Source organism: Triturus cristatus, chromosome 6 (assembly GCF_964204655.1).
Source record: "Triturus cristatus chromosome 6, aTriCri1.1, whole genome shotgun sequence".
Lineage (NCBI taxonomy): Eukaryota > Metazoa > Chordata > Amphibia > Caudata > Salamandridae > Triturus > Triturus cristatus.
The window spans coordinates 1,489,493,083-1,489,637,261 of record NC_140589.1 but is presented as its reverse complement, the minus strand read 5'-3'; positions in this window follow the sequence as shown (position 1 = coordinate 1,489,637,261).

The following is a 144,179-nucleotide window of genomic DNA, read 5'->3' as shown; positions in this document are numbered from 1 at the left end:
TTGCGTGCCCACTACTGTCCCCTGGGGCACCTTTTCCTCAGTGGTGTATGTGTCATCATGAACGTGGCCACTGTCAGTGTCTACAGCGTAAGTTGTGCTCTGTGCCATTGTCCCCTGTCACCATGTATATAGACGTGCTAATTTGTACAGGTGTCCACTGTGCAGCCTGACCTGATTGTCCTTCTTCATACTCACAGTTGCCAGTGCCTGTGTGTCTTGTTATACTCATCTGAGGATGGGCACTGGTACCTCATTATTTGTACAGGCGCACCTTGGCTGTTTGGCGTCCAATCTTGCTTTTTGCCTGCCCCTGTGTGTATCACCCAGACCATGAGATGTTGGTGCCACCTGTGTCTCCACAATTTGCCTCGTGTAGGGTCTTGTTGGGGCGGGCAATGCCTATGTGTTAAATCCTGATTACCACTTGCTGGGTCTGGGCAGTGTGTGATGTGCCTGGACACACACGCAATGTGCAGTGACCGAGTCATGTTGTGCATGTTTTCAGCATTACCTATGCAGCATGTGTCTCAAGTTCATGGATATGGTCCCTGGTCATCGGTATTTTCGCAAACGCTGTGTGGTGCAGATGCAGTGCTGGATTGTCCCCAGGACCTGGGTGCTATGTCAGACTCCTTTTCCTGTGTTTAGCTATTGTCTCATGCTCTCCATGGTATTTCAGTGGCATGGTGGCTCAACCAACTGTGTGTTGCATGCCCTACATCGGTACCCTGTTCAGTAGATGTTAGGGATCTTCCTTTTCAGGCCATGCAATGTTACCTATGTAGATTGGACTCATGTGACAGATGTGTACAGGTGTCTGAATAATTTCTGTCTCTCCACCCTGCCCACAGCATCGTCGGGGGACACAGAGGGAGACATGGACAGAGACCAGGCGGAGGGACCGAGCACCAGTGCCAGCCGTGACATCGGGGCTGGCACATCGAGTGGGACAGAGGCGGAGGAGAGTGTGGCCGAGGACCTGTCGACTGGCACATCAGACTACGAAGCTGACAGGTCCGGGGACGATGTCTCCGAGTGGGCGGAGGCTGCGCCAGCAGCTGACAGCGGAACAACACCTCGCACCGCCCCCTCAGTTTCCACCAGCCGCCTCCCACTTGCTCGTGTCCCTTCCCAGCGTGCCCGGTCACAGCATGTCTCCTTCCTGCCAGGCACCGCGCCCCCTGCCCCTGTCTCCACTGCTGCCGCCAATGCAGAGTCTGTGGACATCCAGCGGCAACTGCAGGTTGGTCAGGCTGCGATCCTTAATGTCCTCCATGCCCACGGCAAAACCCTCACCAACATCGAGGCTTTCTTGGAGGGCATTCATTCATCGCAGGCTGACCAACGCAACTTGCTGAGGTCCATCGACTCCACACTGACTGCAGCAGTGGGTCTCCTGCAGCGCGACCTCCCCCCACCTACCCCTGCCCCATCCACACTTCCCACTCCCATGCCTGTCACACGTACACCCAGACGTCGGCATGCACCCACATCAACGGACACGGGCACCACACCAGCAGGGAAGGTCCACCGCACTCCTCCTGACACGCACACACAGGGTGAGGTAGGCACACCCACTGGGTCGGGGGGCAAACGTGTGACACGCAGCCATAGTGGGAGTCCGCATTCCACCCAGTCCACTCCCTCCAAATCCCCTCCCCTCAGCTCTCCTGGCCACATCTCCCCCAAGGACTCCTTCATGGCCGCTCTGTCCCTGAGCCCCACAGTTACACCACCACGCAAGCGGTCACGGAGGTCCCCGGTCAGGGTGGTTGAGTCTCCCCCCCTGTCTCCACCCTCCCCCGGTGGCGCTGCGACCCATCCCTCTGACCCCCCCCCTCCTTGGGGCCTGAGGTCCCTTCGGGTGCAGGGGACTCCCTGGATGACCTTGCAAAGGTGTGTAGTGCCATCCTGGCCTCCGCCTTTGGCACTGACCCACCCCCTGTGGTGGACTCCTCCATCCCTGCACCCACAACGCCGCCCCTTTGCCCTGATGTCCCTGCGGTGCCTGTTGCTCCCCCCCCCCTGATGCCCTCACCAGTGTGGAAGACGATGCCATTTGACTGTGCAGGCAAGGTAGGGGACACGCATCCCACTGTGTCCCCCATCCAGCTGAGAATCATTGACTGCCCTATGGGCTTTGTGAAGATTGAACTGCCTGCGATCCACGGACATTGTGCTCCTGCAGAATAAAGCTTAATTTTGTTTTCATTATCACACTACTGCTATGCTGGTATTGGTGTTGGTGGGGCTGCTACATGGTTTTGGGTGGTGTGTAAGGGTTTGGGTGTGTGGGATATGTAGTAGTGTACTGCTCATTGGTGGGACCCTGTGATCTGTGTGCCATCACAAGGTGTTGGCTAACTTTCTTTGTTCATGTAGGCAGTTACTGCATGGTGCACTTGTCCAAGGGTGTATTCCTTCCTCTGTGTACCCAGCTTTCTTCCCTGCAGGGTGTTCCCAATGTTTAGCGCAGAGCTGTGTCTACATGAGCTGTGTGTGTGACGGAGCCCTTCTACTTTGGCCATGCATGCAGGGCCATGTCTCCACCTGCGACAATCGTGGCATCCTTGGTGATCACTGTACTTGTGTGTGGAGTCTGTTGACATGAGTTCATGGGGACATGTTCCCTTGTAGCCAGTATGCATGTGGATAATTCTGGCCTCACACACATGTGTTACACCCCTCCAGTCTCAGGGCACTGCTGGGAGGACTCTGCACCCACCCCTCCTGTCTCAGGGCACTGCTGGGAGGACTCCACACCCACCCCTCCTGTCTCAGGGCACTGCTGGGAGGACTCCACACCCACCCCTCCTGTGTCTGGGCACTGCTGGGAGGACTCTGCACCCACCCCTCCTGTGTCAGGGCACTGCTGGGAGGACTCTGCACCCACCCCTCCTGTGTCAGGGCACTGCTGGGAGGACTCTGCACCCACCCCTCCTGTCTCAGGGCACTGCTGGGAGGACTCTGCACCCACCCCTCCTGTCTCAGGGCACTGCTGGGAGGACTCTGCACACACCCCTCCTGTCTCTGGGCACTGCTGGGAGGACTCTGCACCCACCCCTCCTGTCTCTGGGCACTGCTGGGAGGACTCTGCACACACCCCTCCTGTGTCAGGGCACTGCTGGGAGGACTCTGCACCCACCCCTCCTGTGTCAGGGCACTGCTGGGAGGACTCTGCACCCACCCCTCCTGTCTCAGGGCACTGCTGGGAGGACTCCACACCCACCCCTCCTGTGTCTGGGCACTGCTGGGAGGACTCTGCACCCACCCCTCCTGTCTCAGGGCACTGCTGGGAGGACTCCACACCCACCCCTCCTGTGTCTGGGCACTGCTGGGAGGACTCTGCACCCACCCCTCCTGTGTCAGGGCACTGCTGGGAGGACTCTGCACCCACCCCTCCTGTGTCAGGGCACTGCTGGGAGGACTCTGCACCCACCCCTCCTGTCTCAGGGCACTGCTGGGAGGACTCTGCACACACCCCTCCTGTCTCTGGGCACTGCTGGGAGTGATGGGCACCCACCCCTCCTGTGTCAGGGCACTGCTGGGAGGACTCTGCACCCACCCCTCCTGTGTCAGGGCACTGCTGGGAGGACTCCACACCCACACCTCCTGTGTCTGGGCACTGCTGGGAGGACTCTGCACCCACCCCTCCTGTGTCAGGGCACTGCTGGGAGGACTCTGCACCCACCCCTCCTGTGTCAGGGCACTGCTGGGAGGACTCTGCACCCACCCCTCCTGTGTCAGGGCACTGCTGGGAGGACTCCACACCCACACCTCCTGTGTCTGGGCACTGCTGGGAGGACTCTGCACCCACCCCTCCTGTGTCAGGGCACTGCTGGGAGGACTCTGCACCCACCCCTCCTGTCTCAGGGCACTGCTGGGAGGACTCTGCACCCACCCCTCCTGTCTCAGGGCACTGCTGGGAGGACTCTGCACACACCCCTCCTGTCTCTGGGCACTGCTGGGAGTGATGGGCACCCACCCCTCCTGTCTCAGGGCACTGCTGGGAGGACTCCACACCCACCACTCCTGTGTCAGGGCACTGCTGGGTGGACTCTGCACACACACCTCCGATTTCTGGATATGTGCGCTTGGCACATACACGGTGGGGTTACGCACACTGCATTAGAGGTGAGGGTACGAGTCTACTGACACTGGTGTGGTGGGGGTACGCTCCGTACGTCCGCGGATGTGGGTACGGGTCGTACTTACACTGTTGGGCAGGGGGGTACGCTCCTTGCATTCGTGGGTGGGGGTTCGAGTCGTACTTACACTGTTGGCATGGGGGGTACGCTCCATGCATACGTGGGTGGGGGTACGGGTCGTACTTACACTGTTGGGCAGGGGGGTACGCTCCTTGCATTCGCGGGTGGGGGTACGGGTCGTACTTACACTGTTGGGCTGGGGGTACGCTCCGTACGTCCGCGGGTGGGGGTACGGGTCGTACTTACACTGTTGGGCTGGGGGTACGCTCCGTACGTCCGCGGGTGTGGGTACGGGTCGTACTTACACTGTTGGGCTGGGGGTACGCTCCGTACGTCCGCGGGTGGGGGTACGGGTCGTACTTACACTGTTGGGCTGGGGGTACGCTCCGTACGTCCGCGGGTGGGGGTACGGGTCGTACTTACACTGTTGGGCTGGGGGTACGCTCCGTACGTCCGCGGGTGGGGGTACGGGTCGTACTTACACTGTTGGGCAGGGGGGTACGCTCCTTGCATTCGCGGGTGGGGGTACGGGTCGTACTTACACTGTTGGGCAGGGGGGTACGCTCCTTGCATTCGCGGGTGGGGGTACGGGTCGTACTTACACTGTTGGGCTGGGGGTACGCTCCGTACGTCCGCGGGTGGGGGTACGGGTCGTACTTACACTGTTGGGCAGGGGGGTACGCTCCTTGCATTCGCGGGTGGGGGTACGGGTCGTACTTACACTGTTGGGCAGGGGGGTACGCTCCTTGCATTCGCGGGTGGGGGTACGGGTCGTACTTACACTGTTGGGCTGGGGGTACGCTCCGTACGTCCGCGGGTGGGGGTACGGGTCGTACTTACACTGTTGGGCTGGGGGTACGCTCCGTACGTCCGCGGGTGTGGGTACGGGTCGTACTTACACTGTTGGGCTGGGGGTACGCTCCGTACGTCCGCGGGTGTGGGTACGGGTCGTACTTACACTGTTGGGCAGGGGGGTACGCTCCTTGCATTCGCGGGTGGGGGTACGGGTCGTACTTACACTGTTGGGGTGGGGGGTACGCTCCTTGCATTCGTGGGTGGGGGTACGGGTCGTACTTACACTGTTGGGCAGGGGGGTACGCTCCATGCATTCGTGGGTGGGGGTACGGGTCGTACTTACACTGTTGGGCAGGGGGGTACGCTCCTTGCATACGCGGGTGGGGGTACGGGTCGTACTTACACTGTTGGGCTGGGGGTACGCTCCGTACGTCCGCGGGTGTGGGTACGGGTCGTACTTACACTGTTGGGCTGGGGGTACGCTCCGTACGTCCGCGGGTGTGGGTACGGGTCGTACTTACACTGTTGGGCAGGGGGGTACGCTCCTTGCATTCGCGGGTGGGGGTACGGGTCGTACTTACACTGTTGGGGTGGGGGGTACGCTCCTTGCATTCGTGGGTGGGGGTACGGGTCGTACTTACACTGTTGGGCAGGGGGGTACGCTCCATGCATTCGTGGGTGGGGGTACGGGTCGTACTTACACTGTTGGGCAGGGGGGTACGCTCCTTGCATACGCGGGTGGGGGTACGGGTCGTACTTTCACTGTTGGGGTGGGGGGTACGCTCCTTGCATACGGGGTGGGGGTAGGGTCCGTACATATCCGTCCCCACGCTATGTGATGTTTGTGCGGCCCGTACCCAGGCCTTTGCCACGTGGGTGCGATCCGTCCCGCCATTGTTGGGGTGACGTGTGTGGGCGTGGTCCGACTCGTACCCACGCTCTTCAGGCGTGGGTACGGGACGTACCTGTCTGGTTGTGTTGCCGGTTCGCGTGGTGACGGACTTCCGTTGTGGCGGTCGCTGGATTATCAGGACACGCCCCCACCCCCTCGTGGTGACCAGGGCATGGGAGTCAGGTATGTCCAGGCCATGTGTAGTGTGTCACTCATGTGGTTGGTTTGTGGCCTGCCCTGGTAGTGCCACCCCCACCCCACCCCACTTTCCCCCCTCCCTTAGTTATTCTGACCTTCTGCGGCGTCTGCGTCGTAACCTGTAGAGGAGGTGGACTGCTATGAGGGCAGGGATGACTCGTAGGTTCGGGTCCATGTCTGTCCGTCACGTACTGGTCCTCCTTGTTCGCGTCGTCGTCTGTCCGTCGCGTACTGGTGGTCCTTGTTCGCGTCGTCCTGATTTCCCGGCAGTTTTTGGCTGCCGCAAAATATTCACCGTGCGGGGTGACGTCGGTGCGAATCGTGATTCCTGGGTCGTGAATGGCTGGCTGCGTGCGTCCCGACGTCAGGTCGGCGCTTTCCCGGATCGCATTGGTAGGTGTTTTTTGTTCGGTCGGTCTTTTTTACGATTCGTACGGTAATGGTGTACCCGTGCGAATCGTAATTCCATGTTTGTATATTTTGACGACCGGGTACGCGTCGGACGGAGAATATGCTCCGTCCGACGGTTCGTACCCGGTTTTTACCGGATTGTGATCGGCACCTATATCTCTGTCATTAAAATCGATGTAAAAAATGTCGAGATTGTTATGTGTAGTAAAATATCGAGGTATAGTATATTGAAAGACATAATATCGTGTAGTAAAAATATCGAAAAAGGATAGTATTAAGTCATTTTGTGATTTGTTAAAAATTATTGTTTAGAAGTGTCAGCAAATGTTTATTTAAGTGTATTAAAAATATCAATTTTGTTTCAATTAATATAATTTTTTTAATTTTGATATATAATTTTAGGAGCGGGATGTTGGGTTTATAGGGGATAAGGGTGGGGAGTGTTTTAAAAATATATATTTGAAATAAAATATTTTAATACATTTTTGTAGGATTTGAATTTAAATTTTGAACAAAATTGTAATATTTAAATTTTAATTATGAAAAAAAAATTTTTTAGTGGGATGTTGTGTATATAGGGGTTAAGGGTGGGGAGTGTTTTGGAAATAAATATTAAATTTAAAATTTTAGGATATAATTTTTGAAATATTATTAATAATTTTTTTTAAATTTTGATATATAATTTTAGGAGCGGGATGTTGGGTTTATAGGGGATAAGGGTGGGGAGTGTTTTAAAAATATATATTTGAAATAAAATATTTTAATACATTTTTGTAGAATTTGAATTTAAATTTTGTAAAAAATTGTAATATTTAAATTTTAATTATGAAAAAAAAAATTTAGTGGGATGTTGTGTATATAGGGGTTAAGGGTGGGGAGTGTTTTGGAAATAAATATTAAATTTAATATTTTAGGATATAATTTTTGAAATATATTTAAAAAAAAAAAAAAAAATTCTAATTTGTTTGTAAAATTTAAATGTGAAAATTGTAATAATAAAATAAATGTAATAAGTGGGATTTTGGGGTTATAGGGGATAAGGGTGGGGAGTGTTTTAGATATATATTTAATATTTAATATTGAATTTAAAAAATGGAAATTTCAATTTTGGTATGAAAAATTACAATTAAAAATTTTACTAATAAAATTTAAAAATTTATGATATTATTTTTGAAATATTATATTTACAAATAAAAAAATTTCAAATAAGTTTTTAAAATTTAAATGTGAAAATTCTAATAATAAAAAAAATGTAATAAGTGGGATTTTGGGGTTATAGGGGATAAGGGTGGGGAGTGTTTTAGATATATATTTATTATTTAATATTGAATTACAAAAAAATTACATTAAAATTTTGGTATTAAAATTTACAATTAAACATTTTACTAATAAAATACATTTAATAAGTGGGATTTTGGGGTTATAGGGGATAAGGGTGGGGAGTGTTTTTGAAAAATATTTATTATTTTATAAAAAAAAATAGAAAATGTAATTTTGGTATTAAAATTTAAAATTAAAAAAATTACTAATAAACTAAATGTAATAAGTGGGAATTGGGGGTTATAGGGGATAAGGGTGGGGAGTGCTTTCGAAATATATGTAATATTTTATATTTGAAAAAAATAATGGAAATTTATAATTTGGTAATAAAAGTTAATTTTAATCATTTTAATAATAAAATAAATGTCATAAGTGGTATTTTGGGGTTATAGGGCATAAGGGTGGGGAGCGTTTTAGAAATATATAAAAAATTTAATATTAATAAAAAATTATTTACATTTAGAAATGTTCTTTGAATTAACATTTAACAATTTTAAGAAGATAATTCATTTAATAAGAGTGATGTAGGATTTATAGGGGATAAGGGTGGGTAGTGTTTACAAATTAGTAATTGTTTTAAAAAATCAAAAATATATAGTAACCCTAATTCAATATAGATTGGAGTGGGAATAGTACATTATTTATGGTCAGTGTGCAGCACCTACTTTGATTTCTTATAGACTGGAGTGGGAATAGTAAATTATTTATGGTCAGTGTCAAGCATCTACTTTAATTTATTATAGACTGGAGTGGGAATAGTAAATTATTTTTGGTCAGTGTCCAGCATGTACTTTAATTTATTATAGACTGGAGTGGGAATAGTAAATTATTTATGGTCAGTGTCCAGCACCTACTCTAATTTATTAGAGACTGGAGTGGGAATAGTAAATTATTTATGGTTAGTGTCCAGCACCTACTCTAATTTATTATAGACTGGAGTGGGAATAGTAAATTATTTATGGTCACTGTCCAGCACCTACTCTAATTTTTTATAGACTGGAGTGGGAATAGTAAATTATTTATGGTCAGTGTCCAGCACCTACTCTAATTTATTATAGACTGGAGTGGGAATAGTAAATTATTTATGGTTAGTGTCCAGCACCTACTCTATTTTATTATAGACTGGAGTGGGAATAGTAAATTATTTATGGTCACTGTCCAGCACCTACTCTAATTTTTTATAGACTGGAGTGGGAATAGTAAATTAGTTATGGTCAGTGTCCAGCATGTATTTTAATTTTTCATAGACTGGAGTGGGAATAGTAAATTATTTATGGTCAGTGTCCAGCACCTACTCTAATTTATTGTAGACTGGAGTGGTAATAGTAAATTATTTATGGTCACTGTCCAGCACCTACTCTAATTTTTTATAGACTGGAGTGGGAATAGTAAATTATTTATGGTCAGTGTCCAGCACCTACTCTATTTTATTATAGACTGGAGTGGGAATAGTAAATATTTATGGTTAGTGTCCAGCACCTACTCTAATTTATTATAGACTGGCGTGGGAATAGTAAATTATTTATGGTCACTGTCCAGCACCTACTCTAATTTTTTATAGACTTGAGTGGGAATAGTAAATTATTTATGGTCAGTGTCCAGCACCTACTTTAATTTATTATAGACTGGAGTGGGAATAGTAAATTATTTATGGTTAGTGTCCAGCACCTACTCTAATTTATTATAGACTGGAGTGGGAATAGTAAATTATTTATGGTCACTGTCCAGCACCTACTCTAATTTTTTATAGACTGGAGTGGGAATAGTAAATTATTTATGGTCAGTGTCCAGCACCTACTTTAATTTATTATACACTGGAGTGGGAATAGTAAATTATTTATGGTTAGTGTCCAGCACCTACTCTAATTTATTATAGACTGGAGTGGGAATAGTAAATTATTTATGGTCAGTGTCCAGCACCTATTCTAATTTATTATAGACTGGAGTGGTAATAGTAAAATATTTATGGTCACTGTCCAGCACCTACTCTATTTTTTTATAGACTGGAGTGGGAATAGTAAATTATTTATGGTCAGTGTCCAGCACCTACTCTAATTTATTATAGACTGGAGTGGGAATAGTAAATTATTTATGGTTAGTGTCCAGCACCTACTCTAATTTATTATAGACTGGAGTGGGAATAGTAAATTATTTATGGTCACTGTCCAGCACCTACTCTAATTTTTTATAGAATGGAGTGGGAATAGTAAATTATTTATGGTCAGTGTCCAGCACCTACTCTAATTTATTATAGACTGGAGTGGTAATAGTAAATTATTTATGGTCACTGTCCAGCACCTACTCTAATTTTTTATAGACTGGAGTGGGAATAGTAAATTATTTATGGTCACTGTCCAGCACCTACTCTAATTTATTATAGACTGGAGTGGGAATAGTAAATTATTTATGGTCACTGTCCAGCACCTACTCTAATTTATTATAGACTGGAGTGGGAATAGTAAATTATTTATGGTCAGTGTCCAGCACCTACTCTAATTTATTATAGACTGGAGTGGGAATAGTAAATTATTTATGGTCAGTGTCAAGCATCTACTTTAATTTATTATAGACTTGAGTGGGAATAGTAAATTATTTATGGTCACTGTCCAGCAACTACTCTAATCTGTATGGTATTTAATGAAATTAAATTACATTAATATAGCAATAATAAAAATATTTTTAAGTGAATATTATTTGTATTTTATTATTATATATTGGATTTGTACTAATTAATTCAATATTTATAGTTTAGGATAATAAATACATGTAAAGTTTTAATGTGATATGTTTGGAATATTTAATAATATTATTATTAGGAAAAATATATGAATATTTTGTATTGGAATAATGGGTAATGGCATTCTGTAATTTTATAATATTTATTGATTTTTATTTTTTTATAAAAAAAATATTCTATATGTTAAATATTCATAATAGAAGATCAATATTAATAATCAGAGAAACACAATTAATAAGACAAGAACATGGTTTTTATTGTAGTTTTTTAAATTTGTTATTGTTTATTCATTTGAGTAATATCATTCAGAAATAGCATTATTTACATTGTAATTAAATTCAAACATATTGAATATAGGTGAGAACAAATTTTATGTACATTTAGGTGCCGATCACGATCCGGCAAAAACCGGGTACGAACCGTCGGACGGAGCACAATCTCCGCCCGACGCGTACCCGGTCGTCAATTTTTACAAACAAGGAATTACGATTCGCACGGGTACACCATTACCGTACAAATCGTAAAAAAGGCCGACCGAACAAAAAAACACCTACCAATGCGATCCGGGAAAGCGCCGACCTGACGTCGGGACGCTCGCAGCCAGCCATTCACGACCCAGGAATCACGATTCGCACCGACGTCACCCCGCACGGTGAATATTTTGCGGCAGCCAAAAACTGCCGGGAAATCAGGACGACGCGAACAAGGACCACCAGTACGCGACGGACAGACGACGACGCGAACAAGGAGGACCAGTACGTGACGGACACACAGGACGACGCCACCAAGGAGGACCCGTACGCGACAGGACGACGCGATCAAGGAGGACCCGTACGCGACAGGACGACGCGATCAAGGAGTACCAGTACGCGACGGACAGACATGGACCCGAACCTACGAGTCATCCCTGCCCTCATAGCAGTCCACCTCCTCTACAGGTTACGACGCAGACGCCGCAGAAGGTCAGAATAACTAAGGGAGGGGGGAAAGTGGGGTGGGGTGGGGGTGGCAGGACCAGGGCAGGCCACAAAACAACCACATAAGTCACACACCACACATGGCCTGGACATACCTGACTCCCATGCCCTGGTCACCACGAGGGGGTGGGGGCGTGTCCTGATAAGCCTGCGACCGCCACAACGGAAGTCCGTCACCACGCGAACCGGCAACACAACCAGACAGGTACGTCCCGTACCCACGCCTGAAGAGCGTGGGTACGAGTCGGACCACGCCCACACACGTCACCCCAACAATGGCGGGACGGATCGCACCCACGTGGCAAAGGCCTGGGTACGGGCCACACAAACATCACATAGCGTGGGGACGGATATGTACGGACCCTACCCCCACCCCGTATGCAAGGAGCGCACCCCCCACCCCAACAGTGAAAGTACGACCCGTAACCCCACCCGCGTATGCATGGAGCGTACCCCCACCCCAACAGTGTAAGTACGACCCGTACCCTCACCCGCGTATGCATGGAGCGTACCCCCCACCCCAACAGTGTAAGTACGACCCGTACCCTCACCCGCATATGCAAGGAGCGTACCCCCCATGCCAACAGTGTAAGTACGACCCGTACCCCCACCCGCGTATGCATGGAGCGTACCCCCCATGCCAACAGTGTAAGTACGACTCGAACCCTCACCCGCGTATGCATGGAGCGTACCCTCCATGCCAACAGTGTAAGTACGACTCGAACCCTCACCCGCGGACGTACGGACCGTACCCCCACCCCCACCATTGTAAGTACGACTCCTACCCCCACCCGCGGACTCACGGACCGTACCCCCACCCCAACAGTGTAAGTACGACCCGTACCCCCACCCGCGTATGCATGGAGCGTACCCCCCAGCCCAACAGTGTAAGTACGACCCGTACCCCCACCCGCGTATGCATGGAGCGTACCCCCCATGCCAACAGTGTAAGTACGACTCGAACCCTCACCCGCGTATGCATGGAGCGTACCCTCCATGCCAACAGTGTAAGTATGACTCGAACCCTCACCCGCGGACGTACGGACCGTACCCCCACCCCCACCAGTGTAAGTACGACTCCTACCCCCACCCGCGGACTCACGGACCGTACCCCCACCCCAACAGTGAAAGTACGACCCGTACCCCCACCCGCGTATGCATGGAGCGTACCCCCACCCCAACAGTGTAAGTACGACCCGTACCCTCACCCGCGTATGCATGGAGCGTACCCCCCACCCCAACAGTGTAAGTACGACCCGTACCCTCACCCGCATATGCAAGGAGCGTACCCCCCATGCCAACAGTGTAAGTACGACCCGTACCCTCACCCGCGTATGCATGGAGCGTACCCCCCATGCCAACAGTGTAAGTACGACTCGAATCCTCACCCGCGTATGCATGTAGCGTACCCTCCATGCCAACAGTGTAAATACGACTCGAACCCTCACCCGCGGACGTACGGACCGTACCCCCACCCCCACCATTGTAAGTACGACTCCTACCCCCACCTGCGGACTCACGGACCGTACCCCCACCCCAACAGTGTAAGTACGACCCGTACCCCCACCCGCGTATGCATGGAGCGTACCCCCCAGCCCAACAGTGTAAGTACGACCCGTACCCCCACCCGCGTATGCATGGAGCGTACCCCCCATGCCAACAGTGTAAGTACGACTCGAACCCTCACCCGCGTATGCATGGAGCGTACCCTCCATGCCAACAGTGTAAGTACGACTCGAACCCTCACCCGCGGACGTACGGACCGTACCCCCACCCCCACCAGTGTAAGTACGACTCCTACCCCCACCCACGGACTCACGGACCGTACCCCCACCCCAACAGTGTAAGTACGACCCGTACCCTCACCCGCGTATGCATGGAGCGTACCCCCACCACACCAGTGTAAGTAGACTCGTAGTCTCACCTCGAATGCATTGAGCGTACCCCCACCGTGTATGTTCCAAGCGTACATATCCTGAAATCGGAGGTGTGTGTGCAGAGTCCACCCAGCAGTGCCCTGAGACAGGAGGGGTGGGTGTGGAGTCCTCCCAGCAGTGCCCTGAGACAGGAGGGGTGTGTGCAGAGTCCTCCCAGCAGTGCCCTGAGACAGGAGGGGTGGGTGCCTATCACTCCCAGCAGTGCCCTGAGACAGGAGGGGTGGGTGTGGAGTCCTCCCAGCAGTGCCCTGAGACAGGAGGGGTGTGTGCAGAGTCCTCCCAGCAGTGCCCTGAGACAGGAGGGGTGGGTGCCTATCACTAACAGCAGTGCCCTGAGACAGGAGGGGTGGGTGCCTATCACTCCCAGCAGTGCCCTGAGCCAGGAGGGGTGGGTGTGGAGTCCTCCCAGCAGTGCCCTGAGACAGGAGGGGTGGGTGTGGAGTCCTCCCAGCAGTGCCCTGAGACAGGAGGGGTGTGTGCAGAGTCCTCCCAGCAGTGCCCTGAGACAGGAGGGGTGGGTGCCTATCACTCCCAGCAGTGCCCTGAGACAGGAGGGGTGGGTGTGGAGTCCTCCCAGCAGTGCCCTGAGACAGGAGGGGTGGGTGCCTATCACTCCCAGCAGTGCCCTGAGACAGGAGGGGTGGGTGTGGAGTCCTCCCAGCAGTGCCCTGAGACAGGAGGGGCGTGTGCAGAGTCCTCCCAGCAGTGCCCTGAGACAGGAGGGGTGGGTGCCTATCACTCCCAGCAGTGCCCTGAGACAGGAGGGGTGGGTGTGGAGTCCTCCCAGCAGTGCCCTGAGACAGGAAGGGTGGGTGCCTATCACTCCCAGCAGTGCCCTGAGACAGGAGGGGTGGGTGTGGAGTCCTCCCAGCAGTGCCCTGAGACAGGAGGGGTGTGTGCAGAGTCCTCCCAGCAGTGCCCTGAGACAGGAGGGGTGGGTGCCTATCACTAACAGCAGTGCCCTGAGACAGGAGGGGTGGGTGCCTATCACTCCCAGCAGTGCCCTGAGCCAGGAGGGGTGGGTGTGGAGTCCTCCCAGCAGTGCCCTGAGCCAGGAGGGGTGGGTGTGGAGTCCTCCCAGCAGTGCCCTGAGACAGGAGGGGTGGGTGTGGAGTCCTCCCAGCAGTGCCCTGAGACAGGAGGGGTGTGTGCAGAGTCCTCCCAGCAGTGCCCTGAGACAGGAGGGGTGGGTGCCTATCACTAACAGCAGTGCCCTGAGACAGGAGGGGTGGGTGCCTATCACTCCCAGCAGTGCCCTGAGCCAGGAGGGGTGGGTGTGGAGTCCTCCCAGCAGTGCCCTGAGACAGGAGGGGTGGGTGTGGAGTCCTCCCAGCAGTGCCCTGAGACAGGAGGGGTGTGTGCAGAGTCCTCCCAGCAGTGCCCTGAGACAGGAGGGGTGGGTGCCTATCACTCCCAGCAGTGCCCTGAGACAGGAGGGGTGTAACACATGTGTGTGAGGCCAGAATTATCCACATGCATACTGGCTACAAGGGAACATGTCCCCATGAACTCATGTCAACAGACTCCACACACAAGTACAGTGATCACCAAGGATGCCACGATTGTTGCAGGTGGAGACATGGCCCTGCATGCATGGCCAAAGTAGAAGGGCTCCATCACACACACAGCTCATGTAGACACAGCTCTGCGCTAAACATTGGGAACACCCTGCAGGGAAGAAAGCTGGGTACACAGAGGAAGGAATACACCCTGGGACAAGTGCACCATGCAGTAACTGCTTACATGAACAAAGAAAGTTAGCCAACACCTTGTGATGGCACACAGATCCCAGGGTCCCACCAATGAGCAGTACACTACTACATATCCCACACACCCAAACCCTTACACACCACCCAAAACCATGTAGCAGCCCCACCAACACCAATACCAGCATAGCAGTAGTGTGATAATGAAAACAAAATTAAGCTTTATTCAGCATGAGCACAATGTCCGTGGATCGCAGGCAGTTCAATCTTCACAAAGCCCATAGGGCAGTCAATGATTCTCAGCTGGATGGGGGACACAGTGGGATGCGTGTCCCCTACCTTGCCTGCACAGTCAAATGGCATCGTCTTCCACACTGGTGAGGGCATCAGGGGGGGGGGGAAGCAACAGGCACCGCAGGGACATCAGGGCAAAGGGGCGGCGTTGTGGGTGCAGGGATGGAGGACTCCACCACAGGGGGTGGGTCAGTGCCAAAGGCGGAGGCCAGGATGGCACTACACACCTTTGCAAGGTCCTCCAGGGAGTCCCCTGCACCCGAAGGGACCTCAGGCCCCAAGGAGGGGGGGGGGGTCAGAGGGATGGGTCGCAGCGCCACCGGGGGAGGGTGGAGACAGGGGGGGAGACTCAACCACCCTGACCGGGGACCTCCTTGACCGCTTGCGTGGTGGTGTAACTGTGGGGCTCAGGGACAGAGCGGCCATGAAGGAGTCCTTGGGGGAGATGTGGCCAGGAGAGCTGAGGGGAGGGGATTTGGAGGGAGTGGACTGGGTGGAATGCGGACTCCCACTATGGCTGCGTGTCACACGTTTGCCCCCCGACCCAGTGGGTGTGCCTACCTCACCCTGTGTGTGCGTGTCAGGAGGAGTGCGGTGGACCTTCCCTGCTGGTGTGGTGCCCGTGTCCGTTGATGTGGGTGCATGCCGACGTCTGGGTGTACGTGGGACAGGCATGGGAGTGGGAAGTGTGGATGGGGCAGGGGTAGGTGGGGGGAGGTCGCGCTGCAGGAGACCCACTGCTGCAGTCAGTGTGGAGTCTATGGACCTCAGCAAGTTGCGTTGGTCAGCCTGCGATGAATGAATGCCCTCCAAGAAAGCCTCGATGTTGGTGAGGGTTTTGCCGTGGGCATGGAGGACATTAAGGATCGCAGCCTGACCAACCTGCAGTTGCCGCTGGATGTCCACAGACTCTGCATTGGCGGCAGCAGTGGAGACAGGGGCAGGGGGTGCGGTGCCTGGCAGGAAGGAGACATGCTGTGACCGGGCATGCTGGGAAGGGACACGAGCAAGTGGGAGGCGGCTGGTGGGAACTGAGGGGGCGGTGCGAGGTGTTGTTCCGCTGTCAGCTGCTGGTGCAGCCACCGCCCACTCGGAGACATCCTCCTCGGACCTGTCAGCTTCGTATTCTGATGTGCCAGTCGACAGGTCCTCGGCCGCACTATCCTCCACCTCTGTCCCACTCGATGTGCCAGCCCCGATGTCACGGCTGGCACTGGTGCTCGGTCCCTCCGCCTTGCCTGTGTCCATGTCTCCCTCTGTGTCCCCCGACGATGCTGTGGGCAGGGTGGAGAGACAGAAATTAATCAGACAGCTGTACACATCAGTCACATGAGTCCAATCGACATAGGTAACACTGCATAGCCTGAAAAGGAAGATCCCTAACATCTACTAAACAAGGTACCGATGTAGGGCATGAAACACACAGTTGGTTGAGCCACCATGCCACTGAAATACCATGGAGAGCATGAGACAATAGCTAAACACAGGAAACGGAGTCTGACATAGCACCCAGGCCCTGGGGACAATCCAGCACTGCATCTGCACCACACAGCGTTGGCGAAAATACCGATGACCAGGGACCATATCCATGAACTTGAGACACATGCTGCATAGGTAATGCTGAAAACATGCCCAACATGACTCGGTCACTGCACATTGCGTGTGTGTCCAGACACATCACACACTGCCCAGACCCAGCAAGTAGAAATCAGGATTTGACACATAGGCATTGCCCGCCCCAACAAGACCCTACACGAGGCAAATTGTTGAGACACAGGTGGCACCAACATCTCATAGTCTGGGTGATACACACAGGGGCAGGCAAAAAGCAAGATTGGACGCCAAACAGCCAAGGTGCGCCTGTACAAATAATGAGGTACCAGTGCCCATCCTCAGATGAGTATAACAAGACACACAGGCACTGGCAACTGTGAGTATGAAGAAGGACAATCAGGTCAGGCTGCACAGTGGACACCTGTACAAAATAGCACGTCTATATACATGGTGACAGGGGACAATGGCACAGAGCACAACCTACGCTGTAGACACTGAGATTGTCCACGTTTATGATGACACATACACCACTGAGGAAAAGGTGCCCCAGGGGACAGTAGTGGGCACGCAACTACATGCTACTGAATGGTAATGACTGCAACACACGTCACCATCCCTGCACTATGTGTATCGCACACTCATGCACATCATGTCACAGGCCACTACATAGGACATGCGCGCTGTAAGGCATGATACATGAGAGACCAACTCCCATGTCTGGAGTCAGCATCAGTGCCAACTGACATGGAACCCACATGCAGTGAACTTGACAGTGCACAGGCAAGGTCCCACAACCTGTTACACACCACCCCCACACATGATGCTACAGTCATTGTTCTCGTGGACAAAGCGCCAGCCTACATTACCTTGTGAAGGAGTGACTACACACAGACCAGGGAACACATTGCAAGGAGGGGAAGGGTGGCAGGGGCGCAGCGCTATACTGGGGCAAACAGGATCTGCACAGCACCTTTAAACCCTGCCAGTGAATTCATGCTACTGTGCCCTTACAAATGCCGGTGACACACAACAAACACACATGTACCTACCCCCTTCCGGCTGCTGCATCGCCTGTAAGCGCCTCTCCAGGTCTGGAAAGACCACCGGCAGCACACGCCTGTGGAGGTGGCTCAGACGGCGGCGGCCGCGGTTCTTGTGGCTCTCAGGTGAGTCCCCCAGCAGGAGCCGTGCAATCCTCCGCGTCCAGCACCGGATATCCTGCCAGCGTTTCCTCACCTGGGGCAGGCTCCGCCTCCGACCATCCACACCCCTCACGGCACTGACGGCGGTCAGCCAGATCTGCTCCTTGGCAGTGGCGCCTACCTGTGAGGAGGAACAAGTGACACCACATCAATACACCAGCCACATGTCACAGAGAGACATATGGGTACAAATTAGCTGGTTACAACAAGGCATGTCATGCAGCCAACGCATTGCACCTTTGTCATAGGGACATCATCCCCTGGTGAGGGAAAAAGCAGTACGTGCCACAGTGGGTACACAAGTGGAATGATGGCAATGTCACAATCAATGATCAAGGCTCACACTGTGCATCACACCCACCCCTCCTGTCTCAGGGCACTGCTGTGAGTGATAGGCCCCCACCCCTCCTGTCTCAGGGCACTGCTGTTAGTGATAGGCCCCCACCCCTCCTGTCTCAGGGCACTGCTGTTAGTGATAGGCCCCCACCCCTCCTGTCTCAGGGCACTGCTGTGAGTGATAGGCCCCCACCCCTCCTGTCTCAGGGCACTGCTGTTAGTGATAGGCCCCCACCCCTCCTGTCTCAGGGCACTGCTGGGAGGACTCTGCACACACCCCTCCTGGCTCAGGGCACTGCTGTGAGTGATAGGCCCCCACCCCTCCTGTCTCAGGGCACTGCTGTGAGTGATAGGCCCCCACCCCTCCTGTCTCAGGGCACTGCTGTGAGTGATAGGCCCCCACCCCTCCTGTCTCAGGGCACTGCTGTTAGTGATAGGCCCCCACCCCTCCTGTCTCAGGGCACTGCTGGGAGGACTCTGCACACACCCCTCCTGGCTCAGGGCACTGCTGTGAGTGATAGGCCCCCACCCCTCCTGTCCCAGGGCACTGCTGTGAGTGATAGGCCCCCACCCTCCTGTCTCAGGGCACTGCTGTGAGTGATAGGCCCCCACCCCTCCTGTCTCAGGGCACTGCTGTTAGTGATAGGCCCCCACCCCTCCTGTCTCAGGGCACTGCTGTGAGTGATAGGCCCCCACCCCTCCTGTCTCAGGGCACTGCTGTTAGTGATAGGCCCCCACCCCTCCTGTCTCAGGGCACTGCTGGGAGGACTCTGCACACACCCCTCCTGGCTCAGGGCACTGCTGTGAGTGATAGGCCCCCACCCCTCCTGTCTCAGGGCACTGCTGTGAGTGATAGGCCCCCACCCCTCCTGTCTCAGGGCACTGCTGGGAGACATCAGGCACCCCCCCCCCCGACAGTACATGGCATGTGTGTTACACCTGGACACAATGGCAGAAGTCACAGTCACAACATAGGGACAGTCTGTGGCAGTGGCCTATGCACTCACCTGATACCCTGGTCGCCCATACAGCATGGAGTACTGTGGGAGGATCACATCCAGCAGAGCCATGTTCTCCTCCAGGGTGAATGGCTGTGTCCTCTCCACAGCCCTTGACATGGTTCCAGGGAATCAGTAGCAGCAGCTGGGTCGACGAATGCAAAGATGTGCAGGCAAGTACTCCCTCATGGGACCTGGCTGCCTTATATGTGCCCTTCTGCCCAGTCTCATGCACAGGAGTACAGAGTGATTGGTCACTCACATTTGCATCCTATGTTTCCACCAATCCCTTCAAACCTAGCAGTCTGTGGGTTCTCTATCGGTTTCATTCTCCTGCATGATGTCAGCCCCACACACACATTGCAACAAAGTAGAAGAATTCCAACTGACTTCTGCTGTGCACCTTCCAGAACAATTTCGAAATTTGAACTTGGTCTCCATGACAACCAGCATGCATGTAGGCCTTAATACTTGTCCCCTATGTAATTTGGAGCATCACACACAGGTACGGTGCGTTTCGGGGCCCTAGGGCACCCCAAATGCATGGCAACGGCCCGTACATGCATGCCTATGTTCACTATCACTATGGGTCTGCACGCGTATGCGTACTCGTAGTGGTACGGACCGTACACACGCATCTACGCTCACTATCACTATGGGTCTGCACGCGTATGCGTACCCGTAGTGGTACGGACCGTACACGCGCATCTACGCTCACTATCACTATGGGTCTGCACGCGTATGCGTACTCGTAGTGATAGTGAGCGTACATGCGAGTGTACGGTCCGTACCACTACCTCTTCCTCATTACTGCAGAGCACCGCCTCTTGCCCGGATAATTCCAGACTTGGCTGCCATGCAGGAGAATGACAGCATCCGGCTCTACCGCTTCACCCAACCGTTGATTCTGGAGTTGACGGCGAGACTGACACCACACCTGCAACCGCTGCACAGGTATCCCACGGCACTGACACCCCAGCTGAAGGTAATGGCTGCCCTACATTTCCTTGCCACGGGTACCTTTCAATATACCATAGCTCATGTTGGTGGCATGTCCCAGAGCATGTTCAGCGGTGTGCTGCATGATTTCTTAGAGGCCATGTTGATTCACCTGGATGACTTCATCAAGTTCCCAACCCCTGAACAGATGACAGAGGTCAAGCGTGGATTCTATGCCCTGGGAGGGATGCCCCATGTCATTGGGTCCATTGATGGGACACATGTAGCTTTGGTACCACCACACGCACGGGAGGTGGCGTACCGAAATCGGAAGCACTACCACTCCATCAATGCCCTTGTGGTGTGTCTGTCCAACATGGTGATTTCACATGTCTGTGCTCGTTTCCCAGGATCAGCACACGATGCCTACATCATGAGGCGTAGCGGGATGCCTGATATGATGATGCAGCTGCGCAACGAACGGGCATGTGTTGTTGGTGGGTACAGTCTGTCTGTCCTGTATTCTGTATAGCCGAGCAGCACGACCGCTTCGCCAGTTCTAACGATATCCATGTGCTTTCCTTGTAGGGGATGCTGGCTATCCCAACATGCCTTGGCTGCTTACACCTCTCCGCAACCCCATCACGCCGGCCCAGCTCCGCTACAACACCGCCCATGGCCGGACAAGGCGAGTGATAGAGAGGACGTTTGGCATGCTGAAGAGCCGATTCCGGTGCCTCCACAAGACCGGCGGCGCACTCCCATATGCCCCGGCGAAGGTTTGCAAGATCTTCATGGTCTGCTGCATGCTGCACAACATGGCAGTTGAAAGAGCTGTGCCACTCATCCTGAATCAACATGACGAGGACCATCCACCCGTGGAGGACGAAGGGCTTGGCAATGGGGCTAGTGATGTGGAGGATGTGGAGCCGCAAGAGGACATCCGGACTCGCCTCATACGCGACTTCTTTGCTTAGTGGTGAGTACCAGTGTCTGAGTGTGCACGCCTTGGTCCCCGTGTGGCATGTGTTGTGATGTGTGTCTCCACCTGCATGTATGGCACGTGAGTCAGAGGTGTGTGTGGGTGTGTCACTGGAGTGATGGTGGCAGTGATGGTAGTATTTCCCCACTCATAATTGTGACCTAGCATGTTGTCATCCATACATGTGTCGAGTCAATGCACATGCAAGTGGCTGTGCTTTTTGTGGCTGACTTCTTGTGTGTCTCTCTTCCCCAGGTACCTGCGCATGCCATCTTCTGGTTGCATTGTTGTGGCACTGCTATTCCTCATGGACATGGCATCGTGGGCTGACTCAGCGTTACAGGCACGGACACGTTTGGAAGTCTCCATGGGGTAAGGGATGCATCTGGGGTGTATTGGGTGTGGCAGTTGTTCACGATGTGTGCACACTGCCCCGGTCGGGGTTTGGTTCCTCTGCAGACATGTGGCATCCCCATGGGACACGACATGCAGCTGGGTACACCTGAATAGATGGGCTGCCTGGTTGTCAGTCATCAGTGATGGGATAGTGGATTGTGATGATGGCATCAATGTGTGTGACACTGCCCTCGGACACATACGGTTAACATTGTCTTGACATGGCGTGGGACTTCCACATCAGCGGATCTATGGTGTATGTCAGGCTCTCCGTGTGCAGCTGTGGGTATTTAGCTGTTAGCCGACACTTGTGTGCCAGTTCCATGGCTATCACGCATTTGTGCTGCAGAAGGGGGGTGCCAGTGTTGGACCCACATGTTACTCCACATGATGTGTTCATGTGTACTTCAAGTTGCCTCTGCAATCCCAAAAACATGACTAATAAAGGTGTCCCTATGCCTCCAAGGTGCCTCTTCTCAGTCAATGCTGGTGTGTTGGCACGGTGCATCCTGCATGTCTGGCATGGTATTCCCTGATTGTGGCTATGTGTCAATGTGTCGAGTGGCAAGATGCAAGCTGTGTGTGTGTGCTGAGACTGTGTATTGGGCATGATGTCCATGACTGTGTGGGTATTGTGACATGTGCCATCCCCATGCATCCAACGTTGACCATGACCCCATTCTCTGCATCCACCGGACTCAAGCTTGCAGGACATGGTTCTGCCACCTGTCTACACATACCTGGGTGCCCCCCAGGACACTGGCCAGGATCCCTGACCTCTGCGCATGACTGTTGCTGTACTCAATGTAACAAAACTGAAAGGACACTGTTCCAACAATAGGGTGCAGATAGACACCCATATGCTTAAAGATAAAAAGGGAGAAGATTCTAGGTTAACTGGACCCACCAAATGAGGGGAAGAACGTGTCTTGCCTCTTGTTGCCCTCACACACCCCAAGGGGTGTCATGCTTCATCATCGGGCAGTTGCTCCTCGTTGGGCCGGCGCTGCAATCCCCAACGGGTCCCCCGAAGGGTCACTTTGGCGGAGATCTTTTGAGACATGCCGGATGGTGCATGTGGGTATGTGGGGTGTGGGTCCAAAATACGGGTAACAAAGTGCGTGCATCGTGGTTTAAAATTGACCAAGGGTGGCCTGACAAAATTATAGTGTATAGCAGCACCCTTGTCAGAATAAAAGCTCATAAATCGAGTATCATCCCAGTTTTGTTACATGTAATCGTGGGAGCACGGACACTGGACCATTAACTGGCTCTCAGGCCCCCCCCCCCTTTTTTTGATAGTGCTGTACTCAATGTGTCTGTCAGCACGGTTGTTCGGCCACCCCCTCAGCTGGTTGTGCCCATCACGGGTGTGTATGGTGCTCCATGTCTGTCTTGCCTAATAAACTGTGACCCATGTGTCCTGTGCCAGACTCAGGCCCCAGGGTGTGGATGGTTGAAGAGAACAGATGACTCAGGCATGTTTAGACTGTACAAGACACATGTTAGGTAATAATGCTATACACACTGTAAAGAGAATAGGGGGACAAGGAGCGGGATAAGTAGAAGAGGGAGAAGGTCCTGTACCGGTGCTCCTGAAATCAATCCACATACAAATTAAGGTAACAGTTCCTAAAGAAATATATATGCCAGTATGGTCTACTAAGCAGGGAAGAAAAAAGGGGGGTGCCTCTCACACCTGTTTCTTGCATTGTGACATGCCCAGCACCAGCAATTCTTGGTATGATATTACAGCACGCACATGCCTTATTCATAAGTGCTCACCCTACTACACCTGGGCTACGTTATTGAATCATTGCCAGGGATACATCCCCAGTACATTCCGCCTCACTTGTATGAGTAAGTCAATCATCCACTGGTGTGTGCACAACCTAGGCACCTCGCACACCGTTCTAACTGAGTCTGGCATATGTCACCATCACATTTAGGCTGGTTCTCTCTGTAGGGACATTTTGACTGGCATTCTGAGTAACATCTATTGCAGTTTGCGTTTGTCTTGTTTTTCATTAATATCCCCAGTGTTGGGCACTTCCACTGACGTTACACAGGGCACGAGCACCTATTCCTAGCACGATTTTGGCAGGAATATTTTCCTTATTGGTGCATGCTTCTTGAGCCCTCTACCGTAGGAAGCCCAACATTACTCTTTATGTTTTATTCTCTCCCTCTCCCCCACAGGTTCGACGTCTAGGACACGAATAACCCGTGATCCTCCAACTATCCTTTTTTGTGTGTCTCTGGGATTACAGCAGACTCCCCCTCTTTTTTCTGAATCCCATCCCTTACTTTGTAATCACCACCTCGGTCCTGACGAAGCGCTAGGATCCATTAGGGACCGGCAACAGCGCGAAACATGTTGACCACCACTTGTACCCCCTCTCTCTCACTTTAAACCCTCACTCTTACGGGTCGAGAGTAGTGGGACGTATTTACCGTTCTTCCCCACTCTGTATGTTTATATAACATCAATCCCCGTTAATTTTTAATAGACCTCCTGGACCCACCAATAAATAGTTAGGGCACCATTAGGTCTTTTTAGTTTTCACCACTACACACCCCCCCTCCCCACACACCCACACGCACAACTACGGCGACTCCACCAAAAGATCTCCGATAGAGAGCCCTTTTAGGGCCCGTGAGGGACTGCAGCGCCACCCCCACGAGGAGCACAGCCCGATGATGATGCTTTGCACCCGCAAGGGTGTGTGAGGGCACTTCTAGTACCATCCAGGAGTCTCTAGTCTCCACCACATTACGACTTTCGAACCTCATCTGAGACTACTTGTCATTTCCCCTCCCCTTTTTTCTTCCCTGCTTAGTAGACCATACTGGCATATATATTTCTTTAGGAACTGTTACCTTAATTTGTATGTGGATTGATTTCAGGAGCACCGGTACAGGACCTTCTCCCTCTTCTACTTATCCCGCTCCTTGTCCCCCTATTCTCTTTACAGTGTGTATACATAAGAACGGCAGTTAGCCGTGGGACAACCCCTCTCCCTCTTTTTTCGTCTCTTATTGCTTGGTAAACGAAACCACTCGCCTTCTTCCTTCCCCCCCCCCCCACACTACTCACAAGACATCACTAACTCTACAGTTCCTCTAACATCTCCAGACCCCTGACCCATTATGGATGACCCCGGCCTGTGCTTCGATGACGAGACAGTAGCCGAAATCCTCAGAGCCCCCTCTTTGCTATCAGAGGACGGCAACCTTCCATCAGGCAGCAGGGACGATGACTGGAAAGCCTTACAAACTCTAAGGAGGTTACAAATTAAAACAGCCCTACACGGTACAATTATGACAGAGTACCTAAGAGCCAATATTGCTCCAAATGGTCTACTTGTCACACTCTCACCACGGATTTTCCTTGAAGACATCACTTTCCGACGGGAATGGTCCCGCATTGCATGGAAGTGCATGAGGGATTGGTTGGTGTTGATCATCAACACAGCCAAAAGATTATCGGATGAACTCCTTATACTAATCACACAGTCCGAGAACAAACTGAAGACAGGTATCTCTATCACCACCTTTAAGTCACGCCTGTCTGAGATCAATCAGGAAATGAATGACCATAAGGAGTACCTGACTCAACAAAAGATTCACCAACTTCAGAAGGACGTGAAAAGATTCGATAAAGAGAAAATCTTTCCATACACAAAAGAAGACTATGTCAGTCAAACCCCTGAGACTTCGGATGATGCTAGTAGCAACCGTTCATCAGGCTCGAGTAATAGCAATTCCAGCTATGACAATAGACAACCAAGGTACCGAGGAGGATACAGACAACCTCCCCCACCTCCTCCCCTGTTTCAAGGCTTTCCGGGCCTCCCTTATCAACCACCTATGTATCAAGGACCATGGATGGGTCCCCAACCACTTTGGAACCACCCACCAGGACTCCAACAGCCCATACCTCAGTATAATCAATTTCCGAACCCACCTTTTCTAAACAGAGGGAGGGGCAGAGGAAGAGGCAGGAGAAGAACAGGAGGAAAGAATGTCCAGTGGCAAGACCAGGACAGGATGACTCTCAGGAGCAAGTCAACGAAACCCTAGTAGTGAATCTGTCATCAAGATCACTGACCCCGGACGAACAACAACTCCTGGAGAAAGGTCTTGGTTTTGTTCCAACTCCCAGAGAGGATGATTTTAGACTCCATCAGGAACTCCACCTTTTCTTCAGGAAAATACGTCTCAAGGCATTCTTTGACGGTAAACCTGCTCCCCCGGTAGTAGGGACTGGTTTGAAGAATAAATCCAGGTTTACCCCCACTTCAGCTATGACTCCCAACGAAGTCCTCACTTTCGAACAGGCAGTCCTTAAAGAAGTCACCGAGAACAGAGTCACTGGCCATCACTACGATAACCTATCCAAGGCAGAACGAAGTACCCTGACAAGTCTTGCGGATGACCAGACGATCATCCTCAAACCAGCTGACAAGGGCGGCGCGATCGTCATCCTCGACAAAAGAATCTACGAAGCAGAATGTGAAAGACAACTCACAGATACCAAATATTACCACCTCATCGAAACAGACCCAACGTCACGCCTTGTGAACAAGATACAGAGCATGACCACAGAAGCTGAGGCTGAGGACTGGATTTCGCATGATGAGGCCCTTTTCCTGAATCAAACCAACCCACGGACACCGTATTTCTACTGCCTTCCAAAAATCCATAAAGGCACGAATCCTCCTCCGGGACGACCCATAGTCTCGGGTATTGATTCCCTACTTGAACCTTTAAGTAAGTTCTGCGACTTCTTCTTACGACCTTTAGTCAGCAAGACACCCACTTACCTTAGAGACACCATGGAGGTACTCAACTTGATACAATTTTTTGACTCCCCCGAGACGATTGATTTGCTCGTGACATTGGACGTTGAGGCACTTTATACGAACATCCCTCAGGACGCCACTCTAGCAGTCCTTGAACGTGCTCTACAGAATGTGGACCCATGGCCATACATCACTCCGATACAGTTCATCTGCAACTGTGCTCACCTTGCACTTAAAGAAAATTTCTTCGCATTCAACAATAAACTTTACCACCAAATCCAAGGTACATGCATGGGCAGCACCTTTGCGCCGAGCCTGGCATGTCTCTATATGGCTGACTTGGAGGAAGCAAAAATCAGGACACCCTCCAACCCATTCCATGAAAACATCCTCCTCTGGCGCCGATACATCGACGACATCCTCATCTTTTGGAGAGGCAGTGTAGAGGAGTGTACCGCCTTTTTCACTTGGATGAACACAATTGATCCCTTCCTCAGATTCACAGGAACACACTCCCCTGAATCCATACCATTTCTGGACCTCCTCATCACACTAAAAGAGGGTGGGCTTTACACTACCAACTACAAAAAACCAACGGACAGAAATAGCCTTCTACTCTATCAAAGTCACCACCCTAAATCACTGAGGGATAACCTCCCTGTGGGTCAGTTCCTACGCCTAAGAAGAAATTGCAACACCCTTACGGAGTTCGAGACACAATCAACCATACTGAGTAAAAACCTCACTGCCAGGAACTACCCAACTAAGATCATTAAAACAGCTCACAAGAGGGCAAGAAACAACCATCGCGAATCCCTGTTGGAAACAAGAACAAGACCGGAGAACACCGCACTTACCTGCGTAACTTCGTTCACCCCCCGCTCCAACACTATCCAAAAAATAGTTAAAAGACACTGGCAAATACTCAGTACTGGGACATTTGATCCGGGACCTCCCCCCCTGTTTGCCTTCAAACGCACCCAAAACCTGAGGGACATCCTTGTACATACACGCCCCAGAACCGTCCCCAAACCGCCCACTACACTTTGGCACTTACCTCCCATCTCTGGCCATTTTCCCTGTGGGTCGTGTTCCTGCTGTCCTCAAACTAGATCTACTAAAGAGGTTGATCTAGGGATGTCTAGACCATGGCAATTAAAACGACATACTAACTGCAACTCCAAGAACTGCATCTATCTACTGACATGCCCCTGTGGACTCCATTATATCGGGATGACATCAAGACCTGTCAAAACCCGTATTGGGGAACACAAGAGCACAATAAGATGCAAACGTACCCAGACAAGGCTGCAGAACCATTTTCTAGAACATGACCACTCCCCTGAGAGCTTACGTTGGGTTGTCATAGATCACAACCCCACCTGGTCTGCCGGGACCCTCTTCAAAACCGAACAACGATGGGTCTTTAGACTTAAGTCTAATGTATCTGGCCTTAATGACGATATCCCGTGGAGCTCACTCCACGCGTGATGCTATAACCTATTCAGTGACATTGCACCTTCTACCTGCTGAGCCACCCTAACAGAGTATACCTAGACGGTCCCAACATATACAACTGCGGATCACCAAACTATATGCATCCCATATCCACCACTTATGGGTAAATGTGATCTCGATACTCACATTTCCCCTGACCCCACCTTTGAGGACACCAGCCCCTACCATATAGCCATATATAAAAAGGTTGGGATGATTTACCGTTCCAAGATGGCCGCTACCTTTTTGTGAGACATAGATGAGTCCCAATATTAGAACACTACTCATACCCAATCCACAGCCACAGCTTATGGCTACATGGGATATCTTTACCCACACTAACCCCAACACTCACGATTACAGCCTCTATCAGACAGGAATAGGAAAATGTTCGTACATTTTACCGTTCTAAGATGGCCGCTACCTTCTCTGAGACGTTATTGAGTCCTTTCTCAATACCTACTCTACCCCTTTTGACCTATTAGCTTTGAGCACATAAAACACGAGATCGCCGTACAGCTTTACCGGCGACTCTGGAGGCACCTTAGGTTATCAACGCGATCTCCCGGGGCAGATGTAAGTACTTTGTATGCTATGTAGCGATGGTCGTTATAGTGTTTGGGTCCCTTGTCTCAGACGACGTGGCTATCCTTGGCTAACCCGTGTGCGAGCCACAACCCCCGAACATGACTTATGCTGCTTAAATTCACAGCTGTAGCCCCCGCCCCAGCTTGTCAAGATCCGGTACAGCTTGGACCCTGACTTTTTACGGGTAGGATTGTTTTTCAAACCTTGTGTGAAAGCATGTGTCATCTCTCAACGTCGTTTTCACGTGCCTCTCACACCTGTTTCTTGCATTGTGACATGCCCAGCACCAGCAATTCTTGGTATGATATTACAGCACGCACATGCCTTATTCATAAGTGCTCACCCTACTACACCTGGGCTACGTTATTGAATCATTGCCAGGGATACATCCCCAGTACATTCCGCCTCACTTGTATGAGTAAGTCAATCATCCACTGGTGTGTGCACAACCTAGGCACCTCGCACACCGTTCTAACTGAGTCTGGCATATGTCACCATCACATTTAGGCTGGTTCTCTCTGTAGGGACATTTTGACTGGCATTCTGAGTAACATCTATTGCAGTTTGCGTTTGTCTTGTTTTTCATTAATATCCCCAGTGTTGGGCACTTCCACTGACGTTACACAGGGCACGAGCACCTATTCCTAGCACGATTTTGGCAGGAATATTTTCCTTATTGGTGCATGCTTCTTGAGCCCTCTACCGTAGGAAGCCCAACATTACTCTTTATGTTTTATTCTCTCCCTCTCCCCCACAGGTTCGACGTCTAGGACACGAATAACCCGTGATCCTCCAACTATCCTTTTTTGTGTGTCTCTGGGATTACAGCAGACTCCCCCTCTTTTTTCTGAATCCCATCCCTTACTTTGTAATCACCACCTCGGTCCTGACGAAGCGCTAGGATCCATTAGGGACCGGCAACAGCGCGAAACATGTTGACCACCACTTGTACCCCCTCTCTCTCACTTTAAACCCTCACTCTTACGGGTCGAGAGTAGTGGGACGTATTTACCGTTCTTCCCCACTCTGTATGTTTATATAACATCAATCCCCGTTAATTTTTAATAGACCTCCTGGACCCACCAATAAATAGTTAGGGCACCATTAGGTCTTTTTAGTTTTCACCACTACACACCCCCCCTCCCCACACACCCACACGCACAACTACGGCGACTCCACCAAAAGATCTCCGATAGAGAGCCCTTTTAGGGCCCGTGAGGGACTGCAGCGCCACCCCCACGAGGAGCACAGCCCGATGATGATGCTTTGCACCCGCAAGGGTGTGTGAGGGCACTTCTAGTACCATCCAGGAGTCTCTAGTCTCCACCACATTACGACTTTCGAACCTCATCTGAGACTACTTGTCATTTCCCCTCCCCTTTTTTCTTCCCTGCTTAGTAGACCATACTGGCATATATATTTCTTTAGGAACTGTTACCTTAATTTGTATGAGGTAATAATGCTACCAGCAGGCATCTACTCTTAATAGTGTGATTTATTATTGGGGGGGGGGGGACAAAGTGAGGGGCTTTCCGGGATTAGGGAATCCAAAGTTCAGTAGGGGAGTTGGTGTCCTTGCCATTGGAAATCCTCAGAGTCCATGCCACAGTCTTTGTCAACATTGGTCAGCCAGTGACCAGCAGGGCCATGTGGCAGAGAATGTCTCTTGATGCTGTGATGCTGTTGCTCCAGTGGGCCAGGTGCCAGGCCAGGTGTCCTGGGAGATGGTGATGTAGCAGCCACCCTCACGGTCCTTTCCGTGGACGACCCGGCTTCCTGCGGGGAACCTCAGCAGCAGGCCGTGTCGACGTCTGGGATGCTCCGTCGGATGTTTCCTCCTCCTCCTCCTGATCCCTCCCTGTGGGTGGTGATGTTCTCCGCCTTCTGGCACAGGGAGGGTCGGCCATGGTGTCGGCCATCCGACGGAGTGTAGCGTGAATCCCCTGGAATGCCGTCACTTGCTCAGCCTGTCTGTCCTCCATCCTCCGTTGGTGTACCAGTAGACAGGCTATTAGCTCCGCATGTTGCTGGGCCTGCTGGACCTTGATCCCCTCAAGGACGGACACAACCTGGGCCATGCCCGTGGTGTCGTGCCGGTATGAGTCCAGGATGTTACGGACATGGGAAAATACCGGATCCCCAGCCAACTGGTCAGGCTCGCGCCTCCGCCGTCCTCCACTCCCACCACCCCTGCCCACTTGCGCCTGGCCTGCACTTGTGGGCACATCGGGACTCCGGGACCCCTGAGGGGTGGCATTGGCGTTGTCGCCTGCCTCCTCCTGGGTGCCCGGGACACCGTGTCCCTCCTGGCGAGCCTGGCTGCATTGTGGTGTTGGGGCAGGGATCCTGGGTGTCTCCTGGGATGTGGCAGGAGTGGGGGTGGTGGTTGGCACGGTTGTACCTGACGCAGGTGCTGCAGGTGGTTGGACACCAGAGGGGCCAGGTCGGTCGGGGTCGTCCGCAGAGTGGTGAGAGTGGTCGCTGCCGGTGGGATCGGTCTCCTGCAGATCCGGGTCCTGTGAGTGTTCCCCCCCAGTGTTGGGGGGTGCAGCACGACGTTGACCTGTGTGTGAGAGAGACAATGTTAATTTTGGTCCATGCAACATCCATGTTTCATCCGTTTCAAAGTTGGCACATTTCCTCTTGGAATTAGGATCTGTCTTGCATTCCACTCACAGTGCACTTGTGCATGGGTGTGTCCCTTGGGCACCAATTTGGCCCCTTTAACTATGTGTGGCACAGTCTTACTTGCTGCGTCAAGTGTGACTGCAGTCAGCAGTGGAGTGTGCAGGTGTGGCGAGCCATGCATTTGCGCCTTCCTTGTAGCACTGTACATGTGCACATGGAGTGGATCCACACACTTATATGATGCAGGTAGCTGTCCTTGTGCTCGTGTACAGGTTGTGACATGGCCCTGCGTTTTGCCATGATGAAGAGGGGGGGTTCTGGCACTGGCCACCCTTGTCTACATGCACGCAGTCCACCTGCTGACGAGCAGACATTCCCACACACCAAAGGACTGATTTGCTCTCCCTGTGTCTCCCTCCTTCTCTGTCCCCCTCTCCCTCACTCTCTGTCCCCCTCTCCCTCCCTCTCTGTCCCCCTCTCCCTCCCTCTGTGTGTCAGCCTCCTCCCTCTGTCCGTCTTCCTGTGTCTCCCTCCCTCTCTGTCCCCCTCTCCCTCCCTCTCTGTCCCCCTCTCCCTCCCTCTGTGTGTCAGCCTCCTCCCTCTGTCCGTCTTCCTGTGTCTCCCTCCCTCTCTGTCCCCCTCTCCCTCCCTCTCTGTCCCCCTCTCCCTCCCTCTGTGTGTCAGCCTCCTCCCTCTGTCCGTCTTCCTGTGTCTCCCTCCCTCTCTGTCCCCCTCTCCCTCCCTCTCTGTCCCCCTCTCCCTCCCTCTGTGTCCCCCTCTCCCTCCCTCCGTGTGTCAGCCTCCTCCCTCTGTCCGTCTCCCTCCCTCTCAGTCCCCCTCTCCCTCCCTCTGTGTCCCCCTCTCCCTCCCTCCGTGTGTCACCCTCTGTCACCTTGGCCCAGCTTCCTGGGCACACACTGTTAGCAGATCTTTGAGTGGCCCTTGGCCTGTTGATGTGAGTTTGTTTCTGATCTCCAGGCACCCATTGGGTGTGATGTGTGTCTGTGCGCTGCTGCTGTGGTGGTGTGTGCTGCCACTCTTTCACAATGTTGGCTGTTCATTAGCTGCTGTCATTTGCAAAACAGTGCCTTCACCCCCATGTGTTGATGCAAGGCGTCCGCCATTTGCTGGCAAGTCATTCCTGTGTTGGGACACAGTGTTTGTCTGGCTGTGACCTAGGCCATATGGGCAGAGGGCATTGTTGTCTGCTTTGGAGTCGCACTATGTGATTTTTGGTGCCCAGCCTCCCGCCATCCGGGTTACCGTGTCATGTGTTGTTGTCTTCTGTGGCCTGTGACTTGACATTGTCCAGCTGGGTGCATGGGGCATGGTGGCAGCAGTGGCATGTGCCTGCTCATGGAGTGTGGTTGAGTCATGCGATGGCTTGTGGTGGTTGCGTGCCTGTTAGTAATTTTGGTTGTGGTTGCAGTTCCCCCCATGTGAGGTGCGTTGTTTGTGTACTCACCCGGGTCTCGGAGTCCTTCTAATCCTTCAACTGCCTCCACCGGCAGTATGGCCATCACCCTCTCCTCCCAGGGATGGTACTGTACGGCTCTGCGGGAGGGCCCTCCTCCGGTGGCGTTGGCCTTGTCGTGTTCCTCCTGCCTCTTGGCTCTGACCCTCCTCCGCAGATCGTACCACCTGTTCTGGCAATCCTGCTTGGTCCTCCTGGTGTCCGCAACGGCATTCACAGCATCGACGATGGTCTGCCACATAGCTGTTTTGGCTGCCTGGCTGGTGCTTCTGACCAATGTTCCAAAGATCTGTGGCTCGACTCTGAGGATTTGATCAACAAGGACCTCCAACTCTCGGTGACTGAACTTTGGATTCTTGGTAGTGGGCATGGTGAGGGGTGTGGGTGGGGATGGTGTGGGTGTGGGGGGTGTGTGGATGTTGGGGGGGGGTGTGGATGGTTGTGTGTGTGTGTGAATGTGATGAGAGGGTGTTTGTGAGGGTGGTCGTGTGAAGGTGTGCAAGTGTAAGGTGTGGTGTAGCTTGTAGTCTGGTTCTGTGGTGTCTGGCAGCAGTGAGTCTGTTGCAAAGGCTCATGGTTTGTGTGTGTGGGCCCTTTTTATTGGTCCATGGGTGGGTGTGGCAGTGTTTGAAGTTTGGGTGGGTGTGTTATAAGGAGTGGTGGTGTATTGGGCCTCTGTTTGTTTTTGGCAGTTGCAGGTCAGTGATTGTGTTATTTTAGTGGTTGTTGGCCATGTTTAGTGGCTTTGTGCCTTTCGAATGGTGTATTCTTGTGTTGTTTTGTTTTGTCCTGGTTGTGTACGTGCGTTTTGAGCGTGTGTACGGTGTGTACATGGGCCATTTGGTTGTACGATTATGTCCTTGTGTGTGGCTTTGTACGACTCGTACATGCGGTTGTGATGTTGGGGCATGGGGTGCGCTCCGTACTTAGGAGGTTGTGTTGGGGGTGCGCCAGGAACTACTGGGGTGTACATAGACGGTGGTACGACACGTCTAGGGGTGGGGGTACGACTGGAACGTACTGGGGTGTACATAGACGGTGGTACGACACGTCCAGGGGTGGGGGTGGGGCTCGAACGTACTGGGGTGTAGGTTCACGGTGGTACGACACGTACTGGGGTGGGGGTACGACTGGAACGTACTGGGGTGTACATAGACGGTGGTACGACACGTACAGGGGTGGGGGGGTGTACATTGACGGTGGTACGACACGTACTGGGGTGGGGGTACGACTGGAACGTACTGGGGTGTAGGTACACGGGGGGTATGACACGTCCAGGGGTGGGGGTACGACTGGAACGTACTGGGGTGTACATAGACGGTGGTACGACACGTCCAGGGGTGGGGGTAGGACTCGAACGTACTGGGGTGTACATAGACGGTGGTACGACACGTCCAGGGGTGGGGGTAGGACTCGAACGTACTGGGGTGTACATAGACGGTGGTACGACACGTACAGGGGTGGGGGGGTGTACATTGACGGTGGTACGACACGTACTGGGGTGGGGGTACGACTGGAACGTACTGGGGTGTAGGTACACGGGGGGTATGACACGTCCAGGGGTGGGGGTACGACTGGAACGTACTGGGGTGTACATAGACGGTGGTACGACACGTCCAGGGGTGGGGGTAGGACTCGAACGTACTGGGGTGTAGGTTCACGGTGGTACGACACGTACTGGGGTGGGGGTAGGACTCGAACGTACTGGGGTGTAGGTTCACGGTGGTACGACACGTCCAGGGGTGGGGGTAGGACTCGAACGTACTGGGGTGTAGGTACACGGGGGGTATGACACGTACTGGGGTGGGGGTACGACTGGAACGTACTGGGGTGTACATAGACGGTGGTACGACACGTACAGGGGTGGGGGGGTGTACATTGACGGTGGTACGACACGTACTGGGGTGGGGGTACGACTGGAACATACTGGGGTGTAGGTACACAGGGGTATGACACGTACTGGGGTGGGGGTACGACTGGAACGTACTGGGGTGTAGGTACACGGGGGGTATGACACGTACTGGGGTGGGGGTACGACTGGAACGTACTGGGGTGTAGGTAGACGGGGCTATGACACGTACTGGGGTGGGGGTGGGGCTCGAACGTACTGGGGTGTAGGTACACGGGGGTATGACACGTACTGGGGTGGGGGTACGACTGGAATGTACTGGGGTGTACATAGACGGTGGTACAACACGTACAGGGGTGGGGGGGTGTACATTGACGGTGGTACGACACGTACTGGGGTGGGGGTACGACTGGAACGTACTGGGGTGTACCTAGACGGGTGGGGGTATACATATACGGGGGGTACGTGTCGGACGTACGGGGGCTGGGGAGAGTGTTGGGCGCGTATGCGGGCACATGTCTCCATGGTTGCTATAGGTGTTCGGTGCGGACGGTGTTTTTTCCATACGGTTGTACGCTCGGACGCACGGGATGGATCGTGATTCCTCGGTCGGACTTGGCTTTTCACGTTTGTAAGGTAAATCGTCCGAGGACGTGTCGGACACATTTTCCGACCCGAGGACGTGTGGGGAATGATTCCCAGTGCGGTTCGTATGGACTTTTTACCATGCGAATCGTGATTGCCAGTTCGTACGGCACTTGTACGATTCGTACGGTAAAAAGACCCGATACGAGTCGCACGGGGAATTTTTTGCCGGATCGTGATCGGCACCTGAGTATATTTTCTAACATTTTTTAGTAAATTAAAAATATTATTAATAATGTTGTACAATGTAGTGTTTTAAATTAAATTTAACATAGCAATAGGTTTTGTAAATCTTTATACAAAACTTTTGGCAAATATTTTCATAAATAAACATTTTAATATTTGTAGTACAAACATGTTATGCCTTTTTTATTAATATTAATATGTAAAATATTAATATTAATTATTTTTACAATGTTTTCAAAACAAACATATTTTTAACATAAATAAAATTTTAGCATTCATGCAAAAAATTTGTAACAATTTTTCATACATTGTTCTGTAGTATTATCTTTTTAGAAATTATAATAAAAAATATTTTACATTTTTTAATTTTTATTTATATAATTTTAATCATTAGGAACATTTGTTGACAATTTGTAGGTAAATGAAAAAAATAGGTCTATTTTTGCTAAATAATATAAAATATTTGTGTGTGAATTTACTGTTTTACCTGATTTAATTAGGGCTTTTTAGTATAGTTAAATGTTTTATTATGTTTTGGGCACTCTATTTTGCAACCCGGTAATGTTGTTTTGGGTCATTTGGTTTGAAGGGAAGCTCGCGGTTGGGAGTTACTTCGCGTCGTGAAAGGTAAGGTTTGTTTTATATGTTTTAGATGGTTTTAAACTTTATTTTGAGCCTAGTTAGATAATGTTTAGTGTAGCTGTACATATATTAGTTATATTTGGAAATGTTATGTGTTAGAGTTGCGTGTTGTGTTTTTACGTGTTTTTAACGATGTGTAGGCATGTTTCGAGAGTTAGGTTTAAGGTGTTTAATGTATATTTAGAACTGTTTTAAATCTAGTATTATTGTTAGTAAGTGTTTATGTGTTGTTTTATGTGGGTGGGAATGTATGTTGCTTTGTTTTTACAATTTCTTTTCTAGGTTATTCGTTTCGGATGGACTCGTTTTTTTTTTTAAAGAAGTGTGTGTTCGTTTTATTGAACAATATGTTTTTTACACTTCTTTAAATGTTTCGGTTTTCATGGATCGTTTTTTAATATTTTTAGCTATTTTCGGGTTTTTCATGGTTTTTCGAAGGATATTTGGTGAATGGATTATGGATTTAATCGGCAGTTGTATTTTTGCATTTTTTTTTGGGAACCTTTTTTTTTATGTTTGGATTGTGTAAGCAGGAAATGGAGTTTTTCAGACTTTGGAATAAACTTGGTAAGTTAATTTATTATTATTTCTTGTGGGTGGGTATTGTTTAATATTATTGTTTATTTTTATTTTATTACAAATATTATTAATGTGTGTTAATATATTTTTGACAATATGTATAAATATGTTACACACAGTAATTATTTTTGTAATAAGATAAATATATTTTATGTGTTTGATATTATTGAAAATGGGTAATTAGTCATTTATTTGTATTTGTACTTTAAAGAAGTGTTTTAGCTATGATGTTTAGGTATTCTAGGCCTTTGGTAGTAGGGTACAATTTTACTTGTTGCTCTAGATATTTATACATTTGTTTAGTTTGTTTTGAGGTTTTTGGAGTTAGCTGAGTTATGGATTGTTCCATTCGGAACTCTTGATAACTCTGTTCTTTTTGTAGGCATGATATAAATCTTTCTAGTGTTGGTTTTGTTCTGCCTGTTGATTGTAGGAAGGCGTTATGCCATCCTTCAACTGCGTTATTAGTTTTGGATTCTCCATTTAATGTGCTTCTGTATACGTTCCACCAGGGAATTAAGACTTTAGGGTTTCTTCTGTGGCCAGATCTATGTAGTCTGCCGACCCATGTATCTTCGAAATAGTCCAATAGTGAACTTAGTTTTTCTTCATTTTGTTTGTAGAAGGCGCTGTCTATTAAAATGTTGTAATGTTCTGTTACGTCTGTGTCAGGTACATAAGCTAGTGCTATGAGTTTTTTTATTTGATATGCAAAAGATGAATTAGTTGCATATTCAATGCTTAGGGCTGATTTTTGCATGTGTCTCCATAGGCATTGATTAAAATGATAGTAACAGCCTTGTATGGAGGTATGGGGGTGTGTTTTTAATATAGTATTAGTCATTGCATGTTCAAAATCTAGGATTATTTTTTGTGGGGAAAAGTTATTTGTTTTTTGTTTTATTATATTTAATAGTTCAGTGTATGTGGAGTTATGTTTGTTTGGTAATAAAGTGTAAATTAATGGTATATTGCAATTGTGATATAGGACATGTATTGTATATAGTTGAAAAAAGTGTTTGGGACATATGGTAAAAGTCCCATCCATCATCCAGTTCTGTGATTCTTGTAGTTTACAGAGATTATTAGCTGTTCCAAATATTATTATTCTTTTGTCATTGTTTTTATTATCAAAAATGACAAATGGTTCTTTGTTTAAAGTTATACTTTGTTCTGGACTTAGAATAACTTCACTATATGTGTGAGGAATTGGGGTTGAAGTAGTAGTGGTTTTTTTAGTACGTGCTATTTGTGTAGTAGCAGTTTTAGGAATTTTGGAAAGCTGCTCTTTTAAAATTACACTAGTAGGTTTTTGAGAACTTGTGCTAGCTTCCTTTATAGTTTCTAAAGCAGATCTGACTTCGATTTCAGTAATGTTTGGTGGGTGGTTATGTTCTCTAGTGTATAGTACTGTTGTTTGTCGTGTTGTAGCACGCCCATAGCACTTATTAGAGTAGTATTTAGTGCATTTCCAGTTAACCTTTAAACCATACACTTTTTCCTGTGTGTAAGTGTATCCCATATAGCATAGTAACATTTTTCCCTTCTGGCTTGTTATGAATTCAGCTCCTTCAGTCATTTTGATGTAGCTTTATCTATGAAAAATATATATTATAGTTATTATATATGATGTTATATTAATTTTCAGCAGAAAAAAACTAGATTTAGTTACTATATACTTACAAAGTTGGTTTTGATGTGTTTGAGTAGAATGCTCTTGATTCTTTATTTGTGGAATTTTCTTCTAGTATTTTCTTTGTCTGGAAAAGAAAAGGAAATTTGTTGTAATAATTGTTTCTATATTTTTATAGGGAATGGTTAGGGGATTTGCAATTGGGATTTAATTAGGGTGGTATTTTAATCTATTAGTTGATTTTTGGTTGTGAAATACTTACTTTTTAGTTGTATCTTTTTTGGTGCTGTTCTGTATTTTCTTAGTTTCTTTTTGAGTTTCCTGTAGTGAAAACATGAAATAGAAAGAAGACATTAATTTATTTATAGTGTATGTATATTGTAATTACAATTTATTCGATTTGAGTCTTCATGAGAATAATATAGTTAACTTACTTTTGATAGTTTTAAATATTTCCTCTATGTTGATTTTCTTATATCTGCAGTTGCAATCCAGTAGATTTTCCTCTTCATTCAATTTCGTTTTTTTGGTTCTGGACTGTGAATGAAGTTGAACTTCTTTTTATAGTGCTTTGGATGTTGTAATATGTGTTTTATTGGTTAGTTTGAATTCGGAGTGTTTTTATTGGTTAGTTCGAATTTTTTTTTTTTTTTCTGGTAGTTAGTTTCCTAATAAGGAAAACGCTAATTAGTGGTTTTGTGGTGTATTATTCTATATGTATTTTTCTAAACATTATATTATGTATTGGATGCATGAATTGATAAAGTATAATTTAATAATATAGTTGTTTAATGTAGGAAGGTTGTTAATAATGTTTTAGTAAAGAGTTAATTATTTAAATCCATTTTTATATGTAGTAAATATATAATTGTTTAATAATAATTTTGTGTAGAGTTAAAAGACATTATTTGGTGTTTATGTTGTTTGATTTTAGGTTTTAATTAAATGTTATATAGTCGATATTAGTAAAATGGAGATATTTTAGTGGTCGATATTTTAGTTTACGATATTTTGTTATGAAGTATATGTATGTTACTGAGCATCGATATTTTAGGATTTCGATATTTGTGTTGCCGATATTTTGTGTACCTATATTTCTGTAGTTCGAAATTGTGTGTTCGATATTTTTGTAATGTTTTAAATAAGTATATGATGTCGATAATAATGTGATCGATTATTTTGTATCGATATATTTGTAGGTCGATTTTTAGTCTTTCGATATTGTGTCAGTGATTCCGAGAGGCAGGGAAGCAAGGAGATAGGTCGAAAATTGGCTGGGTTGCTGGGATCAGCATTAGCTTTCTTCAGGAGCGGGACCACCATCGCATGCTTCCAGACATTAGGGACAGTTGCCTCCATGAGAGAAGCATTCAAAAGAGCCAAGATACAGTCAAGTGAAGCGTAGGCTAGGGTACAGAGAATCTGTGGGGGCATAGGATCCAAGGGAGAGCCAGATTTAATCTCTGCCAACAGTTTCTAGAAGGCGGGCATAGAAATGAGTTCCCACTTATCTAATAGAGGAAATGAAGACCGTACGGTTGGGGTGGGGGTACCCCCACCCCAACAGTGTATGTACGGCCCGTACCCTCACCCACGTATGTATGGAGCGTACCCCCACCCCAACCGTGTATGTACGGCCCGTACCCCCATCCGCGTATGTATTGAGCATACCCCGACCCCAACAGTCTAAGTACGGAGCGCACCCCAGGCCCCAACACCAGCACCTTCACCCAACATCGCGCATGTACGAGTCGTACCAAGCCAGAGACAAGGACAGCACTGTACAACAAAATGGCCGATGTACACACCGTACACATGCTAAAAACACACGTACACAAACAGGACAAAGCAAAACAACACAAGAATACTCTATTCAAATCGCACAAAGCCACAAAACATGTCCAACAAGCACAAATACAACACATTCACTGACCTGCAACTGCCAAACTCCCAAACAGAGGCCCAAAACACAACCACTCCTTATAACACACCCACCCAAAGTTCAAACACAGCCACACCCACCAATGGACCAATAAAAAGGGCCCACAGACACAAACCATGAGCCTTTGCAACAGACTCACTGCTGCCAGACCCCACAGCACCATACTTGAACCTTTACTACACCTTACACTTGCACACCTTCACACACCCACCTTCACAAACACCCCCTCATCACATTCACACACACACCTGCACAACCACACCCACACACCCACAACCATCCACACCCACACCCCCCACAACCATCCACACCCACACCCCTCACCATGCCCACTAACAAGAATCCAAAGTTCACTAGTCAAGAGTTGGAGGTCCTTGTCGACAAAATCCTCAGAGTCGAGCCACACCTCTTTGGAACATTGGTCAGACAGACCAGCATTTCCGAAAAAACAGCCATGTGGCAGACGATTGTCGATGCTGTGAATGCTGTTGCGTCCACCAGAAGGACCAGGCATGAATGCCAAGCCAGGTGGTACGATCTGCGGAGGAGGGTCCGAGCCAAAATGACCGACGACCACAACCAGGCCAACATCACTGGAGGAGGGCCGCCCCGCAGACGCGTACAATACCATCCCTGGGAGGAGAGGGTGATGGCCATACTGCCGGTGGTGGCAGTGGACGGAGTAGAAGGACTCCGAGAGCCGGGTGAGTACACAAACAACTCACCTCACATGGGGGGAACGTCATCCACAACCAAACTTACAATCATGCAAGCAACCACCCCAAGCTATCGCATGACTCAACCACACTCCATGAACACGCACATGCCACTAGCGCCACCATGCCCCATGCACCCAGCTGGACAATGCCAAGTCACAGGCCACAGAAAACACCAACACAAGACACGGTAAGCCGGATGGCGGGAGTGTGGGCCCCAAAAATCACATAGTGCAACTCAGAAGCAGACAACAATGCCCTCTGCCCATATGGCCTAGGTCACAGCCAGACAAACAGTATGTCCCCACACAGGAAAGACTTGCCAGCAAATGGCGGACGCCTTGCATTAAGACATGGGGGTGAAGGCACGTTTTTGCACATGACAGCAGCTAATGAACAGCCAACACTGTGAAAGAGTGGCAGCACACACCACCACAGCAGCAGCGCAGACACAGACACTACACCCAATGGGTGCCTGGAGATCAGAAACAAACTCACATGAACAAGCCAAGGGCCATTCAAAGATCTGCAAAAAGTGTGTGCCTAGGAAGCTGGGCTGAGGTGACAGAGGGTGACACACAGAGGGAGGGAGAGGGGGAGAGAGAGGGAGGGAGACACAGGGAGATGGACAGAGGGAGGAGGCTGACACAGGGAGGGAGGGAGAGGGGGGCAGAGAGGGAGTGAGAAAGGGAGACACAGGGAGACCAATTCAGCCTTGGGTGGTGTGGGAATGTCTGCTCGTCAGCAGGTGGACTGCGTGCATGTAGACAAGGGTGGCCAGTGCCTGAATCCCCCTCTCTTCTCCATGGCAAAACACTGGGCCATGTCTCAACCTGTGCACGAGCACAACGCCAGCTACCTGCATTATATAAGTGTGTGGAACAACTCCATGTGCCCACGTACATTGCAACACGGAAGGCGCCAATGCATGGCTCGCCACACCTGCTCACTCCACTGCTGACTGCAGTCACAATTGATGCAGCAAGTAAGACTGTGTCACACATAGGTAACGTCGCAAAAGCTGTGGCCAAGGGACATACCCATGCACAAGTGCACTGTGAGTGGAATGCAAGACATATCCAAATACCCAGAAGAAATGTGCCAACTTTGAAACAAATGAAACATGGATGTTGCATGGAACAAAAATAACATTGTCTCTCTCACACACAGGTCAACGTCGTGGATCACCCCCCAACACTGGGGGGGAAGACTCACAGGACCCGGCTCTGCGGGATGACGATCCCACCGGCAGCGATGACTCTCACCACTCTGTGGACGACCCCGACCAACCTGGCCCCTCTGGTGTCCAACCACCTGCAGCACCTGCGTCAGGTACAACTGGGCCAACCACCACCCCCACTCCTGCCACATCCCAGGAGACACCCAGGATCCCTGCCCCACCACCACAATGCTGCCAGGCTGACCAGGAGGGACACGGTGTACCGGGCACCGAGGAGGAGGCAGGCGACAACGCTAATGCCACCCCTCAGGGGTCCCGGAGACCCGATGTGCCCACAAGGGCAGGCCAGGTGCAAGTGGGCAGGGGTGGTGGGAGTGGAGGACGGCGGAGGCGCGAGCCTGACCAGTTGGCTGCGGAACCGGTATATTCCCATGTCAGAAACATCCTGGACACATACCGGCAGGACACCACGGGCATGGGCCAGGTTGTGTCCACCCTCAATGAGATGAAGGGGACCCTCGAGGAGATCAAGACCCAGCAGGCCCAGCAACATGCGGAGCAACATGCCTGTCTACTGCGACACCAAGGGCGGATGGAGGACAGACAGGCTGAGCTCGTGACGGTGTTCACAGGAATTCACCGTACACTCCGTCGGATGGCCGACAACATGGGCAACCCTCCCTGTGCCACCAGGCCAAGAACATCACCACCCACAGGGAGGGATCAGGAGGAGGAGGAGACATCCGACGGAGCATCCCAAACATCGTCACGGCCTGCTTCTGAGGGTTCCTGCAGGAGGGCAGGTCATCCACGGAAAAGACCGTGAGGGTCGGCGCAACAGCACCATCTCCCAGGACACCTGGCCTGGCACCTGGCCCACTGGACCAACAGCAGCACATCAGCAAAAGACATTCTCTGCCACATGGACTTGCTGGTCACTGTCTTACCAATGTTGACAAAGACTGTGGCATGGACTCTGATGATTTCCAATGGCAGGACACCAACTCCCCCAGTGAACTTTGGATTCCACACACCCGGAAAGCCCCTCCTGTCATACCCCCCCCCCCCCACGTACCCCAACACAAATAAAAAGTTACACGATAAAGAGATGATGCCTACAGTTTGCATTATTACCTTACATGTGTCTTGTAAAGTCTAACCATGCCTGAGTTCTCATATGACTTCAACCATCCATACCCTGGGGCCTGAGTCTGGCACAGGACACACATGGGTCACAATGTATTAGGCAAGACAGACATGGAGCACCATACACACCCATGATGGGCCCAACCAGCTGAGGGGGTGGCCGCACAACCGTGCCGACAGACATATTGAGTACAGCGACAGTCATGCGCAGAGGTCAGGGATCATGTGGAGTGTCCTGGGGGGCACCCAGGTATGTGTAGACAGGTGGCAGAACCATGTCCTGCAAGCTTGAGTCAGGTGGATGCAGAGAATGGTGGCCTGGCCAAGGTTGGATGCATGGGGATGGCACATGTCACAATACCCACACAGTCATGGACATCATGCACAATACAGAGTCTAATCCCACACAAACAGCTTGCATCTTGCTACTCTACACATAGACACATAGCCACTATCACGGAAAACCATGCCAGACATGCCGTATGCCCCGTAGCAACACACCAGCATTGACTGAGAAGAGGCACCTTGGAGGCATAGGGACACCTTTATTAGTCATGTATTCGGGAATGCAGAGGCAACTTGGAGTACACATACACAGGTCATGTGGAGTAACATGTGGGTCCAACACTGGAACCCCCCTTCTGCAGCACAAATGCGTGATAGCCATGGAACTGGCACACAAGTGTCGGGTAACAGCTAAACACCCCCTGCTGCTCACGGAGAGGCTGCCATACACCATTGATCCTCTGATGTGGAAGTCCCACACCATGTCAAGCCAATGCAAACCGTATGTGTCCGAGGGCAGTGTTACACACATTGATGCCATCATCACAATCCACTATCCCATCACAGATTACTGTCAACAAGTCTGACCATCTATTCAGGTGTACCCAGCTACATGTAATGTGTCCCATGGTGATGCGACATGTCTGCAGAGGAACCAAACATCGACAGGGGCAGTGTGCACACATCGTAAACAACTGCCACACCCAATACACACCTGATGCATCCCTTACCCTAAGGAGACTTCCAAACTTGTCCGTGCATGTAACGCTGAGTCAGCACACGATGACGTGTCCATGAGGAATAGCAGTGCCACAACAATGCAACCAGCAGACGGCATGCGCAAGTACCTGGGGATGAGAGACACACAAGAAGTCAGCCACAAAAAGCACAGCCACTTGCATGTGCATGTACTCGACACATGTAAGGATGACAACATGCTAGGTCACAATTATGACTCGGGAAATACACTCATCACTGGCACCATCACTCGAGTGACACATCCACACACACCTCTGACTCACGTGGCATACATGCAGATGGACACACACATCGCAACACATGCCACACGGGGACCAATGCGTGCACACTCAGAAACTGGTACTCACCACTAAGCAAAGAAGTCGCGTATGAGCCGACTCCGAATGTCCTCTTGTGGAACCACATCCTCCACATCACTAGCCCCATTGCCAAGCCCTTCGTCCTCCACGGGTGGATGGTCCTGATCATCTTGATCCAGGATGAGTGGCACAGCTTTCTCAACTGCCATGTTGTGCAGCATGCAGCAGACCATGAAGATTTTGCAGACCTTCGCCGGGGCATATGGGAGGGCGCCGCCGGTCTTGTGGAGGCATCTGAATCGGCTCTTCAGGAGGCCAAATGTCCTCTCTATCACTCGCCTTGTCCGGCCATGGGCGGTGTTGTAGCGGAGCTGGGCCGGCGTGCTGGGGTTGCGGAGAGGTGTGATCAGCCATGGCATGTTGGGATAGCCAGCGTCCCCTACATGGAAACCACATGGACATAAGTAGGACAGGAGAAGCGGTCGTGCTGGAAGTCTACGCAAAATACAGGACAGACAGAGTGTACCCACCAACAACACATGCTCGTTCGTTGCACAGCTGCGTCATCATTTCAGGCACCCTGCTACGCCTCATGATGTAGGCATCGTGTGCTGATCCTGGAAAACGAGCACAGACATGTGAAATCACCATGTTGGACAGACACACCACAAGGGCATTGATGGAGTGGTAGTGTTTGCGATTCCTGTACGCTACCTCCTGTGCCTGTGGTGGTACCAAAGCCACATGTGTCCCATCTATGGACCCAATGACATGGGGCATCCCTCCCAGGGCATAGAATCCACGCTTGACCCCAGTCAACTGTTCAGGAGTTGGGAAATGGATGAACTCATCCAGGTGAAGCAACATGGCCTCTAAGAAATCATGCAGCACACGGCTGAACATGCTCTGGGACATGCCACCAACATGAGCTATGGTATATTGAAAGGTACCCGTGGCAAGAAAATGTAGGGCTGCCATTACCTTCAGCTTGGGTGTCAGTGCCGTAGGATACCTGTGGAGCGGTTGCAGGTGTGGTGCCAGCCTTGCCGTCAACTCCTCAATCAACGGTTGGGGGAAGCGGTAGCATCGTATACAGTCATTCTCCCGCATGTCAGCCAAGTCCGGAATTGGTCGGGAAAGAGGCGGCGCTCTGCAGTAATTTGGAAGTGACAAGGAAGAGTGAGTGCACTACAACAACAATTTATATGTACTGAGCACATGTTAATCTGTCAATACACATATGCTACATACGGAGTCAGGTATGTGCTACATGCCCTGGACACGTATGGCTGCCAGGTGACACTCCTACCAAGACCCAGCTACACACAGAGATTGTGAACCTCCACATGCCATGGCATGGGACTAGCTGTGTCCCAGTGTAAGTGAACAGCCAGACGCAACACAGGAGTGACATACATCAACACATCAGCAGAAGTAGGATGTCGATTGCAGAGACAGGTAGCGGAACACTAGAGCCACAGGTCACATGACATTACACTAGGACAGCCCACACATCTTGCCATTAAGGTGTACATGTCATGACTCACCACATATACATTGAGAGGATGCAGACAGGTCCTTGTTACGCTACTCCGTGTCCCATGCATAAATACACACCTCACATCCGATACCACATGTGGCCTGGTGTGCGTAACAGTGTGCCATGTCCATCTACATACAGACACATGTTGGTTGCTGCAACAGCTGATGCTTTTGAGGGAACACCAACATCAAGCTAATGGGAACACACCACACATACATGACATAGACACATCGTGCACCGTGGGTAGTCACATGTCTGGTGTGGTAACCCCTGTAGCGGGCATCAGGGTACACTTGCGTGTGTTGTTGACTGCCAGTGACGCTCATCCCAAGTGTGCAGTACGACATGCACACATGTCAAAGGAGTTAAGGGTATGCCTGGCACATATTGCACCGTCACACATAACATCTGTACACATCTCCTCATACATCTATTGCCTTCTCGACTCAGGAGTAATGTGCCACATCACAGCCTTTCACACCTGTGCCCCACATATGTAGTACTGCCCAGACAATGCCTTGATGTCCATCCATGGACAAGTATGTCAGCTCTATTCCTTCCTGTGTGCTGCCTGTCACCACTGTGATGTGTGAAAGGCACCGTACATTCGCTCTGAGGGCCTGTGTACGTTCCCTATCACTATGGGAGTGCTGCCGTAGGCCTACCCATAGTGATAGTGAGCGTACGCGCGTGTGTACGGTCCGTATCACTATGGGTACGCATACGCGAGCACACCCATAGTGATAGTGAGCGTACACGCGTGTGTACGGTCCGTATCACTATGGGTACGCATACGCGAGCACACCCATAGTGATAGTGAGCGTACGCGCACGTGTACGGTCCGTATCACTATGGGTACACATACGCGAGCACACCCATAGTGATAGTGAGCGTACGCGCGCGTGTACGGTCCGTATCACTATGGGTACGCATACGCCAGCACACCCACAGTAATAGTGAGCGTACGCGCGCGTGTAAGGTCCGTATCACTATGGGTACGCATACGCGAGCACACCCATAGTGATAGTGAGAGTACGCGCGCGTGTACGGTCCGTATCACTATGGGTACGCATACGCCAGCACACCCATAGTGATAGTGAGCGTACGCGCGCGTGTATGGTCCGTATCACTATGGGTACGCATACTCCAGCACACCCATAGTGATAGTGAGCGTACGCGTGCGTGTACGGTCCGTATCACTATGGGTACGCATACGCCAGCACACCCATAGTGATACGGACCGTACACACGCGAGTACGCTCACTATCACTATGGGTGTGCTCGCGTATGCGTACCCATAGTGATACGGACCGTACACACGCCTGTACGGGCCGTTGCTATGCATTTGGGGTGCCCTAGGGCCCCGGAACGCACCGTACCTGTGTGTGAATCTCCAAATTACATAGGGGACACATGAGGGACAAGTATAAAGGCCTACATGCATGCTGGTTGTCATGGAGACCAAGTTTAAAGTATGAATTTTTTTCTGCAGGTGCACAGCAAAAGTCAGTTTGAATGAATCTACTTTGTTGCAATGTGGTTGTGGAGTTGACATCATGCTCAAGAAAAATAACAATAAAAACCCACTGACTGTGCTAGGTTTGAAGGGATTGGAGGAAACATAGGATGCAAATGTGAGTGACCAATCACTCTGTACTCCTGTGCATGAAACAGGCCAGCAAGGCAGATATAAGGCAGCCAGGTCCCATGAGAGAGCACTTGCCTGCACATCTTTGCATTCTACGACCCAGCTGCTGGTCCTGATTCCCTGGAACCATGTCAAGGTCTGTGGAGAGGGCACAGCCTTTCACCCTGGAGGAGAACCTGGCATTGCTGGATGTGATCCTCCCACAGTACCCCCTGCTGTATGGGCGACCAGGGTATCAGGTGAGTGCAGAGTCCACTAGCACAGACTGTGTCCCTTTTTTGTGACTGTGACTTCTGGCATTGTGTCCAGGTGTGACACACATGCAATGTACTGTAGGGGTGTCCCGGGGTGGAATGCCTGATGTCTCCCAGCCAGAGCATGCTGTGGTGCATGTCTGCCGTCCTCACTTGCATTGTGTTTACTGTGACAATCACTGCATGGTGCATGCCACATTCTGCCTGTCTTATCCTCCTGGAAATGTAGCCTCTACAGTCCTCATGTGATTATGTGGTCAGCCCAGTGTGACAGGTGACTGTACCCACAGATGTGTGTTAGTTCTGTGTACCTGTGCTGAGAGTGTCCACATGATGTGTTCGTACCCTGGACATCGGTGTGTGTGTAGGTCCCCTGTCATGTGGGTGGGTGCATATGTGGAGTGTAGCACCCAAGCTGCATGAGGGATGGCTATACCCTGCCCATCTGATGTGAGCAGGGAGCAGTGCTGTGTGTCTGACGTGCAGAGCCAGCCCCACACCTGTGAGCCCCCCGTCTAGTGGCACATGTGCAGAGTGAGGTTTGTAGCTGCATTTGGCAATGGCAGGTGAATGTCCTGTGCCTGTGTGTGTCTGTGTACTCTGCTGAGGTAGCGTCAGTGGCCTGTGGCATGTGACTGCTTTGAGGTGCTGCACATAATCCTGGTGTAGCTTGTGATGCACAGTGTGAGCCTGGATCATTGATTGTGTCGTTGCCCTCATTCCACCTGTGTACTTTCAATGGCACGTACTGCTTTTGCCCTTCCCCAGAGGATAATGTCCCTATGACAAAGGTGCAATGCGTTGGATGCATACTATGCCTTTTTGTAAACAGGAAATTTGTTCTAATATGTGTCTCTGTGACATGTGCCAGGTGTATTGATGTAGTGTCACTTGTTCATCCTCACAGGTAGGCGCCTCTGCCAAGAAGCAGATCTGGATGAACGCCGTCAGTGCCGTGAGGAGGATGGACGGTCGCAAGCGGCGCCTGGCCCAGGTGAGAAAACGCTGGCAGGATATCCGGTGCTGGACGCGGAGGATCTCACGGGTCCTGCTGGGGGACTCACCTGAGACCCATAGGAACCGCGGGCGCCGCCGTCTGACCCACATCCACAAGCGTGTGCTGGCGGTGGTCTTTCCAGACTTGGACAGGCGCTTACGGGAGAAGCAGCAGCAGGAAGGGGGTAGGTACATGTGTGTTTGTTGTGTGTCACCAGCATTTGTAAGTGCACAGTTGCATGGATACACTGCCAGGGTTTAAAGGTGCTGTGCAGATCCTGTTACCCACAGTATAGCGGTGCTCTCCTGCCTCCCTTCCCCTCCTTGCAATGTGTTCCCTGGTCTGTGTGTAGTCACTCCTTCACAAGGTTATCTAGGCTGGCATTTTATCCACGTGAACAATGCCTGTAGCATCATGTGTGGGGGTGGTGTGTAACAGGTTTTGGGACCTTGCCTGTGCCCTGTCCAGTTCAGTACTTGTGGGTTCCATGTCAGTTGGCACTGATGCTGAGTCCAGACATGGGAGTTAGTCTCTCAAGTGTCATGCCTTACAGCACGCATTTCCTATGTTGTGGCCTGTGACATGATGTGCATGAGTGTGCGATACGCATAGTGCAGGGATGGTGGCGTTTGTTGCAGTCATTCCCATTCAGGACCATGGAGTTGTGTGGCCACTACTGTCCCCTGGGGCATATTTTCCTAGGTGTCATGTGTGTCATCACAAAATGTGGACACTCTCAGTGTCTACAGCATAGGTTGTGCTCTGTGCCATTGTCCCCTGGCACCATGTATATTGACGTAAAATGTAGTACAAGTGTCCACTGTACAGCCTGACCTGATTTTCCTTGTTCATACTCACGGTGGCCAGTGCCTGTGTGTCTTGTTACAATCATCTGATGATGACCATTTGTACATGATTATTTGGACAAGCGCACCTTGGGTATTTTGTGTCCAATCTTGCATTTATCCAGCCCATGTGTATTTCACCCAGACTAAGGGGCATATGTATCAACATCACCATTTGCGATTCTCAAATAGCGATTTTTAAAGAATCGCTATTTGAGAATTGCAAAACGGGATGTATTTAAAAAATTGCAAACTTTTTGCGATTTCTTAAAATTCCTTAATTGCGATTAGCAAATTGCGAAATCGCAATTAAGGAATACCTGCCCATTCATTTCTATGGGCCAGGAGACCCATAGGAATGAATGGGAAGTAATTCTCAAATAGCGAATCGCAATTTGCTAATCGCTATTTGAGAATAATTTCAAAGGTGCAAGGGTGTCATGATGACACCCTGATGCACCCCTGTAATTAGCCTGTGTGTGCATATGGCGCACATACATGCCCTAAGGGCATGTATGAGCGCCACGTGGCACTTTGTAAAATTGGTGGTAATTTGCGATTTCTTAAGGATAATTCGCACAACTTGGGTGCTTTTTACATGTCATTTAAGAAATCGCAATTTGCGATTTCTTAAATGCTTACGCAAAATTAAGAAATCGCTGAATTAGCAATTCCTTAATTTTGCGTTGGGAATTTGCCTAATACATCCCGTTTTGCGAATTTTTAATCGCAAACGCTGTATTTTGCGAATCGCAGCGTTTGCGATTAAAAATTAGCTTGATACATATGCCCCCAAGAGATGTAAGTGCTTCCTGTGTCTCAACAAATTGTCTCATGTAGGGGGTGGTTGGTGTGGGTAAAGCCTACATGTCAAAACCTGATATCTCCTTGCTAGATCTGGCCAGTGTGTGATGTTTGTCTGGGCATACACTCAAGGTGCAGTGAGCCAGTCATGGTGGGCATGTTTTCAGTATTACCTATGCAGCATGTGCCTAAAGTTCATGGATATGGTCCCTGCTCATCCCTATTTTCGGCAACGCTGTGTGGTGCAGATGCAGTGCTGGATTGTCCCCAGAGCCTGGCTCCTCTGTCAAAATCCATTTCATGTCATTTGCTATTGTGGCATGCTCTCCATAGTTTTTCAGTGGCATGGTGGGTCAACCAACTGTGTGTTGCAGGGCCTACATATGTACCTTGTTTTGTAGATGTTACTCATCTTTCTTTTCAGGCTATGCACTGTAACCTATGTAGATTGGACTCATGTGAAATATGTATACAGGTGTATGATTAATTCCTGTCTCTTCACCTTGCCCACAGCATCGTCGGGGGACACGGAGGGAGACATCAGCACAGACCGAGCGGAGGGACCGAGCACCAGTGCCAGCGGTGACATCTTGGCTGGCACATCGAGTGGAACTGAGGCGGAGGGGAGTGAGGCAGAGGACCTGTCCACTGCCACCACAGAATATGAAGCTGACGGGTCCGAGGCTGAGCTCTCCGAGTGGGCGGAGGCTGCACCACCAGCTGACAGCGGCACAACATCTCTCCCCGCCCCCTCCATTGCCATCAGCCACCTCCCACTTGCTCGTGTCCCTTCCCAGCGTGCCCGGTCACCACATGTCTCCTTCCTGCCAGGCACCGCACCCCCTGCCCCTGTCTCCACTGCTGCCGCCAATGCCGAGTCTGTGGACATCCAGCGGCAGTTGCAGGTTGGTCAGGCTGCGATGCTTAATGTCCTCCATGGCCACAGCCAAGTGCTGAAGAACATGGAGGCATACTTGGAGGGCATTTTCTCATCGCAGGCTGACCAACGCAACTTGCTAAGGTCCATTGACTCGACACTGACTGCAGCAGTGGGTCTCCTGCAGCGCTTCGTCCAACCCCCTACCCCTGACCCATCCACACTTCCCACTCCCATGCCTGTCCCACGTACACCCAGACATCAGAATGCACCCACCACAACAGACACAGGCACCACACCAGCAGGGAAGGTCAAACGCACACCTCCTGGCACGCACACACAGGGTGAAGTAGGCACACCCACTGGGTCGGGGGGCAAACGTAAGACACGCAGCCAGAGTGGGAGTCCGCAATCCACAAAATCCACTCCCTCCAAATCCCCTCCCCTCAGCTCTCCTGGCCACAAATCCAGCAAAGACTCCTTCATGGCCGCTCTGTCCCTGAGCCCCACAGTGACACCACCCCGCAAGCGGTCAAAGGAGTCCTCGGTCAGGGTGGTTGAGTCCCCCCCCTGTCCACACCCTCCCCCAGTGGCGCTGCGACCCATCCCTCCGACCCCCCCCCCCTCCTTGGGGCCTGTGGTTCCTTTGGGTGCAGGGGAGTCGCTGGAGGACCTTGCTAAGGTGTGCAGCGCCATCCTGACCTCCGCCTTTGGCGCTGCCCCCCCCTGTGGTGGAGTCCTCCGTCCCTGCACCCACGATGCCTACCCTTCACCCTCATGTCCCTGCGGTGCCTGGTCCTTCCCCCCCACATGATGCCCCCCCCCTGGAAGACAAAGGAGTCGGACTGTGCAGGCAAGATATGGGACATGCGTCCCACTGTGTCCCCCACCTGGATTTGAACTTTGGATTGCCCTATGGGCATTGTACATTTTGAACTTTCAAGGGACAAACAGATTTTTGGATGCTGAATAAAGCAATTTCTTTTTCCTTAGTACACTACTGTCTATCTGGTATTGCTGTTGGTGGACCTGCTCCATTATTTTGGGTGGTGATAATATGTTGGGTGTGTGGGAATTGTAGTCTTGTGCTGGTCATAGGGTGGACCCTGGTATCTGTGTGCCATCACAAGCTGTTGGCTACATAACTTTGTTCATGTAAGCAGTTACTGCATGGTGACATCGTCCCAAGGTGTGTTCCTACCTCTGTGTAACCTGACATCTTCCCTGCAGGGTCATTCCAATATGTGGTGCTGAGCTGTGTCTACATTAGCTGGGTGTGTGACGGACTCGTTAGACTTTGGCCATGCATGCTGAGTGATGTCTCCACCTGCATCATTCGTGGCGTCCTTGGTGGTCACTGTACTTGTGTATGTAGACAGTTGTCATGACTTCATGTGGACATGTTTTCTTTTCGGCGCTATGCATGTGTATACTCCCAGCCTCGCACACATGTGGTACATGTACTGCAGGATCTTTGTGCACCTGACTGACATTTGTGGGCATTGGATCTGTGGGTACTCCACCCTTTTCTTTGCAGGGGCACTGCTGTGAGTGTTAGGCACCCACCCCTCCTGTGTCTGGGCACTGCTGTGAGTGTTAGGCACCCACCCCTCCTGTGTCTGGGCACTGCTGGGAGGACTCTGCACACACCCCTCTTATGACTGGGCACTGCTGGGAGGACTCTGCACACACCCCTCCTGTGTCTGGGCACTGCTGGGAGGACTCTGCACACACCCCTCTTATGACTGGGCACTGCTGGGAGGACTCTGCACACACCCCTCTTATGACTGGGCACTGCTGGGAGGACTCTGCACACACCCCTCCTGTGTCTGGGCACTGCTGTGAGTGTTAGGCACCCACCCCTCCTGTGTCTGGGCACTGCTGGGAGGACTCTGCACACACCCCTCTTATGTCCGGGCACTGCTGGGAGGACTCTGCACCCAACCCTCCTATTTCAGGATATGTACGCTTAGAACATACACGGGTGTGGGTTCGCTCCATGCCGACGCGGGTGGGGGTACGGTCCGTACGTACACTGTTGGGGTGGGGGTATGCTCCATACATACACGGGTGAGGGTACGGGTCGTACATACACGGTTGGGGTGGGGGTACGCTCCATACATACGCGGGTGAGGGTACGGGCCGTACATACACGGTTGGGGTGGGGGTACGCTCCATACATACGCGGGTGAGGGTACGGGTCGTACATACACGGTTGGGGTGGGGGTACGCTCCATACATACGCGGGTGAGGGTACGGGCCGTACATACACGGTTGGGGTGGGGGTATGCTCTATACATACGCGGGTGAGGGTACGGGTCGTACATACACGGTTGGGGTGGGGGTACGCTCCATACATACGCGGGTGAGGGTACGGGCCGGACATGCACGGTTGAGGTGGGGGTACGGGCCGTACATACACGGTTGGGGTGGGGATACGCTCCATACATACGCGGGTGAGGGTACGGGTCGTACATACATGGTGGGGGTGGGGGTACGCTCCATACATACGCGGGTGAGGGTACGGGCCGGACATGCACGGTTGGGGTGGGGGTACGGGCCGTACATACACGGTTGGGGTGGGGGTACGCTCCATACATATGCGGGTGAGGGTACGGGTCGTACATACACGGTGGGGGTGGGTGTACGCTCCATACATACGCGGGTGAGGGTACAGGTCATACATACACTGTTGGGGTGGGGTACGCTCCATACATACGCGGGTGAGGGTACGGGTCGTACATACACGGTTGGGGTGGGGGTACGCTCCATACATACGCGGGTGAGGGTACGGGTCGTACATACACGGTTGAGGTGGGGGTACGCTCCATGCATACGGGGTGGGGGTACGGGTCGTATGTACACTGTTGGCATGGGGGGTACGCTCCATGCATACGGGGGTGGGGGTACAGTCTGTACGTACACTGTTGGGATGGGGGGTACGCTCCATGCATACGGGGGTGGGGGTACGGTCCGTACGTACACTGTTGGGATGGGGGGTATGCTCCATGCATACGGGGGTGGGGGTACGGTCCGTACGTACACTGTTGGGATGGGGGTACGCTCCATGCATACGGGGGTGGGGGTACGGTCCGTACGTACACTGTTGGGATGGGGGTGCGCTCCATGCATACGGGGGTGGGGGTACGGTCCGTACATATCCATACCCACGCTGTGGAATGCTTGTGCGGGCCGTACCCAGGCCTTTGCCACGTGGGTACGAGCCGTCCCGCCATTGTTGGGGTGACGTAGGTGTGGACGTGGTACGACTCGTACCCACGCTCTTAAGGCGTGGGTACGGGACGTACCTGTATTGTTGAGTTACCGGTTCGCGTCATCAACCACTTCCGTTGTGGCGGACGCTGGCTTTGCTGGACACGCCCCCACCCCCTCGTAGTGACCAGGGCCTGGGGGTCAGGTATGTCCAGGGCATGTGTGCTGTGTGACTTGGGTGGGGGTTTTGAGCCTGCCCCTGCTCCTGCCCCCCCCCTTTGCCCCCTCCCTTTGTTGTTCTGACCTTTTGCGGCGTCTGCGTCGGAACCTGTAGAGCAGGTCGACTGCTATGAGGGCCGGGATGACACATAGGTTCGGGTCCATGTCTGTCCGTCGCGTGCAGGTACTCCTTGTTCGCGTCGTCCTGATTTCCCGGCAGTTTTTGGCTGCCGGAAAATATTCTCCGTGCGGGATGACGTCGTTGCGAATCGTACTTCCTGGTTCGTGAATGGCAGGCTGCGTGCGTCCCGACGTCACGTTGGCGCTTTCCTGGATCACATTTGAATGTATATTTTCGTCGGTCGGTGTTTTGTACGAATCGTACTTCCATGTTTGTATATTGTTCCGACCGGGTACGCGTCGGACGGAGAATATGCTCCGTCCGACGGTTCGTACCCGGTGTTTACAGGATCGTAATCGGCACCATAATCTTCTGGCACCCTTGCAGGGAGTTTAAAGACACGTGAGACATTGAAGATCACTGTCACTTTCCTTGCTGGGATGAGTGGCCCTTTTTAAAATGATGGCGCTCCCGAGATTTCTCTATGAGCTACAAAACACGCCATATTGGGTCCAATAGTCTGATTTCCAAGCTATAGACAACGAGGTTAGAACCTAGGTTTGGGATGGGAAATTTCTGAGGATTGCCATGCGAAAACGTGTGCGAGGGTGGTACGATTGCAGGATCACACTGCCTAATATTCAGGGTTACTATTGAGTGGTACAGTTAGCAGTCATCAATCAATGGGTGCACTGCCTGCAAGATGACCCTGCACTATATGCTAACTCCAAACAACACAGATTACAGGACCTATGAATCACACAGTCACACTTTGGCACCAGGTGCACAGGAAGTTGGGGGGACACGCTAAAATAACCCACGCGACGCCACTCTGGGATGCGGAAATACTCAGAATACTACGTAATTGCCCAGGTTTCAACAGATGGGACCACATACGTATCTCCAAAGTAGGGAACATGTGAACCAAAAGAGATGCCATCTCTTTCATGGACCTGGGAGGGAATATGACTCAGTGCCCATGGAAACGTTCTGATAACTACAAATTACACATGCCTTAAGAGCTGCGATACCATGGGGAAGCAACCTCCCTGAGGCATCCCTATTGGAGGACAGGCTATTGACTGATTACATAGATCCCTGACCTACCAAAAACTGACAAATAAGTCCCCTGACCCCCTACAACGACTTCAAGATTTCTGGCACACTGACTTGGGGGACTTGGAGGACAAAAACTGGGTGGACGCCTTGGCATCCCTGAAGGAGTCAGCTATGTCGTCAAAACCTAGATTAGTTCAACTTAGAATACTCCATAGATCCTACCTTTCCTGCACCACCTTAGTAAAGATGGGGAGAGGATTAGACTCCAAATGTCACAGAGGGTGTGGGCAGGAGGGTTCATTTTACCATATTTTATGGGAGTGCTAGGAGATTAAACCTATTGGGAAGCTATAGTACAGTGCCTGTGAGGTGTGTTTGGGTTGGACTTGCAACCCTCGCCTAAGTGGTGCCTCCTCAATGTATGGGATACAATGCATCTGAGGTGCAAAGAGCAAATGTGGGTGACACTGGGGATGATGATCGCTAAGCACAACGTAGCCCAGGGATAAGGGGCATCGACAGTGGCAACAATAATAGAATGAAAGAAAGACATGGACTGGTGCAAGGTGGCAGAGAAAGTTCTTTATGAAGGCATGGGATGCCCTAAGAAATGGGAGCAGATCTGGGGGAAATGGAAGACTTACAGGGAAAACATATGCATCTCCTTGTCTACCACACTACGTGGTGTTGCCCCAAGACTGGCTGCCTATGAGGAACTGGATAGTGAGACCTACAAAGGGCTGTGAGATTAGTGGAGGGATAATTGCACTGCTCTGTTGTTTTGAAACTTTATGTGTGAGTGGATGCTCAGATATGCTTACTACTGTACGCTCTGTTATATGTTCAATAAAAAAACTTTTTTTAAGTATGTGTGGATGAGGTAGCATTGACGGTGGAAGGGAAGCAGGATAAAATCAAACACACGTATGATGCTAATGGAAAACTAGAGTTTTGGATTTTACTGTGGGAGATTGGGTTAGGATACGCAAACTAGGATTTTTGGCCAAGAGTGAGTCCAAGTTTGGCAAAGCAATTAAAGTGGTCAAGGTCAAAAGGAACAGTGTAGTCACACAAGAGGGAAAAGGTTGGAATGTGTAGAGGGTGGATAAGTGTAAGGATTTGGCAAGCAATAAGTGGCAAGTCGTGGAATAAGGACCATGTGAAAGAACCAGCTGAGAGTATGGGCTACAGGATTAAAAATAGCACTCGTGCCTCCTGAAAGATTTGCTGATTATGTATCATTCTTGCACTTTTTGTGTAATTGTCTTTTGTTGTTTTGTGTTGTTTTGTTTTGTAGGGTGATGGGAGTGTTGCATTTAGTATACCATTTTATATCTTGTTCCCTTTAAGAGTATTTGTTTCTTTTAAATGCCTTTGTCATACTAGTTACCTACCTAGGTTCTGGTTCTAGAATGATGGGGCACTTGGGATTTAGACTGCCTGATTGATGGTTGGTCCTGTGCTGTCTCTGCTAATAAATCTTTGAAACTGTACTTGGATTGGAGACTTTATTACACTAACCTTACGTTGGGTCTGTTGGTTTCACTTTTACGAGTGAAAACGAAGTCAACAGTGTGACCCACAGTGCGGGTGGGACCACTAATACCATGAGTGACTCGAGTATACTCATGTTTCCAATCTGTCATCAGGCCTGTCTGTCCACATGTTAATATAACCAATTAACTGGGGCAGCGCAGACTCCACTCTTACACATCACTAAAGTGTAATTATATATGTGCACCAGACATTATATTCAGACACCTTGGTCTGGATTAAGATAACTCAAACCCATGCAATGGCAAAAATGCAAACAAATAAAGGTCTGAAGAATGGATGTGCTATTACAACCTATATACAGCTGACTTAGGTGCGGAGTTGTTGAAAGGAAATATCTGTCCACCTAAGTTTGGCCACACCAAATTACCTATCATTCAGCATGCGGATGGATGACTTGGTGATATTGGATCATACACGTATTGGGATAAAGAGGGCCTTAGGCATACTACATTCATATAACACCAAAAACGTCCTGCTTGCAAATGCTGCAAAAACGAAAGTCCTGTTTTTTGGCCAAAGAGCCAAGAAACATCAGGTGGAATGGCAGTTGGACTCTTTAAGTATCAGTATGACATGCAAATACAATTACCTCAGTGTCTAGTTGTCAGACACCGGCAAACCCTTCCTGCACTTAAAGGCCCTGAACGAAGATGCAGCTAAAATTACGTTTGCTATAACAAAACTACATTACAACCTACAGTGCTGTAGAGCCGAGGGGATCCAAATAATACCATGGCCAAAATTACTACTCACCATAAGCTATGGACATCTTGTGCTTCCTGGCATGCTCACAGAGTCACTAGAACTCTGCCATACAGCGGCATAGAGGAAAATATTTGGTCTCCCCAAAACTACTAGACACACACTAATTCCCTTAGAGTTTGGATTAGCGGAAATGGACATTGAATGAAAAAGGGCCAAATTAAATACTACCATCAAGTGGCCAGAGCAGACTCAGATTCAATGAAAGGACCCTTGCATGGGATATTCCAGGATAAAAAGAGCTTCTGGTCAAGGTATCTTGGCAGTGAGATAGTCACACTGAATTTGAACACAGAGCATCTAAATGATTAAGTTGTAACAGCACAGCACCCAAAGAGGACCTTAAAAGAAAAGGGCAAGCTCATATCAATGGAACAAGATATAAACAAAATCAGAAACATCTTGGGAGCAGTGGGGCTAGACAAATCACATGAAGTCACTGCTTGGCTGCCATATTTGAAAGCAGCCTTGGGAATACAAGCCCTACAGAACATTTTGCTGACTAGGCTTCTGACATTGCCGGAATGGGAATGCAGGGCACACTGCAAGGCTAACTCACCAGGACATAGGCAGTGCATGCTGTGCTCATATTAGCTTGAATCTGGCATACACATAGCATGTTGTTGCCTAGCTTTGCTCCCTCAGAGGCGAGTTTACTTAAGGCCAATTTTCCAGCAGCATGGTGTAAGAATATGCAAAGAGGCAGTGGCTCACATCTTTTCATCTGACGTCCCCATTGAACTAGCACCGATTGGCATGTTTTTTGCTATAGCTGGAAGACTACTGTGAGATGCTTGTCCACCCCTGGTGACATTCTTCTGATAGTGGATAGTCGATTGGCTAAGTATGAGCAAACTATTTTCACAGCAGAAAACATGTCACTCAAAAGGTGTGCTACACTGAATCCTGCAACCCTTTTACCCTTACCTGAAATTGAAGATGATGACAGAGAAGTAGAGCATGACTGTCTCGATGTCCCTGAACTATGCACCAGGCCAAGACCAGATATGCAAAATGAGCCACTGGCTGGGTCTGATCTCATATTGTTTGTTGATGGATCCTGCCTGAGAGATGATGGAGGAGCCCTAAGAGCTGCCTATGCAGTCTGTACGGTTACAGGAGTAGTCAAAGATTCCTGGCTTCAAGGAGTAACATGCACACAAGCTACAGAATTGATTGCTCGTAGTAGGGCGTTCTGTGTTTCTGAACAGCTGAGAGTGATGCTTTTCACTGATAGTCCATATGGCTTTGGTGTTGTTCATGACTTCAGACAGCTATGGTCAAAGAGTATTTATGGCCTCATCAAGATCCCTAATTCGTAATGGTGCCCAAGTTATGAGATTGTTGGAGGCACTGCAATTGCCCACCAAAATTGTAGATATGAAATGCTCTGCCCACCGCAGCGGAGACGACTATGTGACAGTTAGCAACTGGTATGCTGATAAGGTCGCGAGATACTGGGCCCCTGGGGATTGCATATTCATTGGTGAATATGTAAATAAATCTGAAGATGAGGCCAATTACAACCTTTTTATTAACAACAGCTGGTACTTGGGAGGAAGTTAAAAGGTTACAGGAAGAAGTGCCAGAGGCAGAACAGCAAAGTTGGGTCAGAGCAGGTTGTGTCAAAAGAGATGATGACATTTGGGTTTCAACAGATGGAAGACCTGTATATCACAAAATGGTGGTGAACCGATAAGTCATAGTCTATTCAGAATGATCCAGTTCAAAGTTGCATGTGTTCCAAATCTTCTTTATTTTTCTTTGTTAAAGGAAAACTAGACTGTCTTGTTTTTAGATCAACAAAGAAAAATAAAGAAGATTTGGAACACTTGCAACTTGGAACTGGAACTCTCTGAGCAGATATGACTTATCGGTGCACCACCATTTTGTGGTTCATAATTACATTTCACCTTAAAATTGCATCTTTTGAGCAGCAGGTGCTTTGGATGGGTGCAAGTATCAGTGGTTAGATTGCTCAGATTAATAATCTCTAAAACAAGGAGGAGGTGCAGTATATTGGTAGATCTCGCTGCTCTGGTTTGTTGATTTCAGATGGAAGACCTGTATTGCCAGATAGCCTGTTGTCTTCAATGGCTAGACATTTTGCATGGTCCCGCACATTGTGCGGGGGATACAATGCTCAGATTGTTTCAACAGACTTGGTTCAATCCCCGATTTAGGTTGATACCTGAAGGATTGTGTCACAGATGTGTTGTGCCAACAGATGAACATAGGGACAAGAACTGCAGTGACACTGAGCCACATACGAAGATCATGTGGCCCATTCTACAGGAGAGGTTTTGAAAAAGAGAGTCCTTTCAAAATAGCCCTTACATATGGTTGTTGGACTGACATCACTTCAGGGCAACCTTTGTACCAGAAGCCTGTTAAACTCTCCTTCTTCTAGCCGAAACTTTGGGCCAGTGCAAGACTGGACCTGCCTCCTATTTTCTGTATGCAGAATGTAGCAGCAAACTGGCATCTCAACGTGTTTCCAAGAAGGAGCCCATGCTCACCACATCTCAAACCCCATCATTAATGGTGCTTCTCTAATAAGGGTCAGATATACAAAAACATGGTTGCAAAGCACAGGTCGCATATTGCGACCAGTATTTTTGCAACTAGTAAAGAATTGTACGAACCGACCTATGTACAAATAAGTCCATTTGATAAATTCCAAATTGTAGTGGGTTGCAATCTGGCCTAGCTCATCTATATTAATGATGTAGGTCACAAATTGTGACTGACTATTATTGGAGACCATCCCAGAGATGGTTTCCTCCTGGGATGAGTATATTTAAAATATTTTTATTTAAATGCAACCCATTTGTCTTGAAGAAAATGGGGCTACATTAAAAACAATTACTTTTTTTTGGATCACAGCCTACTTACAAACAAACATTTTTTTGCATTCATAAGGGATGGGGTTTTCCAGGGAGACCCCTTTTGCAAATGAGTAACCACCCCCCTTGTGGAGTTAATGGATTGCGACCGAAAATACAGTCTCAAACCATTTCTACATAGAATTCCTAATCACAATATGTAAGAGACACCCTAAACATGCCCTTCCAAATTGTGATTAATTATGCGTTTCTGTATATATTTTGTGATTCAGTGAGCATTTACCAAATCGCAAAATTGATTTAGTACATTTAAAAAGGACATTTACCAGTCGTAAACTCTGTGATTTAGGGTATCGCAGTTTTGCACACCCCTAAGGACTAAGTACATCAGGCCCTCAATGTTTCGACTTCTCTCAAAGACAGTGCACTCTGCTACCCTTAAATTGAGAATTCTTAACACCAGGATGAAGAAGTGAAGTTCAGCATGGGGGTTATCTTGAAATCCACTGAAGCCTTTCAAGAGCATACAGATTCTTGTGGAGTCCCAACAAATAGTGAAACAATTACACATACTTTAACCACAACTTTCCCAAACCTTTGAAACAGAATGAAGGAGGCATCAGGCTATTCTGCTATTCACAGCACATGTATCCAATTGAAGTGCAAGAAATTACAAGATAATATTGTCAGGGTATCTGTAGCCTCTGGTCTTGCAGCAACATTCCTGCGAGTCACAAGCGCACTTGGTCATCCTCTAAAATGTTTTCATAAATGCCATGATTTTGTATTTTTAAAATGAATTTTCTTTCATCTGTCGGATTTTACTCAAGTATCCCTAGGAGTTCTTACTGACATTAGTTGCTTTGTAGTTCATTAAATATCTGTGTTTTAAATCTAGAACGTATCCACAGTCAGAAAATAAGTCATGATTCATGACCATCTTGGAGAACAAACTTCCATCACCCCAAAAAGGTTTAGTTAAAGCTATCCAGAAAAAAATACCATGAGTTAGGAGAGGAGAAGGGGTGAAGGCACGATGGTGGCTGTGTGAATGCTGCAGGAAGCCACTCACCAACTGCTTCATGGTGTAACTCCTAAACCCGCTTGATAGAAATCATTAATGATCACCCCAGGGAGTGTGGATGGCGGAAGGTGGCCACAAGGAAGGAGACCATTGGGGAAAACTTTTGGATTCACTCACTTGCTGGTTCACGCTGCTCTGAAAGCGCTGCTCGGCTAGTGATACGGGGGATGTTGGCTTTTGTCTTTTCTACACAGCATGCTTCCAAAGCACCTGAAGCCTCTGTGAGACCGCGCGGAGAGTGGCCCGATGGGAATTGGCGCTGCAGGGAGTCTCCGGGGCCCACTGGCTCCGCAGAAAACCCAGCAGGAAGTAAGGAGGCAGAGGCAGGGAAAACTAAAGGCAAGGATCAGCATCTCGGTGAAGTGGCGGGTCCTGCCAAACAACAACGGGTGATTCCTGGTATGTTTGCCAGTCGAGGGAAGCCCGAGGATAAAGCAGAAACTTCAACCATTGACGGTGAGATAGCGACAGTGCTGGCTGAGGGGAGCACTGACCCTCCGGTGGACAACGTGAGTTCCAGACTGGCTGTTTTCTGGTTTGCGATTGTGTACAGGGGGGGCGCAGAGAGACCTGAAAACTTATTGCCAGACAAACATTGCAGTGTGGAGAAGGCTGTGGATGGCAGCACAGTAAAGCATCCTAGGTCCATGGGTATTCTGGGCAAGGTTGGGGATCCCCGGAATGCAGAGAAAAATAATTTTCCCTTAACGAAGATTCTGAGTTGTCCAATCCCAGTGAAGGGGAAATATCAGAACTGGATAACTCAGGTACTGACTCATATAGCTCTTTTTGAAACTCTAGGACTCAAAAGCGTTTGTCCTCCCAAACTAAAAGAAGAAAGAAAATTAAAGGCGGAAAAGAGCGAGAGCCTGGACAATCAGAATCGGACGATAGCCGCTCTAGCCAATTAAAGTGGGACTACTCAACTACTCATTTCCTTACCGAGGATGGGGGGCACGACGGAGATGACATCGCAGAAGGGGTAAAGAATCACCTGATGAGCCCAAAACTGAGGTGGAATCCTCCCCCTCAAAGAGTTTGATATACTTGACCCTCAAACAGATGCATGGGGAAGCTAGACAGGAGCACAAATGGACCCACCTTGCAACAAAGAAGCTGCAAGGTGCTATCAGGAAAGTGAATAAATCATGTGCTGAGATTGCGGAGAGAACTACGGCTCTTGAAGAGGGAGTGGTAGCACTAGAGGCTGGATCTGAGAGTTCTGCTTGTCAAGCTACGGCTAATGAATCACGGATGATGGACGTTATGTGAAAATTAGAAGAGTTTGAAAACCGCCCACGCCGCAAAAATTTAAGGCTTCTTGGTATTCCAGAAAATGTAGAAGGAGAGGACATTAGAGGTGGTTTCCCCGAACTAGCACATTGAGACTGGGCTACTGAATTGCAGCGCGTGCATCGTTTCCCGCTTATGCTTAGGAAAAAGCAGGGGCAAAGTGGTATGAGCAAAAAGCCTCGAGCCATATTATTATTTTTTGGGAATTTCCTCTTGCAACAAGCCTTGTTTGACAAGGCCCGACCAGAATCGCGACGCTCAGCTGAGGGCCACACCTTCTTTGTCAGGCCGGATTTCTGCCACATTACGGTAGAAAGAAGGTGGAGGCTCCGTCAGCAAATACCTCCTTTTCAAAAGATAGGCTGTGAGGCTTATCTACTTAGCCCAGCTTGACTTAAAATCATATGCAGGGGAACCACTAGAGTATTTTCTTCTGAAATACAGGCTCAAGACTTTCTACGCAAAATATCAGGGGCTAGGAACCAAAAGGAACCTACGGGGTGATCAGGAGTTATTGATGTTTAATTGTGATGAATTTGGATGACTAAGCTGGCTACTTTTTAGGCACTTGGGGGGGGGGGGTTTGGCTGTTTTCTTTGGGTAGAGCTGGGGTGAGTGGTGCAGGGAGCAGCTTTATGCAGGAGGCATCACAAGGGTCTTTGGACCTTTTTTGCCTGGGGATCGGGGAAGGGAGGAGGGGTTGAGGGGGATCTTGGGTGGAGAAGGTTGGGGGGGCAAAGGAGGAGAGCAGATCCAACAGGTTGAATCTGATGAGTTAGTATCATTAGGGAGTAGGAACATGAACAGACTGGGTTTGCTAGGTACTACAAATGGTGCTGGGTAAATTGAGGATTGCCTCAGTTAATATATGTGGCCTGAACAATCCCCTCAAAAATAGCAGGGTTAATGAGGATATGCAATATTTAAAAGCGGATATAATTTGTCTCCAAGAGACGCACATTGAGGCCGACAGACAAAGATAGCTGAACTAGCAGGATATAAAATGATCTCTGCCACAACTCAGGGAACTTGCACATGAGGGGTCGCCGATATGGCTCGTAAAAAGATATTTAGGTTTCCATGCTCTAAATCGGACCAACTTGGCAGATGGGTTGGTACTCAATGTTGTACTGATAACTATTCTTTCACACTATGCTCTGTGTACGGTTCAGTATTTGATGACCCTGCCTTGTTTAACTGGTTGACTACGGAGCTGGTTGGGTGGCCGTTGCCTTTGATTGTATGTAGGGACTTTAATATAAATGTAAATACTGAGAATATTAAGCTTGGTGAGCAGTCATATTATGGCCGTAAGCGGAAAGATTTCAAGGCACTAATTAACTTATGTAAGACATGTGGACTTACTGATGCTTGGGCTACATTGGAATCTCAAGATGCAGGATATACATTTTTTTCTGCCCCACATCAAACTCATGCTAGGTTAGATTATTTTTTTGTGTTTCGGGAGATGCTAACAAGATGCAGCATTGTTAAATTCCCCCAGGTGATGTCTGATCATAATCCGTTAGTACTAGAAATTTCACTACACACATCTAAGCCCCCTATATCTTGTTGGACTTTCAACAGAGCGCTTCTTTATGAGGAAGATTACATTCAGCATATGAGGGAGTGGATTACTAGATGCATGAAGGAAAATAGGGGAAGCGCGTGGTTAGGGATATTATGGGATACATTTAAAGCCGGAATAAGAGGGGAAACATTAAGATATGGCTGTGCTTCACAGGCGAAAGAAAAGGGATATCTTCAGGAACAATAAAGGAAACTAAGTGAAGCAAAAACCCAACTGATACAGGCACTTACAAATAATGGGGACGTAGAGCAGGCACAAATCAAGGTGGCTTTGGTAAAATCTACAATTCAGGATTTGTCAGCAAATAAGGCAGCGGGGAAATATTGTGCTTGGCGGTCCAAAATCCATGAATGTAATGAGAGAGTGCAGCACCTGCTAGCAGTCCGTACTAGACAGCGGTTAACGCAAGGGGGTATAATGGAAATTGAGGATCCGGGGGTAGGGTTAGTTACTGATCCTTCAGAAATATGGGCCGCCTTTCAACGCTTTTATCAGAAACTCTATACGGTAGATATTAGCAATGAGGAGGAAGCAATTCAGAACTACTTAGCTGGGACTCCATGTGAGAAATTATCAATAGAAGAGAGTGAGGCATTAGAAGTACCTATTACAGCGGATGAAATTCAAGGCGCAATTAGCTCGCTGGTAAACGGGAAGGCGGTAGGAACAGACTCCATTCCCGGGGAATTATATAAAACCTTTGCTTCCTCCATACAGGAGCTAATGAAAGATGTGTTTTTGGAAGCCCAGGCGGGGCAAGGGGCTCCTGATTCCTGGGGAACAGCTAATATAGTTGTATTCCCCAAGAAAGGCAAGCCAGTTAGAGAGATGGGGTCTTATCGGTCTATAACTTTAATAAATAGCGACGTTAAGGTATACGTCAAGATTCTGGCCAAAAGATTGGGGACTGTTATTAAATAATTGGTTTCCCCAACACAGCATGGGTTTGTCCCTGAACGCAATACAATAGAGCATATTCAGAAGGTTATTGCTCTTTATGATGCTGCAGGTATCACCGGGGACCATATCGGGCTTATCCTGCTTGATACGGAGAAAGCCTTTGATAGGGTCTCCTGGTCCTTTTTATGGGCAACTTTTCTATAACTTTAATAAATAGCGACGTTAAGGTATACGTCAAGATTCTGGCTAAAAGATTGGGGACTGTTATTAAATAATTGGTTTCCCCAACACAGCATGGGTTTGTCCCTGAACGCAATACAATAGAGCATATTCAGAGGGTTATTGCTCTTTATGATGCTGCAGGTATCACCGGGGACCATATCGGGCTTATCCTGCTTGATACGGAGAAAGCCTTTGATAGGGTCTCCTGGTCCTTTTTATGGGCAACTTTAAAGAGCAGAAGGCTGGGGTAAAGCTTTATCACGGCTGTTGAAACAATGTATAATAACCCAGTGGTGAGAATATCAATAATGGGAGAGATGTTGGATCCTGTTTTGATCAGCAGAGGGACCCAACAGGGATGTCCGTGCTAGCCCTTATTGTTTGCACTGTATATTGATCCGCTAGTTAGGAGGATTCAGTGTAATAACCAGATTTTAGGAGTACAGAGCAATGGGGGGAGCACTAAGATACTGGCATATGCCGACGATCTCACGATTATCACCTCGAATCCTATGAATTCAATAGGAGATATTGAAAATGAAGCTGACACCTTTGGAAAGCTTTCTGGATACTCAAGTTCTGGTTAGCAAAGGGCTCCAGGTGAGCGATCCACGAGTGGTACAGAAAGCAGGATATTCGGGAGTGGAAGTTACGGCAGATGTATCTAAGATTACAGAAATCAATTTGAACCCATTGCTCTCTAAATTTAAAATCGAATTCAACCAACTTGAGAGCCCCAAACTTATGATGGTGGGGAAATGCAATGTCGTCAAAATGCTCTTCTTACCAAAGATTTTATATTTTTTCAGGGCTATTCCCTTGACTATTTGTAGCACATGGTTGAATGCTATGAATCAGATGTTATCCAGGTTAATTTGGGCTAACTGCCGCCCTCGGAGAGCGCTTAAATTCTTCATGCTATCAAGAGACAGAAGGGGGTGGGCAGTACCCAATCTTCAGTTTTATCATTGGGCCTCCGTTCTACATAAATTAGAGATATTACTTAACGAGAAGGTGGATACGACACATATAGGTCCCTCAACTCCTATTTTTGAGTTTAGGTGAGGAAGTTAGGGGGTGTTTGTTGTGTCACACAGAATTTAACTACTATAAAAGGGTAAAGTTTAAAACCCTAATCTGTGTGTTTCAGGTTTGGACTTCGGTCCGGAAAAAAATAGGTCTGGGCCGTATTAATGCCTATACCCCAATATATAGGAATAACTCCCTCCCAAATGTCTTTAATGATGGACACATGAGGTATTGGTTCAACAAGGATGTGAGAATAGTAGCCGATGTCACAGATGAGACAGGGGTATTACTGTTTGATATCATTAGAGATCGATTTGAGCTGGATAATCTGCAGTTTTTTAAATATCTCCAGATAAGAGATTTTTTAGTTAGGAAAACTGGGGGTACCTGTGGTTTTTGTAGAGTGAGGTTGATGGAGATGTTACTTAGAGGCTCAACCTCACTTGGTGGGATATATAAAATTTTGATTGAGTTGATACCCGACGATTTGGCCAAACACTCTGATCAATGGCAGGAACTTCTACAGGTTGGATTGGGGGAAGTTAAAGACTCATTGCACTTGGCCCAGACATCATTCATTTTTTTTTTTTTTTTTTTTAAATATTTTTATTGCAGGAATCAGTAATTCGTTACATAATCGGCCAACATTATATATCACGCCCGATCAATGAGATGCAACCCTCCGTTCCCCCACCGTAAGTTACTTACACAGCCATTCAGCCCACAACCCTAGGGTCGGGCGGCGATATTCAATGGGGGCTCAGGAGGATGTCGAAGCTGGCCCGGAGAACCCGCTGTCCGTCATCTGCTTTTCCAAACAAACCCATAAACCCAAAATAACACCCCACTCTTAAAACACCCCAAACCCAAGTAAACCCCCCCCCCCCCCCCCCCCCCGCCATCAGCGGGCGGCACCAACCGCCACAGGATCTCCAAAAGGACCCACAGGGAAAGCAATTGATCTGAAAAGTGCAATCGTCTATCGGGACTCAGGGCGAGCCTCTTCCTCAAGCTCAGGGTCGCTGGGGGCGCCATAATCCCTAAGGGCCTGCACTAACATCTCCCATTCCAGCGCTGCCTCCTGTGCCTTCTCATTACGCTGCCTCCAAGCTAGCTGATATCTGAGCGTACTCTCCCCCGCCGCCCACTTCAAAAATTCGCTGCGCCACCGGCTTCCCGTCGGACCAGCTCGTGCCTTCCAGTTCCTGGTCACCTCCCGTTTAGCAAGGAGCAGCCCCAGATCAATGAACTTGCTAGAAATTTTATTTTTGGGGGTATGAGGGAACCAGTGCAGGAGACCCACCGCCGCGTCAAGCGATAAAGATCTCCCCGTCGTCTCCTCCAGGGTCTTCCCCACTTCCTCCCAATAGGATGACAATCCCGGGCAGGCCCACAGCATATGGAGGAGGTCCGCCTCCTGGGCCGGGCACCTGGGGCATTCCGCCGAAGTCGTACCAAAATATCGCCTGATTTTCACCGGGGTCAAATAGGCTCTATGGAGCACGTAGTAGTGGACCAATTGAAAGCGGGCGTGGCGTGTGCCCTTCCAGGCCCTCCGCACTAGCTGGGCCCAGGTCGTCTCCGGGATCTCCCTGCCAATGTCCTCCTCCCAGCGGTTTCTCAAAGTGGTGAGGGGAGCTATCCCCTCATTGATCAGTCTGCCGTAAAGGCAAGTGACCGCCTTCACCGTGCCCGCAGACATCATCACATATTGGCATACTGGGGATAAAGGAGGTTCCTCCTGCCCGCGTCTCCAGTGCGCCTGGATCGCTCGAACAAGGGCCGAGTGCAGCAAAATGTCGCCGCGGGGAATCCCGAAGCGCTCGATGAGCTCCTGAAAGGGCAAGAGCGACCCGTCCTCGTATAGATCCCCGATTAGCTGCAAACCGGCGTCCTCCCAGGTCGCCAGCCGCGACCAATCACCCCCATGGGGCAGAGCCGTTAGCATCCCCAGCGGTATTTCGGGCGCGTACGGTGTTCGCAGGTGGCCCCGGGCGTGAGCTCGGTTCCAGCACAGGCGGAGAGTCCGCTCCTCCATTGACAAGTCCTGCAAGGCCAACCGTTGTCTCATCGCTATGAAGGAGAGAACATGCCTGGCCATGCCCGTTCCCCTCTTTTCTTCGGGGCCCCGGAACTCCCGGGCGATCTCCTGGGTGAAGGCCTGGAGCTGCGCCGCTAAATAATACTTTTCGAAGTCCGGCACCGCAAGCCCACCCTCCTCCTTCGGCCTCAGTAGGGTCTTGAGGGCCACCCGCCGGCGGCCCGACCCCCAAAGGAATCCGACAATCATGGATCGTAAAAGTCGAAACGTGGTCGGTGGGACCCAGATCGGTAGTGTCCGGAAATAATATAGCAACCGGGGGAGCGCCACCATTTTAAGCAAAGCAATCCTCCCAGCCACCGAGAGCGGTAGTGTGGCCCAAAAGCCCATACTGCCTCGAAGTGCTCGAATGCCCCGGGCAATGTTCCCATCCAGGAGGCCAGAAGGTTCATGATAGAGAAACACCCCTAGATACTTAAAGCAGTCGGGTTCCCATCTAATCTCCCTACTCAGAGTAGGGGTAGGGGTGCCCCTGCGGACCGGGAAAAGACAGGTCTTAGTCCAATTCACTCGGAGGCCCGAGACCTCCCCAAACTCCGTGAGCGCCGTCGCAGCCCCATGTAGGGCATCCAGCGGGTCTTCTAGGAAGAGCAACAGGTCGTCTGCATACAGTGAGATGTAATGCGGGCCCAGAGGAGTCCACAGGCCCGTGTAATAGGCTCCCGACCGGAGATGCAGCGCAAGATGTTCCACCGCCAGCGCAAAGAGCAATGGGGATAACGAGCATCCCTGCCTCGTGCCTCGTTCCACCGGATATTGTGAGGAAATCAGCGGTCCCGCCCGAACCCTGGCCGACGCCGAGGCGTACAGAACCCTGGTCCACCTGATGAAGCCCTCCCCGAGGCCGAACCTCCGCAACACAGCACAAAGGTAGTCCCATTCCAGGCTATCAAAAGCCTTCTCTAAATCCACTGAGAGGACAACCGGGCACGGGGCGTCCACAAGCGGTTCCCCTAGCAAGCTGAACAACCGGCGAATGTTCATGGTCGTGTTACGCCTGGGGATAAAGCCAGCCTGGTCCTCATGTACCAAGGAGCTCATGTGGCCGAGCAGCCTCGAGGCCAGGATGCTGCTCAGTATTTTATAATCCACCGTCAGCATCGATAAGGGACGGTACGACCCCGGATCGGAGGAATCCCTTCCAGGCTTGAGGAGCGGGACCACCAATGCCTCACACATCGAGCCTGGGAGACGCCCAAGCCTCCTCGCCTCCCTGTATACTACCAACAATCTAGGGGCTAGGAGATCGGCATAGGCCGCATAGAACTCCACAGGAAGACCGTCCAGGCCCGGGGTCTTATTTCTCGCCATCTTTTTGATGGCGCTACGGATCTCTCCCAATTCTATGTCGGACCCCAAGGCTTTCGCCACGTCCCGCTCCATTGTTCGGATCTCTAAAGGCCGCAAATAGTTATCGAGCAGGTCAGGGTCTCGGACCGAGCGACTGCGGTATAAGCGCTCGTAATATTGCCGGTAGCAGCTCAGAATCGCAGGCTGGGTGTACACCTGGGTTCCGTCTGCCCTGCGCATGGACGTCGTCAGTGAGGACTGCCGCGTAGGGTTGGCCAGCCATGCCAACAGCGCGCTCGACCTATCCCCCTCTGCGATGGACCGAACCGTATAGGCCTTATAGTCAAAACAGCGAAGCCGTTCGACCTCCGCCGCCACCGCCTCCTTCGCCTCCGCCGTGCGCGCCTGCAGTTCGGGGCGCCCGGGGCGGCGTAACTCCAACTCGCGGAGTTTTCGATCCGCTGCCTCTAGGTCGGCGAGGATACTTCGCCTCACGCCGACCTGTTTAGAGATGCAGTACCCCCTCACCACCACATTAAAAGCATCCCACTCCAGCGCTCTCGAGCTCGCGGTGCCACGGTTGGACGCAAAGTACTCCGAAATCGTATCACCTAGGTCCGCCTTGAAGACACTGTCCTCAAGGATCTCGGGCCGTAATTTCCAGGTGGGCACCGCCGGTACCCCGGGAAACCAGCCAAGGTCCAACAGGAGGGGGTTATGGTCAGAAATGGTCCTGGTCAAATATTCAGATCGGACCGCTGCTGAAACCAGTTCGGGCGAGCCAAGAAATCCGTCCAGTCGAACGTGCAGTTCATGGAGGCTCGAGAAGTAGGAGTAATCCCTGGTTGTGGGGTGTTGCGCCCTCCAAATATCCGTTAGACCCCAGTGAGTCTGCCAGTCCCGACGATCCCTAGCCAATCGACGAACCGGAGAATCGGGGAGGGGTGGATGCGAGCGGTCCATATCTACATCCACTACTGAATTGAAATCTCCACCGAGCAGGAGGGGTCCGGAGAGGCAATGGGCCAACGAGCCCGATAACCTGGAAAGGAAGGCAGACTGGTCTACATTAGGAGCATACACACAGCAAACGTTTAGGTCTCTCCCTCCCAAAGTCCCCGAAATAGCCACATAACGCCCCTCTGGATCTATCACTGTGTTCGTGACCTGGAAGGGAACCCCAGCCCTAACCCAGATCAGCGCCCCTCTGGCATACGCAGAGTATGAAGTGCAAAAGACCTGCCCCCTCCACCTACGCTGTAAGGCCGACCCTTCCGCCTTGTTCAGATGAGTCTCCTGCAGCAGCGCCATTTGTATTCCCCTACGCACTAAGTAAGCATGGACCTTGTGGCGCCTGGACATAGTGTGAAGCCCCCGTACGTTCCAAGTAACACATTTCAGATTAGCTATCTCAGCCATTGTCCCATATTGTTCTCGCAAAGTCTCCCCATCCGGGTCCCAACAATAACAGGACATCGATCCTCATAGCACTGATGGCGGCCATTTTCCCCAACCATAACTTAGCAACCCAAATATGAATCAACTCCCCATCCACCCTCCCCAGAACAGGACCCAAATAGCACCATCTAGTTCCCATCCAAACCATATTCTACAACTATACCCTACTAATCCTGCAGTCGCCACCGCAGGAAGGCCTTAAGGGCCAGGTGCAGGCCGGGCGGAGGCAGTGGGCCCTCGACGCTCAGGCCACCAGGACTAACCGAAGCCCAAAACAGTGTCACAAATAAACCCCCTCGGGGCAAATCCAGGGCACCCCACCCTCCCTACCCCGATAGTCAGCATCTCTGTTCAACACCCGCCACCCCCTCGCCGGGCCCCCACCCAAAGTGAAGAAGCTCACCCCGTTACCCCTGCCCATCCAGAAGGTCCTCCGCCGATTGCGGTGTGATCACCGGCGTATGGTCACTGTCAGGCACGGATTCCTCGGAGTCCGTTGGACCCCCCTCGTCCTCAGGGACCGCTTCCTCTGCAATGGTAGCGTCCCGTGAACCAGACAGCGCTGATAGCACCTCTAGTACTCCCTTCCGCTCCGTCGATGTCTCTACAGTTGAGGGACCCCCCGAGCGGCCACGGCGACCCCGAACCCTCCTGGATCTCCGTCTCTGCTCCGGCTCCGCCACCTGTCGAGGCGAAGAGCCGGATCCACCTTTCCCCGCTCTATATAGTTCGAGCCAGTGACAAACATCCTCTGGGGTATCGAAGAACTGAGTTTTGTCATCGACAATTATGCGGAGCCTCGCAGGATAGAAGAGCGAGTATTGGATACCCTCGCTCCGGAGCTCGCGCTTGACCGCCAGGAAGGAGAACCGTCTGCGTTGAGTTTCATAGGTGTAATCCGGGAAGATGTTCACCTGGCTGTTTGCCACTTTCAATGGCCCATTATGCCTGGCGACATTGAGGATGAAGTCTCTGTCCCTGAAGTGCAATAATCGCGCCACCACCGGTCGTGGGGCACGTCCCTGCTGCGGTGGCCTCGCCGGGACCCGATGGGCCCGCTCCAGGGTGTAGAAGGAGGATAGACCCTCCGGGACCACCGTGTCTCGGAGCCAGGCCTCCAGATATGCCACCATGTCGCCATCCTCAATCTTTTCTGGCAGGCCGACCACGCGGATGTTGTTCCTCCTGTTACGGCCTTCCGCGTCCTCCGCCCTCTGCTCCAGGACCGTAATCCGGGATAAGGCATCCTTCATATCCGCGGCCAAGGTCCGCTGTGCCGGCTCCAAGGTTTTCACCGAGCCCTCCACTTCCTTGACCCGGTCCGAAAGTTTGTTGTGGTCCGCTCTAAGGAGACCCAGGCTCGTCGCTACCTGGGCAATGTCCTGCTGGAGGGCCGAGCGCGTGGTCGCTATTGCCTCTAGGACTCGGTCAAATTGCTGCTGCAGTGGTGCACCGCCGGCATCCTCGGGGCCCCCGCGTTCCTCCTTGTCCTGGGTCTCCGAGTCCGAGACAGCTGGGGCAGTCCCCTTGGCTCCTCTAGGTTTCCCCATGTCGCCGGCCGCTCTCCGTGCAGGTCTCGGAGCAGGCGCCTCCGAGTTCAGGCCCCGGCTGTGACTCCCTCGAGTGCTAGGCCTCAGGTCGAATGCCGGAGATCCCCGTCTCCAGGGCCCGTTGGATCGTCTCAACCTTGGCTCACGCCACCAACACGGCGTCCGGGGGCACCGAGGAGGAGGCGGAGGCAGCCGTCGCCAGGTCGGGCAGGCCCACACGGCCGATAGAGTCCCGGAGTGGATGTCACCCGCTCCACCGGACGATTCGCGGCCCCAGAAGGTTGCGCCTCCCATGGAAGTGGGTCGGCCCGGAGAAAATGGCCAAGTGCAGTGTAGGGAGTGGGGCCACCGACGGGGCCTCCTGCCGTCCCCGCGTGGGATCCGCCAGGGTGTGGGCCTCCGTTCATTCGAGTGCAATCCCCGTTAAAAGAGACCGCTCTGACCGATGTCCAGCTCCGACCCCCACCGGGAGCCGGCAGAGCAGGGGATGCACCGCCGCCAACAACGTTCCTCCAGTCTAATGGATCTGGCCAGGGGGACAAAGAAGTCCGGGCGCCATGTTGGGTCGCACTGCGTGGTACCCCGGACTGCGATTGTCGCCGGGTCACCGCTCGTGCCGATCACGCCAGGGGCCCCGGCAGGTTTCCGTCGGGCCGGTCCTCAAAATGCGGGGGCTGGGGTGCCCCGCAGCCGCCGAATTACAGGATAATCACGGGCTCAGTCCCGGAGCCGAGCTCTCAGGCGACCATCACCATCGGCGCCCAAGCCACGCCCCGCCCCCAGACATCATTCATTGCTGCTAATTTTCAACTTCAGCGTTTTAAAACATGGTTTAATCTTTACATCTCACCAGCTAAGATTGCTAAATGCGGCAGGGAGGCTGGATCATCTTGCCCTCGATGCGGTTATCAAGCTGCCGATAGCATTCATATGTTCGCCTCCTGTACCGTTTTAGACACTTTGAAACAGGATGTTAGCAGTACTCTGGGAACCATGTTGGGTAGAGAAATTGATTTATCACCACAATTAATTGTTCTCGGGGTGGGATGTCCTTTATTTTCAAGTCAGATACAGACTTTTCTGTATATTGCCATGACGGTTTTAAGTCTTGGTCTTGCCACTCACTGACTTGATCCTGCTCCCCCAACGTGTCAACAATGGGTAGGAAGATTTCTAGCTGTGCATAGGCTGGAACGGGCAGTCTATTCTAGAACAGGTCGTAAAGCAAAAGCTAAAGGTTTAGCAATTTGGGCTCCTCTAAGGAACTGGCCTCATGAGAATAATGAACTGGGACACTGATCTTGAGGTACCTCGGGGTTGGATAAAAATTCTTCTTTTATGTTTGTTTTGGGGACGCCCATGAACGTTGAGCTAATTGATAAATGTTATGGGTGAAGTTTAAGATATATGTTCTTGTGAATGTTTTTTTAGTTTTTATGTAATCTCTGATTAAATGAATTTCTATTCTACTAGTATAGGATCAGCAATAGGGGGCGGTGGGTGGGGGGAGGAACTCTTTATAATTTTGGATTGCATATATATATTTGGCTTTCTCTGCTTCTGATGCATTATGAAAAATTTGAATAAATAACTATTTTTTAAAAAAATTAAAAAAGGAGAGGAGAAGGAATGGGACCTGATCGGAGGAGGACAAGGAGCAAAATTAAAAAAGAAAAAAATACCATATAGAGAATCAATGCGTGGAATTGGTAATTATCAACTAGTATTTTTACTTGATAAAAAGAAGACTAAGGCTAACTTCCACCAACAAACAGAAGAGAGGAAGAGATCCTTCATCTCTCCATCTGCAAAATAACAGAGACACAATTCACTAGCACAATCAAACACACTCTTGCCTCCCTCGCGCACAGGCCTTCCGCACAAATCCTACAGCATCCTACCTGCGCAGCCTGCCTCACGGAGTTCTGGAAGATGGAGGGTGGATGAAAGAATCAATTACAACCTTTCAACATCAATTTATCTCAATTAGGCAGAGCGAGGATGAAGTGGAAAAGTGGGCAAGTGCAAACGAGGCAGAATTATCAGTTACCGGTCTGACAATAAAGGTAACGGTAGAATGAGCAAATTGCCTCTCAGACTACCCCATCTATTACAGTGGAATAGGCAGAACAATCTACGCGCTCTCGGGAATCCATTACGGAACATTTGAGCAAAAACAAAGTTGATACTCGAAATGAAAATCATTTAATCTGTCCCTCCATGTCAGGAAAAAAAGGGAGAATCAGGAAAAATACCAACAAAAGCAGGTATTAATATTACAGCAGCAACAAAACCCTTATGCAACTGACTGCCTGGTTTCCGTGCTCTGCTGTAGGTGTGCGGACAGGTAAAGTGTTCAGAGCAGGGGCAGAAGGTGCAGTGGTACCGGGGCATTGGCTGCCGGCCGCGGGGGGGGGGGGGGGGGGGGGCAATTCACGCCAATTAGTGTCTGTGTCACTAAACCAAGGGATGGTGGGACCAATATATTTGCTTAGATTTGGGCCCACCGAGCCCTTGTCAAGCCACTGCTTCAAAAGCTAGTGAAGTGCTGTTCTGGAAAGGTCGTGCACTATTAATGGAACAGACCGTTATATAAATGATGTGTTTTGACGAATGGCATTTAATAGTGTGAACGTGTTGGTAAAGTGACTGCATACTTTTTAACGTAGCATTAGTTCTAAGCACCCTAATAAATAGAATGGTGTGTCCCTTGCCCCTGCTCCTTTTTTGCTTGATACTCATTTAGCGCACGTTTATTTTTACTTATATATTTTAACGTTTCAGAGTATATTTCCGAAGTCTTACAAACTATTGCGAGTGATGAAATTGAGAAAAACTAGCATGCAGTGGCCTACAAGAAACCTCCTTCTCAATACAATGGCTAGTCTGCGTGGCACCTGCCCCAAACCGACAAAGACAGTTAAAAACTAGGGTGAACGTCACATCGCCAATGTTCCCGCGCACACTTTGCGTTAACTTCACCTGTCACAGCCCGAAAGACTACAAGTCCTCCTCATGGTATCCTGTCTACGCTGTGCTGATCAACTATTCAGTAGTCAGAATGCTAGTCCAAACGTGCCCAAGAGAACACATCTCTCCTTCCCTTCGAATCATTTACTTCATATAGACCAATGAGCAAGCCCAGAATTCCTTTGGGGACAGTATATTGAAATACTGCTGAACCCACTCACTCAGATAAGATCAAGAGACCTCCAGGGCGTTACTCAAAATAAAAAGAGACCGGTGGCAAATAATCTCTGCCCAAGCAGAGGATCCGTTGAATTGACACCCACTTCCAACACGAAATCATTACTCTGCCCTTCAGTAAATTCTCCCATCCAGCCTCTTTTAACTGTTAGACTAAATACAAACACACCTCATCACACTTTTCCAGACAATAAAGCACTGAATTATAGGGCACTACTCATAAAGCTTTACTACAACACAAAATACTACAATGGAACAGAGCGACCGCAATTGCCATATCAGCCAACACAGACCCTAACCTAGAACAGGACACCAATAGCACTTGTCCGAACACAATGCAAATAAAACACAATAAACACATTATAACACCCACCTTCATACCATAGCTAACTCTATGATAACAAACATGTACCACACTGACTTAACCAACATGCACATCCCCTCAAAACACCTCAATACCACTTTACAGTGCTTGACACCTTACCCATCAGCCTCGTCGCACCGTGCTCCTACCACAGTGCACCGAATATCCTCAAGAACATATTAAGTAGCCACCAACCGCCCCATCAAATACTTCACTTGTTAATATTGGAAACAGTACACATCCTGCCAGATACCTCACCAAGGCATACACATCACTATGAAGGGAATATTTTAAATACATAGCGGCTGCTACAGCCATGAGTGAATGTGGAAAGTCCTGCTAAATTTCTCAAATCACCCCATTGACACTTCTGAGATGCCATGATGTCATATGATGCAATGACTCTCATGTCCTTGGCTGCTATGACAGGCGGCCAGTCACTGACAGACAGCCAAATAATGGAAGTGAGGGTCAGGCAAGCAAGACGTTTGCTTTCAATGCCTGCAAGCAGACCACTCGAGGTCCCAGGTGCGACACTACTTGAAAATACAAACACCCAGAGCAACATCTTACACCATTAGAAAGGGTACAGAAAGAGATGGCCAGGAAGACAACAATATTCAAACTGGATATCAAATATTACATGAATATATTTATGAATATATTCGGAGATTTTGGTGAGATCTGAACACAAAGGGAAACAAAAATAGACAAAACCAAGATGTCTCAGGTCTACAATGACAAGTTATGATGGGCTTTGCCCATGCTTGTTTTCCAAATGCATGCGTTAGGTCTCATACATATGCATGACTGGCAATCTAGAAATGGGCTTTTATCAATGAAAACCCCATTGAATATGTCCCCGACGGTCACACATGCATTCTGATGGGCACGTGTGCATCATGACGCAACACAAATGCTAATTCAGTCAGTATAATGAGTTATTCAGCCACTCATCGTTTCTGAGCCTTAAGCTTTCATGGGGACTGTCTTCAAGGACCTACAGAATTCATGCGGTGGTGATCTTGTTCAAATGAATAGCTTTTAAAAAACAGTTTCACTGGTTTCTGCTGTGCTTGGAGTTTTCAGTGTGTCACTTCCTGGTAATCACGCTAACATTCGGATTTTTTCTGTTCTTTAAGCAGCCCACATGAATTTCCTCAAACAGTGTCTCCTGTATAAACCCCTATCTATCATTCCCAGGAATAAGCTGAACAAAATAAGAAAGCTTGTGGCCTGGTGTTGCCAGCATGTGTGGGGGCGCAGACTAAGTAACGAAGGCACATTGGAGGGTGTCATGAACTCTGGGCAGCTCTGCAAAAAGCTGGCCTGTGACACAGCTTGGAAGGGCAGGCCCATAAGTGCAGAACAAACAGAGAACTTTGGAGACATTCACTGAACTAGGGGCACAGGAATTAGGCTGTGGCTTCTCCATTAAAAATGAAGAATCCTCGAAATATACTTGGTGCTAGCCGGTGGAAGCAGCTCCCACCCCCTTCTGTTCCAAGAGCCCTCATGGCAAGAGGGAAGAAATGAGGGTGGGCCTTTGAGTAGCTGCTGCTGCAGTTTTTTGAATAACTGTATGAATCAGAGATAAATTGCCCAATAACAAAAATGATACTGCTGCCGTGGAGAGAAAATAATTATGCTTATCCCTGGGTGGGCTCGACTAGCCTGTCTTTTGTTTTGACGTCAAAGGCACTAACTGATTACACTACTAACAGCTACCTAGAAGAAATGATAATATAGATGAATAATACACTGGCAGCACACACAAATACCACCTGAATAAAATAAAAAAGTCAAGAAACTAGAGGAAGCTGATTAATATCAGGCAGTTTAGGCAGAAATGGTGGTATTGGAGAAGGAACAAGGCTGATTTCCCACTGCTTGAAATGGCATAATGGGCAAAAACAATAGAATGAGGTGCAGCCTTGATTAATTACCAGTGGCCGAGATTAATTCAAATATTCCACCCATCATGTTTTTGCCTTCGTCAGTACAAAGTCCCGTGAGACGGGCATGCCCAGACATGAGGTTCCATGCTCACTCTGCCATAGGAATCAAGACATACCTCACTGATGAGACCTAAATAGGCCAAAACAAGTCTAGATTTGCCTTTGTTCCCATCTAAATGGGCCCTCGCCTGGCAGAATGGGCCAGACTGTTCCTGTTGGAGAAGAAACAAGTTTGATTTGCATACAGCTGGTCTAGATCTTTACTGTCAAATCAATAGATGTAGCCTTTAGTAACTACCAGTGGCTGACAGCTTTCCACCCACCACCCCTTTGTTTTCCTAAGAATGATCTCCTATCCATGGCGGTAATGCACAGACGTGGGTCTAGGTTCACTATACAACAGGAATCAGGTTCACTGTACCACAGGAATCATTTTATGACTCACTCATGAGGCCTGAACAGCCAAAACAACTGTGGGATTCCCGTCTAGAGGTGACACTGTTTGGCCTTTCGGACGTGACTGTTCCTACTATAGCAGAACCAAGGCGGATTTGCATTGGCTCGTCTCTGTCAGCAGTGGCACAGTGAACAAAAAAAATAAGTGGGGCATCTAGTAATTGCCATTGTCCGAAATTATGGAAAACATTCCATACCTTACTGTTTCCTTTTCCTACGTAGAAGTCCTACAGAATGCTAAACAGCATCTCAGTTCAAGTTAGCGCCAAACATGTGCGCATGCTTGTGTGTGTGTGGCATGTGCATGCTTGAGTGTTATCTCTGCCTTAGCTGGAGAAAGGTGAAAATTAAAGTAGAATATGGGACAATTCTGTTCAGTGGTGCTGGAACAATTTTCAGAGTGGGGGTGCTGCCATCAATGTCACAACGCTGAACTCACAGTGATTATGAAAAATCCAAGCATTACACACAGAACAAGTGTTGCAAATGAGCCATGTCCATTCACTAGGAAAGTGATAAGGGTGTAGTTTGCAGCTGGTGTTGTATTTAGGAGCACACTGGCACAAATATATTACTAAAGCATAGTGTGGTAGCACACTGTCATTTACAGACAGCGCATTCCCTATTGTAACAACTAAACGTGCACATACAGTTTTACTGATAAAAATATTCAGTGCACAAATGATAATGTGTCGAAATTGGGTTTCAGCTAATATTAGTCATTTGGGCTTCACCAAATCCAGTGTCTTAGGGGCATATCAACAACAACCGGCGATAATTATCGCTAAGCGCACTTAGCGCTAGGATAATTATCGCCGGCTAGCGTGGATTTTTATCGCTGAGATAACATGCTATTAGCAACGCTTATCTCAAAAGTGATAAAAATCCTCATGCTAACTGCCTAACGTGAGGTTATCGCTGGAAACTCAGCGATAATCTCACGCAATGTGGCGTTAGCTTCATGATCGGGACTCACAAACTTAGCCATGATATCCACCTTCCATAGGATATCATGGCTAAGTCAGTCCTGAAGCAGGCGTAAGGAAAGTAGCTATAACAGAGGTTATCGCTACTTTTCCTGACGCTATACTTCATAGCGTGGAGCTTGATGATAGGAGAAATGTCGCTTAGCGACATTTCTCCTGTCATGTCAGGTCAGGAACGCCCACTTTGCATCTCATTAGAAATGCAAAGCTGGGCGTTAAGATTTCCTACGCTAAAGCAAGGTTTCACGCGTTAGCGTGACCTTGCTAATTAGGCGATAACATTATCGCCGCTTTTCGGCCGAAAACGGCCGCAAAAGCGGCGATAATTTTCTATCGCCTCGTTGTTGATGTGCCCCATCATTCGTTTTGATCCTATTAAAATCTTTGTTTCCATGACACTTCAGAATAAAAAAAACAAGCGATTCATTTGTGCTTTCCTAGATGTTTATTTATTTTGAAATATTTGTACAGTTAATTTACAGGTATTTATGATTTGTTGTGTTAGAAGAAAACAACATTCTAATACATTTCCATTCACACCAGAAAGATTGTCCTATAGTTCACTTTACAAAATCCTCACACTTGGCAGTAAGAGAAAGCAGAAAGGTGCCAGAAGTCTTGGCTGTCATTTGACCCCTGTCTTTGAGCACACAGCAAATGTGACCAGATAAAAAACACGATTTAAAGGCACCTTTAACTCTCATTCACCTTCTCAACTCCAGCATGAATTATTTTGGGGTTGCAGTACCACCCCATATCCCTACTTCCAGCGCCTATGATTGATTCTGTTCACACGTCTCAGAGCTATAGCCTCAGAGGGCTTCTGTTTTTATCGGGCTTCTCCGTGTCCGGCCCTGTGAGACTTTTCCCCATCACCATGCGCCTGGGAGTTAAAACCGAGGCCAGTTTGTGAGGCTTCTTCCTAATCACAATGTCCACATTTCCTGTGGCCAAATGCTAAAGATGATGGCAATTTTATACTGCATCAGACATTTCTCTCTAAATGAAAAAAAATACATGACTCAGTCGTGCTTCCTAATTTCGGAGAATAAAGGAAATCCTAAACACAATCCTTTATTACAATAATGTTTATTTAAAGCTCTAGGAGTACATGATTCGAAAAGAAGGGAAGTTTACCATAACTTCCTGCGTACTCTTTCGGGAATTGCAGGAAATATTCATTCTCCTAGATCAAAGGATAATATAAAGATTAAAAATAATGTTGAGCCATGTTCCATGGGCAGTATAGACAGTAACTATTCAAACCCAAAATGTCTCATTTTTTTAATAAAAAAGGTGAAAATAGTTAAGAACTAAACCATGACAACTTGAAATAAATGACGAATGTCTTTAGAGGTTATTCTCCTGTTTTAATGGTCGAAAGTGGTTGTCCGGAATTTAAATAGTTTTCTTCGTTCTAATTCTGGGAATTGTGATGTTGAGAAAATGTTATCACCACATGTAAAATTATACTTATTGGTAGATCGGCCCGGAACCTGAAGTGCCTGCCTAGGACTGGGGATAGTAAGAAGGAGGGGTTGTGTGTTCGGTGCCCTAAATCAGGCAAGCTATGGGGTAATGACAAGTGGTAGCAGCAGCTGAGCTTCATGGAGGAAGTGGGTGGGTGTGGTCCCATCTAAGAGAACATCGTGGTAAAGGTACCCTACAAACCATCAAAGACTATGACACTTTGGAACACTGGCAGGTGATGATGGGGTTATGTTCATAGCTTCACCAGCAGGGAGCTTGGTTTCAACATGGTGGTGGGCAATCACTTCCGGGTTAAGGATGGTAGAGACAGAATAAGTAGCAATCAATACAGAGATTCAATGCCTATCGATGTCTCGAGGTTTTTGTGCCTTGTCCGCACTTTGTTCTTGTTATCGTCTAAGTTGTTGTTCCCAAACCTTTATTTTGCGTTCTCTTCAAGTTCCCCTCAGGCTCTCTCTTAAGAAAATTACCATCTTCCTGCAGTTTCTGTTTCTCTTTCCTTTCCAGTCTTCACTGATGTTGGGTTGACTTTCTGGTCTACCTGAACGTTACTTACCACATTCACAACCTCAAAGGCTAGTAAGAGTAAGTGAACCTGTATTTGCCTGTTTATGCAAATTTTAGGTATTTGTTAAGTCACACTGTTTTTTGCTTTTAGTACAAGCACATGAGACAAGTGAGGTTGACAACTGGTTTATGACTGAAAGCACTGACAAGAAGCTGCTGTGGCTGGTATCTGTTTATCTCCTCGCTTCCCCATCTTCCGCTTGCTTGTTCTCTTGGAGTTGCAGTTTCGTGGAGCTGAGCTAGAGGTTTAGGAAATGTGTGTGTTCTCTACGAGCTCCTCAACAGTCTTGGGCATATCCTGACAGTGGGGTAGCCATGTTTTTGTAGGCCAGGTGGTTGTTCATCCCTGGTCTCAGAGCTTGTGTGATGCACACTGCATAATGTCTATGTCCAGCTACTAGTGTGTCTCCTGCTTGGAATTAGCACCTAAATCAATGCCCATTGTATGCTATTCCAATCAAGCTTCTGAAGCTGCAGCATCTTTGCCTGTGTTTTCAAAAGCAGAAATATTTTTAAACACCAGAGGACTGATCAGATGATGAAGAGCTGGTTAGCCAACAGTCGGCCTGCACATGTCTTCTAGGACGACGGGGAGATCAGCCACAACCAAGCCTGCTTCTCTCTCCTGATCCAGCGGTAATTTCACGGTAATTTCTCAATGCAAGGCATCATTTACCTCTAGTTTACCGCTTTAAAAGGTGATGGACCTCTGCCTCCGTGTATCACCTTCAGGAGACTTTACATAAACATGAAAAATCAAAAATACAATTAATATTTAGGCCAATAAAGAGAGTTGTGAATATTTTAAAGGGTTTTATTTTCTAGTCAAAAGTTAAGTTTCTCTGACCCTTTATTCATTAGTCAAATATCAATCAGGTTACAGAATTGGAAAACAGGAAAAATAGAATTAATACAAAACATGTTATAGGTTGCATACAAAGCACTCCATAAAGGAGGAAAACCCCCTAATTTTATGTCAGTCAGAATTATTTAGAGTTTCAGGAAACATATAATTCAAGAGTGAGTTTTGCAAGGCTAATCAATAATTAATAATTAGCAAAAGTCTCCCATAAAGAGAAATAAATGCATAAGACAAAAACCTGTCCTGATCTCTCAGCTGCACTCACTTCTCTGGTCTGTTTATCTGTCTCTCTCCCTCTTCATTGTCTGACAGAGAGGCTGCTCCTTGAAAAGGTCCTTCCTTCACAAGACCTCAGAGGAATGTGATCTGCTTTGCCAAAAATATGACATGCAAGGACTCTCTGAAAAAAAATATGAGCAAGACCCCCACCTCCCTCTGTCTCTCCTCAGACGCAATCTCCTCCCAGGCTGCACCCGCAACGTTTACATACCTAACCCATATGATGTCTGTGTCAGATCTGCTTCTTCTCCTCTCCTCCCTCTAAGACTTCTACGGCAGACATGCCCCCTATGGGGTCATGCTTTATACTCTAATTCTTGGCTGACTATACTAATAATGTTGCAGTTTCAGTAGAAACTCGCACTGTGATTGGTTAGCATAGATGACATGAGGGTCTCACCATCCTGTTCTCATTGCAAATCCAACCCATACCAGTTCTGACAATAGGGGCTAAATGCTAAGAACAATATACATAACATGTATCAGTAAGAACATTTCTTGCAACAAAATGTTTCACTCAATTTCCTGTCTCTCTTTCACATAGCACACAGTGATGACACTTTCCCACAAATACTGGTACATTGGCATGATGACAGGAGTGTACAGTTCAGCGTGGCCTTAACCCATGTGTCTTCACTTACGGCACTTGGCAGTTCATGCAGCTGGCATAATCTTCTGCGCATACGTCTCTCATTCAGCACGCTGTTAACAATTCTCAGCCATGCTGGATTCCCAGGCAGCCATTTTATGGTGGGCGCAAAAACAAAACAAACACAAAAGAGTATTAATTTATGAAATAAAACCAATTATGTTTACCTCCCCCATACTAGTACCCTGTATTAGTTATTATCTAGCGAAAGCTATTAGTTTAAAGCAGCTTTTCTATTATTTGTGCACATCGTGCAAAAAAAGTGCAATATACAACATAGCATAAACATGCTCTAGTTGTCACGACCGCCGTCGTTCCTGGGGATTCGAGTGAGTCACAAGGGTTCCACCTCCCGACGTTTCCGGCTCTGGTTATGGTAACACAGAGTACCAGAACAATCAGGCGAGGGAAAAGGAAGATGAAGGGTTTCTTAGTGATTCGAAGTCCTGAGAGGATAGGAAGAGAGAAAACAAAAGAAGATAAATCACAATAACAACCTACTCTCATTAGGTCTCACTAAATGTACTGTGGCACCTCAAACATACTGTTACAAGCACAGTGATAACACATACCGAGAGGACACCCCCCTCCAAATCCCACACTCTATTCAGTCTTCCTACTGTTCCCGTAGAACCCTTCGCTTATGTACAAAAACCCACCTCCCTCCGTGAATCTCGAAGATCCCTTCCCCTAAGTATTTGCTCCAATACCAATGTCTAGGCCTGGGCGGTAAATTCCGTTCCGTTCGTGGAATTTGCGGAATTTGGGTAATTTCGCGTTCCGCGGAGAACGCGAAATTGGCCAAAAATCTGCGTTCCGCGACTTCGCGAAATTTTTTGCTTGTTCGCGTTCTCAATATGCGTGTTCGCGAGATATTTCACCCCGAGCACGCAAACAGCGATCGCGAACAGGAAAAAAGTATCGCGAACAAGCAATTCCGCGTTTTTCGCGGAATTTCTGCGTGTTCGCGGAGATTTTTTACCGTTTCGCGGAGATTTGCGTAACGCGATTACGCAAATTCCGCCCACCCCTACCAATGTCTTGAACAGTTGTCTAGCAATTGCCAGACCAGAATAAGAATGAGATCGCTTAGTTGCTCCCCTCCTATGGCTCTCCTTCCTTCCGCTTTCTGCAAGCCTAAATAACCAAAGTCTCGTATTTCATCTCCTAGCGCTCCTATTATCATAACCTTCCATGGATACGGGTAATGTCTTGCAAACCCTCGCTTGTAACGCGCTACTTGCCAGATGTCGAATGGTCTCTCGCTCTCACTCTGTGGGGGTGTAGCGGCATCCACTCGGTCCCTAGGCGATGTCCTCGCAGTCCGGGGGGTTTGAAGTTAAGAGTCCGGTGATCGGTGAACGCGGCGACGCTTACAGCAGTGTCCCGCGTGGGAGTTCCGTGAGTCGGAACCAAACACAACTAACCTGGAGTCTCGTGGCGGTTTAGCAGCACGGCAAAGAACCCGCTCTCCTTCCGACTGCAGATGCGAACACTTGCGCCTTCCTCGCTCGGTAACGGGCAGCAATAACCAACGTGCTCCACAATCCAGTATTACGCGCCTCGATTGGCTCCCGAATCGCGTATTTCACTGGTTTCGGCCCCGCCTACGTACAGCCGGGGATTCTGGGCATCGTAGTTCTTCAATGGCTGTATGTGCGGTAGGCGCTCTTGATCAACGCCTGACAGTATGCCCCCCTGCCAAGCGCCTCCTAGGACCAGGCTTGGCCGGGAAGCGGGCGTGAAACGAACGCACCACCTCCGGAGCGTGCACATCCGATGCCGGCACCCAGGAGTCCTCCTCAGCCGAATAGCCCTTCCATGCCAGAAGGTACCACAGGCCCCCTCTCCGGTACCGGGAATCCAACACTCTCCGCACTTCATACTCCTCCTGGCCGCCGCGGAGTAACGGCGGGGCCGCCCTCCTCCTGGCCCCAACCGCAGGTTTCAACTAACTGCAATGGAACACCGGATGGATGCGCAACGACGCTGGTAAGGCCAACTTATACGCCACGGAGCCCACACGACGAACCACGGGATACGGACCTATGAAGCGTGGATGGAAGATACTGCGCAACTTGAACCGGAGGTATTTCGTAGAAAGCCATACGCTGTCTCCGAGTTGATACGAAGGCCCGTCCTGCCGGTGGCGGTCTGCCCAAGCCTTGTAGACGCCTTTGGCGCGCTCCAGAGTTGACTTGAGGCGCTCATGGAGTTTACTCAGCTTCTGCAAATGAGCCGCCAGTACGAGCTGCTCCCAGATGTCCGCGGGGAGTGCCATCGGCAGAACCTTGGCATGATAACCATAATTCGCCCGGAAGGGTGCTTCCTTAATAGAACAATGCCACGCATTGTTATACGATAGTTCCGCCAGCCACAGTAATGACACCCACGATTTGCTGGCTTCCTTGGAGTAGCAACGGAGATAGGTTTTGAGCGTTTGGTTGAGACGCTCGGTCTGGCCATCGGTCTGAGGGTGGAAGCTGGTGGAGGTAGCCACCTCCACTTGCAGAGCCTTACACCATGCCTTCCAAAACCGTGCAATGAACTGGGGGCCTCTGTCTGATACAATCACTCTCGGGAATCCATGTAGGCGTATCACATGCGATAACAGCAGATGAGCAGTTTGGCTGGCCGAAGGAAGGTTCTTGCATGGCATGAAATGACCCATTTTTGTGAGGCTATCTACCACGACCATGATTGCATTACACCCCTGGTCCATCGGCAGCCCCACCACGAAATCCATGCTGATGTTTTGCCAGGGTCCAGCGGGAGTCGGCAGGGGTACCAACTTGCCTTTAGCTTTCGAACGGTCTCCCTTGGCTTGTGCGCACACGTCGCACTGTTGTATCCTTCTTCTAACGTCCTCTTTCATGTGTTCCCACCAAAAGTGTCGTTTTAGAAGCTGAAGAGTCTTAGCGCACCCTGGATGACCCCCCAACAGCGACTCATGACACCACACCAAGGCCTGATGCTGGAGCACCACTGATGGCACAAACAAACGGTCGCGAACAAACGGCAATCCTCCTTTCATATGCCGGTCGACTCCCTGTTCTTCCCAATGGAGCCATTGCTCTAGGGTATAGTGTGTACAAACGGAGTTCAGAAACGTGTCCGCCCTGACCACGCAGATTACTTTCTCCGGGGCGATGATTGACTCAGTGACTTCCCTGAGAGACAAGGGCTCTCCACCTTGCCGGGATAGTGAATCAGCTTTCTTGTTTTCCGACCCTGGACGAAAGGTGATGACAAAGTCGTATCCTGCAAAAAACAGCATCCAACGCATCTGTCTTTGCGTAAGGTGTCTGGCCGTTTTTAGGTATTGTAAGTTTCTGTGTTCGGTATACACCGTTACCGGATGTCGGGCTCCCCACAGATAATGTCTCCATTCCTGAAACACTTTCCGGACTGCGAGCAACTCCTTTTCCGCAATTGTGTAGTTTGCTTCAGCCGGGGTCAATTTCCTAGAGAGGAAGGCTATGGGATGCAGTTGTCCTGACTGTGCCTCACGCTGCGAGAGTACCGCTCCCACCGCAATGTCGGAAGCATCCGCTTCCACGATGTACGGAGCGTCGGAGCGGGGATGCTGCAGGATCGGGGCTGTAGTGAAGGCTCGTTTTAACTCACTGAACGCCTGCATCGCTTCTTGAGTCCATGTAAACGGGTGTCCTTTTCGTAGTAAACGAGTAAGAGGAGAGACAAGTTGTGAGAAGTGAGAAATAAATCTCCTGTAATAGTTAGAGAACCCAAGAAAACATTGGACGTCTCTCACTGTTCTTGGGATGGGCCACTCCTAGACTGCTAACACTTTCCTCTCAGCCATGCTTAACCCTGCAGGACTTAAGACCACTCCCAGGAACTCCACCCTCTCTACATCAAATTCGCACTTGCACAACTTGCAAACCAAATTGTTCTCCCTCAGCTTGTGGAGGATTTGTGACACGTGTGTGGTGGAGGCTAGAATCCTTGGAGTATATTAGGATATCGTCGATGTAGACCACAGTTGTTTTATCTATATACTCCTTGAGCACATCATCTAGAAAGTATTGGAACGCCGCCGGGGCGTTACACAGGCCAAACGGCATTACCCTGTACTCGAAAAGGCCATACCGCGTTTTAAACGCCGTCTTCCACTCATCTCCCTCTCTTATCCGAACCAGGTGATAAGCCCCTCGCAAATCCAGTCGGGTGTAAATGGTTGCCTCCTTCACCTGGTCCAGTAAGACAGGGATGAGTGGAAGAGGGTATCGGTTCCGCACAGTGTTTTTATTTAAAACGCGATAATCGATGCACGTCCTCAAGTCGCCATTAGCTTTCTTGATAAAGAACAGGGGCGAAGCGGCAGGAGAACGGGAAGGCCTGATGAACCCTATTTCTACATAGTGTTCCAAATATTGTCGCAGATGTTCTGTCTCTGGTTCAGACAAGGCATACACTCGACATGACGGCATAATCGCCCCCGGGATCAAGTCTATCTGACAATCATATTCCCGGTGAGGGGGCAAGATTTCCGCCTTACTCTCGCTGAAAACATCCGTATATGCGTCATAGGCTGTGGGGAGGACGGTTTCTTTCTCTGCCGCCGTGAGAACATGATACCCTTGGGTAAGCGCCAGAAGGTGGGTTCGGTGAGTGTTAGCGCATTCCCTTTGGCAATACTCGGTGACAAATTCCACCGTTTTTATTTTCCAATCGATCGCGGGATTATGGGTTGTTAACCAAGGCATGCCCAATATTAACTCATACTGAGGGGCCTCAATGATGTTGAAGGCTATCTCTTCCACATGATCCCCCAGTGGTCCAGGTTTGGACAGAGTCAAGGACTCCGTGACTTCCGTGATAGGTCCCGATATCAGGGGTTTTCCATCAACGGCCCAAACCTTTTCTGGACTATTTCTCGGAAAACGCCTTAACCCAAGCCGCTTCACCAACCCGTTATTCACAAAATTCCCGGTGGCCCTGGAATCAATCATCACTCTGACCTCATGTTCGGCTGTTCCCACTTGTAAACGCATGATTAATATAACGTGGGATTCCGAAGCTATCGAGTCTATAACCGCCAAAGATGGCAGCTGTAGCGCTCGGGTCTTGTCTCCTTCTTCCACAATCCTAGGTTCTGGAAGGGATGCCTGTAACGTGGTTACTGCCAATTTCCTCACCCCTGCATACCCTCCTTTTTTGGGTTTAACGGGGCAATCCCTCACGTAGTGCCCCTTCTTTCCGCAATACATGCATAAACCTGCACTCCTGCGGCTTTCTCTTTCGACCCTGGATAAGGGGGCCCTAATCGCTCCCACCTCCATGGGCTCTGCCTGACTCTCCGCAGAGACCACTGGGTGTTTTGACCCTCTCTCGGTTTTATCAATATGGGCATACACCCGCTCTCCCTTACGTTCGGATAATCTATGGTCTAGTCTCAACGTAAGATTCATCAAATCTGTACAAGTGGATGGCTGAGGATCATTTGGGCCAATACATCTTTCATGTCGTCTTTTAACCCCTGATAATAGAGGGACATTCTTTTCTCCTCGGGCCATGCTGTTTCCGCCACTAGACGGTTGAATTGAGTCAGATACGACACCAGGTCCTGTTTCCCCTGTCGTAGTTCCAACAGTTCTCGGTCCGCCGAGAAGGTGGTGGCCCTTCGATCGAACACCCGCTCGAACTCAGTTCGAAAGGCATTCCAGTCTGACAGTAAGGGATCGTCATATTTGACCAAGGGCACTGCCCAATTGGCCGCGTCCCCCGTCATATATGAGATCGCAAAAGCCACCCTCGAATGGTTAGAAGGAAAGGAAGCTGGTTTGCAGGAAAAGTGCAGGGCTATTTGTGTCAGAAAGGTTTGTATCTTCTGGGGATCCCCAGAAAACCTCTCTGGGCTAGCTAGAGGTATGGGAGGTGACACATTCACCTGTATAGGTGATGAAGACAGCGTGGCATCAAAAGGATTCCTACGCTGTCTATCCACCCGTTCTCTTAGCGCGGCCGTTTCCGCCTTTGATGCGGTCAATTCCTGTTGTACCGCCAGGAGAGCCTGCAACACGTCGTCTAATGAGGCCATGTTTGTGCGTCACTCGAAACCCAAGGATTTTTATTTGTGGGCGCGTAATTCTGTCACGACCGCCGTCGTTCCTGGGGATTCGAGTGAGGCACAAGGGTTCCACCTCCCGATGTTTCCGGCTCTGGTTATGGTAACAAAGAGTACCAGAACAATCAGGCGAGGGAAAAGGAAGATGAAGGGTTTCTTAGTGATTCGAAGTCCTGAGAGGATAGGAAGAGAGAAAACAAAAGAAGATAAATCACAATAACAACCTACTCTCATTAGGTCTCACTAAATGTACTGTGGCACCTCAAACATACTGTTACAAGCACAGCGATAAAACATACCGAGAGGACACCCCCCTCCAAATCCCACACTCTATTCAGTCTTCCTACTGTTCCCGTAGAACCCTTCGCTTATGTACAAAAACCCACCTCCCTCCGCGAATCTCGAAGATCCCTTCCCCTAAGTATTTGCTCCAATACCAATGTCTTGAACAGTTGTCTAGCAATTGCCAGACCAGAATAAGAATGAGATCGCTTAGTTGCTCCCCTCCTATGGCTCTCCTTCCTTCCGCTTTCTGCGAGCCTAAATAACCAAAGTCTCGTATTTCATCTCCTAGCGCTCCTATTATCATAACCTTCCATGGATACGGGTAATGTCTTGCAAACCCTCGCTTGTAACGTGCTACTTGCCAGATGTCGAACGGTCTCTCGCTCTCACTCTGTGGGGGTGTAGCGGCATCCACTCGGTCCCTAGGCGATGTCCTCGCAGTCCGGGGGGATTGAAGTTAAGAGTCCGGTGATCGGTGAACGCGGCGACGCTTACAGCAGTGTCCCGCGTGGGAGTTCCGTGAGTCGGAACCAAACACTCCTAACCTGGAGTCTCGTGGCGGTTTAGCAGCACGGCAAAGAACCCGCTCTCCTTCCGACCGCAGACACGAACACTTGCGCCTTCCTCGCTCGGTAACGGGCATCAATAACCAACGTGCTCCACAATCCAGTATTACACGCCTCGATTGGCTCCCGAGTCGCGTATTTCACTTGTTTCGGACCCGCCTACGTACAGCCGGGGATTCTGGGCATCGTAGTTCTTCAATGGCTGTACGTGCGGTAGGCGCTCTTGATCAGCGCCTGACACTAGTGCAAATTTTCAAAGCGCAAACAATTAATACATACTCATAGCAACATGCTCTAATGTTTTAAATAGTTTTTCATGCAAAATGTGTTTGCCCCACATGTAGTGTTGGTGCATGGTTGATTAATTAATACACATTATAAAAAAGATACGTTATGAACTGAATATGCATTGTCTAAATATGCAACAAAGCCAAAGTCTCTTGAGACGTGAACAGGGGGTGTAGATTACAAGGAAAAGGAGCTGGGAGGAGAGAACACACATTTCATTTTATTTTCAAAGCTAAAGAGGAAACTGAAATCACGAGTTTTCTACACTGCAAAAACACATGTTAATTCAGCACAATTATGTGCTACTTTAAAAGTTTTTAAAAAAAACATTCTCTAAATTAAATGTACATTCTATAGTGAGGTTAAATCTAAACTAAATACATGTTTACCACCCTTGTTTTATCAATTGAGCATGGTTTTAAATGAAAGCATTTCAGACTGAAAGCATTTTGACCAGGCCTCATTTCATTTCTTTTACTTTGCATGCACCAAAAGTGCCACTTTTAAAAAGCATTTGACTAGGCCTCATTTCATGCTTCATGTGCCATGTGTTTTCACTTGCACCAAAATCTGCGTGCCATTTTTAAATGCAATCTGTCTGAAACACAAAAATAAAGCAATGCCTGAATCCAGATGAAATCTGAGCTACATCAACCCTCCCTTTGAAGATAACAAATCATGATACCTCAAATGATTTGTAAATCATCACACTTATTTAATCTCACAGGTGACATTTTTATTGCAAAAGCTGAGCATATAACAATTGTACCTCTCTTTCTAAGGCAACACAAGTTTTGTCTGTAATCAGATCATATATAGCTAAGCTCAAATGTTTAGTGCAGAGTTCTGTAAGTAGCTTCTTGGAACTGTTAGTCTTCTCTAAAATAAGTAACTAAAATAATAAAAGGAAAATTGAACAGGACAGTTTCAGCATTTCTTTGCTCTTTGCCATCAGCTTGCCATCAGGGTGGCTCAAACAGTGTGGCATTCCGTACTTTTGCCATGCATTTTGACCACTTAGGTGCTGAGAAACTCTGACAGAGCACCATCAATTCTTTGCACTTTTTCAACCCAAGCCTTTCACTTTTATTTTCACTTTGATCATATTCAGATGTTTCAGCACAGCATCTCTCAGATCAAAGTTGTTGCACCATCCATTATGCAGACCTTGTGTAGCAGCTGCAATCTGGCGGGAAACTGCACGCTCCACATCAGCCAGACCTTCACAGCAATGGCTAGTGTTTTCATCAGTGTTTTTCACAAGTGCATTTGCATATAAATATTCAAGCCACTTCAGTGATGCTGAAACACAGTCTTTTGCAAAGTGTAACTCTGTGCTGCCTTTGTGCTGCTTTATTATACTTGGAACTTCAGGCAGATAGCTACAATCCAATCCTTGTCCTATCTGTGGTTCTGCACACATCATCTTTGAAACATCATTATGATCTGATTTCAGAGAAACTGGTAATCTATACCTGGGCATCAGTTTTTGCAATAACCCATTTGCTACTATGCAGTTGACATTTTTCTCAAAATAAACAATATTCTTTTCATATTCACCTGTGGAAATCCCATTGAATGTATAGGCTAACAGAATACAATTTTGTGGAACTGAATTAGCATTTCTCTCTCCCATGACAACAGTGACTCCCATTTGAGCAGATATACTGCATGTTATGGTAAGGGCAATAGATTTTGACTTTTTGGCTGAGGTAACTACTAAAAGCCATGAAGCTTTGACAATCAGTTGTATAGAGAGCACAGCATGTCCTGTTTTTAATGTGTCATTATTACCTTTTAAACATGGGCCATCTACAACATGGACATTGTTGGGCTGAATCTGATGTTTATCCTTAAAGTCTGATCTTGGCTTTATGCATATTTTCATGACATCTAGATACTCATATTCAGTTTCATTGATGTTGGGTCAAAGGTCATTGGGAAATACGTAACAGACCTTTGAACACATTCATGTTTTTGAACAGGCACTGAGAGAGCGCAGCCCTCCCTTTCACTGCAAATTGGTGTATATTCTTTTAAATAAACTTTCATTCCTAGCGCCGGGGCGCAGCACCTTTTCTCTTTCAACCCTAGGAATGCTCTTGTGTAATTGTTGTCCAATGGAAGCGGATCAGACACATTCTTGTGTGTCAGCCTCAGTAAAGGCTTAGCCACTAGGGAAAGGTTTAGTAACCACTCACTATAGCAACCGACCATTCCCAAAAACATCCTGACTTCTTTTAGAATTTGAGGTGGATTCATCTGGTGAATTATTTCCACTCTCTCTGGTGACACCATTCTACCTCCCTTTCCAAATATGTGTCCCAGACACTCATTTTATTTTTGACAGTACTCCTGACCAGCTTCATGCAATGGCATTGTGACATGAACTTGACAAAAATCAATAACACTAAGCCATACTTCAGTACATGAAATGTGAAAAAATATGTTGGCTGGATTCGGTACCATAGGACAAAATAGAAAAGTTATGCTTCTAATTTCCTGCAATAATCTGTTCTTTTCATTTAGTTTCTGTGAACCTGTGATCAGAATGTTACAAAAACTTCTAATCCATTCCATCAAAAATCCTTTGCTGAGTTTATCGCCAATTATGGGTAAAATTTCTGCAACGGATGGTGTTCTTGATACGTCACCTGATTCTAATTTGAATAAGACATGTTCTGCACATTTTATTAATCTGACATCCTTCTCTGTGAACTCCCTTATTTCTGTGTTTATTATTTCTTTCAAATCAGAAGGTAATTTTTCAACTGTCCTTTCTGAAAACAATGCTACAGCTGTCTCTTGTTGGGCCATTTTAAAATGTACATCCTCATCAGGAATCTGAAAATTAACATTATCTGGTGTACAGTAATCTATGCTGTTTATTTAGCAAAACAATTGTTTTCCTGCTAGGCCTGTATATACAGTAACCTGTTGAAATGGGTTCTGATTTTGTTCTTGAAAGACTTCACACTTGCTCTGGATAACTGATTTAAATTAATTTGAGCATTTTCCATATTTTGTGGGAGCACCTGGGCTTGACAAAATCCTGCCATTGGTACCTGTTTCTGAACTGACATTTGCATTTGCTTGACTGGCATATTTTTCACCTGCATTTCTCTCGGTGTTTGCGCATTTCCACTTGCTGCATTATTTTTAAATTTACATTTCTTCTTCCAATGCTCAAATCTGTTATAAAGATGGCAAAAGAATACTTTTTTCCAGCAGTGCAACATCCATACCTGCATTTGCACAAACCAAAACACCTTTACTTCCATCCTGTGTCCTTTTAATCTGTACCCAATTAACATCCTTTGCTGGCACTCTGCCCTTCATGAAAGTAATCACTGCTACGGTTTTCTCCATAACAACAGAAAACGATGGTGCATTCTTGTAAGCCCTTTTCATTGTCTCCTCACCTGGCCTTTGCACAGCAACTTTATATTCAAACCACAATTCAGTCTACATGGCAATGTCAAAGAACATTTCCAAATTAATGCACAACTCTTTTAACATTTCAACAAATCCATCAACTTGTGGGTACCACAGCATAAATTTGTCTCTCAATTTTGGGAATGCGTTCAGAAATGCTGCAAGTTCACTTTTGTTCCGTTGCTCATGAACATGCACTTCTCCTACCTTTTCTCTCAATGAGTAAGCAAAAGCTTCTCCCTCATCCTGTTTATTATTTTCCCTAACAAGGTCTGGTGTTTTTTTTTTCTTCTCATGTTTTCTTGACCACTTGTCTCCTAATTTCTCAAACCCATTGCATTTGAAAATATATTTTATTATTTCTGCAATGTGGAATTGCATTCCCAAAGAATGCATGATCTCATTTGCCTCATCATCCATATGTACCCTGAACTTTTTCTTAAATGGAAAACTTCCTGAAACATCAATTTCATATTTTTGAGCCAAATCAGTCAGTCTATCGTGTGTAGTTACTGCACATGTACATGTTTCCTTAATCAGGGAAATGAATTCTTTTTCCTGACACTGGTTCACATTTTCATGATTTAAACAGCAGGGACTGTTAATTTCTTCATGTTCAAATGTTGAATTTAAAACACTAAGCTGTCTCTCTTTTTCAGGCTCTGGGTTAATTTGTTCCCCCATACTCTCTGTCTTTTTAATCCCTGCTGCTTCCTCAAAGCAGGTTCGAAAAATCCCATCTTCAAATATATTTATTTTATCCTGGGCTGCAGATGTTGTAAAGACCATTTTCCCCATCTACCAGTGCTTGGACTGTCTGGGGTAATTTCTGCTCAATAAACTGTGAATTCTGAGATTCTGAAATAAACACTGACTTAATTACTCCTTCTGCAGCTCTTTGAACCTTTTGAGTAGGGACCATATTAATTGGGACAGTCACAACTTTTCTAGGCACTGCCTGTGCATCTGTAGTTTGTAATATTTGGACCGAATCAGTCACATTTGAAGCAGTAACACCTGGAGATATCACTGTCAGTGCTGAATCAACAGATAGTGGGTCAATCTGAACTGTCTGCACAGTTCTCTCAATCTGTGTTCCTCTCTGTTTAACAGAAGCAGTAGTCACTGTCGTACTTACTGGTAAAATATGTTATTATTATTATTTTTAATGGGGACCACATAAGTTGGTGAACACTTAGTTAACAATGCATCCATTATTTCATCCCCTGAATCATTATTTATTTGAAGCTTTTTGTCATCTTTAATTCCTTTCTCCTGTATCTGGTGCTTTACCTTTTTATCCTCACTTGCTTTGTCTCTTGCTGATTTTTCCCAGATGCTTAAAGCCTCAAATTGTGCAGCTCTAGATGGTGTCTTTATTTCACATAACACTTCCCTTAATTTGTCAATAATTTTCAATTCAAAAGTACCATCTTTTGGAAACCTCAAAGGACCTTCTTTTTCAGTAATCTTGCACCATTGGTGAACCCTCATACATGAATTTTGTCCCAAATTGGTAGACATAAAATGCATGGATGTTCCTTCAGGAGCATCACCGATTAAAAACACATTTTTCACTTTACCTCCCAACAGTTTCTTTAAACCTTCAAACAATTTCATTTCTGCAATAGTTCAAAGCAATTTCTTTTCTCCAATTCTGTCAGTTTCAATTTCAGTCAGTTTAACTCCTACTACTGACCCTTTCAACTGCAATATTTTCTGAGTTTTCCTTAATCAAAATTCTGTTAGTAACAACATAAAAACATTTGCTACTCTGTCTGTTCCACTAAAAAATGTTAGATTTATTTTCACTGTGAGTAACACATTCCGCTTACTCTTCACAAAGTAAGAACTTTCATTTACTCTTCAAACACTGTGAGTAAATCCCTTCCCCTTTCCATTCACTCAAGCTCAGAAAAACCTGCTACTCCTTTGGTGTTACCCTTTCTAGGTGATATAACACCAAAGTTTCACCAGCGAACTCTTTGCTATCAATCACTCTCACTTTTACACAGAAAATAGTCCCTAATTTAACACTGCCAGCCCTACCTAGCTTCTCAGTGTTATTCCAACAGACAAGTAACCTCACTGTAGTGTGGCTTCTGACGCCACCCGCTGTTCATTCCCCGGGAATTTCCAGACAACATAAAACAAGACACTAACTTTTCATATTAAGAACATATATTCAATAATCAAAAATTCTGTCCTATGAAATTAACAATAAAATCAATAAAACCCTCAAGTCAAAAATTAGCAAAATTTTTACCAAAAGTCAAAACCCTTACTATTTTCAACACTTCAAAAATACATCCTAGCACATTAACAACATTTCACAACCCTATTGATACTCACACCACTCCAGCAATCGCCTTCTTGCATCACCTTCCAGTACAGCTTTGCCAGTCTTCAAGTTCTGAGCATTGGAATCATGACTTTCTTTTAGGAATCTGGACATTTATCTAACTTGGGCAATTTCTTTCTAGCGCTATTTAGGCTTTAAACTAAACTATGCTCCTTTTGGTGATGGTGTTAACCTTACCTCTGCTACCAGAAACTAATCCAGCGGTAATTTCACGGTAATTTCTCAATACAAAACATCATTTACCTCTAGTTTACCGCTTTAAAAGGTGATGGACCTTTGCCACTGCGTATCACCTTCAGGAGACTTTACATAAACATGAAAAATCAAAAATACAATTAATATTAATATTTAAGCCAATAAAGAGAGTTGTGAATATTTTAAAGAGTTTTATTTTCTAGTCAAAAGTTAAGTTTCGCTGACCCTTTATTCATTAGTCAAATATCAATCAGGTTACAGAATTGGAAAACAGGGAAAATAGAATTAATACAAAACATATTATAGGTTGCATACAAAGCACTCCATAAAGGAGGAAAAACCCCTAATTCTATGTCAGTCAGAACTCTTTAAAGAGTTTCAGGAAAAATATAATTCAAGAGTGAGCTTTGCAAGGCTAATCAATATTTAATAATGAGCAAAAATCTCTTTTAAAGAGAAATAAATGCATAAGACAAAAACTTGTCCTGATCGCCAAGCTGCACTCTCTTCTCTGGTCTGTTTATCTGTCTCTCTCCCTCTCCATTGTCTGACAGAGAGGCTGTTCCTTGAAAATTACCCTCCTTCACAAGTCCTCAGAGGAATGTGATCTGCCTTGCCAAAAATATAACGTGCAAGGACTCTCTGAAGAAAAAAATGAGCAAGACCCCCACCTCTCTATTTTAAAGAGTTTTATTTTCTAGTCAAAAGTTAAGTTTCTCTGACCCTTTATTCATTAGTCAAATATCAATCAGGTTACAGAATTGGAAAACAGGAAAAATAGAATTAAGACAAAACATATTATAGGTTGCATACAAAGCACTCCATAAAGGAGGAAAAACCCCTAATTCTATGTCAGTCAGAACTCTTTAAAGAGTTTCAGGAAAAATATAATTCAAGAGTGAGTTTTGCAAGGCTAATCAATATTTAATAATGAGCAAAAATCTCCTTTAAAGAGAAATAAATGCATAAGACAAAAACTTGTCCTGATCGCCAAGCTGCACTCTCTTCTCTGGTCTGTTTATCTGTCTCTCTCCCTCTCCATTGTCTGACAGAGAGACTGCTCCTTGAAAATGACCCTCCTTCACAAGTCCTCAGAGGAATGTGATCTGCCTTGCCAAAAATATGACGTGCAAGGACTCTCTGAAAAAAAAAAAATGAGCAAGACCCCCACTTTCTCTCCTCAGACGCAATCTCCTCCCAGGCTGCACCCTCCACGTTCACGCTCCTAACCCATATGATGTCTGTGTCAGATCTGCTTTTTCTCCTCTCCTCCCTCTAAGACTTCTAAGGCAGAAACACCCCCATTGGGGTAATTTTTTATACTCTAATTCTTGTCTGACTATACTAATAATGTTGCAGTTTCATTAGAAACTCGCACTGTGATTGGTTAGCATAGATGACATGAGGGTCTCATCATCCTGTTCTCATTGCAAATCCAACCCATACCAGTTCTGACAATAGGGGCTTAATGCTAAGAACAATATACATAACATGTATCAGTAAGAACATTTCTTGCAACAAAATGTATCACTCAATTTTCTGTCTCTCTTTCACATAGCACACAGTGATGACACTTTCCCTCAAATACTGGTACATTGGCACGAGGACAGGAGTGTACAGTTCACCGTGGCCTTGACCCATGTGTCTTCACTTTCGGGACTTGGCAGTTCATGCATCTGGCATAATCTTCTGCGCAAGCGTCTCTCATTCAGCACGCTGTAAACAATTCTCAGCCACGCTGGATTCCCAGGTAGCCATTTTATGGTGGGCCCAAAAACAAAACACACAAAAGAGTATTAATTTATTAAATAAAACCAGTGTTTACCTCCCCCATACTAGTACCCTGTATTAGTTATTACCTAGCGAAAGCTATTAGTTTAACCCCTTGCCTGCTCATGACGGAACCACTCCGTCATGAGCCACGGGCGCCGTTTGCTCATGACGGAGTGGTTCCGTCATGCTGCGGCCGTTGCGGCCGTTCCGCCCACGCGGCGCTGATTCCCCGCCTGTGTGGGCGAATAATGCAAGCGGGCGGAGGCGTGACGGAACCACTCCGTCATGAGCACAGCGCGCCCATGGCTCATGACAGAGTGGTTCCGTCACGAGCATGGCGGCGCCGCGCTCACCCCGAACGCCCCCAGTGCCGCGGCAAAATTCATGCCGCGGCGAAGGGGTTAAAGCAGCTTTTCTATTATTTGTGCTCATCGTGCAAAAAAGTGCAATATACAACATAGCATAAACATGCTCTAGTGCAAATTTTCAAAGCGCAAACAATTAATACCTACTCATAGCAACATGCTCTAATGTTTTAAATAGCTTTTCATGCAAAATGCGTTTGCCCCACATGTAGTGTTGATGCATGGTTGATTAATTAATACACATTATAAAAAAGATATGTTATGAACTGAATATGTATTGTCTAAATATGCAACAAAGCCAAAGTCTTTTGAGAGGGGAACAGGGGGTGTAGATTACAAGGAAAAGGAGCTGGGAGGAGAGAACACACATTCCATTTCATTTTCAAAGTTAAAGAGGAAACTGAAATCATGAGTTTTCTACACTGCAAAAACACATGTTAATTCAGTACAATTATGTGCTACTTTAAAAGTAAAAAAAAAACATTCTCTAAATTAAATGTACATTCTATAGTGAGGTTAAATCTAAACTAAGCACATGTGTACGACCCTGGTTTTATCAATTGAGCATGGTTTTAAATGAAAGCATTTCAGACTGAAAGCATTTTGACCAGGCCTCATTTCATGTCTTTCACTTTGCATGCACCAAAAGTGCCACTTTTAAAAAGCATTTGACTAGGCCTCATTTCATGCTTCATGTGCCATGTGTTTTCACTTGCACCAAAATCTGCGTGCCATTTTTAAATGCAGTCTGTCTGAAACACAAAAATAAAGCAATGCCTGAATCCAGATGAAATCTGAGCTACATCACTAACAATCACAGAGCTTAAGGCCAACAATATCCTGGTTGTCGCCACCAGACTTAGTTCCTCGTTTATGGGCTTTTGGCATTGGGCAGCAGAGCAAGTCACCTTGCTGTGCTGCCCTACACTAAAGTGAAAGGGCAGGAATGCACAGTATTTATGCAATATGGTGCGTTCCTGTCCTTTCTACCTGCATTGGTGCTGTTTTGGCAGCATAGCACCAACGTAGGCACCCTTGCACCATGGTGCAAGGGTGCCTCTTTTGCATATAGGGTTGTTTTTGTGCAGGAAGGGGCACTTTCCCACACAGAAACATTCATAGGAAGCCATTTTCTCTTTCTATGTGTGCTGTAGAATGCAGCACACATAAAAAGAGGAGAAAATAGGGAAAAATAAAGATATTTCTCCACATTATACCTCACCTCGGGAGGCTTAAGATTGGGCTCTTCCCCACGTTTACATGATTTTGTAGATCAGGGGCAGCATCAAATCCATGGGTGTTGAACTGAAACACCAACCGCAACACCTATGGAATGCTTCCCAAGCGCTGCATCACCTTACTCAAATTTGTGAAGCCACTCAAAGCAACGCAGGGTGGCTTTGCGTAGCTTCATAAATCTGATTCAGAGTCCTGCATCACGCATATACCACTTTACTTGGTGCAAGTGATGGAAGGCTCTCCTAAATAATCCCCTTATTACTAAAAAATGTGTTAAGTAATTCATTTTGAAGTGGAATTTCCTGAGTATATCCACTAAAATGCTATAGTTAATGAAGAGGACCCAAGCTATATTGCAATATTTTGAAGTTTGTCAGCACACAAGAACATCATTTCTATACAGTTTTAAACCATGATGGTCCTACGGCAAAGCTGTGATTTGCTTTCTCAGGTCTTTTCAGGGCTGGATGTTCTAATGGTCCCTTGGTCCAGCTGTCTATCTTTCAACCTTCTGGGGGATTCCCTGCAATCTGGTATGGCAAATGCAACTGTGGTATTATAGAAGCTTGTGTCCCCTCTCAAACCACCACACTTGAAGGGGGCATCACAGCCTGATAGAAAACTACCTGCCTATCCAGTGCTTCTGCAACCAGTGACGCCTAGTCCATGCCAGCAATCCATTCTATATTTTTGGGGAAGGTATCCCCCAACTTAGCTGCTTGCCCCTATAGAATGTGTGCACTTTCTTGAGGAAACTGCTCTTGGCAGCCTTGGGACTGACTTTGCTAAAAATGTACCACAAGAGTGAGATCTTTAAACATTTAGTCCAAAGCCTCCCACATTATTCTGAAGCATGGAGCCCCCTGGACCCTTAACATTCCCATAAAATGCACTTATTTTCATGTGTAGTAAGGACTTGCTGAACACCTCAAACGTCTCATATCATCCTGAGTTAGTTACCTAGAAGGGTCAACCCAAATAGCGTCACTGGGACCTGGGTATATAACAGTACATTGGGAGAATGGTCCCAGTGTATGAATTACTGTGTTTTAAAGAACCAAGAAAATCATACACAGTTATACCCAGAATCATAGTATTCTTAATGAACAGTGTTATTTAATCACACTGAACAGCCTGTATTTCATAAAATTTGTTAACACAATATTCAAAGCAGTGCCCCAGGAGAGAAGGGTGAGGTTGTAGTGAATGAAGTGAGGATAAGGTAGTGAATGGAACAGTGTACAATTCACAAACTCTGTTATTTTCTCAGGAAAGGGCTCATACAAGAGCCAGGTAAATCACATTACATCCAGCTATTTAGATAGCCATAGTCATAGAAAAGGCCATAGTGATCAATCGCTGTTGGTCAGACTGGCTGGTGTGGTTGATGTCGACGTTTCGACCCTTGGAAAGATGTAGGTAAGTATGTCCCTTACGATGGGGTCTTCCTCAGGACAGGAGTGTGGGGGAGAGGAGACTGGGGGCGAGTTACCATCAGTAGCCCAAACGATGGGCCTGAGGAGAAAAAAAGGGCGCGTAGGCTCCAAATCGGTGCGAGCGAGCAAAACACTCTATTAATGCTGTTGGAGGAAGGAAAGGTCCAGTCAGGATTAATCTGCTGGGCCTGGGAAGTGAATTGAAGCATTGACAACATCGGACACATTGGCTCCTTATTCAGATCATTCAAAGGTGAAGGAAATGTCTCAGTCTGTGCGGACTCGCGGGGCCCGTGGGGACAGCAGCGCCACCCCCACGAGGAGCAACACCCAATGATGAAGCATGACACTCGCAAGGGTGTGTGAGGAAACTATATCCAAAAGGAGGGATTCCCCCATCACTATTTAGAAACTCAACCTCTTTGAGATTGACCACTTTCCATTATTCCTCTCTACCAACCAGAGTTTGGTTGCCACTCTCTTGAGACCTTATGAACAGCTACCCCCCAGTGTATACCATGTATTGTACATAATACAACAGAATACAGCACAGTCATTCACTACAGAAAAATGGTGGAGAATCCTCCCCCGGGCCCTTGGTTTTCCTGCAGAGCCTCTTGGTCTTGTTTGGGGATTGCTGGAGGAAATCCTGGTTGGGGCTGCTTACACTCGCCCAAACTTCTATTGCTGGGGTTCCCGCTCAGATTTCTATATGGCGCGTGCCACAGGAGTCGTTGCTGCCTAATCGCTCAAGGCAAGGCCTGCACCTCCGGTCCTGAGGTGGCTCGGGGCCTCGGAGTTCGGATTATCCTGACATGCCTCCCTGGGGCCTGGTGGATTTGTATCCCAGTGGTCCTATCTGACTTGGGCCTGAGGATGCCAGAGGCCGTGGTAGCTCACTGATCTTGGGGGCTCATCTTGAATCTGGGGCACCCTCATATAGAGCACCAATAGGAGGTACCCATTCAGCGTGCTGCTATCCCCTGCCTCCACTCATTTTTTTACTGATTATCAGCTACCATTTGGGGGGGCAGAGTGATGACATGGAGGGGTGAGGAAATTTCCTGAGTCTTGTGGACCAGGTGTCTCACTGGGGCTGGAGCTCTTCTCTGGTACCCAGTGACTCAGCCCTTAGTCGGTGCGATGCTCATGGACTCCTGTAACCCCAGGGGGAGAAGAACATATGGGAAGTCTGGGACGCAGTGACTCAGCACTTGATAGGTGAGATGCACTTAGACTCATGTAATCCCCGGTGGAGGAAAGCATAAGGGCGATTGTGATGATGCTCTCACCCTTATCAATGCAAATGGGTTAATTTTGGACTATTCCTTGCATAAAAGTGTGAAGTAGTGGCATTTTTGCACTCTTACACATTTTCTTGATTCTCTTGTGTTTAGATCTGTGTAAGTTAGCAATATGTTGACACAACAAACTCAGATGCTTTGGATGGACCTTTTGGGCCATATCTCCTGAGAACCGACCTGAGGAAGGTCAGTGAACAGAGAAGACGGTCAAGGTGTGGAAATTCAGGCTGGTCGATCTACAGAGCAATGCTCTCTTTTTATCCAAATCAGCTCAACTCTTGGGCAACAGGGTATAGAATGCAAAGGGGAGGGTCCAGAGGTACAACTTATGATTCGTGGGATTTCCAGGAGACATAGAGGGCTGACGACTTCTGTTTCTGGAGGGCTGGATTGTTGATTTTCTCTGCTACAGGAGTCTTTCATATTTGAAAGAGCACACATGGGCCTGATTCCGATGCCTCCGCCAAGGTTCTTTCCAAGGCATTTAATACCAACAAATTGTATAAGGTATAGGGACATTGTCCTTTGAAGTCCAAGAGATCAGGTACAAGGTGGCTGTCATCTGGGTGTTTCCCGATTATACGCAGAGAGTGCAATGGATTTGGAGAACATTTGAGCCTGTGAAGCAGAAGCTTAGACCAATGGCATTAAAATATATCCCTACAACCACACGGAAGGTGATAGGGAGCATGTTCTCCTTAAGTGTATCCTATCTGTATGTACACTGGTTCAAACAATTACATATATGAACCAATAATCCCTTTGAGCAAGAGTTACGAATATGGTGTTGGTACATCATTATCCATTATCTGGCATGGAAACACAGAAAAAACAACACTGTCTGTAGAATGGTTGAGTAATCAAAATCAGTTCCTGAGATTCACCATGACCATGAACAACTGTTATATGTCATTTCAAGATGTGACCATAAAAGCAGAAGGAGGAAGATTGTCCACCAAAATATACATCAGACCTACAGACAAAAACAGCCTTCTGCAATTTGATAGAGCCCAACCCCGCCCCCTCAGGAAGAATCTTCCAGTGGGCCACTTCCTGCGCATGAGAAGAAACTGCTCAGATATAAGAAATTACAAAACAGAGGCCGATATGCTCACTATGAAACTACTAGATCAGCAATATTGCAAAAGACTGGTCCAGTAAACCAATAAAGGGCAAGGAACAACCACAGAGAAACCTTACTAGTGGGTAAAGGGAATGACGTGAAGAAATAACTTATCTGTGTGTGTACATGTATCAATATTTCCAATCAGATAAAGAAAATCATCACAAAACACTGGCTGATACTAACATGCAACCAGTTGGGTTTTGAGAAACCTCTTTTTTTCATTCAAAACAAATATAAGTCTAAGGGACCTCCTGGTTCACACCAGACCAAGCAAGCACACCATCGAAAATCTCTCTGGCTATTTCCCCTGTGGGGTAGTACTCAGTATGCCCCATGACTAAAACGTTCAAAATACCTCAACTGTCTGTATACACCATGGGCATGAAGAAACTATGAAAACTGTAATTAAAACAATGTGATTTACTTGATTGAATGCCCCTGTAGGTTGCGCTAGATAGGCATCACCCCATGAAAAATCAAGATAAGAATCAGCGAACATTCTAGCAATATTTTATTACCAAAGATCCTCAACAAAACTCACAACACATTGGGCCATATGTAGGTAGCCTCACATTTACCGATTCATAAATACCGAATTTTACCGATTCGGTATTTATGAATCGGTAAATGTGATGTAGGTAATGATTCGGTAAAGTTTACCGAATCGGAAAAATTCGGTAATTTTGAATCGGTATATACCGATTCGGTAATGAGGCATACCTTCCCATTGATTCCTATGGGCCTGGAGGCCCGTAGGAATCAATGGGAAGGTATGCCTCATTACCGAATCGGTAAATACCGATTCGCTAATGGGGGGAGCATATACAAGGGTGGCAGGGTGTCACATTGACACCCTGTTGCACCCCTGAATCTTGCATGTGTGCACATGTGGCGCACATACATGCCCTAAGGGCATGTATGTCTGCCACATCGCACACTTAAATCAGCAAAATATTGCTTTTTGCAAGGTATTCGTTATTTATCACCAACCTGTATTTGGTGGTAAATAACGAATTTCTAATACTGATTTTCACTCTTTAGAGTGCTCCCTACATCTGATTTCAGGATTCGGTATTTACCGAATCGGTATTTTACCGATTTCTTAATTTCCGATTCGGTAAATACCGAATCCAGAAATCAGCCCCCTACATCTGAAATAGCTAAATACCGGTCGGTAACGGGATATTTAACGAATTTCGGCCGTTACCGACCGGTATTTAGCTACCTACATGAGGCCCATTATGTAGAACAATGACACAGCCATATTGAACTTTGCTGGACAATTAGAGAAAATATACCTACAAGCAATAACATGGCACAAATACTGTTAGAGCATGGGTGTAAAGGCTTGCCACCCACAAACATGGTCTAAATTATGACATTCCCTAGAATCAACTGAATTCCATATCTTAAGTATGTGATGGCTTCTTCTGAAAACAGCAAATCAGTAAAAAATAATGCATTAGGATGACAGAGCTGGTACAAGATTTAGTTTATGTCATTTGCCTCCTATAGCCACAAAGCTGTAACACATAAAACATACTATGAATTTCACCCCTCAAAAAGATGGAATATTTTTTAAAAAATCTTTGTTTTGATGCATAATTAAAGCATGATTTGTTGCATTTCACATAACATATACACACATTAACAAAAGTTCAGACATATTTAACATAGGGCCTTATTTTGAGTTTGGCGTTCCCATGGACTGCCAAACCCATGGTGGCGGCCGCACCGGTGGTCTGACCACCCTGTAACAAGTTGGGCGATCTTGCAGCTGTCTGAGGCTCCTATTATGCTGGCGGTGCTGCTTTGGCACGCCAAGCATATTAGGAGTTTCCTCACTGCCAGAGCTTTCAGGGCGGTTAGCCCCCCATGAAAAGTGTGGCAGTAAGGAAACAAAGGGGCCCCCTGGGGCCTCTGCGCCAGGAGATGCATGCAGGAGGCACATATGGTGTGTCCCCCGTCTGCATGCATCCCCAGTTCCTGCAGGGCATGGCCTGGATAGGCCATGCCCTTAAGCAACATGCAATAGCATTCCCATTGTGGTGCTTTGCTAAGGCTCATGTATGAGCCTTAGCTCGTACCGCCATGGGCCAGCTGCCGCAGGACAGCCTGACCTGGATTCCTGATGGAATCTGGCGTGTGGCAGTGGGGTGCTGGCATGGTGGCCCGCTGCCACACTGACACAGTCATAATAAGGCCCAGAGCCATTCAGCTAAAATGTAATACCTGCTACATATTGACATATAAATAGTGTCCTGTCAAACTCAGTATGGCAACAATACCATGCTGGACATGAACATGCCCGCAGTTGCAGGACATCATTATCAAATCCGCTTGGCGATATCTGAGAGATTCTTGGATCTTGCGCCCCCCAGGCGATTCATAAAAGAGACAGCCGAAAAATTGTCTAAGTGGATTAAGGTATTGGAGTTCTTTAGAAACTCTTTGAAGCTCATAAGTGCATTCAGAGCTGCCAACATCTCCAGGGAGTTTATATGAAGGGATTGTTCCTCTAAGGACGACCTCCCCTCGTTCTCTAAATTGTTTACGCGAGCACCCCAAACGCGGTTGCTTGCATCTGATTCTAGGGTAAAATTTGGAACATTTCCAAAAATAGCTTTCCCATTCCAAGCTTGAAGGTTTTTCAACCACCAGTGAAGATCTTCTCAAGCGTCCTCCGAGAGGGGAACTGTGTCTTTGTACCACAGGCTTTCCGCAAGCCTAAAGCTTTTAGTCTTTGTAAGGCCCTGCAATGAAGCGGACCGGGTGAAATAGCCTGGATGGAGGATGATAGGAGACCTAGAACCCTGGCTAATTCTTTCGAAGGGATAAACGAGACATGTTTCTTTATCTTGGTAACCTTTTTGTGTGGAAGGATTAGGTTGGAAAGAATAGTATTTACCTGGAAACCGAGGAATTCCAACTCCTGTGTAGGTAGCATGATAGATTTCTCTATATTTATGATGAAGCCCAGGTTCTGAGGGAGGTCTACGGTCATTTGTAAATGTCACTGGATTACCAAACTGTCTTGTGACATAATGAGGATATCATCTAGGTAAATTATTAGACGAACCCCTCTTTCCCTGAGATAAGAGACCACTGGCCACAGGACCTTTGTGAAACACCAAGGTGCTGAGGAGAGGCCGAAGGGAAGATACTGGAACTGATAAAGGGTCCCTTTCCAAGTAAAAGGAAGGTTCCTTTGACAGTCCTCGTCCATGGGTATCGTAAAATATGCATCTTTGAGTTCCAGTTTCACCAGCCAATCCTTGGCTTGCAAGATGTCCCTCAAAAGATGGATACACTCCATCTTGAAGTGTCTGTATGTTAGAAAGTTGTTCAAATATTGTAGATTTATGACAGGACGCCAACCCTTGTCCTTATTTTTGACTAGAAGGATAGCACTTAAAAAGGCTCCCTTTTCTAACATTTGGGAAATCTCCAATTCTATCAGTTTTGAATTTTCTGTGTCTAAAGTCATCTCCCTTGGAATCTTTTTCTGGAATGGTTTGTCCCAAAAATCTATCCTGAACCCCACTACTGTTTGCAAAACCCAGGGGTCTTGAGTAATTCTTGACCAATTGTGTGCAAAATGTTTCAGTCTTCCTGCCACCTTTGAGGGGAAAGAAGACTTCTGGCTTACCTTGGTAGGTTTGATTGGTGGATCTGGGTCTTGAACCCCTCCCTCTCTGGGGGTAGAAATTTGAGTTGGAGCGGTAGCCTCTATTGAAACGGTATGAGCCTCTTTCATCTTGTGGATAAAATTGGGACCTGTAGTAACTTCGGCTGACAGACTGTCCGCCCTTCCAAAAACTGTGCGACCTTCAAAGTCTCTGCGCATGCTTGAATGGGCTCTACTGCAAGCATTAAAGGTCGGCACATACTTGCCCAGGGATTGAACAAAATAGTCTCCAAATACTAGACCCTTTGCGTAGCACATGTCCTCCCTAGCGGAAAGATCGGCGAGATTGAGGTTCATTCTCAAAAGGACTGCTTTCCTATGCTCGGTAATGAGGTTGGTGTTGGTGTTACCAATGAAGCAGGTTGCTCGTTGTGCCCAACCTCTTAGGAGTACGGTGGTAACCGGGGTATCGTTGGTCCTAGCCTCTTCAGTCATATCAAGGATCTTAGACAAAGGACCAAGAACATTGAGTAATTTGTCTTGGCATTGCTGAAGACATTTTTCATTTCCTTTATTCAATTCCTTTTCTGGGGTCACTTCCAGATTTGAAGAGGAAGGTGATCAACTCGGGTTCAAGGTTAGGGGTATTGCAAATCTTGTCCTCCGAGGAGGGATGAGGGCACTCGTTCTGCAGTAATTTCTGTGTTTCTCTATCTAGAGGCTTCCTCACCCACAGAGACAGGTATTTTCTGACATGGTCCATAGGCCATCATTCGGAACTGCGAGGGTGACAAACAGCAGCAGGGTTAAACATGTCCCCACGAGGGGATCTTTGACAACAGAGGATGAGGTTGAGGGTTCATCCAAGTCAACATCAAGATCCTCCAAAGTATCCTGAGGGTCAAAAATGAACTCATTCATCTCTGGGTCCTCATAGACCGGGCATTCGTGATGGATATGTAAGGAATCATCATCAAAGTCATTTGTACCGTAAACATTACCGTGTTCTATCATACGGCTACGGGCAACTCTTCTCTCTGCCCCAAGGTATTGGGATTTCTCTTTTGTGCTGCTAAGAGCACCAACATCTATTGGAGTGCGTGGGCTATCAGTCTCAAATGCATGAGTAAATGCTTCCTTCACATGTTTCCTCTTTTGGGGTACTAATCCCCCTTTTTTTAGGTCCTGAGGTAGAGGGGGAGTCTCAGTCCGAGAGAGAAGTAAATCTCCTCGACGGGGGAGACCCTCTTTCTCTTAGTTAGAGCGGCGTCCACCGCTTCTCTGACGGAAGACTTAAGTTCTTCTCCAAAAAAACATTCAATGCTATCACCCAAGAGCTCCTTAGGGGGCTGCTATGGGCTGTTAGTGTCAGGATCCATCTCTTAATCAAGATGTATTGTTTTAAATAAACTATAAATATATAACTAATAATTAAAGTGTCCTTCAAAAGGACTGCTTACAGTTGTGCAGATATCGCACTTCAAATCAGCACACGGACTTCAGGTATGTCAGATGTAAATATATCCAATACTTGAGCACAATATACATAACAGGCCACCAGGTTGCGATTGTGCTATTTGCACTCTATCTGTCTACTATTTTTGTTTTAAAATCAGAAAGAGGGGGCCAGAAAGAGACTCCGGCTCGACCAGGCACCGATATGCGCTTGAAATAAAGAGCCGTGACCCAGGTAACCTGACACCGAGTTGGAGGCTGGAGCGCAGCGTTATCAAGCATGCGTGGGGCATGATAACACGCTCTTGCGTCTCCCAGCAGGTTGCTAGGAGACGCGAGAGTCAAAGGACGCGAGCTCCGGATTTAGACTCGTTCCCCCCTCTCTTTTTTTTTTTGTGCGAATAGAAATAAAGATTTTTAAGCCCGGAAATGGGCTTAAAGGTTTGACTGAAGGAGATTGAATCGGCCTAACGCGCTCAATTCAGTAAATGCGACGCGCTCGCATAAAGTGAATGCCGACGACCGGCAGGGGGTAATTAAGGATAATAACACTTACCTGCTCCTTCGGACGATCGCAGAGGGATCGGAAGGAAAAAGAAGTGAAAGTCATTCCCCGCCATAAATTGAACAGGGGAGGATGGCGAGCTGTAAGGGAAAAACTGTTGTTAATTACAAGAGAAAAAACCCAAAGATAAGGTAGGACAAAAGTCCTGTGCTAAACTAATACAGCTCACCAATAAAAAGTAATACAAGAGTATTAAAGATCATAAATACAGATAAGGATGTGTAATGCCAACAAATAAAGAGTGTACTTAGCTGTGTCAGGAGCAGCAAACAAAAGAGGAAGATAGGAGTCTGCACTGTCTTCTTATGATGTTGCTAATGTTCTATTTATTGTGATGTCTTTACATTCTTTAAAGGGCTTCATGTTGGGCAGCAAATAAAAGTATTTGCATAATGTTAGCCTCGGTTTGTCTTTAATGAAATCAAGATTCTCTCTGCACAATAATTGGAGAATCGTCATTCTCCTTTGGCAGTAATGTAATGTAGACATAGGCAGGACAATAGCAGCACTTGCTGCCAGTGTTCCCTTGGAAGAAGCACCAGTGCACACATATATGATATGGACAGCTAAATCTGCACTTTCTATTTGTATTTTGTTTATTGTTGCTGTCTGCATGATATTTGTTTACCTGAGATTTACAGTGGTAAACCCTCTCGGTTTTGCTACTTCCAGTGAACTCTGTTTGAAGGCAGTTTGTCATCATGCCCAGCTACATGACTACCACATGACAGGCCCCTCTTCCTCTACTTTTCTCTGAAGACGTGTTAGCAGCAAGTTCCACCCTGCAAATTAAATTACTACCGTAGTTGGCACATGAGTTCTACCGGACATTTTCAACTCATTCTATGGTCAGCTCCCAAATCAAGATGGTCCTTTGTTATGTTATGCTATGTTATTAGAACTTATATAGCGCACAGCTACCCTAACGTGTCCCGGCGCTTGCTGTAGTTCTCCCAACACTTGCAACGAAAGAATCAAAACAACCAAGTTTTGAGCGCCTTCCTAAAGGAAAGAAGATCCTTAGAATTCCTTAATTCAAACGGAAGCTGATTCCAGGCCCTAGCCGTTCCTGCCACAAAACTTCTCCCACTCCATCTGGCTTTCCTTGTGATGGGAAGGATGATAAGCTTTGCTCCCAGGGAGCGTAATGATCTTGCTGGAACATACCAGCAAAATTGTTGTCTAAGATGTAGAGAGCCTGTATCCTGCAAAGCGCGAAAAACTAAACAAAGAGCTTTGAATAGAATGCGCTTTTTTATAGGTAGCCAGTGAAATTTCCTTATGGCGTCTGAGATAGGGGTAGACCTTGATGTTCCCGTAAGCAGCCTAGCTGCTGAATTTTGGAGCATCTGAAGTTTATGAAGGTTACCTTCCTGCGTGTTCAGATAGAGACTATTGCAGTAATCAAGGCGAGACAGAATCAACGCTGTGACCACAGTAAATTTGCATTCTATAGGTAAAAGCGGGAGTACTTTCCTCAGGCTCCTAAGAATGTATGAGGTAGATGAAACTACCGCATTCACCTGGGCTTGCATAGAAAGGCATTCGTCCAACACTACACCAAGATTTTTTGCTTTTCTCGAGGGGACTAGAAGGGTGCCCATAGATTCCGGCCACCAACTAGGGGTCCAAATATTGCCATTATTGCCAAAAAGCATCACTTCCGTCTTACTTGCATTGAGCTTTAAACAATTTTGTGACATCCAATCTCCTACCGCCCTCAGACAATCATGTAGTCTTTCCCCTGATGCCCTCTCCTGGCCTTGAGGCATGGAGATTACAATTTGAGTGTCGTCAGCATAAGATGTCAGAAAAAAGCCGAACGATTCAATTAAAGGGGCCAGAGGGGCTACATAATCGTTAAAAAGGGTAGGGCTAAGGGAGGAGCCCTGTGGGACCCCACAAGGAAGTGAGAAGGGGTTCGAGACGAAATCACCCAGAGCCACTGACTGTCATCTGTCGGAGAGAAAGGACTTTAGCAGAGACCAGGCTTTCTTCCGTATACCTCAGGCCGACAACCGGTCCATCAAGACTCCATGATGGACCGTGTCGAAGGCCGCAGAAAGGTCATGCAGGATCAGTGCGGCCTTACCACCTTGATCCAAGCCTCGCCTAATTTCATCCGTTGATTTGAGAAGAGCAGTCTCGGTACTGTGTCCCTCTCTAAAGCCAAACTGGGTGGGATCAAGGGCATTAGTATCGCGCAAAAAGATACTCAGTTTGTTATTCAAATGTTTTTCCACCAGTTTCGCCGGAAGGGGAAGACGTGAAATGGGGCGGAAGTTGTTTGGGTCATTCATGTCCAAATTGGGCTTCTTCAGCAAAGGACAGACCGAAGCTGTCTTCCAACGTTTAGGGAACTGGCCAAGAGTAAACATAGCGTTAAAGATGTTCGTCAGTATCAAGGCTAAGGGTTCAGGTGCCAATTTTGCTATTGCCACAGGGCAGGGGTCATAAGGTGACCCAGATTTGACAGTAACCAGAGAATTAAGGGTCTCAGAGTGTGTTATAGGAGGAAAAATATCCAAGGTGGATTTTAGCTCCGGACAGGCCGTCAAGCCAAAGTTGGTATTGACCGGGTCTTTAAAGGTTTTGAAAATTTTTGCCACTTTATTCTGGAAAAAAATGGCAATTTCCTCACAGAAACCTCTTGTCGGCGTTAAAAGAACGGACGATGGATGCGCCAGTCTGGTTACAATGTTATAAAGTTCCTTAGTGGAATTACTTGCAAGCTTGATCTGGTGTGCAAAAAACTCTTTCTTAGTTTGCAACAGTAAGTGTTTATAGCACTGGATACTTTGTTTATAAGTATCTTTGGCAGCTGGAAGATAACCCTTTCTCCAGGCCCGTTCCAGCTGTTTACAAATTAGTTTTTGTGACTTCAGATCTGAAGAGTACCATGGAGCTGTAGGTTTTAACCTTTTAGGGATGATAATTTTTCTAGGAGCAAGAGTGAGGCATACCTCCTCCAGCCAAGATGTATATGTCGAGGTGGCTTCTTCCACATCTGAAGGGAGGGGTTTCTGTGTGGAGAGAAGAAGATCTCTAAGGTCATTTCCAACAACCTTATTCCATGATCTAATTTCCTTAAGTCCCCCCCCCCCCTGGAGGTTCTACCCTGGTCTTTTCCACCTCTAACCTCGAACCTGACTGCATAATGATCAGACCAGGCCAGGGGAAGGATCTCAGTAACCGAGATCTGTGTGGAGTTAGAGAAGATCCCATCTTTGAGGTGATTCACATCAAACCTAATCCTGTCTGATACAAGCAGGCTGCTAGGTACCCAACAGTATTTTTCGGGTTTTGTGGTTATGCAAAGGATGTTGTAGCCATGATAGTGTAATCTGATTTAGTGTAACATTTTAGGAGATTAAAAGCTCCTATCAATTAAATGATAGCTATTAGTATAGTTGTTTCTTATCACCAAGGGAGAAATTTGCATTCAGTTCTCATTAACGTGTATATTCTTCCTGGTGTGCAGACTGCTTACTTGTTATATACAGTCATAGAGGCAGTGAAACCTTTCCAATTTGCTTACTAGATTTCACTTGATATGACTACTTATTTTGTTCTGATGATGATGGATTTCAATACCCATATAACCTCTAAATATTATTGTGCTCGGACTTTTCACCAGGAAATGAAATTTTGGAATGAAGCTGTCCCAAAATTGAGTTATTCAGAAATAGACAATAGAAGCAAAGGTCTTCTGAATGGCACATATTGGTCAAGTATGCCTAGCTCCCCTTGCTCTCAATAAATCATGTTCCAGCTGGGCATTTCGTGGTATAGTAGTATTTTTATCATACAATAGGCCATAGAAATATAATGGATGTGTATGATTTGTTTAACGCGGGAGGTGAGTGAACACATTATACACAGTAGGCGTTACTTTTAGTGATGCACAATCAATTTATTGGGATAGAATCCCACATACAGATGCACAAGCAGTTTATCTGCATATATTTTAGTTAACTTACTGAAAAAGAAGAGTAACTCACCTGCTACAAAGATATATACTCAATCTGCTGCCGCAGGCTACTTAATTAACGCAAATTTAACAACACAAAACTAAATTGTCATGAGTGTGCCAGGAAGATGAATGACTGACTAAACAGAATGAAGTCTCATCAGCACTTCTAAAACACTTGTAAAACATGAGCTGAAGAAATATTTGGGTTGTGGAGCAGATGGAACAGAAAGCACAGAAAGCAAGGGATTGAAGGCTGCTAGCCCAACCCTCCACTGTGCTTTATACCCCCATATGCACACCACTCAAAAGTCAATAGACATATTGGAGGCTCCCTGTTAACCCCTCCAATATCTTTCTCTGCTCCCAGAATGTAGCAAGAAACATCGAAATGGTCAGTGTTTGGTAGAAAGTGTAGGGTCAGAGAGCAGGTCAAAAGTTTGGCTTGTCCTCTTCCGGGATTTATTCGACACTGCCCACCCCGCCACAGCCACGAATTACAAAAGAAAGTGGTAGTGGGTTATGCCTGCACACTGGGAGAGAGGGAAGAAAATAACAAATACACGTGTAGTTAACACGGCAGAAGTTTTCTGAGGACCAGTGCCATCCTACCAAAAATAACATAAACAAGTTAGGATGTATTTTATCTTCTAAATTTGTGGCTCTTTGTCCCGAGCACAATGAATTCCACAACATATGTGAAGCCTCTTGAAAACAGAAGACTAACTGTACGACTAGCCTAGCGAAAGCAACACCAGTTGACATAATGGTTTGCTTAATCAGAAACTTTAGAACATTGGTCCTAGGCCCAAAGAGGACATATGTCAATGGCTTATGTGCTCTGGTGGTCCAGTTAGCACAACTGTACAGAAGATCTCCTATTCCACTTTGCCTTTTTGTATGTAGATCCTGTTTTAATCTGTTTCCAAATTAGGAGCAAAATCAGTTTTCCTCACCATCGAGATTTCACGAAAAGGCGCAAATAATGTAATTTTAAAACCCTTCTGACCTCAATTATTGGTAATACACATTACAGCTAAGAAACACCATTGGAACCAAAAGCTGGGGGCACTCCCCTGAGTTTAAAAATTGAGACAACACTGGTTACATATATTCAGTTTTACACAATGAGGTTGGTATTCCAAACAGAAAGAACATTTAGTGGACATTTAGCAGTTTTAGGACGATTTATTTCTCAAAACAAACTAGAGATTAGATGCAGAAGACACTTCAAAAAATAGCAAAGTGGTCTATTTTGAAAGTATATTTGGCCAATTAAATTGAAATATCGAATCATTGGAAAAGAAACTACGGCAGGAAATGTTTTACAATTGTTTGTGGATTCCCCAAGCCATTGCTTTGAGGGTTGCATTTGATCTGTATTGCTTTTTAATGAAGACTCATCGGGCACCCCATGGAAGCACCTACTTCTGTATATGCAGGATTGTAGATGTACCTCACGACTGCTGACTGCATACACTGAATGATTTTGCGTGCTAGATGACACCTCTGCATTCAAACTGAACTGCCTTGTGAATCGGAAGTTAATCAGGAGAGAATTCTTCATGCAGAAGATAGGTCGATAATATATTTGGGAATCAGACTGTAATGTCCCAAAAATCCTGAGAGTACCATTGGCAATAGTACACAAAAAAACTAAACTATCATTTGAAATAGCTGGATTATTATTCAGTGTATTATTACTCCTTTTGTCAGCATAGGAATGATAAATGATAGAGTCAGCATTTGTAGGTTCTAAGGGGCATATCAGCAAGGCGAGGTGATAGAACTATCGCTTCTTTTGCGGACGTTTTCGGCCGAAAAGCGGCGATAATTTTATCGCCTAATTAGCAAGCTCACGCTAACGCGTGAAAACTTGCGTTAGCGTAGGAATTCCTAACGCCCAGCTTTGCATCTCTAATGAGATGCAAAGTGGGCATTCCTGACCTGACATGACAGGAGAAATGTCGCTAAACGACATTTCTCCTATCATCAAGCCCCGCGCTATGAAGCATAGCAGCAAGAAAAGTAGCTATAACCCCTGTTATCGCTACTTTCCTTACGCCTGCTTCAAGACTGATTTAGCCATGATATCCTATGGAAGGTGGATATCATGGCTAAGTTTGTGAGGTCCTATCAACAAGTTAACGCCACAATGCGTGAGATTATCGCTGGGTTTCCAACGATAATCTCACGTTAGGCAGTTAGCGTGAGGATTTTTATCGCTTTTGAGATAAGCGTTGCTAATAGCACGCTATCTCAGCAATAAAAATCCATGCTAGCCGGCGATAATTATCCTAGCGCTAAGTGCGCTTAGCGATAATTATCGCCGGTTGTTGCTGATATGCCCCTTTGTCTTGAACTGCAGGTTTCATAGAGATCTCTGCAGTTGGTCTATTGACCGCCTGAGCAACCTCAATGAGATTAAAAAAACTATTATCTTCAAATTACACTCACACACACACACACACATCTCTCCAGCAGGTGCTCCGCCCACAGAACTACTTTGCTGGCAATCAATTTGAGTGGGTTTCTCAATCAACATGGAATTTTCCCACTAATTGCCATATTCAAATAACATGATTATCATGTTGTCAGGGATATTTCCCATTAGTAACACACATTAATGGCCAAAGTGTTACTGCAGGCTGGTTTTTCTTATCATAGTATAATGTTTATTTGAGGCACAGGGTTATTAAGGCTGTATTCTTCAGTGGTTCCCTATAAACAATGGTTCAATGTAAACAATGTGTAGCTGTATTATCAGTGAATTTATATAGATCAGTAACATCAGAGATCCATATCATCACTGTATTAGGATTATCAATGGTTGTATACCAACAAATCCAGATAATCTACAATGCCTCAGTATCTGTAGTCCCATAATCATTGATGGACCAGAAGGATTGGTGGCCAATTATTATATATATGCATCAGAAGGCCTGCATTAAATGTGGCTCAGTATCATCACTGCATGACCACTGGAGTAGAGTCATCAGCAGGGCAATGCTGCAAGCTTGATGTAAAAACGGATTTGTTGATAACGTGTTGATTTAGGATGAGGTCTCAGTGAAGCCGTCGACAAAGACAAAAAAATCACCAAGCAGACAAAAAGTCCAGAGTTTGCTGTCAGAAAGCTTTCAACGTCAATCAGATGTTGCTAGGCGTCAGGCCTGGTGAAGATTTTTTACTTTTGGACTTAGACTCAACTATTTTCTGAAAGTGAGTTCTCCTCAGTAGTGCAAGACTGCAGGTTGTAGCCAGAAGGGGTTCAATGTCATCTAATGCGGTCCGGTGTCAGGCCCACTGAATGGGATCTGCTTCTGCAGAGAAGAACGCGGAGGGAGCAAAATTGAAATTAGATCCATCGGCAATGCATCCTTGGCGAATCGGCTAGAAGGTTGGTCCCAGTCCTATGATGGTTATTCAGGCAGAAAATCAGCAAAAGTTTTTTTAGTGTCAGCTTTTACAATTAGGCAGGAGGAGTACACCATGACACAAGCCAAATGTACCAAGACTTCATGAATAGGACTTGAGAGTCAGGACTCACTTCTACTGAAGCTATCAGCAGGGTCCAGTTGAAACTGGTCAGCCGGAAAGTGAGCTTCTTGCAACCTTTGCTTCTGTGTCCCTGAAGTTTAACAGGAGGTTATCCAGTTTCAGCTTAAAGCCCACATCTTTGTCCTGGGTATTAGTGGGAGCTCATCCCTTAGGGTTTGCCTCACTGGTCTCAATAGTAGGTGCAGTCCTTCTTTTGTCTTCCACAGGCCCAGTCTTGTTCTAAAGAGGGAGCCCAGGGGTGCTATATTTATGAGTGGAGGGGTCACTCCTTCTCCCTCTATAACCAATAAAAAATAAATCCCTGGGGGTAATCCTACCCACTATTGCAGCAGCACCTGTGTGCACTACTATTCTCTACCTACATCCTGCAGAACGTTTCTTCCCCTGTGCAGAGCTCCTGTGCCCATCCTAGAGGCATGGTCAGGAAAAAGAGAAAGCCATACTCAGTGGTCACTAAAAACCAGTTCTGTGGGCAGCTCCTCTCCAACTTGGATTGCAGCCTGGCCGGCTGATAAGACAAAAGGGAAGCAGGCCCAGTTGTGGGGTACATTTGCCCACTCCGGTGACGGTCAGACATGGGTAGGTCCCGTGCTTCATAGGACTTCATTTGACGTTCTTCGCTCGCCACATTGCGAGTACTCAGGACATCACTGCTGGGGATAATAGATCCCCCCTTCTAGGTGTTTTCCAGAAGGCACACATCACTTCCTTTTTTACTTTTTCACTTTCACACAGGACTACCACACGAGTCCAGACTGTAGGGGACAAGACCTTTTATATACATTCCTACACCATCCCCACTTGAGTGGATGAGAATCTACCAGTCCTGATAAAATGACAACACAGGGCATGAAACATGTTGACCACTTCCATATCATACACATTATCTTAAGCTAAAGTGGGTATAATGTCCCCTCTTCAGTTGTTTGTTTTTACTCATAGCATAGAAACCCACCTAATAAATTATTCTGTGGGATTCCGATGGCTATTTTTAACCCACACCCACTTTCTTCCCATCTCTACTAACTACACATACTCCCCACTACTACTTTTTAGCTTCACGTCGGCGAGAAGAGAAGATCTCCGGCAAAGAGCCCCCTTGCGGGGCCCCTTGGGCATTTCAGCGCTGGCCAAATGAGGAGCTGACGGATGATGAAGCATGACACCCCTCGGGTGTGTGAGGGTTCTTTCTCCTAATTGGAGCTATTCCACACCTCTTCTTTCCCTTGTGAACACCTGGTATCCCCGCCCTTTTCCTTCCTCCCCGTCTACCCATAGGAACAGCATACTCTTGCTTTTGCCTCCATCTGCCAGTGACCAGGTAGGCATCCTTCGAAATGTATTAATTTACTAGGCACAGCTCAACTGGTCATCCTGTCAGAGGAACAAACCACCTCCACACACTCAAGGCGTTTGTCTCATTTCTAGGAACCCGTTCTCACCTCATCAAGGAGCTATTCATCTCCTGTGGGCTAGTTTGAAGCTCATGCAAATAGACATCAAGAGGATGTAGGCAGGTTAAAGGTGATCTTATAAAAGCACCTTTTGTAAAATATTTGTTGCAAATCCAAATTTACCGATCAATTGGATTGTAATAAATATATTAAAGAGTTCAAGAATTAATTTTTTCATCTGCTTCCTAGGTGGAGATAGCATTCTTAAATTTAAGAATATATCACAATGCTTTCCTATGGAACAGCTAACCCTGCCACAGTAAAAATAACTTTGAGGGCATTGCCACTGTATGGGCATGTGTAACATTGAACCTTTATGTATCCTTGTTTAAATATCATGCACCCTGTCTTATGGGCATTTGTAAAGCCTACATAGTGATGACCTATAAATATTCAAATGGAGGGGTTAGGCCTGAAAAAGGGGTTATTTTGACAAGTTGCATTTGCAGTTTTATCGCACAGCCAGGTTACTGGTGACAGGCCTGCAGTCATGTTTTGCATTGTCACTTTACGAGTAGCACGATAAGTGCTGCAATCCACTATTGACATGTAACTTCCAGGCACTGGGTATATTTTATACCACATACTATGGACTTATAGGGCAGTTAAATGTGCCAATGAGGATTTTAGCCAATTTCAAAATAATTTCATGGGTCAGAGCACATGCACTGGGACCTGGTTAGCAAAGTCAAAACACCATCAGCATTAGTCAAAAATATTGGGGTGCTCATGCACAAAAAAGGCATGTTTTACTATTGCAAATACATAATGCTGAATAATAATATATGATAGTATATACATCTACAGATCTGCCACATTGGGGCGATGGAGAGGGTACAGAGATTTTGGAAGACACACACAGGAGGTTTGCATTGACATAGATTTAGTTGCAGCTCACTGAATAATTTACAATATTAGAATGTTACAAAACCTGCAACAAACAAAGTTTGTACAACATGTAGAGTTTTACAGAGACCATGAGCGGGATGGTGGAGTCTGGGGAAATACTGCAAGCAGAAGATTTTGATATTGTTTCTGAAAGACATAAGTGATAAATCGAACCTTAGGACTGAGGAAGTTGTTCCAAATGGTGGTGTGGGGGAGGAGAAGAGGATTTATCATCTATCTTGTTTTCTCCTTTATTGTGTTTGGTATTTCTAGGATCATTTGGTTGAAGCTGTGGTGGGTGAGACTTTGACAGATGATGGAGAATTTTCAAGTTAGGGTTTTCTTGTGTTCACAGCTCATAAAAGTCTTAACTTTGAAGAAAGTTAGTAGAAGGAGCCAGTATAGATGTGTAAAAGTGGGGATAATTTGATAACAAGATAATTAATCAGTGATGAGGCAGGCAGCACTGTTATGTTTTAACCATTACAAGACTGGCTCATGTATTAATGTGAGTGGAATATATATCAACAAAGGAGGGGGGACGAGGAGCTGTTAGAAAAGGTCCTGTACCAGGGCTCCCAAATTAATTGCAATAGCAGTAAGATGGTAACAGTTCCTTAAGAATAGAGTAAGAGAGATTCAGACAGCCAATTAGGCCTTAGAAGAATGTGCAGTGTCTCCAAGAGGGTTAGAGTGTGCCGAGAAAGAGTGAAGGTACTCCTATGTGGATCTAGAAGTGCCCTCACACACCCTAACAGGTGTATAGCATCATCATCGGGCTGGTGCTCCTCGTGGGGGTGGCGCTGCAGTCCCTCACGGGCCCGTTTGACGGGGCTCTTTGTCGGAGATCTTCAAGGAGTTTGCCGCATTTGTGCATGGGGGTGTGTGGGGCTAGATGGAAGTGGTGTAGTGAGTGAGGTCTAAAAAGAGCCCAAGGACACTTACAATTTATTAAGGATGTCCTAGGGGTCTGGATTAAAATATATCACGGGGATGGAGAAGCAATCTCAGTTGCCTGTGTGAGAGGGGAAAATGAAAAAAATACAATCCCTCTTCTCTCACCCGTGTAGTGGATAGTGTGAGTGTGTCAAGGGGTCGACATGTTTCGCGCCATAAATAGTCCCTAGTGGATCTGGGGGCGCTTCATCAGGACCAAAAGAGTAAAGTATGTCAAATGGGAGTCGGGAAAGAGACACCCTATAAACCCATGAGTCCTAAATATAGGAGATATAGTTGAAAAGATAGAAAAGAGACACGTCGTCTTTGCGTGTCCCTTGTTGCGGCCTATAAAGGAGACAAAAAACACATAGGGGGTGGGGTGGGAGAGAAGGGAACAAAAACACAATACAAGGCCGGTAATAACAGTCTCAAGTAATGTGGATAATTAATCTCTGCATGCTGGTGTGTCGGAAAGTGCCCCGGTGGGGAACCTAACTAGACACATGCATACATGTGGATGGAAAGGGGCAAGAATGTCCCTGAAATGCTTTAGACTCAAATAAGTGGCCCACGTGTAGGGCTAGACTAGGTGGTAAGAATGCTCACTAAAAAGTGACACCGCGGGTCTATGGTGTATCTAGTGTGCATACGGGAGTAGTGTCCAAATATCATTAATCATGAGTGTGACCATAAGTGATCTGCTGTGCTCCTCCTAGCTACAAGTACTATGAGGGTGAGTACAGTGTAGGCAAGGACATACCAGAAAAATACACCGTAAAACACAATATCGCTGTGCCTACCCTCCCTAGTTCCAGGACAGGCTACGTCAGCTTCGCCAAATACCAGTGAAGGCAGCTGTGAATAAAAACGGCATGGCTGTGACAATTAGACTGCTCGGGATGGGGACGGCCCGAAAACCGGGACCAGTGCCGTTAATAGTGCAGTATGACAAAACGAAATAAAAACGCCATGGCTCTGATATTTAGGCCGCTCGGGATAGAGACGACTAGGCTATGATATTTTAAGCCGCTCGGTGTAGAGACGGCTAGTAAACGGGACCGGTGCCGGTAATGGTACAAAAAAATGCTTAAAATACCAAGAACAAATACTGAGAACAATGACGGAGCCTAAGCCGCTCGAAATCGAGACGGTTAGAAAATGGGACCGGTGCCGATCATTGTGCAATTTGACAAATATTGTCATTCCAGTGTAGAAAAAGTACTCACTGCGTACTCTTCATCTGTGCTCCGGAACACCTACCCGGTAGCTTCGGCTGCTGGACGGCAACTCGGGGCAGCGGTATCCAAAATATACACACCCTACGGGATTGGAGCAGGGGAGTGCACGTGACACGTGTTGGAACGTAATGACGATATTGTCGTCTGGCGTTCTTTTGGGGCGGCCATTTTGGAACGGGATCAAATAGTGAGATTCCCAATGTAACCGAGATGGCAATGGGAGGGAAACATGAAGTATCAAGGCTCTAAGCCTGTACTGGAGCCAGACGCCGGGGAGGAGGTGGGACAATGTGAACTGACCATAAAGTGGCAAGAATATCTCTCATATATGTATATTAAGGAGACACAGAGATCTGTTGACTAAGATGTAAGCTGGAGACACGTGGGCCAATGTCTCCTGGTAGCCTTGTAAGGATCTAGTCTCTGTAGTGGAGTAGTACACAGAAGGAGATGGCGGAATGGAACCGTTATGTGAGAAGGCAACATCTTCTGTTGTATGTATTGTATGGTTATAGTAGTCTCAGGGAACATATTGTGTCATGTATGTAGTGACTAAGACAGATGATGTGTGATGCTCCCACTTAGTGGTTCATCTAGTGAGATCAACCCAGGGTATACTATCGTTGAGACCGCCACTGTCACTTTTAAGTCTGAAGACCCATCGTTGTTCACGTTCAAACAAAGTAGTTATGGACCATTGAGGGTTGGATTCTATAATGGTCCACTTTAGGCTGTCTGGGGGATGATTTTTCTCCAGAAAGTGAGCCTGTAGTCTTGTTGCTGAGCGTTTGCGACGGATCGTACTTTTATGTTCTCCTATGCGTATCTTTATTGGTCGCGCTGTCATACCTATGTAATATGAACCACAGGGACACGTAATCAAGTATACGCAGTTCTTGGTATTGCAATTAGTGTGGCGATTTTGATGCCATGGTCTCGAAAGTCCAAGTTCCAGTTCTTTGGTTGCCGTCGTCTGAGGACAGACTGTGCATGTACCGCATGGGTAGTGGCCCAACACGGGAGGCAGTGTCCAGAGGGTTGGTTGCGGATTGGTTTTTTTACTTTTTGGACGTGTATGTACCAAAATGTCCCTCAGATTCTCAGTCCTTTTGAATGCGAACAGTGGTATCGGTCCTGGTGATACATTGCCTGTTTCTAATATCTTCCAGTGTTTCTTGACAATTTTTTGAATTTTATTGGAGTAGGAGGTGAATGATGTCACACAGGTTAGTTTGTCAGTTTCCTTCTTCTCTTTTACTTCAAGTAGGGCTCCTCTGTGGTTGTTTCTTGCTCTCTTACGAGCCTGTCTTATGATGTTGGATGGGTAATTTCTTCTGATCAGGTTGACAGATAGGGTTTCGGCTTCTTTTTCGAATTCTATTCTGGTGTTGCAATTTCTCCGTAGACGGAGGAACTGGCCTACAGGTAGGTTCTCCCTGAGTGCTTTAGGATGGTGACTTTGAAATAGGAGCAAGCTGTTCCTATCTGTAGGTTTTTTGTAGTTGGTAGTTTTAAGAGTGCCCTCTTCCAGTGATATCAGAAGATCCAGGAAAGGGATGGAATCCGATGACAATGATCCAACAAATTTCAGGAAGGGGTTGATCGTGTTGATCCATGTGAAGAAAGAGCGACAGGCATCCTCATCCCCTTTCCAAAAGATGATGATATCATCTATATACCGGCGCCATAAAAGGATGTTGCCGGTAAACGGGTTGGTGTCTGTGAGGATATGTTCTTCTTCGAACCTGGCCATGTAAAGACATGCCAGGCTCGGCGCAAATGTGCTGCCCATACAAGTGCCTTGCACTTGGTGATAGATCTTGTTTTTAAATGCAAAGAAGTTTTCTTTCAATGCAAGTGAGGCACAATCACAGATGAAACTGACTGGTGTGGAGGATGGCCAGGGGTTAAGATGGCGTAGGGCACTTTCCAAAACCGTCAAGGTAGCATCTTGCGGAATATTGGTATAAAGTGCCTCTACATCTAGGGTGACAAGCAGTGTGATGGATTCTAGTTCCTCAAATTGTTCTATTAAATTGAGTACTTCTGTGGTGTCCCTTAGATACGTTGGAGTCTTAGTGACCAAAGGCCGTAAGAAAACATCACAAAATTTGCTCAGAGGTTCAAGTAGAGAGTTGATGCCTGACACTATAGGGCGTCCAGGTGGAGGGTTAATGCCCTTATGAATTTTAGGTAGGCAATAAAAATATGGCATCCGCGGGTCATCATTTCTGAGGAACATAGCTTCGTCCTTCGTTATCCAACCTTCTGTTTCAGCTTCATACGTTAGACAGCGTATGGCTGCAGCAAGTCGTGAGCCTTGATACTTCATGTTTCCCTCCCATTGCCATCTCGGTTACATTGGGAATCTCACTATTTGATCCCGTTCCAAAATGGCCGCCCCAAAAGAACGCCAGACGACAATATCGTCATTACGTTCCAACACGTGTCACGTGCACTCCCCTGCTCCAATCCCGTAGGGTGTGTATATTTTGGATACCGCTGCCCCGAGTTGCCGTCCAGCAGCCGAAGCTACCGGGTAGGTGTTCCGGAGCACAGATGAAGAGTACGCAGTGAGTACTTTTTCTACACTGGAATGACAATATTTGTCAAATTGCACAATGATCGGCACCGGTCCCGTTTTCTAACCGTCTCGATTTCGAGCGGCTTAGGCTCCGTCATTGTTCTCAGTATTTGTTCTTGGTATTTTAAGCATTTTTTTGTACCATTACCGGCACCGGTCCCGTTTACTAGCCGTCTCTACACCGAGCGGCTTAAAATATCATAGCCTAGTCGTCTCTATCCCGAGCGGCTTAAATATCAGAGCCATGCCGTTTTTATTTCGTTTTGTCATACTGCACTATTAACGGCACTGGTCCCGGTTTTCGGGCCGTCCCCATCCCGAGCAGTCTAATTGTCACAGCCATGCCGTTTTTATTCACAGCTGCCTTCACTGGTATTTGGCGAAGCTGACGTAGCCTGTCCTGGAACTAGGGAGGGTAGGCACAGCGATATTGTGTTTTACGGTGTATTTTTCTGGTATGTCCTTGCCTACACTGTACTCACCCTCATAGTACTTGTAGCTAGGAGGGAGCACAGCAGATCACTTATGGTCACACTCATGATTAATGATATTTGGACACTACTCCCGTATGCACACTAGATACACCATAGACCCGCGGTGTCACTTTTTAGTGAGCATTCTTACCACCTAGTCTAGCCCTACACGTGGGCCACTTATTTGAGTCTAAAGCATTCCAGGGACATTCTTGCCCCTTTCCATCCACATGTATGCATGTGTCTAGTTAGGTTCCCCACCGGGGCACTTTCCGACACACCAGCATGCAGAGATTAATTATCCACATTACTTGAGACTGTTATTAACGGCCTTGTATTGTGTTTTTGTTCCCTTCTCTCCCACCCCACCCCCTATGTGTTTTTTGTCTCCTTTATAGGCCGCAACAAGGGACACGCAAAGACGACGTGTCTCTTTTCTATCTTTTCAACTCTATCTCCTATATTTAGGACTCATGGGTTTATAGGGTGTCTCTTTCCCGACTCCCATTTGACATACTTTACTCTTTTGGTCCTGATGAAGCGCCCCCAGATCCACTAGGGACTATTTATGGCGCGAAACATGTCGACCCCTTGACACACTCACACTATCCACTACACGGGTGAGAGAAGAGGGATTGTATTTTTTTCATTTTCCCCTCTTACACAGGCAACTGAGATTGCTTCTCCATCCCCGTGATATATTTTAATCCAGACCCCTAGGACATCCTTAATAAATTGTAAGTGTCCTTGGGCTCTTTTTAGACCTCACTCACTACACCACTTCCATCTAGCCCCACACACCCCCATGCACAAATGAGGCAAACTCCTTGAAGATCTCCGACAAAGAGCCCCGTCAAACGGGCCCGTGAGGGACTGCAGCGCCACCCCCACGAGGAGCACCAGCCCGATGATGATGCTATACACCTGTTAGGGTGTGTGAGGGCACTTCTAGATCCACATAGGAGTACCTTCACTCTTTCTCAGCACACTCTAACCCTCTTGGAGACACTGCACATTCTTCTAAGGCCTAATTGGCTGTCTGAATCTCTTAATGTGAGTGGAGCCAGTGTTCTATAAAGGAATGTGGAATGCAGAACACTGTCGATCTGGTGTTTCAAGGAAGAAATGGAGTTGGAGCTGAGCAGGAATGTCATCTTCTCAGGGGAGTCGGGGAATAAGGCTTACATTTATTAAGACACAAACAGGCTCCAATTTATGTGCGTACACACTACAAATTGGCGACGAGTGGACGACTCCCCAGATAAGAATCCACGCTGAGAGAATACTAATAATTTTGCTTGAAACTGTGAGCAGGCTTGGATTTGCTAGTGATTGCATCATGCTCTTTGTTCAGAAGGCCTGGTAAGGATCGTTCTGCTCACGTTGTGCACTGCAGGTGAGATGTGCTCTGCAAGTTACAGATTTCTGGAACTACCTTGTCTGCAATTTGGCGTTTAACACTGCAGGCTTCTCATTACTCAGAGCTGCAGCATACTATCTATATTTATTGAAGCTGCCAATTAGTTGAGATCCTGTGCCGTGATCTTTGTGCAAGGTTACTTTGCTGACTTTAGTTATTGGGCCCCGGTCAGACAGGGGACTGAATTCTGAAAGCAGGCAATTATCACAGCTGGGAGCTGTGTACAAATAAAATGTAATCTCCTACCGTGAGTGAGGCAATTAACTGGGCTGAAAGCCTCAGGGCGATTGAGGCAAAATTAAAATAACACTACAGTAAGTTTTGTCAGTCTTTTAGCGTTTACCCCAAGTTGTGATACCAGTTCTACTCACCTATTCCTTTGGCCACAGCAGTGTTTTTCTCTCCCAACATTCTCAATGCATTGTATTTTGGCCAGCGAAACTGTGGAAGGACTTCAGCTGGGCAAGCAAAGGGGCACAGTAATAAAGAAGGGATTTCAGTTTGTCACGTTCTTCATTGTTGAAACCGGCTGGAGAAGGCTCATCAGAATACTACAGTAGCAGTAATTTTGGAGTGTACTTTAAATATAGTACCATATCAGCAACTTCACTAACATTCTGGTAATTCGCAAACTTTATGTATTTTTTCAAGCAGGTGAGACGACGGTGACAACTTTGTTTATTTTAAATTAGTATTTTCAGAGAACACAATATTCCACAATTTATTAGTTATTAGCCAATATTTTGACCTAATCCAGGTGATCCTGTGACTCTATGCGAGGAGTGGATTGATGGTTTTACAATCTTTATGTTGGCTGCTGGACATGAAAGAATGGCTGATGACAGGAAGCAAGCCATGTTATTGCATTCTTTAGGCAAAGAGGGGTTAAGAATTTATCACACTCTCCCTGATATTCCAAATCAGGAAGAAGGTGATAGTTTGTCATTGTATGCTAAGACCATAAAACAGTTGCACTTGCATTTTGGTAATAAGACAAATTTTATTTCAGAGTGTTATAATTTTTTTCCTCGCTTGCAGGCAAGCAATGAAAATATTGATTCATTCGTAACAGGTCTGAGAGCAATAATAGTGAAGTGTGCATTCACGGGTTATCAGAACGAATATATTTGTGATCAACTCATGATGTATACTTCTAACCTTGCAAAGAAAAAACAATGGTGTGCACGCAATCCGACTTTATTGGAAGCACTTGATATTGCTAGATGTGAAGAACTAACTAATAAATGTGTTAAGGCTGTTAATCAGGATAAAACAAAAGATGAGAAATGCTGTGAAGGGCAACAAATTTGTATAGTCACAGGTAAGGTGAAAGCAGAAGGACAGCGTAGCAAAAAAAGAGAGAAAACTAAAGGGAAATATCAAAGGGGCCAGAAAAGTTAATGTATGAGATGTGGCAATATGGACCTTTGGGCAAATGATAAGTCATGTCCTGCACATAATGCTACATGCATAAAATGCAAAAAATTCAGACACTATGCACGTGTTTGGTATGTCATCCAAATATGTTGGAGTTGTAAGTGACATGAGTTATGTTGACTCATAGAATATAGATGGGTCTGATGATCAAATGTTTTGAATTACTGATATTGATGGAGAAGAATGAGATGAACAAGTAGTCTTGTCAGTCATCGATTATGGTAAAGAGAGATGCTTGAAGGTAAAGGACCCTAAGTATGTTATTTAAATTGATGGGAATCGTTTCCATATGTGGGTGGGCTCTGGAGCTCAATATATTGATTTCATGTGCATCAGAGTTATATTAGATTTAAAATGTCTTTATATTTCTGATGAATGTATGCTTAATAATTCTATATTTTCCATGTTATATTAGCGCGATTTAATGTAGGTGTTGGAAGTGGGGGTCCTTATCGCTTACCACCGCCAGAAAATGCTGGAGGCTGGCGTCCTGACCTCTCGCTTCAATGTTAGGCAAAGTAAGGACACCGTCTGAGATAGCCTTGCTCAACCCCATAGTAGCTTGGCACGAACAGCCAGGCTTATTTCCAAGGCGCGAGTGTTCAGTATGTGCAACCACGCTCACACTAACCCCATGATGTCACCACAAATAGACTCCACACGAGTTTTGATCAAATTAGTATAATCTTTATATAAGCAATTATACGATGCGACCACACAATACAAAATCAACATATAAAAATGGGTAGTATTCTTTCCGGTGGGTTGGGGGGTTCTAATCCCAACCACTGCTTCTAACCAACTTTTAAGCTCACTTCTAACTGTGTCCAAAAGGTTAGGCCTGTCGTGTTGCTAGAATCACACACGTTGAAAAAGGAAACAAATGCTGCAATGCGTGACGATATTCTCTTATACTGTGCAACAGAGAAACAATGCCATACATAGCGCCACAGTCATGTACTGTGCAATTGAAGGAATTATGCAATGCGTATCACCACCAGCATGCCCATGTACCAGGAAGAAATAAAGCTACAATCCTGCACGGTGCAATGAAGAAATAATACACTGCACCACGTTATACTCAGATACTGTGCACTGAAGAAATAATGCAATGCGCCACATTAAAATCAGGTAATATGCAAGGGAAAAATAATGCAGTGCGTAGCGCATCCAGCATGTAGTTTGTCAGGCACAAATGAGGTCAGGCGTCATACGACAGTTCGATGGTTCGTTAGCAGCAATAATGCAAAGTGTAATATGACAGTTTTACGTGATCCGTTAACAGTGCCCCCGTTATGGATCAAATGATGACAAAAAAGTACTGTTTCCCACTCTGGCCCTAGCACTGCCCCTCCTTGGGTCAGCACTGGCCGGGATCTGAGCCGAAGCAACGGCTCGCGCAGCTGACTAAAACGTGAGGCAGAGAGTGTGTCCCTCCAGGTCCGCACCCCCACCTCAGGTGTTGATCCAAGTTACCTGGGGGGCGCGACCCCACTCTCCTCCGCGACATCAGCGACTTGGGCCTTGAGCTGGAACTCCGTCATGGGTTGCGGCGGTCTCGGGCTGGCAGCTCAGCTCTTCCGTGGCTGCCAGTCAGGGCCGCTGCGGTTGACTCCAAGGGCCCAATGACTTGGCCCTCCTTCTGGCGGTCTCAGTCCACACCGAGATCTGCCCTCAGCACTGCAGAGACTTTACTTCCAACTTGGTGCACCCCCTACTCAGGTACTCCTCACCAGCGCCTCAGGTTGCACTTCAAGACTCGCCTCATCTCTGGTGCTCACAATGATCCAGCGCTCTTCACCAACGCTCCGCTTGCACCTCAACACGCACCCTGCGTGTTCGAGTCTCTCTTCTTCTCCCGGTGTACCGATATCCAGGCGCTCATCACCAACGCCCTGGCTGCACCACGACATGCACTCCTCACGTCCGAGTCTCACCTCTTCTTTTGGTGCACACAATGTCCAGGCGCTCCTCACCAATGCCCTGGCTGCACCCCGACACACACCCAGTGCGTCTGAGACTCACTTCTTCTTTTGGTGCCTACGAGGCCCAGGCACTCTTCACCAACACCCGGGCTACAGCACAACACGCATACTGCGCGTCTGAGACTCACTTCTTCTGTTGGTGCACACGATGTCCAGGCGCTCCCCACCAACGCCCTGGCTGCACCACGACATGCACCCAGTGCCTGGGTCTTGCTTCTTCCTTTGGTGCACACACGGCCCAGGAGTTCTTCAACAACACCTGGGCTGCACCACAACACGCACACTGCGAGTCCGAGCCTCGCCTCATCTCTCCGTGCACCCCATGACTGGGCGCTCCTCACCAACGCCTTGACCTGCACTTCAACACACACCCAGCGCGTCCGAGACGTAGCTTACTTCTGCGTGCTCACGATCACATGGCACAACTTCTGAGGGTCTCAAGCTGCAAAAGCATGTGCACTCTGATTTGCTTGGGACTTCTTCGGAAACCTTTATGATCCTGTATTTCCAAACAGGGAGCCAGCTCACCTCGGGCCCTTGGGGGTTACAAGACACAGCACAAAGCAGGGGGACCCAGCGCCTCCAAACACAGTCCCAACAGCCTCTCCCTTAGTTAGAACAGCAAACTGCAGACCAGACCCAGATCATGAAGCAAGGATTGGTCTGTCCACAGCAGTCTCTTCAGTTGCTCCTTCTTTAGCAGAGGTTCCTCTTGACCATAGAATGGGTCCATGTCTTTACAGTCTCAATCCATATCTGTTTCATTCCCACTTTCAGGGGTTTCAACTCTCCTAGTTATACCCCTTAATGTCTTTGAAGTTTGTATGTGCTCAGGGGTCCCTGATCCCTCCCTATATCAGTTCTGGGTGTCTCCCTCCTAGTGTCACCTCTCCCTTTGATACTGGGGGTCTGGATCCTTAATCACTCAGCAGGACATGGGTCAATTGGTTTATAGCACCAGCCCAGGCCTTTTCACCTCCCGGGCTTCTCTTCCCCCTACTCTCCAGATGAAGGGCAGCTTGGTGCCATCTCCTCTCAACCCCTCCCTGGGTCAAGACCTCTCCCATGTCCTCTCACCTTTCAGTTCCAGACAGACAATCCACATTTCAGAGACACACAGAAATGCTCAGAGCACAAAACTCAGCCACTTTCTAAAAGAGTGGTTTATGAACACACAGTGACAAAACCACCTTCACAGAAAGATGTGTTATAACACTGTGAGTTCATACATACTAAACTTCACCTCTCCATTATAAACTGACAGGAAACTAAGTTAACAAACACACCACCCAGCCTCCCCCATTCTGTCCTATGGGCGGGATGGCCTTTCAGCAGTGAAAAACGAAATGGAGAGTTTTTCACTGTCAGAACATAGCACACACCTCAGTATATGTTCTGCCTTTTACCTACACTCACCCTGCCCAGGGGTTACCTGGGACCCACCACAGGGGTGCCCAATGTGTATGTAAAAGGGAAAGTCAGGCCTGACAAGTGGTTGCACTTGTCAGGACAACATGCTAACTTAGCATTCTAAGCGCAGGCCCTATACTGAAGGCCTGAGTTCCCTTCTCTGCACGCCCTTGCATTACTAGCCCTTGCACACACAGTGCACATCACTAGGGACTTTTACTAGTAAGGCAAACATACCAATCATGGCCAACCAATCATCATTACATTTTGGTCAGGGAACTCTGGTACTTTGTCACTGATCAGCAGTTGCAAAGTGCCCACAGCATCCAAATAGCTATTCTATGTCAGGAAAGCAGTCTAGGGGGAAAGCAAAAAGTTTAGGGAACTTTAGCTAAAAAGGCCAAGTCCTACAGTAAGCCTAACTGCTTACATGAAGTTTCTTGACTTGCTAAATCGACTGCTTGCGAGAGAATTCCTCTGTGTAACAAATCACATGAAACACTGTTTTCTTTCCTGCGTTCTCATTTACTGTACAAGACACTTTGCAACATTTTTTGTATACAATCCTAAACAGCTGCCTGGGAAACTGTCCTCTTGCGCTCACTTGTGTGCTCTTGATAAAGGGGTATTGTTCCACGTTTCCCAACAGGCTTGCTTAAGGCCTGCATAATAATCCCACCTGTTTCTCCATATTTTGTGTCTTATTTATGTAACTTGACACCCATCCTGCATGAACTGACAAATGGACTGAGTGGTCTGACCAGATGAGGTGATTTCAGGAGGTGTCACCCCCGGAACTTTAAGAATATACTATTGCTTGATCTAATGGAGGTGGAGCGAATGTGTTGTAGAGGAGAAAGTGGCTGTTAGAGTTGGATGGTGACGGATGGGCTCCACACTATTCTCCTTAATTAGGAAACTCTTTACAGAACTTTCTGTTTGGAAACTGAACCTGCCCAAAAGCGCACTCACCTGGCTTCCTTCCTGAACTAACGCATACTCTGTGTGTACATAGTGGTCTCTTCCTTCTTGGGAGACTGCTTGAACTTGCATATTTCATGTCCCTTCCTGAACTCTTCAGCTTTGGTATTTTATTTTAAATGTTTTATTAGAATTGGACTAAATTGTCTATAACCTAATTTACTGATGCACTGGTTTACCTTAAATTTTGATAAACTAAACTGAATTACCATATTGACTCTTGTATCATAATTGTTTTTCTTCAATTGACAGTGCATTTCTAATTTGGGGTTTCTTCTGACCAGAGGAGATCATAATAGACAGATCTCACAACATCAAATACTAAAGCTGTTATTTGGCATAGCTTTAACTGAGTTCTTAGTGCATATGGTTTTGGCTAGCCTACATTTCTTCAGAAGATTTGGGCTTGCCACAATAATTGTTATCATTATAGTCTTGTCTTGAGAGTAATCTATATGCATCTGATTTCTAGTTTGTATTTTAGTCATGCAATTCCTGGTCCTCAATGGATGACTGTTGAAATCCTTTATATCCATTGAATAACCGAGTGGGAGAGAAAGCTAATCATAGACAGGGAAACAGTTAGGGTTCAGGAAAACAAAATTGACCATGGGCCTAGTAACGCTGCAACACTATCAATATCTTGAACTTCGCTGGATGGATAGTTTAAACTTACGTGCCTCACTCAGATTCTTTTGGAGCACAGTTATGGTGAATTTGATGAGTGCCTCGAATGCTATATAGCTGTACACCAAACAAACTCAAAGAAGCACAGGGTGTAAACTTTGCAGCCAATGAAGTACAACAATGGCTGGTACCTTCCCGCCAGAGTGAAGGTCAAACCTCTACCCACCACAGAAGAGCACATATTTGTATTCTGCTACCTTTTCCAGTACCTACTGTATTTTCCTTCCCCTCTCAGGACATGGCCCAACTCTTTGTTCTCATTGAGGCATTGTGACAATGTACTGTGATGACAACAGCTGTCACAACACCACTGTGTTGTAATAAAAAAAAGTAATGGCCATTCCAGGTAGTATCTTCAAGTTGATTTATTAAGTAGATGTTACAAGGGAAAACCCCACCAGGAGCAGCCTCACTGCTGCTCAGCCCATCACCAACTGACACTCACACGACACACGAACATTCCATTCACCAACATTCTCTCACACAGACACTCAGGCTGAGCAGTATAACACATCCCCTTTCTTTGTAATGGAAAAGAAGAATTCTCAAAAGGCATAAGAAACATTGCAAGAAATACATAAGATGACAACTTTCTGAAGCATAGCATGAAAAATTAAATATGGAACATTCATGCAGAGAAAATGAAGTAAGAAGGGAGAAACAGTAACACAAGTACAAAGACTCAGGCACACCATCCTCCTTTCTATCACAAAAACAACCCTAACAATCCCACAACACAGACTACAGACCAACCCAAGTACCTGGATCGTGAAAGCTGGCCAGGCAAACACGAGAAGCACAAGCGAACTAACAACAAAAGTGTCAAAGAAAACAAACCAATAAGAAAAAAAAACAGTATGCAGACGCGGAAAATATCCACACAGAACATAGTAGCAAGCACAATTATAGCAAACTTCCCCCAGCAACCCAAGTTGAGGTGTGATGTATGGAAGGACTCCACACAGAACCAGAAAACCACATCCTGCACAATCCTGATGTGCGAGAAATGTATGGACAAGGAGACTTCCCCCAACAACAAATTGGGGTGTGATGTGTGGAAGGGGCTTCACACAGAACCAATAGGACTCCCAATGCAAACCCTGACGTGCGAGGGAAAAAAACACAACTATTCCATATACACAATACCGGTGCAGTCCACACAACCAGAATTCAAAATATATGACAGCAGAGTCCCCATTAAAATCAAAAGAGACCTGAGTACACGTGTAGAAGCAGATTTCCACTTCACACGGTATTCGCTGTAATGATGCAGGTTACAGTAGGTCTCTGGGCAACTTGGCAGCAACAAACATAATGAGGCAGGAACGGGCAAGACATAGTTCAAGGCAATAAGAGAGGGACAACTCCTCCAATGCAGAAGAACAGGGAGGCAGCAGAACAGGGAGGAAGCAAGACAGCAGTCAGGCAAAGCAGTAGGAGAGGTCTTCCAAGGCCTCAAGGTAGCAGGGTAAAGTAGATCACGGAGGCAGTAGTGAAGCAGAAGAAGTTCGCTCTTCTGGGAAACTGCACTTTGTGGAAACGCTGTCCCAAAGTGACAGGAGGGGGACACAGTCCCAACGGAGTCGAAGAGGAAGGGAAGTAGAGCAGGTACTGGCACATTACAGTTGGAACTGGCACCTTTGGTTTGTGGGCAACCAATGGAGCGGTCACTGGTGGGGCTCAGGGGTGCCAGCTTTCTTCAAGTACGTAAATTGTAGTTTTAAGAGGTTCTTTACCTTGGAGTTTATTCAGGTTGCAAATTTCAGTAGTCAGTCAGGTGGCACACGCAAGTTCTTTTCCAGATCGTCACCAAAATATGTTGTTATAAAAAAAAAGTAATGGCCATTCCAGGTAGTATCTTCATGTTGATTTATTAAGTATATGTTACAAGGGAGAACCCCACAAGGAGCAGCCACACTGCTGCTCAGCCAGTATGGAAAGAACTCCCCAGTCACCTCTGGATCTTTACAGACCTGTGATTGCTATGAAAGATGACAACTGCAATACTTGAACTTCACCAGCATTCTCCATCTCAATGCGGGGCAGAGATGAAGCAGGACTCTGGCAAACCAGGATAGGTGGCTGATCACTACCTGCCCTTCCACCACCTAATTCAGTTCTCTGAAAACAAGGGTGAGGAGTGGGAAAACTAGGGAAGCATCTGCTCCTGTGACTGCCGTAATTAGCAGTGAAAAACTGTTTTGTTTTTCACTGCTGTCATAAATTAGCAGTTAATATTAAGTGGATTTAGAATCCGATATGACTTGTAATGGAACCAGCAGACAACCATTTTTCACTGACTAATGAGAAAAGAAGTAGATCGTAATAGCTCATCTAAGGCAAATAAGTCAGACGGGCCAGGGTCAGCAAACACAGGATGAGGACCTGCTTCAAAGATGAAAACAGGGCCACTTTAATACTTTATCACAGCATCTTTAAAAAGCATCCAGAAAGTAAGTCGCCACTAGCTGGTCACCTAAATGACAGGCAAAAAAAATACCCAGCATTTAAAGTTAACATAAAAAATAAACAAAGCATACTTTGGACACGTTTTGTCATTGCAGAGAAAGGCATTACTTTTAAGTGTGTGTCGCAATGTGCATAGGCTTTGTGCAGTCACTTAAAGTGAAAGGAGCCAATGGGGAAGGGGGTTGACCCATTGCCTCATTCGGTATGCTGCAAGTCGGGAGAAACAAAGGGCTTCATTTACTGTTATTTTGCTGTAGGGCAGCGCAGCAGTCCTTGCTGCTGTGCTGCCCTACGGCAAAAGAAAAGGGCAGGTATGCACTGTATCTATTAGATATGTTGCATTCCTGTCTTTTTCGCAGCGCACAATGGGCTGTCGTGCGCCAACGCAGGCACCTTTGCACCATGGTGTAAGGGTGCCATCATTGCGGACCTGATTATTTTTGGGAGGAAGGGAAACCTTCCTGCACAAAAACAATTACAAGATGATTTTTCCTCTTTCTATGTGTGCTGCAGAATGCATACAAAGAAGAAAAACAAGGAGAAATAAAGATATTTCTCCTCGTTGTGCCACGGAGGAGTACGTTTTTGGAATTCCCTCAGACTTACTATTTCTCGTAAATCTGGGGCAGTATCAAAAAGCCATGTATGTTGCTGGGAACGCCCCCAGCAACACCCATGGAACGCCCCATTCACGCAGTTTTCTGCCTGAAAGGGGCACATATTTATAAGGCCCTGAAAAGCCAAGTAACATTGCTTTACGCGGCCTTATAAATATGCCAGTGACACATTGACCCACCAGAATGTCAAAAAAGTGACGTTCCGGCAGTGCAAAAATGCCAGTCGGGCCTCGTAAATTAGGTCCAAAATATCAAAGATAATATAGCAGATCAATGGAGGAAGCCCACTTACATAATATTCTTCACTCTCTCTCACTGTATATTTCGTATAATTTTTTGGGGAAAAACAATAGTCTGGAAAGACTGCAAACGTTTTCTCGAAGTCCAGACCTAATTAGCACTCTCTGGACTGTTTATGCAATTCCTTTTCATTTCCATACCTACAAGAGCCGCCATTTCCGACAATTGAAGCAAAAGATTAGATCTGTATTGTTATTATTCTCTTTCGAATGAATGCACGCTTTTTATTTTTAGCAGCACTGCGGGCTAGTCCACATACATCATTCATACATTCTGCTGTTACAGAACGATTTTCAAGCAGGCGGCCAGTGATTGCATGTGTTGTAGCACACACCCTTCAGGGACATGGCATGCTACGACCTACCAATATTTTCGCCCTCAGGCATATCTGCATCCTGCCTGCTGAGAGGCTGTGCCGCCCTTAGGCTTCTGGGAATTCATTCGAGAAGCTTCTGAAGCTTCCTGTTAATCACGGTTTCCAAGTTACAAGTCACCAGAATGGTTCAAGAGGTGCAAAGTTTACCCTGACTCAGAAGCTCCTGCTCACTTCAGTACAGTGGAGAAATACTAATCGTTTTCCTTTCGAAATGAATATTTACATTAAAGTGGTAGTTCGCATGCCTTGGGGGGCGGGGGGGAGTGTACAGTGTGCCATGATCTCTCACCTACATTATAGGAAACAGCTAACATGCTCTGAAGCTTATCGATTATTTTCATTTTGTGCATTATTGATTTTTAATATTTTACCGGTTTGTGTGAACCATGCAAACAGCAAAGCAAGCATCACAACATTGCTTTGCATAAATACTAAGTAAAACATGCAACGTTCTAAAAAACTGTGGAGCAGATTTACAAGCCCCTTGCGCCACTATTGCGTCACGTTCCCATGTTAAAAGTGACGCAACAGTGGCGCAGGGGGCTTGTAAATCTGCCCCTTTACCTTTAAATAAAACGTCAAAGCTTCACCGAATTCACAGACTTCTTCTCTAAGCTAAGATGTAGACTCACATGTCTGTCCACTGCTCAAAGTAACACATATTTCCCTATACAAAATCAACACTAATCCTTTTTGGGTTTCGGAGTAGCGTGCTACTTGCAAAAAAGCGCTTTGATGCCTCGTCACAGGTATATGCACTATATATACATTATATATGCACTATATAAATACAATTACAATTACTGTATCAGATTTAACACGTTTACAAAGTCGGCATATCCTTCATTACCTAACACTGACCAGGCCTCATGATGTCAAAAAAGACAGAATACCAAAACCATACATCATATATGTTTTCCTCCCCTATGGTTTCTGTGCATTCACGCATTCGCGACATTTCATTTGATGTGTTTGAAATATGCATGAACATAGTATAACACGTACTGTACCTATACGTGTTGAGGTCACACAGCGGTCTGTACTAGCTTTGGTGGAGCACATACCACCCAATGTTGCTGACAATGGAAAGCTCAGGACTTTGAATGTTTAGGAAGAATATACTCGTATTACTCGAACACAGCATCACACACACTTATAATGTTACACTACAGTGAGATCTGCTCCTATTTACATGAATGGCATGGTGAGCAAAAAAAACAATGGATTTAGGCCCAGATCTCTGTACTGGGGTGAATGTATGACATTGTTTTGCATTCTGTCCATCAATAGTTCTCTTTGCATTTGTCACCCCGAGTGGGACGGGTATGCTCAGACGTAAGTCCCGTGCTCTCTATGCCACTGGAATCAGGCTATCCTGGCTGAAGAGGGGTGAAACCCCGAAACCGGTCCTAGGATGCTTGTTTCCAGTCCAGGGAGGACCTGGCCTTGCAGTTCGGGCTGGAATGTTCCCATTGGGCACAGGGTCAAGACTGATTTGCATATGGCTGGGTCCAAACTGGAATGGCATGGTGAGCAAAAAAATGATGGATTTAGGCCCAGATCTCTGTACTGGGGTGAATGTATGACATTGTTCTGCATTCTGTTCATCAATAGTTCTTTTTGCCTATTTACATGATGTCTGACTCTTTTAATCTATATCTTTTAGGCCTAGGATAGCAATGGCTGCTTAACTCTCCTAAATGTTTGGCGAAGCTTTGCTTACTTAATCACTGATCTGGAAAGGTACTAAAAGGACTCACACAAGAGCAACCCGAAGAATGCTGAGCCTTGTTCCATGTCCAGGCACAGTAAATGCAGTGACATCCCTGATCCAATAAATAAGAAGCCTTATTTAAAAAAAACTACAAATGCAGAAAACAGAACAAAAACATAATGAGCAAATATACCAAACACTGTTTTCAAAGAATTGTCCTTTTAATTCTGATGTCTTTTTACTTATTAAGCTTTTGTGCTGTTGATAAAATGTTCAGATAACAACAGAGTGCCCTTGATAGAAGATGTACGCCTAGGTGGCAAAACGAATGCATTGCACAACTATATATGGTTAGACACTTTTTTAAATTACTGCATCACCAAGTCAAGTAGACAGAATATATGAAATAGATACTCTAAAGAATGGCACAGTACAAGCGATGACTGGCAAAACTGAGTAAGGTTCACTAGTGTTGTTTCAAAAGAACAATCCATCAAGAATGCTCCCTTAGTAATGTAACAATTAAAAAAGAAAGACACTGAATTCGAGTTCAAATTTGTCACTACAATATACAACAGTCAAAAAGTTAGTACATCGATGTGTTGACCCCTTAGATAAATTGAAACAGGGTCTTCATGAGGATTATCGAGGAATCACCTACCTTCCATGGATACATCAAGTGGAAGACCTCAAAATGCAGACAGCAATATTTATACAAATCTGATTCATTGACCATGAATGATCAGATAACTTATAATGATATAATTCAGGCTGGAGCTAACAGACACCGAAGATCAATATGAACTCAGGTCCTTACAAATACTGGGTTGCCTCATCTCATAATATATATCTATATGTTATGTTAGCAGCACATACAAACTGTCACGTACTACTACATCAACCCAGCACTTTCAGAGCAGGGCTGAGTTTGCGGCCAGAAACAAATCTTTCTTTTAGAGCTAGCTGAAAAACAAACTTTTTAATAATCGAGTATCTTTTTGCTTTTTTCATGGTCACTGTTAGGTTTTATAGTTGTGTTAAAAAGCATCTGCCTATGAGTGCACTGCAAATAAATCATACCATAGCATATTTCATCCAGTGGCAGAGGCAATTTTTGAGGGGATGAGAGATATTCTCAAAATATTTTGTGCTCTGGAGGTACTATTGGGGAATAGTTATGGGAAAATATGAAAGGTACCTTGATATTAGTTCAGAAGAAGATGGGAATGCAGGAGTGCTGATAAATTGATTGATTGGCTTAGGATTATGCATTGTGAATGATCGCTTTGCTAAAGACCAACTACCATGTTGTAAAAAAAAAATCAACTCATGACATGGTGTGCTGGTCTACAGTTAATGTCAGTAGATAATTTTAACACATTTGCTGGATTTGAATAGTTCCACTGATGGGTAGTGATTGTAGTGTTGTGTGAGTTTGCAATGACGGAACCCTTTTGGCTCCTGATGGACTCCATAGAACGGTGACGTAAGGGTTAGAGCATAGTGAAGTGAATGCAGGTTTAGAATGCTGAGTTGGTGGTTACACTCTGAAGAAATAAAGGTGTGTTATACTAAGCTCTGTGTGTAGCGTAGTCATTAGCGGGTACCCAGGCAGGGAAAGATGCTACAAATGGCGACTAGATAGGGATCGGTAACCCGAAGATCAACAGTGCTCTGCCAGAGAGTTTGCTGTGGTCCAGAAAACTGCTCATGTGTGCCGGGTCCGCCCGGGTGCAAGTAGGTGTTATTAGACGGAGGTGTGCTTTGACGAAGGTATGACTACAAGCGCCTTTACCCCGGCAGACCATGAGGCATAGTATTGCCAAAGCATAAATACTACGAGTCAAAGACTAAACCGTATGTATTTTTAATCGGGTGCTCACACATTAGGTGTGCATCCTGACTTTCTTATAGGTTTTCACACGGTGTGGCACGCATAGGGCTGGTCCCCGTGTGGTCTTGAAGAAGAGGTTAAGGGGATACCTTGAAACATGTCGACCGAATATTAGGGACTGTATACACATAATAGTTATATCTTTTCCCTATTATTTAACCCCTTTTAATCCATACCAACTAGGAGCGAGAGTAAAATAATAGCTCACTAGCTAGGTATTTTAAACATCACTTTCACCACTCCACTAACACTGCACTACACATTTCTTCACAAAAAAGTGCTCCTATGCAGTTCCGCAAGTCGCAGCACACTCCAAACAGCAGCTGTTTGGAATGGCCCCAATGATGAAGCATGTCACCTAGGGGCAACCTGGGTGAGTGAGGGGACTCAAGAAAAGATTTTCTTTTCTTTGGACAGGGGTCTTTTCACGCATTCAGCGGAGTCCCCATTTCCTTGGTTAGGTTTTTGGATCTGACATTTATAGATTTTTTGTGAAACTGCACTTTCGACTCAAACACGATTAAAAAAGGTATTTATAACACCAAGGAAATCTTTAAAATTGTATATGACTTTACTGATTCCAAAGGCTCTGCACCACCTTTGGAAACCAGTGCTCTCCTATGCTCTCAATTAAGTAAATTTTTAAGGATAAAATCCAGAAAATCCAGGACAACCTGGCAGTAACGTCAAACAACCCTCCCATGAAAATTGAGGGTGTAGCAATACCCACTACGCAAAACATATTGCGGCAGTTTGCCCCCTACAATCAATGAATTAGAAATCTTTTTGTCTAAAAGCAAAATCGGCTCCCCACTAGAGCCTTTTCCCTCCCAAATCATGAGACTGGTAGGGAACATCTTAGCTCCTTTTTTACCAGGAACTTTTTGCAACTTCCCTGAACTCTGGTACAGTATCCCCTGCTTGGAAAAGAGCTAACGTCATTCCCTTGTCAAAAAACCTAATGCAGACACAAAAATAGGGGGTATCGAAGATTATAGGAAAATTGTTAATACACATCTGACATCTGATGTCTTTTATGGAAGCCTCCAAGATCCTCCATCCATCTCAATCCAGCTTTAGGGCCCTACATAGTACGGAGACAGCACTCATGGAGATTATGGACTCCTTTAAATTGGATGCTAGAATAAATGCTGCACTAATTCTGTTAGACCACTCACCACAATTTGACACGATCTCACACTACATCCTGCTACACCGTTGCTCATATATGAGTCAAGAGGGAGGCGTTGACCTGGTTAGATTCCTTTCCAGAACACAGGGAACAAGCCATTTGGCTTAAGCCATTCCTCTCTGAAGCTAAATCCATTAAGTTTGAAGTGCCACAGTGCTCAACCTTGAGCCCTAGACGTTTTTACATATATCTGACTCCACTGGCATATCCTAATGAGTCCTTTGACATCCAGGTGGTCTATGCAGACAATAACCAACTACTGCTGACCTATTACAACAACGAGCCTGGGCTAAAAAGAAATTTGCAGCCTGTGTGGCAGCAGTTATGGGATGGCTCAAAAATAATTCCCTACAATGCAATTCAATAATAAAGGAGATCCTACTATTCACTGGCGACCCTCTTCCCAGATGGCTAGGGGCATGGCCGGCCAGTTGTATCACCCCCCCCCCCACACTGAGTTGGCCAGGAACCTAGAGATTCTCATTGACTCCTGTCTATCACTCCATTCCCAGATCACAGTGGTTAAATCCTCATGCCAGATTTTAAGGATGTTGATGAACTTTGTTAAATTCCTGTCATGGGAAGCCCAGTAAAATGTGGTACAGACTGGACTACGCTAATGTCCTCTACATAGGACTCCCTGAGTATCTTATTCATAGATTGCAAAAATTCAGGACATAGCAGTTCCAAAGCATGCCTCGATTACCCAGTACTGCAACCAGCTACACTGGCTACCCGGAAGAAAAGGGTCATCTATAAGGTTTTGATCACAGCACACTTGGCGTTCTATAAAATTCATACCTGCATGAAAGACTAACCTTGTATTGCACCCAAAGACCCCTGCCCTCTCAGTTGTCTTTTTTCCATCCCTTTCACTTAAAGGAAGAAGTGGGGTGGCTTATCCTGCTCAGTGTTAGCTGGAAAAGACTGGAATGACCTTCTCCTTCCCCTCAGATGTGTCCCTGATAAGAAACGATTTTGGAAACAATTGAAATCCCATTTTTTAATACTAAATGATGCCATCCCGCCTGTTTTGGACGTATCTGCACCAGCACCGGGACACTCTGGTAGTACCTGAGCGCTTTACACAATACCTAATTCATTCATTCATTAGCACCGCAGTAGATATACCTACAACGGATGTATGACGCTACAACGCACACTTTTACAACGCATGCACTTACAACGCATTTTTTACAACGCATAATCCATTACAACGCATGACATTACAACGCATGACACTACAACGCATTTTTAAAAAATACCTTTACAACGCACTACCATTACAACGCATACTACCTTTACAACGCATACCATTACAACGCATAATATTAAATTACATTTAAGGTAAGTATTAGATAGTATAGGGGTAAAAATTACTATTCTAACTCCAGGGGGTGCAACAGTAGGGTAAGTGTTGGATAGTGTAGGGGTAAAAATTACTATTCTAACTCCAGGGGGTGCAACAGTAGGGTAAGTGTTGGATAGTGTAGGGGTAAAAATTACTATTCTAACTCCAGGGGGTGCAACAGTAGGGTAAGTGTTGGATAGTGTAGGGGTAAAAATTACTATTCTAACTCCAGGGGGTGCAACAGTAGGGAAAGTGTTGGATAGTATAGGGGTAAAAATTACTATTCTAACTCCAGGGGGTGCAACAGTAGGG